The sequence below is a fragment of the Peromyscus eremicus genome, chromosome 8a (genome assembly GCF_949786415.1).
Source record: "Peromyscus eremicus chromosome 8a, PerEre_H2_v1, whole genome shotgun sequence".
NCBI classification, from domain to species: domain Eukaryota; kingdom Metazoa; phylum Chordata; class Mammalia; order Rodentia; family Cricetidae; genus Peromyscus; species Peromyscus eremicus.
The window spans coordinates 53317110-53438970 of record NC_081423.1 but is presented as its reverse complement, the minus strand read 5'-3'; the positions used below and the strand labels follow the sequence as shown (position 1 = coordinate 53438970).

General features: G+C 48.1%; 6 protein-coding genes and 1 long non-coding RNA gene across 14 annotated transcripts; 4 read left to right on the top strand and 3 right to left on the bottom strand.

Annotated features, from left to right (window-relative positions):
- The first annotated feature begins 5412 nt into the window (after nucleotides 1–5412).
- Nucleotides 5413–18357, top strand: Alox12 (arachidonate 12-lipoxygenase, 12S type). The gene is made up of 14 exons (XM_059271032.1): nucleotides 5413–5650; nucleotides 6180–6381; nucleotides 7418–7499; nucleotides 7603–7725; nucleotides 7820–7923; nucleotides 8175–8335; nucleotides 9203–9346; nucleotides 10673–10882; nucleotides 13385–13471; nucleotides 13697–13866; nucleotides 14349–14470; nucleotides 17416–17516; nucleotides 17634–17804; nucleotides 17908–18357. Exons 1-14 carry the CDS (start codon nucleotides 5516–5518, stop codon nucleotides 18085–18087), a joined length of 1992 nt encoding a protein of 663 aa, XP_059127015.1. The 5' UTR covers nucleotides 5413–5515; the 3' UTR covers nucleotides 18088–18357.
- Nucleotides 15466–22548, bottom strand: LOC131917311 (uncharacterized). Of its 3 annotated transcripts, none has more exons than XR_009380651.1 (5): nucleotides 21509–22548; nucleotides 20570–20867; nucleotides 17737–17913; nucleotides 16704–16798; nucleotides 15466–15710 (listed from the first exon to the last, which is right to left on the bottom strand). It is a non-coding gene; the product is annotated as an uncharacterized LOC131917311 (long non-coding RNA). The 3 variants fall into 3 exon arrangements; XR_009380650.1 differs by lacking the exons at nucleotides 20570–20867; nucleotides 21509–22548 and adding exons at nucleotides 17465–17562; nucleotides 20265–20557; XR_009380649.1 differs by lacking the exons at nucleotides 20570–20867; nucleotides 21509–22548 and adding an exon at nucleotides 20265–20557.
- A 116-nt stretch (nucleotides 22549–22664) lies between these two features.
- Nucleotides 22665–25364, top strand: C8AH17orf49 (chromosome 8a C17orf49 homolog). Of its 5 annotated transcripts, none has more exons than XM_059271049.1 (6): nucleotides 22665–22785; nucleotides 22944–23038; nucleotides 23603–23704; nucleotides 24367–24554; nucleotides 24767–24871; nucleotides 25107–25364. In XM_059271049.1, the coding sequence occupies exons 1-6, from the start codon at nucleotides 22765–22767 to the stop codon at nucleotides 25109–25111; spliced, it is 516 nt and encodes a 171-aa protein (XP_059127032.1). In that variant the 5' UTR covers nucleotides 22665–22764; the 3' UTR covers nucleotides 25112–25364. The 5 variants fall into 5 exon arrangements, with proteins under 5 accessions (XP_059127032.1, XP_059127031.1, XP_059127033.1 ...); XM_059271048.1 differs by having other exon boundaries at nucleotides 25103–25364; XM_059271050.1 differs by lacking the exon at nucleotides 23603–23704 and having other exon boundaries at nucleotides 25103–25364.
- A 5380-nt stretch (nucleotides 25365–30744) lies between these two features.
- Bcl6b (BCL6B transcription repressor) lies at nucleotides 30745–36380 on the top strand. Its single transcript, XM_059271037.1, has 9 exons — nucleotides 30745–30784; nucleotides 31327–31517; nucleotides 31798–32019; nucleotides 32127–32480; nucleotides 32810–32934; nucleotides 33549–33713; nucleotides 33788–33918; nucleotides 34006–34143; nucleotides 34478–36380. The coding sequence occupies exons 2-9, from the start codon at nucleotides 31339–31341 to the stop codon at nucleotides 34592–34594; spliced, it is 1431 nt and encodes a 476-aa protein (XP_059127020.1). The 5' UTR covers nucleotides 30745–30784; nucleotides 31327–31338; the 3' UTR covers nucleotides 34595–36380.
- A 3501-nt stretch (nucleotides 36381–39881) lies between these two features.
- Slc16a13 (solute carrier family 16 member 13) lies at nucleotides 39882–44109 on the top strand. The gene is made up of 4 exons (XM_059271038.1): nucleotides 39882–40373; nucleotides 40522–40665; nucleotides 41552–42289; nucleotides 42961–44109. Exons 1-4 carry the CDS (start codon nucleotides 40175–40177, stop codon nucleotides 43164–43166), a joined length of 1287 nt encoding a protein of 428 aa, XP_059127021.1. The 5' UTR covers nucleotides 39882–40174; the 3' UTR covers nucleotides 43167–44109.
- Nucleotides 44110–44499: 390 nt separating this feature from the next.
- Slc16a11 (solute carrier family 16 member 11) lies at nucleotides 44500–46996 on the bottom strand. Of its 2 annotated transcripts, none has more exons than XM_059271043.1 (4): nucleotides 46659–46996; nucleotides 45824–46421; nucleotides 44861–45628; nucleotides 44500–44776 (listed from the first exon to the last, which is right to left on the bottom strand). In XM_059271043.1, the coding sequence occupies exons 2-4, from the start codon at nucleotides 45915–45917 to the stop codon at nucleotides 44547–44549; spliced, it is 1092 nt and encodes a 363-aa protein (XP_059127026.1). In that variant the 5' UTR covers nucleotides 45918–46421; nucleotides 46659–46996; the 3' UTR covers nucleotides 44500–44546. The 2 variants fall into 2 exon arrangements, with proteins under 2 accessions (XP_059127026.1, XP_059127028.1); XM_059271045.1 differs by lacking the exon at nucleotides 46659–46996 and having other exon boundaries at nucleotides 45824–45967; nucleotides 46211–46435.
- A 47664-nt stretch (nucleotides 46997–94660) lies between these two features.
- Nucleotides 94661–98410, bottom strand: LOC131917309 (C-type lectin domain family 10 member A-like). Its single transcript, XM_059271056.1, has 9 exons — nucleotides 98231–98410; nucleotides 97526–97639; nucleotides 96381–96476; nucleotides 96225–96296; nucleotides 96074–96145; nucleotides 95635–95721; nucleotides 95391–95542; nucleotides 95212–95318; nucleotides 94661–95060 (listed from the first exon to the last, which is right to left on the bottom strand). The coding sequence occupies exons 1-9, from the start codon at nucleotides 98295–98297 to the stop codon at nucleotides 94904–94906; spliced, it is 924 nt and encodes a 307-aa protein (XP_059127039.1). The 5' UTR covers nucleotides 98298–98410; the 3' UTR covers nucleotides 94661–94903.
- Nucleotides 98411–121861: the final 23451 nt, after the last annotated feature.

Genomic DNA, 121861 nt, shown 5'->3' with positions numbered 1-121861 from the left:
ATTTCCCTTCAGAAAGGGCAGGCTCCCTGGGATATCAACCAAACGTGGCTCTTCCAGGCTTTTTCTTTTAGGTTACCACCCAGCTCTCAAATCATGACATAGAGACTCTTCATTAGGTCTGAGTGCTCGGCCTAGCTTAGGCTCATTTCTGGCTAGCTCTTTCAACTTAAATTAACCTGTTTCTCTTCATCTACCTTTAGTCTCAGAGCTTATTACCTTTCTTTCTTCTGTACATCTTACTTGCGCTGCGTCCCCATGTCTGTCTGTCTGTCTGTCTGGCATTTGCCTGGTTTCCCACCCTGGGCATGTCCCTCATTCTCTCCTCATTTTCTCTCTCTCTCTCTTCCTCTTCTCTCTTCTTCTGAGCCTAGAGTTCCCCCATTTATTCTCTCTGCCTGGCAGCCTCGCCCATCACTCTTTGACTAGCTATTGGCTATTTAACTTTTTTATTAGACCAATCAGGTGCCTTGGGCAGGCAAAGTGAAACAGATACAACACATCTTTACATAACTAAATAAATGCAGCATAAATAAAAGTAACACATCTTTACCTAGTTAAAATAACATTCTACAACACATCAAGGTACAGAGTAGGCACCTCCTCTCGTATTAAGGCTGGGTGAGGCAACCCAGTGAATGGAAAAGGGTCCCAAAATCAGACAAAAGAGTCAGGGACCACTCCTTCTCCCACTTTAGGAGTCCCACAAGTAGACTGAGCTATACAGCCATATAAAATAATTAAAACCATCCACCCTGAACAAACCTTCCTGATCTCTTCCCTGGGACTTGGGTGTCCCCCCTTGTACACCCTCCAAAGACAAACAGTCCCCCACTTCCTGGTCCTCTCTTTTCCATACCCCCTTCTCCACTCCAACACTCCCGTCACATGGAGTTGAGGGTGGAGGACAAGGAGAGAAAGAAACCCTTTACATTGTGCAGTATTTAGTCCTCTATGAAAGACTGAGAAGGTCTCAAGAGAATGCTGCACCAGGGAAAGAACTCCCATGATCCCAAGGGAGAACCCTCCATGACTAGACCCAACTCCAAGCTTCAGGGTCAGGACACTCAGGATGGACAGACAGCTTTGGCACAGCCACCTAGCACCACAGTCATGCTTGGGACCCTGTGTGAACCCGGGATCTGGAAGCTCTAGCTTGTGTCACTGCTGTGACCTAGGCAAGACATCCCAGAAGCATTTAGGAAATGACTTTCTTAGATTTAACAGGACAAAGTTTCTCCTGCCACACCACAAGACACCAATGACCACACTCAGAGAGGGAAATCCTGGCCATCCCACAAATAAAGACAGGTGGGTACCCAAATTAGTAATTAGAAAAGTAAATGTTACATTATCTGCCTTGAAATCATATCCTAAGATCACACACTTAAAATTACATGGTTAATAATGACTTTCTTATGAGTAAATGCCTCAAGAAACTAAGATGAGTTTATATAGCCCCATGCCATACATGAGCTCCAAGTAATAACCCAGCAAAGACAATAGAGGCATCATCCCCCCAAAAGTGGCTGCAGAATGAGGCATAGTGGCTTGGGAGAAAGAAGAAGGATAGGATTGTTGTGTTTAGAAAAAGTTTCAAGAAGCATCTTTGGCTATGGGATTCAAGGGTCACCTTATTCGTCTGCATCCCCGGGGCATAACCCAGTGAAGGGAGCTTTGATCAAGAAGTTAAAAGTTGCAGAGACAGGTCATGGGAATGTAGGAGTTGGCTTTTGGCACAGACATCAGGCACTGGAAGTCTGAACCGAGAGAGTTTAGCTTTGAAGTGTGCACCTGTGACAATGTGAACTTCCCACTGCAAAGAGCCGGACAAAACCAAGGCCTTGATCCTTCTTGTGCTGTGTGTAGGGAGACCACAGCATCAGAGGACAGATTTAAAAATACGGTGCTGAATTCTCTCCCTTAAAAAGCAAGGAAAGGAGCTGGGCATGGTGGTACATGCCTTTAATCCTAGCACTCCGGAGGCAGAGGCAGGCGAATCTCTGTGAGTTTGAGGCCAGCCTGGTCTACATAGTGAAATTGTCTCTCAAAAAAATAAAAAGAAGGGAGGGAAGGAGGAAGGAGGGAGGGAGGGAGAGAGAGAGAGGGAGGGAGGAAGGAAGGAAAGAAGAAAGGAAGGAAGGGAGAGATGAAAGGAGGAAGGAAGGAAGGAAGGAAGGAAGGAAGGAAGGAAGGAAGGAAGGAAGGAAGGAAGGAAGAAAGGATCTGGGAGGATGTGTTAGGAAACTTGCAAGTTCTCCATCTCCGAGGAACTTGTGTGAATCTACGAACCTATACAAGCCTTGAGCCAACTTTATTGCTCAGGAACGCATGTCTCCAAGCCCTGGGAGATTTGCAGCATGCGTGCGAACGGAGACAGGGTCTCTAGTCTAAGCTTCAGTGAGAGGTGAGATTCTAACTCAGACAAGCACTTACTTTGCATTGCTAGCTAGTCTCCTTTCAGAAACACAGGAGGAGCTTGTTTGTTCCTCTGATTAAGCCATTTAAGCAAACACTGATGGTCACTCCAGTTCCCAAGTGGTCTAGGATGTACTATATATGACTCAGGGCACCATCAAGTCCTCTTACCTGAGGCTTGGGGGAGGCAGGGGGAGGTTCATTTGTTTTGTTTAGAATTTGTTGTTTGTTTTAGACTTTGTTTATATTTTATTTTATGTGTATGAGTGTTTTGCTTACATGAATATCTTTGTACCATGTGCATGCCTGGTGTCCACAGAGGCCAGAGGAGAGCATCAGATCCCCTAGAACTAGAATTACAGATGGTTATGAACCATCATGTGGGTGGTGGGAATCGAACCCAGGTCCTCTGCAAGAGTATCCAGTGCTCCCTAACCTCTGAGCTATTCCTCCAGTACCTGTTTGTTTCTGAATCAGGATCTCACTCTGTAACCCAGACCAACTTGGAACTATGTAACTGGAGCTGACTTTTAAATTTTGACACTCTTCCTGCCTCAGCCTCTCAAATACTGGCATTATAAATGGGAGCCACCATACCTGCCTTGAGATTAGTTATGATTTACTTTGAGGACTGCAGTGGGCTGTACCTGTGCGTCTGCCAGAAGGAGTTCCTCTTATCTTCATAATTTCTTCACATGTGATATACATCACACTCCGCTTTAAGGCTCCTTCAGTGATAAAGTTGTTTTCTTTCTCTGCTACCGTTGGGAAGAGGTTTTTAGGGTTGGGAGAAGATTTTTATTTTAAAATATATCCTCCTTGACTTGGGGTGTAGCTCAGTGGTAGAATGCCTGCCTAGCATACTTGAGGTTCTGAGCTCAATACTCAGCACCACAGAATACAATTAAAAATTGGATGTATCTTCCCAATATACCACATGTGCTTAAAAAAAAGTGAAAAATGAAGGAGGGAGCAGGTCTTGAGAAGTGAAGACCCAAGTAGGATGTGGGAGCTTGTGGGGGAAGCAGGGGGTGGTAGGAAACGGGAGAGGGACTTCTAAGATAGACGCTGACATTCCGTCATGAATAATAATACGTTAAAACATAGAGGGCAAAAAAAAAAGGAAAAAAAAGTACTGGAAAATAATAATAATAATAATAAACATAGAGGGTAGCTATGTGTCAAACATTGTGCTCAGTGTTTGAACATGTTAACTCACTAAGCTTATGCAGCAGCTCAGATTCCTTTTCTTCGTTATTCTCTCTCTCTCTCTCTCTCTCTCTCTCTCTCTCTCTCTCTCTCTCTCTCTCTCTCTCTGCATGTAACCCCGTAGCACACTAAAGTAGCAGAAAACTAGTCACAAGGCACTAGGGAAGCAGTTTTGAATTAAGGAATTATCTAGCAGATGTGAACCAAACTCTTTGAGAATGCTGAACAGGACCTATGAAAATGCACACGGAGAGGGCCTCATCCTGCTGTCATGAACCATGGGGAATGTACAGAAAAGGGTGACATCAAAACACTGAAAGAAAGGGGGACTGTCACCTGACAGACACCCAATCCAGAACACAGAACATATAGACAGAAATGAGCCTAGATGTGGAGTGGTAACCCACTAAGACCGGACATGCCTCAAGTTTGGAGCCTAGAAACCCCTGACTTTCCTAACCAACAATCAGCATGCCAGCTCCAGAAAATGGATCTGTCTGGCCCTAGCCTACCCCAAGCCACCATAACTTTAGCATCTAAGTTCATAAAAACCTAGACAGGGACTTGTACAGATGACAAAGTCTGAGTCCTGAACCAGTTTTCAATGTTTACAAAGTCCCTAACAAGCATCACTCTGAGTTCATGACTTTCCTATTCTGAGACCCAAGACCAGGAAGAAAACCCAACCTGGGATCCACTGAAAAAGAAAGCCTGGGAAGAAAACCCAACCTGGGATCCACTGAAAAAGGGCTCATTTTCCTTCCCTTTCCTTCCCACATCTGCTGGATCCCTAACTGATTCTACACTGCACCCTCATAGCCTGGTGTTCTTGGGTACCTACCCTTTTCTGCACCCCCTGTCTGGAGGTTGGACAAAATGCGGCATTCACTGTTTTGGGCCTCTCTCAAGATGTCTGGCCCATGACATTTGGTGTATTTGAAATCTTAAAGTCTTGATATTCAGGTGAGTGGGAGGGAAGCTGGGGGTGGGGCGAGAAGGGAGGGCTGAGGTTGTAAGTCTGGAAATGCTGTCCTTTCGGGCTCAGGGCAGCCTGGGAATCCCTGGGGTTCTGTTGAAGGGCAGATTTCAAAAGTGGTAGAGAGCAGCGACTGGGGGTGTTGGAGGGCCAGAGCTGGCCTAGCAGCTGGGCATCCCTCAGACGCTTCCAGTCTCACCTTCTAGAAGCAATCATCTGGTCTCAGCCCAGAAAAGAGCCGTTTCCCTCCTCCATTTGAAAACTGGGTCCAACCCTTCTGCAAGTTCTCCTAAAGACCCAGAGACCTTGGGGAGTCTCCTAAGCCTTCTTTGCTCCAGCCTGGATGGTCCTGCCCTGGGGGAATCCTCTGTAAATCTAGAACAGGGGTTCTCAACCTATGAGTCACCACCCCTTTGAAGACCCTTCACAGGGGTTGCCTAAAACCATCGGAAACCAAGATGTTTACATTACAGTTCCTAACAGTAGTAAACTTGCAGTTATGAAATAGCAACGAAAATAATTTTATCGTTGGGGGGGTCACCACAACATGAGGACCTATATTAAAGGGTTGAGAAAGTTGAGAACCGCTGCTCTAGAGCTCTAGAGAGTTCTCTGTCATATCTAGCTCTAAACCCTCCCCCCACACACACACACACACACATTGCCAGGGCACCTTTAGTTTCTTCCACACCATAGCTAACCCAAAGGCAGAGCCCTTCCCCAAAGCCTGCTAGACTAGCAGGTTCAGGCTAGTCTAGGGCGGGGACTTGGGAGGAGTGTCTAGAAGTTGTGAGGGCGAGGACACAGATCCATCTTTTAAAGCCTTGGAACTGGCCCTGAGGCGAAGACAGTGGCCCTGGGCGGTCTTCGAACTGAGCTTTGCTTGGATCGCCTCCGGAGAGGCCAGAGGGCGCCATGGGCCGCTACCGCGTCCGTGTGGTCACTGGGGCCTGGCTCTTCTCGGGATCCCTCAACCGAGTGGGGCTGTGGCTGGTTGGGGCGCATCGGGAGGCGAAACTGGAGCTGCAGCTGAGGCCGGCGCGGGGCAAGGTTAGCGGGCAGTGTCCGGGCTGGGCGTGGGAGGTTGGCAAGGGACAGGAGGCTAGGGGCTGTGACAGCACCACCGCAATGGAGTTTTGGGGAAGTGGGACGCAGGGAGTGAGGTCAATTACTGGCCTAGGCTGGTCTCCTTTCCCGGACCCTGGCCCAGGCTGCCCCTGACTCCTCCTGCAAAGAGAGCCCCAGAGCGGATGTAAATACAGGACTTGTGGTCAGTCCTGAAGCGCCTCCGAGCTCCAGTGTGGTGGGAGCTCAAGGACCAGAATGAGGCAGGTGATGCTGCTGCTGCTCCATCATCCGCTCAGATCTCTGGTCAGCGCGCTGTAGACTCTGGTCTCCCCACAGAAACGGGACACCTTAGACCCACCAGACAGGTTAGGGGTGGAAGAGAGAGGGAGAGCGGGAGCGAGGGGAGTTCTTTGACTGCTGCGGTAAACTGAGGCTCCACAGAGGGCGGCTCGGTTTCCGAAAGGCTTCTCCCAATTCCTGCCACTAAGTCTGGCGAGTCTGGTCCCCACAGGAGGAGGAGTTTGACTTCGATGTTGCTGAGGACTTGGGGCCACTGCAGTTTGTGAAACTGCACAAACAGCACACGGTGGTGGACGACGCCTGGTTCTGCAACCTCATCGCGGTTCAGGGGCCCGGAACAAGCGCGGAGGCAGTGTTCCCCTGCTACCGCTGGGTGCAGGGAGAGGGAGTACTAAGCCTGCCCGAGGGTACAGGTGAGCTGGCAGCGTCTCACCCTGGGGAAGTGGGCGAAGGCCTGAGGGAAAGAGGAGTGCTGGAGGTGATGGGGGGCGGGGTAGGGCTAAAGAGAAAGGATGGACAGGCGCTGGAGCAGTGAGTTTCCGGGATGCAGGTGAGGAAATGGGAAGAAGTTATGAATTCTCCAGGCGTTTCCCAGAGGAAGTGATGTTGCAAATGAATTAAAGAGGGCAATCAATAATCGATCTGGAGACCCCGTTTTCCTAAATAGGAAGTAGGTCACGGAGCTGTGGACACGGAGAAGCAAAGAACAACAGGATGAGTTCTGTAATTCAGAACAAGTTAGGGCAGGGACAGGTGACAGGCTCACAGAACAGCAAGCAACAGCCAGCCGGGAAGGGATGACGGGCAACTGGTTTGATTGGAGTAGTGGGGACCACCTGGCAGGAGAGGGCATGCATAAGAGCTACCAAACTCCAAATACTTACCATGGGAAACAAGAGAAAGAGCTGAAAGGGAAGCCAGGGTGGCGTGGGTAGAAACACGAACCAGCGTGTTGAGATGGGTGGATCTAATCTAAGCGACAGCGGGGACAAGTCAGTAACTAGAGAGTGGCCATGGGCTCAGGAGAGTGAAACCAGGCAATGAACGTGAGGGTGAAGCTGTCCAGATGTTTGGGGTGTGAGATTAGCCAGAGCAACAGACAGGTGTGGTGTTGGTGACCAAGACTTCGTCACCTTAATTAGGGTGACTTTCCCCCCAACTTTACACATTGATGAAATAAGGTCGGTAGGGGATTATGAGCTTAAGGAACCAGGAAACATGGCAGATATCTGGTCTGGAAGCAAGATGCCGGTTGAAGTCAGAGAAACTGTGAGCTCAGGCAAGAACTGGATGGATAGGTCAGGGGATCAGCCAGTCAAGTGAGGTAAAGCCAGAGATAGGACATGGGAACTCAGCAGCAAACACAGACTGGCTACAGAAAGAACAGGGACAAGAGGAAGAGCGTGCTCCAAACAGACAAGAAGCACAGCTAATTCTAACTCTCCCCAGCCCGCCTGGCAGGAGACAATGCCTTGGATGTCTTCCAGAAGCATCGAGAGAAGGAACTGAAGGAAAGACAGCAGACCTACTGGTGACCGTCCACCCACAGGCCTCCCAACTGCCCCCGCCTCTCCCCGCCCCACCCCCACCACTCATCTCAACACTCTCCCTGAAGTGCTGTCCCCAACTTCTAGCTGGGCCACGTGGAAGGAAGGCTTACCTCAGACAATAGCGGCAGACTGTAAGGACGACCTGCCTCTCAATATGAGATTCCATGAGGAGAAGAGGCTGGACTTTGAATGGACGCTGAAGGCGGGGTAAGAAAAGGGAGCCCGGGAGAGCCAAGCACCAGGGTGCCTGGTGAGGAACTAAGGCTCAGACCATGGGGTCACGTCTTAAGACCTGTCCTAGGGTTCTGGAAATGGGTCTCAAACGTGTTTACACCCTCCTGAGAAGCTGGAACCGTCTGGAAGACTTTGATCAGATCTTCTGGGGCCAGAAGAGTGCCTTGGCTGGTGAGTGGCTTTCCCAGATCTCCATGACCTCCCAGGGGTCCCTTTTCATTACCATGCATGGTTCCTGTAGCTCCTTGCCAAATTAAAATGTATTACACCTGATAGTCTCACCAAGGCCTCCAAAATGACAAAAATTAAAAATGGACGGAGCATAGGATAGTCTAAATCCCCGAGGCCCAGCGTGAAGAACAGAAACATCTAGACTGCGGTAAATCTCCTCCTCCTTTCTGTACCTCACCCCCACACCACAGAGAAAGTTCACCGGTGCTGGCAGGATGATGAGCTTTTTGGCTACCAGTTCCTCAATGGTGCCAACCCCATGCTGTTGAGACGCTCCACCTCTCTGCCCTCCAGGCTGGTACTGCCCTCTGGGACAGAGGAGCTCCAAGCCCAGTTGGAGAAAGAACTCCAGGTACCTCCCTCCGCCTGGCCTTGTTTTCTCATTACTAGTGTGTAAGACCTGTTGAGGTTGGGACATCAATGTCAGATGACAGAAAAGGAGGCACCCCTTGGTGCATGCCTTTTGCTAGAGAAGAAAAAAGTCTGAAAAATGGCAATGCCATATAAAAGCTCCAAGGAACTCCAGTATGAATGGGGGAAGAGGGTGGATCCCTAGGGCACAGGCTGGGTCCAGAGACATTAGAAGGAATCATGATACTCTAGCTGCTGTCATTTTCCTGGATCCCAGTGATCTTGGCAGGTGAAAAGGTGACACCTGTACTGTGGAGTGGGGCGATTCAGGAGGTCTTCTGGAAAATTGTAAAGAGCTGAGTTTGGGAAGGATGAACTGGTCACCAGGAGGATAGGCCTATGCACACTGTGTTCAGTGGCAACGGCTCAGGAAGCTCCATGGAATATTCCTCAGAGTAGGTGAGATTCTTACAGAGCAGAGGAGGGATTGCTGAGCTGATGGGAGCCAAGAGCAGAGAGAAGACCACTGGGAATGACAGGACAGGGGATTGGCCATCTGGACACTGAGTCAGGTTGCTAGTGCTTATGGTACAAACTGGATTGAGCAGGCCTATTCCGAACCCAGATCGGCTGCACATACCCCACACGAGACACCTACCCTCATCAGCATGGTTTGTGTTTTGGGTTGTTATTTCACTTAAAGATGAGAGGAACTGGACCAACCAGATACCGTAGCTCTGCCAATAGGACTCTGGGATTGATGGACAATGACAAGAAATTGGAAGCCATGTCTGTAAATGTCTTCCCTTTGTCTTGGCCCCTCTGTGTGAACTTTGACCTCTAAAAACGGGTGCATCCCTTTCTCCAGAATGGTTCCCTGTTTGAAGTTGACTTTATTCTGCTGGATGAGATTCCAGCCAACGTGATCCGAGGCGAGCAGCAGTACCTGGCTGCCCCTCTTGTCATGCTGAGGATGGACCCCAGTGGGAAGCTGCTACCCATGGCTATCCAGGTAAGGCTCCCTAAGTATCTCATTCCTGACACTGTTCTCTGTCCCTTAGACCTCTGCACCCAGAACCCCAGTGTCTAGGCTTGGCTCCCAGGCCCTCTCTCTTCTGAGAGTTACCCTCACTGCACAGCCTAGGTCCCCAGCTCACCCAAATGGAAGTGTTTGTTCACGAGTCACAGAAGCAGCTGGGTGTGGTGGTGCATACCCATAATCCCAGTACTCTGGAGGCAGAAGGATCCTGAGTTCAAGACTACCTAAGGATACATGACAAGTTTCAGGCCAGCCTGACCTACATATTAAGATCTTCAAACAAACAAACAAAAAACAAAAAAACAGCCTCTTGAATTCTTACCTATTACCAGCAATTTTCAAATACTAGTGTGCTTCTGAATCACCTCAAGTACTTGTTGGGTGTAGCTCCGTGCACAGCACTTACCTAGCATGCACAAGGCCCTGCATGGGGCAGTAGTGGGTAAGGAAATTTGTTAAGTCCCAACTCCAGACTTTCTGGTTCAGTGTATCTGAGGTGGATCTAAGAAAGTACCTTCCGCTGGGCAGTGGTGGTGCACGCCTGTAATCCCAGCACTTGGGAGGCAGAGGAAGGTGGATCTCTGTGAGTTCAAGGCCAGCCTGGTCTACAGAGCTAGTCCAGGACAGGCACCAAAACTACACAGAGAAACCCTGTCTTGAAAAACCAAAAAAAAAAAAAAAAAAAAAAAAAAGCAAGAAAAAAAAAGAAAGTACTTTCCTTACTAGTTCCAAATTAATGCCGAGATTAAGTAGCTGAGGACCACACTGAGAGCCATATTTAATCTCTCAGAGTTTCTAGAAATCCATTGTTAACTCTTCTCACCCACACATCAGTCATTGACGACCACTGTCAACTATCTTACACATCGTCTTTGTCCTGTTTTTGTTGTTCTCTGAGACAGAGTTTCACTAAGTAGTTGGCTGGCCTGGAATTTACCATGTAAACCAGACGGGCCTTGAAACCACAGAGATCCGCCTGCCTCTGCTCCCTGAGGAATTAAAGAGGAACACCACCACACCTGGCTCACATCTGAGCTGCTTCTGCTCTCCATTTCATCACCTGATCTCTGAGCCCCAGCACATTTTTGCTGGACCCCTGCTTCCCATCACTCAGCCTGCACTCAGCCTGCCCAGTGTGGCATTCTAGCGAGGGAAGCAGAGGGGCAGGGGTCTCATTACTTCTACCTGAGTGTAAGCCGCTAGAAGGAAACAGTTTTGTTTAGTCAGCGAATTCCCCAAGAACTGTCACCATGTCACAGAGGGGAAGTTCCATGAATACTCAATTTCAATTTCTCCCAGATTCAGCCTCCCAGTTCCAGCTGCCCAGCTCCAACATTGTTCCTGCCCTCAGATCCTCCTCTTGCCTGGCTCTTGGCTAAGATCTGGGTCCGAAGTTCAGATTTCCAACTGCAGGAGCTCCAGTTCCATTTGCTGAACACTCATCTGGTGGCTGAGGTCATTGCTGTTGCCACCATGAGGTGCCTCCCAGGACTGCACCCTATCTTCAAGGTACAGACTCTGCCCTCTGTCCCATCTCCCTTACAACCCAATGAGATGTTTTGAGACAAAGTCTCTAACTAGACCGGGAGCTCACCATTTCGGCTAGAGTGGCTGGCCAGCAAGTCCCTGGGATCTACCTGTCTCCACCCTCCACAACTCCAAGGAGGTAGATACAACAGCAAATATCTTCAGAGCAATCTCTGAGTGAAAATTGGGGGACAGAAACTACCGACACTTTGGAACTTATTTTAATCAAGCTGAGTCATTTAAGACCTCTTCAGGACCATTATGAGGGAGAGCTCTGAAATTCTCAAACATCTGACCGTGTCACAGTGGGCTTACAATGTAGTTGAGACACCGTCACTTGGGGGTGGAGGGAGCATTACTCCCATCTCAGAAGACAAATGGCTAAGAACCAACTGGGGGTGGGGGAGATGGCCAGTGGATAAAATGCTTGCCACTCAAGCATGAGGACCCGAGTCTGGATCCCCGGCACCCACGCAAAATCCAAGCATGGTGGCTCATCTGTAGCCCCAGCAGTGTGATGGTGGGGGGACAGAGGGAACCAACTTCCAAAAGTTGTCCTCTGACCTCACATGGGCACCATGACATACGTGTGCCCATACACACTTACTCACGTGCAAATAAAATAATGTAATAAAAATAAAAAGATTTGAAAAATCTTCATAACATTTCACATATAGAGAATATCCCAGACATCCCAAAACTGGTGCAAGTGTATAAAAGGGGGTGACTGTCAGGGCTAGTTTTGGAGCAAAATGAGGCGTCTGTTTTAGCTGATGGTATGTAAAGCATTGTTGGGGTACTCAAGTGAGGAATATGGTAAGGAGAACAATTAAATCCCTCCAGCTGGGTGCTTCCGTTTGACTGCCCAAGCCTGGCCAATATAGTTGGGACCCCTTTGGAATTACTCCTTGGGTAACACAGGCTGATTAATAGTACCCTGGGTTTCATTTACCCCACGATGCCACCTGCATCTTCTACCCACTGTGTATAGTTAAAGCCTATATTCACACTTGAAATTTTCTTTTCTGGCTCAGCCTCCTCCTGTCTCCACCCACCCTAACAACTCCATCACAGGACACACCGGAGGGCTAAATCTGCTGATGTCCCAAGGGCTACCTTACTGTGCAGAATCTGGACTTTGATGGTCAGGGTTTAAATTCTAAATCTTACCTGATATTTTCCAAATGTCCACTTTTTTTGTTTTGTTTTGGTTTTGCTTTTGAGATAGGGGTCTCATTCAACCCAGGCTGGCCTCAAACTCTAACTGAAGACATCCTTGAACTTCTCTGATCCTCCTTCATCCACCTCCCACATGCTTGGATCAGAGGCTTGCACCACCACACCCAGTTTATGGAGCTCTGGAAACTGAACCTGGAGGCTTTGTACATGATACCCAAGCATTTTGCCACCCAAGATACATCTCCAGCCTAGATGTGCACATTTTAAAACTATGACGCGAGGTCTCTGTTAGGACTGTTAAAGGATCCACGACATAAACTGTAATGTGACGCACACGAAATGCTATCTAATAAGTTCTTGCAATTTTTCTTCAGAGTTGTTTCCAGGCATCTTTTCTTCTCATATGACTTGTGGCTTTTTATGACATTCAGAATCTTGTGTGGTTTTTCAAAAAAACAAAAAACAAAACGAAACAAAACAAAAAAACCTCAGACTCATGTGAGCTGCTTTGATATCTCAAGATCCAAGAGGTCAGTTAGCAGTTCCTGTGTTTGGCATAAGCAATTCAGATAAACACCAAAATTAGACAAAATATGAATATGTACTGTGTTTAAAAAAAAAAAAAAAGAAGACAAAAGAAATGCATGAGAATGAGGTAGATTTTTATACCAGCCAAGGAGAGAGGAGACCCAGCAGTATCTTCAAGGCTGGGGGACAGATTGGATGCTGACAGCTCTCTGTGTAAGCAGATAGCTTCATATGCCCTCCCCCACAAGCCACTCCCAAAGAAACTCAATCGGCAAGTAACCAAAGAGTGGAGGAGCACTCAAGGAATATGCAGGCTAATTTAAGCTATGAGGATATAAACGATAGAATATAAGAAAATCAAAAGGCACTCAGAGCCCCTAAAAGACACCCACACTCAAGGTGGAAGTAAAGAGAATGATCGGGGGATCCTTTATGTAGACACTTCACCTACAGAGTCACACACACACATACATCACTGTACCTCCCTCGGATAAGAGCCTATTATTGCCCCCTGTTGGCAGCTGGGGATATTGCACATTGAATAGTAATTAACTTGGCTAAGTATCAGAGTGCTAAGGTGTGGGTTGAAATCCTAGTCACCACGGCTCTACAAGACAACTGCTTAGGAATTTAGAAAGTGTGATGAGCGATCAGAGAACTAAGGGTCCAGCCTGTCAAGGCAGCAGCAGAGCGTAAGCATCAAGAGGACAGGAGGACATTGGTGTCAGGTCCTACAAGGCCGGTCTCAAGTACAGCCCCCTTCAATCTCCACCCCAGCTCCTAGTTCCTCACATCCGTTACACTATGGAAATCAACACACGAAGCCGGACCCAGCTCATCTCAGATGGGGGAATATTTGATCAGGTAAGGGCGGGTATGGTGCCACCCAATCTCCCAGCTTCCATTGACAGTCTGAACACTTGGGGATGCCAGACAAACTTCCATGGAAATCTTAAGCCTTAACCTATGAGTCCTGTTCATTCATATACATGACTTTAAATCTGAAAACTTCATGCCTGGGCACTATATAGCCCGTGCTTCTCTAACCCTGCTTCCATCCATCAAGACCTGTCAACTTTCTCGTCCCAGGTAGTGAGCACAGGTGGAGGGGGCCATGTTCAGCTGCTCACTCGGGCAATGGCTCAGCTGACTTACTGTTCCCTCTGTCCTCCTGACGACCTGGCTGACCGAGGCCTGCTGAGACTCCCAAGTGCCCTCTATGCTCAGGATGCTTTGCAGCTCTGGGAAGTCACTGCCAGGTGAGTGAGAGGGAACGGGTGAGTGAAAGGGAATGGGTAAGATCTGGCTTGGGGCAGGAAGTCTCTCCCCAGAGAGAGAGGAGAGGAACAGGTGGAGTCAGTTGTCAGGTTTAAAAACAAAGAGACTGGAGTAGGGGCAGGACACAGACTAGGACAGCAGTTAGAGCAGAGGCTGGGGGATCTGGAAGAAGCAGGGTTTTGTCAGGAGTGACTAGCAGTCATGTGTAGATGTGTAGAATGACTAACATCTCTTTTCCTTACATGAATATACCCGAGCCCTGGGGCGTAACTCAATCACAGGATGCTTGCTTAGCATGAGCAAAGCCTTCATTTTGATCCCTAATGCTGCAATAAATTAATTTCAAAACACAAATCTGGTAGGATCCAACCCAGGCAGAGTGAGAGCCAGATGAGAGGTGACCCCAGAAAAGAGGTGAGAGGTTGGAGTCTGTGCTCTGGGCTCAGTTTCCTTCTCTGGGCAGGTACGTGGAAGGGATGGTCCACCTCTTCTACCAGAGTGATGACATCGTAAGGGGAGACCCAGAGCTGCAGGCCTGGTGTCGGGAGATCACGGAGGTGGGGCTGTGCCATGCCCAGGACAGAGGTAAGATCTGTCCCAGAGACAAGCGTTCCTCCCCAGACCTCAGGGACAGAACTCCCCAATCACACCTGCCCTTCCACTCATGAAAGCATCCTCCATGTCTCCAAATACCCAGAACCGTCCTATATACCCAGGTTGTCCCTCCTTAGGAGCCCTGACCATCCACTCATACTCAGGTCCTCTGTCACGTCTATAACTTGCCATAGCATGGGACTCAGCTAGCGCAGAACCACAATGAGTTCTGTCCAGTCCCTGCCAGGGTTTGTGGAGTTCTGTGCTCATGGTTCCCTATTTCTCTCCCTGAGACATAAATGGTAAAAATTTCCCACCAAAGCCCATCATGTCCCACTGTGGCTACCCCTTTTCTTCCTGCCTGCTACTGTCCACACACACAGGGTTCTGGCATGTTGCACATTTGCCAGACTGCAATGTCATTTCTACACCTCAACACTATCTGCACGCTATGGCTCAAATCTGAACTCAGTGTCCCGACCCCTGGGGCTTTGGTTAACCTGGTCCTCACTACCCAGCTCCCCTACCACTAGTCAGGGTGCAGCCAGCAGCCACCACTTCCGGTCAGCTTCCATCCTCCTCCCTTAACTCCCAAAAGAACTAGCCTTTCCTGGGCTATCTAAACACAAGGCCGCCTCCTCCTCTCCGGTCACTGCCCCTCTGACTTCCACCACCTTGAGTCCCATCCACTGCTTCTTTATGGCACAGCGGTGCCCCCCCCCCCCGCCCCCAGACCCTGCAATGCAGCAAACCCTGTATCCTGGAGAGAGAGAGCCTCTCATCGAGGAGGCAAGGGTTCCCCACCTCCACTCCGGCAGGACCTAGCATCTCTAGTGTTTCTCGGTCCTGACCTTGTGGCTTCATGTGTCCAAACAAACCTTCTTCTCCTAGCCTTCTCCTCAAGCAGTATCTACATCTTGAAATTTACAACAAATATTCAGTGTCTTAGTTTGTTTGGATCGAAATAATGAGACAGACAGTGTGGCTTAAATATCAGACGTTTATTTCTCACCATTCTGGAGGCTGAAGGTCTGAGGCAGAGTGCCTGCATGTTCGGGTTCTGCTGGGCACTCTTCCGGGTGACCCAAGTGACTTCCATGGCACCACATGGCAGAGAGAGAACAAACTAGATGTCCGTCCTGTCTCATAAGAACACCGCCATCTCTCATGAGAGCTCCAACCTCATGACCTTATAAACTTCCAGCGACTCCTGTGTTCAAATACCATCACACTGGCAAATAATTTCAGAGTATTAACTTGGGGGTGGACACACAAGCATTCATTCCATACCATAAATATTAACTTTAGCCTCCACAAACAGCTTCTCAGTCCCTCCTCTCTCTATTCTCTCAACTCACAGAGCTCACTTTTGCCTAACTTTCCTGCTGCACTTAGAGGAAGTATGCTAAAATTAAAATGGGTAATAGAATAGCAGTCAGGAACCCGAGTTCAAAGTCAGCTTCTGGGTTTTCCCCACTGGGTAATCTTGACAAGCATTTACTCTCGCTGGTCTTTGATTGTCTTATCTAGAAAACAGGTGTGATTATCTATGCGCCAGCTCAACTCAAAGCTCCCACATGTACTGTAAAATAACTGGCATGAGGTAAATCAGGACTTTGTTGTTGTTTGGAGACAGGGTCATTTAGCCTAGCTGGGCCTCAAACTTACTACATAGTGAAAGCTGGCCTTGAACTTACGCTCTTCCTGCCTCAGCCTCCTAAGTGCTGGGGTTACAGGCATGTGCCACCAGGCCCAGCTCAGGACTTCTCTCATTCTCCATTGTGTAACTAAGAGACTATAATTCCCTGTCTGGAAATAGGAAGAAGCATCATTAATTCTTTTTTTTGTTGTCTTTTGGTTTTGTTATGTTTTGGTTTTTTGTTTGTTTTTCAAGACAGGTTTTCTCTGTGTAGTTTTTGGTGCCTGTCCTGGATCTTGCTCTGTAGACCAGGCTGGCCTCAAACTCACAGAGATCCGCCTGGCTCTGCCTCCTGAGTTCTGGATTAAAGGCATGTGCCACCACTGCCCGGCACATCATTAATTCTTAATCAACTAGGGATAACTGATTGCCCAGCCCCTAATCCTTCCACAATAAGAGTATCTATTATTTGCTGAGCACTATTTAAAAACAGATGATTTTGATGCTTTTTTTTTTTTTTTTTTTTTTAAGACAAGCTCTCACTGTGTAGTCCAGACAATGGTGCAGGCTGGCTTGGAACTTTACCTGTAGGCTGGGCTGGCCAGGAACTCACAAGCCTCCTGCCTCTGAGCTGGGATTACATGCATGCACCACTACATCCATTGTGCAGATGGAAAAAACTGGAATGTGGAGAGGTTAGGTAATTGGTCTAGAGCAGTGGTTCTCAACTTTCCTACTGCTGCAACCTTTAATGCAGTTCCTCTAGTTGTGTGGACTTCCAACCTTTGCATTATTTTGTTGCTACTTCAGAACTATAATTTTACTACTGTCATAAATCATAATGTAAATATCTAATATGCAGAACATCTGATATAGGACCCCTGTCGGGGGTCAAGACCCATAGGCTGAGAACCTCTGGTCTAAAGTAATAGGCCAGCATTGGAACCTATATCTGATACAAATATATCTGCATAAATAAAAACCCTAGGGGCTGTAGAGATGGCTCAGAGGTTAAGAGCACTGGCTGCTCTTCCTGAGGTCCTGAGTTCAATTCCCAGCAACCACATGGTGGCTCGAAACCATCTGTAATGAGATCTGGTGCCCTTTTCTGGCATACAGGGATACATGCAGACAGAACACTGTATACATAATAAATAAGTCTAAAAAAAAAAAAAAAAAAGAAGATACCCTGTTAACACACTTAAAAAAACAACCCACACACCCGTTCTAAAACACAGCATCCTTGCTTTCTCTCCTCTTACTCCACAGCCTTTAGACCTTGCTCTTCTCCCTGCAGGTTTCCCTGTCTCCTTCCAGACCCGGGCTCAGCTGGGCCATTTCCTTACCATGTGTATCTTCACGTGTACTTCCCAGCATGCCGCCATCAACCAGGGCCAGGTACAGAGAGAAGAGGGCCCAGGGCCCAGGAAGCAAGTGTTTGGACCTTGGGATATCCAAGGGAGAGGTGGGGATTCAGATCTTACTACCTGGTTCTGAGTCACTTTCCTTCCCTAGCTGGACTGGTTCGGTTGGGTACCTAATGCTCCATGCACAATGAGGATGCCCCCACCCACCAACAAGGAAGGCGTTACTATGGAGACGGTGATGGGCTCGCTACCTGACATTCACAAGTCCTGTCTTCAAATGACCATCACATGGCATCTGGGTCGCCTCCAGCCAGACATGGTGAGTATGGATCAAGGACAGGGAAGTAACAATTGGGAGGAAGTATCAGTGTGAGGGGCTGGGTGTCTTCCGGCTGGAACCTGAATGATCCGTTCTATCCCAGGTACCCCTAGGACAACACAAAGAAAAATATTTCTCAGACCCCAGGACCAAAACTGTGCTCAGCCGATTTCAAGCAGATTTGGGGAATTTGGAAAGAGAGATTATAGCCCGGAATGAGCAACTTGACCTGCCCTATGAATACCTCAAGCCCAGCCGCATAGAGAACAGTATTACCATCTGAGCCTGAGGTGATGGCACCCAGAGGAATCCCATCAGCTCTAGGGCTGCCGCTGCTCTCTTGGTTCTGTGCCTTCTCACATCTGCTGCTAAGACTCTAATTCCTCTCCTAAGCACACTCCACATCAGGATTCTACCACAGGGCACTAAATGTTCTGCTGTAAAGAGGAAGTCTTTGTAGGCCATATACTTTCTGCCACAATTACTTAGCTCTCTCTGTACCATTAAAGCAGCCACCAACATTATGAGTGTGACTATCTTCCAATAAAACTTTATGTATTTGGTGGCGCACGCCTTTAATCCCAGCACTCGGGAGGCAGAGCCAGGTGGATCTCTGTGAGTTCAAGGCCAGCCTGGGCTACCAAGTGAGTTCCAGGAAAGGTGCAAAGCTACACAGAGAAACCCTGTCTCGAAAAACCAAAAAAAAACAAAACAAAACAAAACAAAACTTTATGTATGGACACTGAGATGTGAATTTCACATGTCACCACACAGTATTTTGGCTTTTTTTTCCCCCAGCCATTTAAAAACAAAAACAAAGCCAGTCAGTGGTGACACTCACCTTTAATCCCAGCACTTGGGAGGCAGAGGCAGGCAGAATTCTGAGTTCAAGGCCAGCCTGGTCTACAGAGTAAATTCCAGGACAGACACAGAGAAAAACCCTGTCTCAAAACAAACAAACAACAAACAACAAGCAAACAAGCAAAAATAAAAGTGCTTTGCTTGAGGGCCATGCACAATTTCAGAATAGATTTGGTCTAACTTCATACAAGCCTCAGGCCTAAAATTCCAGTTTCTAGAAAAACATCCAAAGCCAGGGTTGTGGAGAGGAAATTGATATTTCTGAATGAAATCAACTATTTCGGCTAATTCCCCTTGCCGGGAACCAGACCTCATGTTTGACAGCCAACTTGTAAATTCCTGACTCTCTTCCTTGACAATTCCCCCTCTATCCCCACTTTTCCCATTTGAACACAAACCCTGGACAGCCCTAATGAAGGTGTTGCTGGCCCCAAGTAGAAAACACTTCCCCAAACAGCTTCCCTCCCCAACAGTCACAAACAAGAGAGGCAGAGAACCCTTGTTTCAAGCCTGCTTACCACCCAGTAATCACAAGTTCTCTTTCACAACCATTCCGAGACCAATATCCACAAAATAAACAAACAAAAAAAATGCCACAAGATTCTAGTCGATGACAGGGTTCCTCTGTTTGGTTCTGGGGTCTTGAAATTAAAGTGTATTCTCCCAATCGTTCTGTGGCTATTGTCCTTACGAGCATGGGTATACTGAACTCAGTGCAAAATTTTTCTTCATCCGTGGCGCCGGAACCCCAGCCCTGGAGAGGAGGGGGTGTTCTTTAAACATATCTAATTACTACAAATATATTTCTCCCTAGTGAAGTTACCAAATTTGTTTTGGAGAGGAAGGCCTATTCTTATTTTTACATCTTGTGGTGGTTTGAATGAGAATGGCCCCATAGGATCATATATTTGAATGCTTGGTTAACAGAGAGTGGAACTGGTCGAAAAGATTACAAGGATTAGGAGAGCTGAGGCCTTGTTAGAGGAAGTATGTCACTGGGAGTGGGCTTTGGTTTCAAAAGCGCATACCAGGCGCAGTCAGTACGGCCCTCCGCGGCACCGATCAGGATGTAGTTCTGCTCCAGGCCATGCCATGTCTGCCACCACGCTCCCCACTATGATGATGATGGACTAAACCTCTGCAACTGTAAGGGAGCCCCAGTTAAATGGTTTCTACGAGTTGCCTTGGTCGTGGTGTCTCCTCACAGCACTGTGACCACGACACATCTTATGTTCTGGCTTAAAGTGCCTGGAGCTTTTTCAGTGGAGAGAGAAGCAACAGCGACATTTTAGTGTATTTCCTCCTTTCTCCCCCACACTTAGCAAGTCTGCTTGCCTTCATAATGTGTCCAGTGAGTCTGCTTTCCTAGCCCCCTATTTTTCCCTGAACGTGACATTAGAACGATACTGTATTTCAAGTGAAGCATTTCCAGGGTCAAGAAGACCTCAACTATTTAAAAACCGTCCTCCAAGCCGGATGCTCAGCCTCAGGTAGGGGCTCTTCCTCTTTCCTCTCAACGTGTCAAAGCATCTTTCGAAAGGGGGGCCTGGATAGAGGCGATAGACCTCCACGCCGAGTAATCTCACCATCCTCGCTTACCGTTTCCCCCATCACAGAAGACAACCGGAGACTAAGGGATGCGTGTGGGGGGTGAGGAATTAGACGATCCCGAGCGTCTCGACCTAACCGAACAGTCCAATACTCAAATCAGCCGGCGCTCATTCCCACCAGATTCTTTCCTGACGCCAGGTTAAAGCTAGTTCCTGGTCATGTGACCTGCCAAGTCGGTCACGTGAGATGCCCGCTCCTTCCATTCCAAGACGGGGTAAGTGAAGAGGAAGAACCAACAGGCCCTGGTTTCTGCATCACTCACGTCCCTACTACCCAGATCAGGGAGGACTTACAGGGTTGCTGCTTCGGATTCTGGCCCCGCGTCCTCCGCCCGAGGCTTGGCCCTCCGCCTGGCGCAGCGCTCCCTGCCCGCCGCCCCTTCAGAGTGGTCCGCGCCCAAGGCCACGCCCCCGCCGCTCGGCGCCGCGCAAGTCCCCAAATCCAGCTCCGTGTCCCCGGCGTCTCCAGGGTTCCCTCTCGCCGCTTCTGCGCCTCGATCTTCCGTCTCTAGCAATCCCTCCCTCCTTCCTCCATGGCGTCGCTCCTGTGCTGTGGGCCGAAGCTGGCCGCCTGTGGCATCGTCCTCAGCGCCTGGGGAGTGATCATGTTGGTGAGAGGGCTGCCCCCCCCGAGAATCGGAGCCGGCCTGAGGGGCTCCGGGGTCGAAGGGTTGGGAGGCCGGGAACCCCCAGGCCTTTGGAAGTAGCAGACAGATTAAGGGTCTGGCTAGCTAGTCGCTGGAAAACGAGACGGAACTTAGATCGGGAAAAAAAAAAAATGGGAACTAGAGCGACAGGGTGATGGGGCAGGACCCTGGGAATGGGAGCCAGCGCTGGTAAGTTTGCGGACCCCTCAAGGTAAACAAGAGCTAGGCCCCTGAGACATGCTTGAGTTGGAGGCGAGGAAGAAGTGTGCTTGCTCTTCTCCAGGGCTCTACCGGCCTTCACATTCAGAAATATGAAGTGCTGGGTTTCCCTCCTCTCTTACGCCTGGTCCCATGATAATGACGCGTCTTGGAGAGCTGTTTGCTATACCCCCTTGTACCCAGCCACTCTTCCCAGTGTCCTACCTCATGCCCTACTCCAGATGGCTGAGTCCGAATCCAGCTACAACCACCCTACTCCTAGCCCTTTCTGGTTATCTAAGGGACAAGTGTTGGGCCAACATTAGAAATGGGAGGAGCTTAGGGAGCCACCAAGGGGTAAGGTGCCAGAATTTGACAACCTACCTACCTATACCTTTGTTCTTCCAGATAATGCTCGGGATATTTTTCAATGTCCACTCCGCTGTGTTAATTGAGGACGTTCCCTTCACGGAGAAAGATTTTGAGTAAGTGGTCGGGGACTTAGGCGAGCCTGGGCGCAGATGAGAAGTAGCAAGGTCTGGGCTCAGAATTATGTGGGAGACACTGCTGAAGGCTGGACGTTTATGGCCTTAAGTGGGGGACTGCACGAAGAGAGCCTGCTGTCTATAAAGTAGTTCAGTGGCAAACGTGTGCTTAACATGCAAGGTCCTGGTTCCAATCCCCAGCATAAAAAGTGTTTTTAAAAAATGCATTTTGGGAGCAGTCTTGCAAACTAGGCTTCCGTGGCCACCCCAAGCCCACCAGCTTAGATGTGGCCTCTTCTAATGTTTTGCCTTCCTGAGCCTTCATCTACTTCTGCAAAAATGGATCCCATGATAGAACCCATCCCGTATGATCGTCAGGAAGACTATTAGAGACGTCAGCGCGTTTAGCATGGTGTCTGGTGCACAGTACTACGTGTGTTATTGGATGCTGGGTGACTGACATGTCCCTGCTTACTCGCCACCCTCCAGGAACGGCCCTCAGAACATATACAGCCTGTACGAGCAGGTCAGCTACAACTGCTTCATCGCCGCGGGCCTCTACCTCCTCCTCGGCGGCTTCTCCTTCTGCCAAGTTCGGCTCAATAAGCGAAAGGAATACATGGTGCGCTAGAGCGCAGCCCGGCTCTCCCTCCCCACCTCCCTTCTCTATTTAAGGACTCCTCGGCCCGTCTGTCCCACCCATCTGGCGTCCTCCGGGGCCGGGTTACCCCTGGCAGGACCGCATCCCTGGCCCTGCAAACCCTGGAGGGGCCCGGTGCTGACCGCGCCCTATCCTGAACCACAATAAAGAGCAGCGGTTCTCCTGAGCTTGGCGTCTGTGCTTTCAGGGAGGGGGCGGGCCTGGGCTCGAAAGACTTGAGCCTAGCCTCTTCGAGGAGTCCCGTCCCTTCGACGGAAGTAGAATGAAGCCAGCCGGAAGTGAGGCGACGTCTTCCATCGCGTCTGCCTCCGCGCGGCGAGGCGACCGGAGTGACTGGGCGCGGGGGGGGGGGGAGGTCGGGCGTCGGCCAATCGGCTGCAAGGAGGGCGGGACTTCCTGCGCGGGAGCCAGAGCGGCCGGCTGCCCGGCTCTCCGTGGTTTCCAGCTCGCGTGGTGGTGGCGGCGGCGGAGCGTCTCCGTGAGGAGGTGCGCGGGGCCATGACGTCAGCGTCCACCAAGGTTCGACCTCCCTCGCGGACTGCGCTCCCTGGCGGCCACGGGAGGGTGGGCCCCCTGCCTGGCTCCCGGCTGGTGCGCGCTGGGCGGGGGGCGGGCTGATCGGAGGCTGGGGTGGGACGGCGCGCTGCCGGCCCCCCGTAATGCTGCTCCGCCCCTAGGTTGGAGAGATCTTCTCCGCGGCCGGCGCCGCCTTCACGAAGCTCGGGGAGCTGACTATGCAGCTGCATCCAGTGTCGGACTCTTCCCCCGCCGGGTACGTGAGACCAGCCTAGGACCTGGACGCCGCCGAGAGCAGTCGCTTGGATTCGGTCACAGACACGACCCTCTCTAGCGCAGGGAGCTCATATTAATTCCTCTGTGCTGCTTGGCCCAGGGCAGTGTAGTTGTTGATCATTGTTGAACTAGTGAATGACAGGTTGGAGATACTGCCAGATTCACAGTCCCCACCCCCGCTGCAAACCGACGCACTGTCTCCCACCCACCCCAAGCCTTGTGGAATCAATCCCTCAGAGTGTTGCTACACATCTTTCAAGGGTTCTGTTTGTAAGCCCCCCTACTTGTTGCATTGGTTTCTGTGGGTTGTTTGTAGCAGCTGGTACATGATGAAAAGAGATGTTTTCAAGTGGCCCTGGGTGCACTTTCATGTGGCTAGCGGTTTGTCCCAGGGCTTTTCTTAAGGAGGTCCTCTTCACCAATCTTTGAAAGGTGCCCCAGAGACCAGGGGGAAGAGGCTGCTTGGCTGTGGACGGAATAGCCTGCGGGCTGGCTCCACGCACTCCTTCCATTTTTGCTATCACCCCTTCTCCCCTTCCGACAGTGCCAAGTGGACGGAGACGGAGATAGAGATGCTGAGGGCTGCTGTGAAGCGATTTGGGGACGATCTTAATCACATCAGCTGTGTCATCAAGGAACGGACAGTGTGAGGGAGGGTGGCTGGCAGAGAAGGGGGAGGGGTGGGCACCTTTCTTCTCCTTACCCATCGTTCTTTCTCAGAACCCCCAGCCCAGCATCTTTCCTACTTTGTTGCTTGTTTGTTTTAAAGCATTTCCTTGAAGACTGAAAGAACATAATAATTGTGGCAACTGGTCGGAAGTTCAGGAAATGCAGTGTTAATTAGGACCTTCAGAGAATTTTATTTTCAGGGGCCCAGATACTTAATGGGTGTATTTGATGATGAGGGTTCCCTAGCTATTTATATAAATCCTTGAGACTAGTAGTTCCAGAGATGCATTCTGGACTAGTTAGTTGTTCAGAATCCATAAAAAAAGTCTCAGGCTACCTTTCTGTCACCACGACATACCTGGTGGCCCTGTACATCCATACATCTCTCCCAGTGGATCATGGACAGGGCCTTCCTGGCTGCTCTGTTCAGGGACTCCTTTCTTCATAACCCATTAGCCCTAAGGGGGCGCAAAGCTGCTGAGTGTGGGGGGGACCCTCATTCCACATGGATTAGGGCCTTGATCTGGATATTTATGAAGAACTCCTAGAATTCCTTCAGAGTGGTCCATTATTCCTCCCCTCCCCTCTTCCCTCGGCTTCTCTGATGAGTCTCCCTAATCTGCTTTCTCTTATCTTCAGGGCTCAGATAAAGACCACCGTAAAGCGAAAAGTATATGAAGACTCTGGCATCCCTCTTCCAACTGAGTCACCTAAGAAAGGGCCCAAGAAGATGACGTCTGGGGTCCTCTCACCTCCAACCGCCCCTCCACCCAGCAGCTCCAGTGTCCCTGAAGCTGGGGGTCCTCCCCTAAAGAAACAGAAGGCTGGTGAGGGCTGTGGAGTTGCTGGCTAGGGTAGGGGTTAAAGGTCCTATCTGAGACTCAGTGAGAGAACTGGGCCTGGGTCCAAGGACAGGTCGCTCCTCTGTACTCTGCGGTGATTCCCGACCGGGTAGAGGGGTGTGTAGAGCGTGAGGCTTTGGAGACCCAGGAGGAGGGAAGCAGTCAGGAAACCTAGAACCTAGCCTATGCCCCCCCAGATGTGACACTCAGTGCTCTGAACGACTCGGACGCCAACAGCGACCTGGTGGATGTAGAAGGGCTAGGAGAAACTCCTCCAGCCAAGAAACTCAACTTTGACCAGGGTAGGAGTCGTCCTCCTCCTCCCACATGGCTGGGGTGGGGAAGAAGCACTCACCTGGATGGCCGGGGAGGGTCCCAGCAGAAGCCCCTTTCTCGTGCAAGGGCTTCAGAAGGGAAGACACTCAGTGCAGGGGGTTGGGTCAGTTAGTAACATGATGTTTGAGGAGGTGAGGCTTTCTTGGAAACATACTCCGGGCTTGCTCCATCCCGGTCCGTTCTACTTCCTGTTCCAGACAGCCTGACCCTGGACTCTGGCCTTCTCTCGACCTCTGCTGATGCTCCTCTACTCTCCTGCTGAGCCTGCCACCTCTGACCCTCACTGTTCGCCGTGGACCTGTGGATCACCTGGGACTCTAAGCAAGGACTGCGTGAGAGAGGGTCAGAAAGCCACTGGAGCTGTCCACCTTGTTCCTGATAAACATGTGCCCTCACCCTCTGACCTCCGTCTGATGGACATTTTTATACAGATAATTATAATAAAAAATTCTCTTGGCACGCTGCTGCCGCTGCTCTCCCTGTCCTCAGCCCTTCCTCGGGCCGGCCCCTTCTCAGTAGCTCTCACCGCCCTGCCCGGAGCAGCACAGCCAATATTGGCAGACTCACTTCCCAGTGCCAAGATTTCTGTGCTGCTACAGCCAGGAGAGCTGGGTGTGGGCAACCGAGACTCCACTCTGCTCTGTGGGGCCAGAACTTACTCCCAGGGCTGCTGACAACTGGTATTGACTACCCGGGGATTTTAGAGGGTCTCTTTCCGGTGTTCAGACTCCCCTGCCCCCCCCCCCCCACCTTGCCAGAACTCCACAACAATAGCGCGGACAGGTTTTGTTCCTGTGCTGCTCCTCCAGGGCGGCCTCCCCCACCCTCGCTCTAACACCACAGTGTGGTTTGGACGTGGCCACAGTGCCGCACAAACCACAGTGTGCTGCTGGGGCGGGGGCAGGACTCGGATGGGTCGGGAGGAAGATGGCACAAGGCAACACCGTGAAGACCCCCTCCCCCCCCCCCGGGATGGGGGGTGGAGGTGTGGACAGCAAACATGGCCCCCCAGCAATCGTAGTTTAGCAGGCAATAGGGAGGATAGGGCCTGGGAGATGGCTTCAGTGTGATAAGCTTGGCACACTGTTCACCTCTGGAGGAATTCAGCTCTGGGGATCCTGAGGCTAGGGGCAGAGGAAACAGAATGACCAGGGAAGACCAACAGACTGCCTCCCGACAAAGGCAGGGACCTAAGGCTTTCTGTGTCCATTCCTCCCTCCCTAGGTCAGAACCCAAGAGAAATGCGAGAAGAGACAGGGCCAAGGACAGCAGGGTTGGGAGTTGGCAGTCCAGAGGTGGTGGGGCTGGAACACGGTTGAGAGAGGGGGGCCGGAAGTCACCCTGGGCCCTGGGCCTGCCACAAGATGGAGGCCAAAGGCAGGAAATGGAGGCCAGGGAGAAAGGGGAGCAGCAGAGCCCAGGAAGAAGCCCATCTGGACCTGAGGGCCAAGTATTCAACCCCAAGTGCTGCTGCCATTCCCATGGCCCCCCAAGACCCACGCCCCACCCGTACAGCAACACTCATTAGCCCACTCACCAGGCCCAGGCAGGCAGGCCCACCCCTGAGAGCCACGTTTAAGCAGAGACAAACATGTCTCTCCCCACCCCCAACCCTAGGCCTTCCCTTAGCCTTTCCCTCCTGTCCAAGACTTCATTTTAAAAAGAATCTCCCAGAAGGCAAAAGTTTCTTCTGGAAATTAAAAACAAAAAACTCTGTAATACCCAAATATTAATCTCCCAACTCTCATCCCACCCTTAACCACCACCAAGCTTCCGACACACCCCCCAAAACTCTTAGCCATCAAAAAAAATCTAAGGTGGTGTGTGTAAGCAGTCTTTTTAGGCCCCCCTGAGGATGTCAGACCCACTCCAAGACTACTACCTGTTCTATATCAAGCCCTGCCAAGGCCTCCTGCTCCTTAGACCCTCCAAAGCCCCCCAAACAACTGCTGTACCCAGCGCCCATCTCAGCAAAGCTTTTGTGGGGGTAAAAATTATCAAACACTATCCTAATGTCTGGGGATCCTGGGAGGCTCTCAAGTCTCAGGTTTTGGTTTCAATCTGGGGGGCTACCTCTTAGGGGTACAAGAGAAAGGTTCTCTGGTCATCCCCCCAATTCCAAGAGTTACAGAGCCCAACCCCACCCCAGCACGCACCTCCAAACCTCCCCCCCAACCGCCACGTCTCTCCTGAAAACAGGGGACACTCTCCTCCCCACTTACCTCAGCTACTCTCCCCTGAGATCCTGGTCCCCTATTTTGAAAGGAGCAAATTTGGGGGTGCATCCCTCACATTTGGGGTGCAGGAGAAAAGAGTTGCCCAGTCGCATCGCTGGCCTCCTTCCTCTCAGCTGGCTCAAGGACTGGGGGGTGCCCTGGGGAGGGGGACCCCCACAAGAGAGCTCTGGAGGGGTTCCTCCACTCCCAGTCAGAACTGGGGACACCCCCCCCCAAACCCGTCCCAGCCCATCCGTCTCCAACTCGGCGGGAGAGGCAGCTGCAATGCCCCAGTCAGATTCCCCCAACACTACATTCCTCACCCCATCTAGAGGGGTCCCGGGGCCCCCAAAAAATCCCAAAAAAATCTAGGATGTTGGGAAGACAGTCCTGGACTAGCTACCCAAATTTGGGGTCCTTAGATATCCCCGTTTTTTCAGGAAAATTCTGTCTTTCTCCTGCCTCCCGCCAGCCCTGCTCTGTCCCGATGCCAATTTTGGAAGTCACTCCCTCCCTCCTTCCTCCTCCCCGTTTCTCCAGGCCCCCCCGCTTGGGGGCTAGGGTCCAGGACACCTGGCTTCCAGACCGGGGGACACTCTTTAGAGGGCTAGGGGCCAAGAGGTCAAGCTCATTGCCCCTGTCTCAAGGAAGCAGGAAAGCCCGATCCTCCCCTCTCCTCCCCTCCCCCCTGGCTGGTCTCCGTGGTGGTTTAGGAAAGCCTGGAGGACTGGAATCTGCCATTGCTATTGCACAGGCAGGTTTTTTTTTCCTTGGGTTGGGGGGGTGGGCGGTGGGAGGGAGAGAGGGGAGGAGAGCCGAAGAGAACAGGGACCTAGGCGGGAATATCTGGCCTGGCTTACCCTCTAGCCCCTGCTGCCGCTGGGATCCCCTCCCCCTCAGTTCACCCTCATTCCTAGTCTGCTTTCTGTTTGGGGCTTTTATCCTAAAAAATCAGGGTGCAGGAATCAACTCCTTGTAGCCCACTTCAGGCCCTCCTTGTCAGTTTCAGCAACACTACATTGGTCAGATGCACCCACTTTAACAAGAGACACCTCGTTTTCCTCTAAACTGGTTTTTTTTTTCTTCCATAAGAAATCGGGGTTCAGAGTGTGAAGCCACCTCTTCCCCCTCAGCTCAATAAGCCATATACTAATAAGTCTATGATGAAACATACTGCTTTTCCCAGGCTTCTCCCTTCAAACCCTTGGCTTATTTGGGGGTTCACTAAAATAGAACTTTCTGGAATCTGGGGCAAGAGGGGGCCATCAGCCAAAGATAACCTAAACCAGAAATGTGCTCTAGAATAGGTGAGCTTCCAGACTGATCTCAGTTTAAGATCTATCTCCACGTCACCAAAGGTGGCCAGTGACAAGACACCCCAAAATCGGACACCCCCAAACTATCCTTCTACGGGGGGAGGGGTGTTCTCATAGTCTCTCCCCCTAGAAGAGTTTCATACCTAAACATGTACACAGGAATATCCTCCCCTCAAAATGAGTCTCCACAAGATTCAAATATAAAACTTTGCCCCCCAAAACAAGTCCTCAACTACAAAAGCCTTCGAACTTGCTCCTAGCTTCCTGCTCTGCCTCCAACTCAATGTATGCTTTCTAAAAAGCTCCAAATTGAATTTTATGTCCCCAAACAATCTCTTCTAAACCTTGAAACACAGAACACTCGGAAGGATCTCCCAGTAGACCAAAACAACAGAGATGGGCAGTCTCAAAATCATGGTCTTCAGAATCCCACCCCCAACCTTTAAAACCAGTCCCACACTTCCAACTTGCTATTAGCTCTCAAGACTAAAAAACAGGCCCCGTGGGCTATAATAACATCCTATGGCAAGCAGCACCCCAAAACTGGCCACATACCTAACTCCATCCTGACATCAAAGGGAGCCCTTGGTGTTTTCACCTTGAATTTGGAGGTTAAAAATTGGATAGAGACCAAAATAACCCTGACAAAGGAAAGACACATCTTCATCCAGAATCCTTAGGTTATCCCCACTTGTCAGTTGATCTGCTGTTTTGTTTGTTGTGTGTCTGTCTGCTCAAAAACAACAAACAAACAAACAAAAAAAAACTGCCCCCCCTCCCCCCCGGAACGGAAGGGAGAGGCCTCAGGCCCACTTCTGCAGCTCCATGGCCAGTGCTCAGTCATTCTTGGTCAGCTACATATGCTCCTGATGCCATAACCAAAGAGCTCCTGCTTTGCCCCTGGGCTCAGCTCTAGCCCCTCTTCTTCAAGCAAACCTCATCCTCCCACCACAAGGCTCCCCAAACAAAAATCTAAGGGTGTGGTCCCTGCCTGTCTCCTGGATGGAGTGCTTAAAATAAGGTTACCGGTTCTTCCTCCCTTTCTCCTCATCCCTGTCTTTGTTTACTCCACCCAACGTTCATATTAATGTTCACTAAAAATTCACGCCTATCTAATTAGAAAAGACAGTCCTATGTTCCCAGGCTCAAGACCCCACTCCTCGTCCCAACCTCTCCACTCATTCCAAGGCCAACTCCACGAGAGTTCCAGCCTGAGTTTCCTTCGGAGACCCTAACTCTTCCGTCCTCTACCTAAGTGCCCCACTAAGAGACAGAGGTGCAGAATAAACTCTCGCAAAGAGAAGGCAGCGGAAGGTTTCGGTGGCCCAGACTGAACGCATCCAGCTCCCTGGTCTGAGCACATCCCCAGCCGGGAGGAGACCTAGGGGCGAAGCGAGGCTAGTGCTCGTCCGCCCCCTCGTGGAAGGATGCAGACATTGCCGAGCTTTGCCTACTTGCCGCGCTGGACCCCGGCGTCCCGCCAGACTCTAAGCGCAGCCGACCGGCGGGTGCTCGAGGCCCTAGTGAGCTAGGACTGACCGAGAGCAGCAGGGCTTTGGGAGGGAGTCTGTCTCTCTGGATCCCTAAAAGGGTTCAGGAGAGAGTCTGGAGTAAGAGGCCGGACGCCTAGGTCTCCCGAACGTCTCTCGGTCCCCACCCGGGGCTTTCCCCACCTCCTCGAGGGGAAGCAGCTGCAGGAGCCGTCCGGTCGCAGGACAATGGAAGGAAACGAACTAGAAATCATATCCGCCCTCTCCTTACCCCGCCTGGTCAGAGCCCCTCCTTTTGTGGACCCTGCCTGTCAATCACGCCTCCTTTTCCCACTGTCTGAGCCCCCTCGGGAGTCCACTACCGCCCGCCCAAACCCGATACCACTTGGGCTCTCTATTTGCTCCCTGATTCCAGTACATTGGAAAGGGGAGTTTTACGGTATTTCCTTTCTCCTTCAACAGGCTCTTGGCACCCTCTTCCAAAACCCAAAACTCAATTCTCGCTGTCCCAGGTCCTCCGACGACACAAGACTCCCATATTACCGCCTTCCACATCACTAACCTCCTCCCCAATTCTAACATCCTCATCCTCGGGTGCTCGTTTAATGAACCAAACCCCCCCCCCCCGCCCCCGATACGACCACCCCACGATTCTGAGATACAGCGTTTAAGACAGAGACCCCGCCCCGGGCTCACCATCTGGAGAGCGAAAGAGGAAGGAAGGATACGGACCCACGGGTTCACCCCACCTCTACCCCCGCCCCCGACATCCCGGCCGGATAAAGGAGCCGAGGCCGAAAGAGAAGAGAGACCCCGCCCCCCTCGAGGAGAGAAGCCGCAGCCCCTGCAGGACAGGGGTAAGAACCAGACCTTGAAGAAATCAGACTTCTGGGTCCCCAAAGTGGGCTGGGGTTTGTTGATGGTAATAAGACTTGAATCCCAGAAATTATGCTAAAAAGAGATTGGGGAGTATGGGATCTAGAGATAGGAGGCGCATGGGCGTGGAAGGGTGTGGGCTGCAGATCATATGTGGTCCCCAGGCAAGGTCTGGTACCTGGGACCCAGGCGCGCGGGAAAGCAGGGAAAAGGAAGGTAATGGATGAGGTAGCTGGAGTCGAACCAACGCACTGCTTGCGGGGGTGCGGAAGTCCTCATGCTCGCCCTTCAGGCGGAGGTACGAGAATTTCTAACCTGCTTCAAGAGCTCTGCGATCCAGCAAAGGCAAAGAAGCGGCGGCTGAGGGCAAGATGAACGAGATGAATTAAGTGGGGCTGGTGATGCTGGGCCCGCGATCTGATGGCTTTGACTCTAGGGGCACCCCGGGAAGAAAGCACCAGCAGAAAAGAGAATGTGTCTTAGGCATGCCTGGACCCCCTAACTTTCTCCGTGGCTGGCGCAGGCCTGGGTCGCTATGGGTTCCCCAGCGGCTCCAGAGGGAGCGCTGGGCTACGTCCGAGAGTTCACGCGCCACTCCTCCGACGTGCTTGGCAATCTGAATGAGCTGCGCCTGCGCGGGATCCTCACTGACGTCACGCTGCTGGTTGGCGGGCAACCCCTAAGAGCACACAAGGCAGTTCTTATCGCCTGCAGGTTCGAGGGGGTAGGGGTCCTGGGACTAACTGGGTAGAGAACAGAGTCACAAGGCCGTGGAGAGGCAATCCAACGCACGAGGGAAGTTGGGGGATAGTGGCCCCCACCTGTAATCCAGAGTTGGGGAGGCAGAGGGGAGGGGATGGGAAGGAAGAAGAGAAGCATGGAGGAGCATCTAAGAATTGGGGCAGCCGTGCTAGTTGGGAAGCAAGACTCTAAAGTGTCCTGTGTCTCCTTTGGCCCCCCACTTCCTAACATGGCCCAATCGTCCCTTCTCCAGTGGCTTCTTCTATTCAATTTTCCGAGGCCGGGCAGGAGTCGGAGTGGATGTACTCTCTCTGCCCGGGGGGCCAGAAGCCAGGGGCTTTGCTCCGCTTCTGGACTTCATGTACACTTCAAGGCTGCGCCTCTCTCCAGCCACCGCACCAGCTGTCCTAGCGGCCGCCACTTATTTGCAGATGGAACATGTGGTCCAAGCATGCCACCGCTTCATCCAAGCCAGGTGAATGAACCACGGGGTTTGTGGTCGCTGTTGAAGTGGTGCTCCGGGCATTATGGGCAAAAGTAATGGTTAGGAAACGGTGTTAATGGCCGTCATACTTTCTCTAGCTATGAACCTCTAGGCATCTCCCTGCGACCCCTGGAGGCAGAACCCCCAAGCCCGCCGACAGCCCCTCCACCCGGTAGTCCCAGGCGCTCAGAAGGACACCCAGACCCCCCTACTGAGTCTCGAAGCTGCAGTCAAGGCTCCCCGAGTCCAGCCAGCCCAGACCCTAAGGCCTGCAACTGGAAAAAGTACAAATTTATTGTGCTAAATTCTCAGACTTCACAAGCAGGGAGCCTGGTTGGGGAGAGCTCTGGTCAACCTTGCCCCCAAGCCAGGCTCCCCAGTGGGGATGAAGCCTCCAGCAACAGCAGCAGCAGCAGCAGCGAAGAAGGACCCATGCCTGGTCTCCAGAGCAGGTAGAGAATCTGCAGCTCCCGAGAGTTTTAGAGACTGGCCTGCTACCCTAGGAGGCAGAGCCATTGAGGTGCAATCTGGGGGTGGGTTTCAGAGAAACTAGCCCACCTCAGGGAGCTGGCCAGAGGCCAGAGGGGATGTGGCTTATTGATTAACATTAGCTCCCTTCCAGAAGATATAGATCCATATTTTCCAGGAAGAAAGGCAGCATTCTCTCCTCCCCACCCCGGGGCGCCCGTGTGTGTGTGTGTGTGTGTGTGTGTGTGTGTGTGTGTGTGTGTGTGTGTAGGTTAATCCCTAACCTTTTCTGTGGCTCCTACCATCTGCCTAGGCTATCTCTAGCTACTACCACTGCGCGATTCAAATGTGGAGCTCCAGCAAATACCCCCTACCTCTTCACACCCGGGGATCAAGAGACTTCTGGATCAACTTCTAAGCAGCCTCGCCCACCACCAGGTAAGAAAGAGTCCTTCTTTCTTTTCTGGCTTCTCTCCTGTGGCTGTTCCAGGTCAATCTGGACCAAAAGACCCCAGAAAAGACCTGTTTAGCAGTTCCCAAACTTGACTGCAAATTGGACCCTTCTGTGAAGTTTTCACCTCATCAGTCAGAATATCTGAGTGGCGACCAATCATAAAAAAAAAAAATAAAATAAAAAATAAGTTCTCCATGTACTTCCAAGAAGCAGCACAGTTTGGGAAGTTCTGGCCTAGCCCAATCCAGGACTGAACAATCTGCCCAGAGTTTGGCAGGGCTTCTCTGGCAGTCTGTCACCCAGAGTGAGGCAAGAAAGGAGAGAAACAGAAACCTCCACCCACTTGCAAGAACCTCCACCCACTTGCAAGAACCTCCACATACTGTCACTACCATCAAAAAATTATAAGCATGCTACTAACTATCCTACAGACTATATGGCCGTGAGCAAGCCAAGTGAGTCCCCAGGAGCCTTCACAGTAAATTAGGAGTTAAAGAGACAAACAGATCCTAATAGTGCTCTGTTGTGGATTCACTGGCACCTGGGAAGTCCTCGATGAATAGAAACTAAGGTTGTCATTGCTCTCCACCCTTCCCAGGAGGTGAGTTTTTCGGCTGCCAGAACTGTGAGACTGTGGCCGGTTGCTCATCGGGGCTGGACCCCTTAGCTCCGGGGGACGAGGACAAGCCCTATAAATGCCAGCTGTGCCGCTCTGCCTTCCGCTATAAGGGCAACCTGGCTAGTCACCGCACGGTGCACACAGGTAAGGAGGGGGTCTTGGTCTTCACGCCCATCGTTCTCTTAAGGCGATCTGACTGTCTTCCTCCCTGCTTGCAGGAGAAAAGCCCTACCGCTGCTCCATCTGCGGAGCACGTTTTAACCGGCCAGCTAACCTAAAAACGCACAGCCGCATCCATTCTGGAGAGAAACCGTACAAGTGTGAGACCTGCGGCTCGCGATTCGTCCAGGTTGGGAGAGGGCTGGAAGGCGAGTGGGCGGAGCGTTGAGGGTTCCGCCCCTCCCGGGGGCGATCTCAAGGCTCCGCCCCTCCCCAGGTGGCGCACCTACGCGCACACGTGCTGATCCACACCGGAGAGAAGCCCTATCCATGCCCCACCTGCGGAACCCGCTTCCGCCACCTACAGACCCTCAAAAGCCACGTTCGCATCCACACGGGGGAGAAGCCGTACCACGTGGGTACCCTACACGGCCCAGCCGTTATCCCCCACGTACGCAGGCAGGGGCCTGGTCTGGCCACCAGGGCTGGATTCCTTGGAAAAAGAGTCCGAGTGAATCAGGGGCTTGGACTGCGGAGAGAGGTGGGGTAATTGTTGTCCCAAGGCGCTAACAGGTGTTGATGCGTTTGTTAAGTAAGGCAAGGCCCTATCTCCTGGGCGCCCCAGGGGAATTCTGGGTGTGAGTGCTAAAGGGCTGATTGTCCGCGGAGAGCTGGACAGTTCCCCTTCCCGCCCCAACCAAAAGGTGGTTATGGGAAGGTGGGGACCTAACAGACCTGTCCTCCCACAGTGTGACCCCTGCGGCCTGCATTTTCGGCACAAGAGTCAACTACGGCTGCACCTGCGTCAGAAACACGGGGCCGCCACCAACACGAAAGTGCGCTACCACATCCTCGGGGGGCCATAGCTGGGTCCGCCCCCCCCAATCCGAACCACACTTGCTCCCTGGGGGCTGCAAAAGCTCCAGGCCCAGGCTTGGCTTCCCTGACGGGCTTAATATGGGAGTGTGCCAGGGCACTCTGGTATCAGAAACTTCTGTCACCTTAATTTCGTACTGGGGAGAGCAGGGGTGGCAGATCCTGGCTAGATCTGTCTCCGTTTTGCTGGTCAAAACCTCTTCCCCACAATCTAGATTGGGTAGCTAGGGGGCTGGGGAAAAGGAGAGACAGGACGGACTTGCTCTCTTCAAGGGAACCGCCCCCCCCCCCAATTTCAAATGGTTTGTCTGTAAATATAATTTATTAAGGCCTGTGGGCGGCACAGGGCCTTTGTTCTGTTTGCATTTCCGACTTGCCTCTTCCACAAGTGTGATCAAAAGTGACCCGAATCACAGAAGGTGAGGGCACTGCTCTGCTGGCAGAGCGACCTAGCACTTGGCTCTCTCCTTTGTTTTTGTGGTGACTTGTCTCTCTGGAATCGTCCCTTTTCTGTCTGTCTGCCTGTTGGTTTGTCCGTCAGTTCTAGGACTGCAACCTTCAGCTTCCCTGGGGCAAACCCTGAGAACATGGAAGGTTGGGTAAGGCATCCTCTCTGGTATTCCGATGGTGCAACTCCTGTAGCAGGCTAGTCATAGAAAGAAACCTTTCAGGTCTGGGAGGGTGATGGGAACCTTTTTTGATGAACACAAAATATAGATGATAAATTCCTCCTGAAGGTTGGGGAAGTGGGGGCCGGATTCCTCCTCCTCCTCATTTCTGAATGGATGTGGGTAGTCTTTCCTGCAGCAAGGCATACCATCTAAACTGTTCCATTGAGCTATCCACCTGGGTTTGAATGCACTGTGTCCATCTCAGACAGAGCCTGCCTCTGGGGAGAGAGCTAAAGATCTGTACCAGAGATTTTACGACCTGTTCTTATCTGTCCAGTTCCTAAGAATGTTATGACCTCCAGAGAAGTAATGACATTCCTTACCTTGAATACAAGTCTGACCCATCCTTTAGTGCATGAGCAGCTGGGTTGGAATGTTCCTTAGGGTTCAATATGCCCCTTTGTCTTTGAATGTGTTTTTGCACAGCTTCTGGAAATGTCCAGATTACAAAACTTCCCTCTTTCATGGGTGCTTGGTAGTTTTCTTACCTGGGAACCTGGGTCTGTGACTCAGTCTTCTCCCACTACACTCCTGTGTGTGACCAGTGAATGTACTGGACTTTACAGGGGAAGATAAAGGGGGCTGAGTTCCATGCTGGATGTGTTGTCATTGGAGGATTAGTGTTTGGAATTACGTGCTTCGAGGCTTTAAAAGACTGGTTGGTGGATTGGCCAAAGGCCCCTTCTATGTGAACAAGTTACCAGATAGTGTATGAGGTTACCTGAGGGCTGCAGGTCCTGGTATAGACCATGTAGATGAAAGTGTTAGGGATGGAGTTCCCTGGTTAGATGGAGTGTCTGGAATGTTAGACGATATTTGGGAGCCTTGATTTATAGTCCTGCTTCTTGCTGCCCTGAGACCTATTTGATGATAGGACTTGGGTAAGAAGACTTGAATTTGTAAGGCGGAGCTTCCAGAATTAAGTCAGCTGAGGGCTGGTGAGAAAGCCAATCTTCCCCTTTCCTATCACCTGAATGTAGAATTGAAGGTGGGTGGGAACAGAGGAGAGATTGAGAAGGTATTATGGTTTCTGTGTGGCGGACTGGATGGGCATGTGGGAAGTGCCGGGGTGAGATGTTAGCTCTTACAAGATCAGATCCTTGGAATAAAGAAGCCTCTCATGCCCTCTGTGTGTCCTAGGCTTCTGTTTGAGGGGAAAGGGGGGGGGGGGCTGGGGACTTGGATTCTGTGTTCATGTCACTGTTCATCCCACCAGCCCTCTTCAATGGCCCTGGTTCTCCCCTCCCTGCCCTAGCCTTCCGGCTCATTGTGTAGGAACCAGTGACTTCATGAAGCTTATCCGGAGCCACCTGCATCCTGCTGAAGTCACTTCCTGACTGAGGTGTGGAGGCTGCAGGGAGAAAGTAGGAAGCACCAAGAAGCTGGGAAATGCTTCTGTGCAAGCAGGGGTTCTTAACACTTGTGACCTACCCACCCGTCACACACAACCATCTCCAAAGAAAATGGGTAGGGCTTGGGTCCCATGAGAACAACAGAGGTGCCAGGCGGCGGTGGCACACGCATTTAATCCCAGCACTCGGGAGGCAGAGGCAGGCGGATCTCTGTGAGTTCAAGGCCAGCCTGGTCTACAGAGCAAGTTCCAGGACAGACTCCAAAGCTACACAGAGAAACCCTGTTTTGAAAACAAAGACAAAAAGAAGAACCGAGGTGAGCTAGAACAAGCAGGAGAAGGCCCAGTGCATCACTCTGTGCCCGCTCCACCTCCCAGCCCTAAGGTCTTGGAATCTGTCTAATGTCCACTACATGTGTCTTTTTTCCCTTGACCCATGTGTCCAGGGTGCACAGGTGTGTTCTAGCCCAAGGCCAAAAGTCACTAATTCTAATGTTACCTCTCGCTGGTCTTTCCTCAGCTGTGACAAAGATGAATGTGATTATGTTTCTTCAGTCTAGTGTTCTCCCTGATCATCTATTTTAGGGACTGCTTGGATTTCTTCATTTTTTTTTTTTACAAGTCCATAACCTAGGTTATATTTGAAAAACAAAAAAAGTGGCAAAATACTAAGCAAAAGTTTCTGTCACCTTCCATTCCAGCTTGTCCCCTTTTTGAAAATAAGACCAGCTACTTACCATCTATTAAATGCCAGGTCTTAAATAAAGCATTTTAGTGCACAAGACTTACTAATTTAGCCCCCTGGTGGCCCTAAAAGGTAGGGAGTGTTCTCCCCAGTTTACAGGTGAGGAAGAACTGAGAAGTTACCTACCTTGACCAAGTAATAAGTGGTAAAGTCAAGACCAGGGCTGTACCCTGAATCTGGAGATCTCCAGACTGGACTCTCGACTCCTGAGATTCAACTACTGCCTATACCATTGATGTACCCCTACTTATGACTACTTACAGCAAGATTGCAGACCCGTGACATTTTGGCATAGTTATTTTATTTTCCATATAGTTATTTTATTTTCCATATATGCAGCTGAGAAAGTTAATATGGTTTGGTTTGGTTTTGCTTGGTGCAAGGGGTTGAACCTGTTAAGCCAAAACCCCCTTGGGTTTAGGGAAGGGGCTTTTAGTTTCACAAATTTTATTAACATATCTATTACTGTGCATGTGTGTATGATGTTTTTGTGTGCATACACCATGGCATGTGTACATGTGGAGGTCAAAGGACAACTCTGGGGAGTCAGTTCTCCCCTTCCATGATTATGTGGGTTCCAGGGATTGAACTCAGGTCATCGGCACCTTCCCTACTAAGCCATCTCTCTAGCCCCTCGTTGGGTTTTTTATTTGTCTGTTTGTTTGGGTTTTGGTGGGGTTTTTTTTTATTGTTTTTTTGTTTGGTTTGGTTTGGTTTGGTTTTGGTTTTTCGAGACAGGGTTTCTCTGTGTAGTTTTGGTGCCTGTCCTGGATCTCGCTCTGTAGACCAGGCTGGCCTCGAATTCACAGAGATCCACCTGCCTCTGCCTCCCGAGTGCTGGGATTAAAGGAGTGCGCCACCACCACCCGGCTCCCTCCTTGGGTTTTGGAGACAGTCTTATGTCGCTCAGGCTGGCTTTTCCTTCACTCTGTAGTCCAGGCAAGCCTTGAGCTTGTCATCCTCTTACCTCCATCCCTTAAACAGCTGGGGTTGCAGACAGGCCTGTGCAATCAAACTTGGTTTATGTATTTATTTTTATGTAGATGAGTTTTTTTTTTCCCTCTGTGAATTTAAGTGACCACATGGGTACAGTGCCTGTGGAGGCTAGAGGGTGTCAGATCTCCTGGAACAGGAGTTACAGGCCACTGTGTTGATGCGTGTGGGTGCAGGCAAGAACCGAACCCTGCTGCTCTGTAAGAACAGCAAGTGCTCTTAACTGCTGAGACTTCTCAAAAGCATAGCTCCTTATCCCATCCCCCTCGTTTGCCTCTTTCCCCACTGGTCTGGGTATGAATTCTGAGCCCAAGGTTTCAAGGTCAGAGTCCTGGGAGCCTGAGGTATAATAATGGAACGGAAAAGCCCGAGTCGTTGCTGTCATGAGGTGAGAGAGTGCCTGCTAGAGAGCCGGTTAGATGAACGGGGCTGACTGCTCCAGTGACCAGGGTTATGGCTTGTCTCTTGTGTAACAGCAGTTCAGCACGAGATCAAAAACTGGTCAGGAAGTGGCCATCACTACAAGGCAAAGGGAAAGCTTCCAGCACCGCGGAGGGAGGAAAAGGTAGGTGGTCCTGGGCAACTCCGATCGTCTGACAGCGGCCCTTCCTCTCCTCAGTTATTTTTGGTCTCAGTGACCTGCAAGTTTCCTGTCAGTGGGTCTGGAAACTGCAGGAACAAATTCTCATTACTGACATGAATGCCAGGAGTCCAACAAGTCCGTCCGTCTGTCCACTCCCCTCCCCTTAACACAGCAGCAGTAGGGACTGAACCAGGACCTACACAAAACTGCATGCCCCCTTTATTTTATTTTTATTTATTTATTTATTGGTTTTTTAAGACAGGGTTTCTCTGTGTAGTTTTGGTGCCTGTTCTGGATCTCGCTCTGTAGACCAGGCTGGCCTCGAACTCACAGAGATCTGCCTGGCTCTGCCTCCCGAGTGCTGGGATTAAAGGCGTGCGCCACCTGGTCGCCCACGCTGACCATGAGTTTGCCTCTGCCTCGGGAGCAGCTGGAATCACAGGCTGGGCTCTCCCGTCTCCCCCTCTGCCCGTGCCCCTCTCGGACCCAGCGGTCTAGAATTTTCAAGGTTTTTCTAAAAAGCCGCCCCAGGTGCTTTATGTTTGTTTAACTCTTGCCTCACAACCTATCCCTTCGTACCCACGCTGCCTGGCAATTCTCGGATCCCTCACTAAGCAAGTGAGTTCCTGCCTGGCCAGGCCCAGTTCATCCACCACCAGCTCTTAGATGCACGACTTGAAATGTGAATGACCCCAGCACCCGCAGAACCTCGCGGTAGGTCCCTGGTCACGTGGGACCGATCTTCCTCATGTCCCTCCTTACGCATGCGCCCCCTCACTACAGGTTCGGAACATTGCTGTGAGCCCCGCCCACCCCCTCCGGGGCCCACCCCCTGCTCCAGAGACCTGCATCCTAATTGGCGAGCTTGGGGGTTGGATGTTGGCCCATTTAGGCAGGTGCTGGATCCTCCAAGATAACATAATCCACACTCGGGGTTGTGGCCTGAGCCCAGTTTTGTTCTCTGGCTTCTAAAGAAATCATCTGGCCCGGGTCTGGATTCTCAGCTGTGGGCTAGCCGGTCCCAGTCTCCGTGGCGGGTCCCGGCTCGTAGGCCTCCCTCCTGTCGGGGGAAAGGCGCAGGCGCCCCACGCTTTAGCAGGAACTTCCTAGCGACCAGCCACAGCTTAGCGCCGAGCGTCCTGCGGGGTGGGTGGGTTAAAGTGGGCGGTCTAAAGCCCCGATCAGGCACGGGCTCTGCGGGGCTGCGGCGGCTTTGTTCCTTCCCGAATGGCGCGCAGGGCTGAGCCCCCCGACGGGGGCTGGGGGTGGATGGTGGTGCTATCAGCGTTCATCCAGTCGGCGCTCGTGTTTGGGGTGCTCCGTTCCTTCGGTGTCTTCTTCGTGGAATTTGTGGCGGCGTTTGACGAGCAGGCAGCCAGAGTCTCCTGGATCGCTTCCATAGGGATCGCGGTGCAGCAGTTCGGGAGTGAGTGCTGTGCCTGGGTGCCGTGGCCTACCACCCTCGGAAAAGAGAGAGGGAATCTGGGGACCAGAAAAGGGAAAGGCGAAGGGTCGGGAGGATGCTGAGGGAGGACGGCGGTGACCACCTCGCAGAACCCCTTCCAAATTCCCAGGCCCAATAGGCAGTGCCCTGAGCACGAAGTTGGGGCCCAGGCCTGTGGTGATGACTGGAGGCATCTTGGCTGCGCTGGGGATGCTGCTTGCTTCATTTGCTACCTCCTTGACCCACCTCTACCTGAGTATTGGGCTGCTGTCAGGTGAGACCCTGGGCAAGGGCAGAAGTCCAAGGCCTGGATCTTAAGCCTCTGGATTTTCACCTTCTTCCACCTCTTTCCAAAAAGGCTTAGGAAGGACCTGTGCCCTGCAGGGAATTCTTAAGCTGAATGACTAAACCAGAGATAATGAGTCCTGAAAATACAAGCCCAAACCCATCGGACTGGAGTGGAAAAGGGAGAATTTCTTTAAGATTGTGCTAGGTATTAACTGAAATAGATATCATTGCCCTATTTAATAATAATAATAATAATAATAATAATAATAATAACGCTTTCAATGCTTATCGATGTTTATACAGCTGGGCAAAGGAAGATTAACACAGCCAGAAACCGTAGAGACGGGGCTCTAATTACAAAGTTCTGTTTTAGTTACTTTAGGAACACCATCTCTTGTCTTCCCAGATCCCATAAAGCAGTGGTTCTCAACCTGTCAGTTGTGCCCCCTTAGGAACTGAACGACCCTTTCACGGGGGTCGCATTCAGATATCCTGCATATCAGATATCTACATTACCATTCATAACAGTAGCAAAACTGCAGTTATGAAGTAACAATGAAAATAATTTTATGATGGGGGGAGAGGGGCTCCCCACAACATGAGGAACTGTTAAAGGGTCACAGCATCAGGAAGGTTGAGAACACCTCCATAAAGTGTGTTAACCCCATTTTGTGGATGAGATAATTGAGCCTGGGAGAGTAAGCAGAACACTCAAGGTCACGGAGCTAGAAAGTGTCAAAGCCAGCACTAAGATAACCCAGAGCTGTGGGAGTCCAGAGCAGGGGCTGGTCTTCTGCTAGGTAGAACTGGGATTCCTGGGAGTTCTGAGCACCTCCAAAGTCCACAGCCTCCCCTGATTTCCTTTTTGACAGGCTCTGGCTGGGCCCTGACCTTCACTCCGACCGTGGCCTGCCTCTCCCGATACTTCTCTCGTCGCCGATCTCTGGCCATGGGGCTGGCGCTGACTGGAGTGGGCCTCTCGTCTTTTGCGTTCGCTCCCCTCTTCCAGTGGCTGATCAGCCGCTATGCCTGGCGGGGAGCCCTCTTGCTCGTGTCTGCCCTCTCCCTACACTTGATGGCCTGTGGTGCTCTCCTCCGCCCACTCTCCCTGACTGAAGACACTTCTGTGGGTGGCCCTGGGTCCCAGCTCACCTCCCTCCTCTGTCACGGCCCCTTCGTCCGTTACACACTTGCCCTTACTCTGATTAACACTGGCTACTTCATCCCCTACGTCCATTTGGTGGCCCATCTGCAGGACCTGGGTTGGGACCCACTGCCTGCTGCCTTCCTGCTATCAGTGGCCGCTATTTCTGACCTCGTGGGCCGGGTGGCATCTGGTTGGCTGGGAGATGCCGTCCCGGGACCTGTGGCGCGGCTGCTGATGCTTTGGACCACCCTGACTGGGGTGTCACTGGCCCTGTTCCCCGTGGCTCAGTCTCCCACAACCCTGGTGGTTCTGGCTGTGACCTATGGCTTCACATCAGGGGCCCTGACCCCAGTGGCCTTCTCCGTGATTCCTGAACTGGTGGGGACTGGAAGGATTTACTGTGGCCTGGGACTGGTACAGATGATAGAGAGCATCGGAGGGCTCTTGGGAGCTCCTCTATCAGGTAAGGGAAATGGGGTCGCCAACTGGGCCAGGGATGTCATGTTGCATGATTGGAGGAAGGAACTACTCTCACTATGGTATGTTAATGTTGCCCTCTAGTATGTTACAGTACACAGCCTGCGTAGCCAGTCATAACGGGCCTGAGGTAGGGTCACAGAAGGACAGAACTTGGGTCTGAGAAGGTCTGGGTGGAAAGACGAACAGGAGCCCAGTGAAACTGCAGGCTGGGTTTTTAGAAGACCTAGCTTGACCTAACATCGTCTTCTTTTCCTTTGGCCCACTGGGCCCCTGCCCAAATGTCTGAATCATCTGGTTAAAGTTCTCCATGTTTAAGATGCCAGAACCTCCTGATCTTTAAACACCTTCCTCTTAACTATTAACTGAAGGCTTAGAAGGGCCACTGTTGCCAGAACAAAACACACAGATACGCTTGACTTAGTATGGCTCACCAGATAACCACAGGCTGGTGTGAGGTCTTCTCCAGGGAGGGCGGTGGCTGAAATGACATTTGAGGCTGTTTAAGAGACTAGAGGCTCATATTCATTCAGTCCTACCTTGGGAATCCCATCTCTTCTAAGATAATGGGTCTTCCTTTGCCCCCAAACGGACCTAGGCCATTAGCCCCAGTGTGCAGATCACCCATGTGTATTTGTTTTTCTCTCTCGGACCCAGGCTACCTCCGGGATGTGACAGGCAACTACATGGTTTCCTTTATGGTGGCCGGGGCCTTCCTTCTGGCAGGAAGTGGAGTTCTTACCACCTTGCCCCATTTCTTCTCCTGCATCTCAGCTTCTACCTCCAGACCCCGGGACCTTAGAATAGAGACACTGGATACCAAAATTCCCCTGCCCAAGGAGGAGGGGTTGGGAGAGGACTGAACTCCACCAGGAGACAGTGGTCATGGAGAGCCAGAGCTTGGCAGCACGGGTCTTCTGCCCCATCAAGGCATCCACAGAAGCACAGTGCCTTAGGATTCTTGATCTGCCTCCACCAGAGCAGACCTGGGGTTCCTGCGATTTATGTGCCAACCCTTTGTATTTTGTGGACAGCTCTCATATCACCTCCTTTGTTCTCCCAAGATTTTTCTGAAGGATCCAGGAGATCTCAACCCACTGAGTTCTGAATCAAAGCTGAAAATCAAAGGTCGAGAGCCTTCTCATGATTTATATGTGATTTCTGGTGTCCCTCGGATATAAAACAAATAAGGAAACTGGACAATAATTGTAACCTCAAAAAGAGCCGGAGGCCCAGGTGCTTGGAGCTGCTAATGGGGTCATGGCGGAGCAGAGGGGTGGAGACGTCCATGAGCTCTGGTGACCCAGAGTTCTTCTCTCCATCCACTTACCTCCCTCTTCTCCACTATTCCTGTGATATAGAAGGAAGAAAATGAAGAGAAACATCTATGTGTGGAGGAAGGTGGCTTGGGAGCACCAGCTGCATCCTAAGATCCTTGTACTTTTAAGACAAGAGCCTCACCGTGTAGCCCAGGCTGCTCTTGAACTTGAGACCTGGCCTCCTCCCAAATGCTGAGATTACAGGTGCTCACAATCATACCCAGCTGGATTTTTGTTTCTCTTAGGCTAACAAAAGCAGATCAAAATGCAAGGAAAAGTATGAGGTTTTGGAGCTGGAGAGAAAGCTCAGCAGTTAAAAGCACTTCCTGCTCTTCCAGAGGGCCAGAGACACCCACACATGGTAGTTCACAACCACCTATTAATCCAGATCCCGGGGATCCGAGGTCCTCCTGGCTTCCGTAGACACCCACACGCGTGGCATACATTCACACAAACGCACACACACATATAGCATAAATAAAAATCAATCTTTTTTTAAAGTAGGCCTGGAGAAAGCTCAGCAGAGGGCTTGCTTGCTGCTCCTCCTGGTGACCTGTTTGGCTCAGGGCATCCACCCCTGGCAGCTCACAACTGCCTGTAAGTCCAGCTCCAAGAGATCTGGCCTCTGCAAACCCACACAAATAAAAATTTAAAGTATGAGGTTTAGATATGCTCCCTAACAAATTGAAACTGACTAGCTCACAACTTCTCAAAGGCCCACTTAAGGCAAGGATTTGAGCCAAGGAAAACTGACTAAACAGGCATCCTTCCTCACCGCCAGGGCCCCTGGGGTCCTGTTGCTTTCAGCTAGATTTTTATTTATTCATTCATTCATTCATTCATTCATTCATTCATTCACTTATTTTTCTCAAGAGAGTCAGATAAAAATCCTTTATTAGGGAAGGGGCTCAAACAAGGAAATAATCAACAAGTGGTATCCCGGGAGGAGTCAGCGCCCCCTGCCGAGCGCAGGGAGACCTGTGGAACTGGGAGCAGCTCCCCTCTCTCAGGGGGAGGGGTTGCTGGAGGTGAGACTGGACGGCAAGTTGGGAGGGCCCTGGGCAGCCCCATGTAGATGAAGCTGCCAGACAGGATGAAAGAGCTGCACACCACGAAAGAGGCACTGAAGTCTCCTGTCTTATCCCTTAGGAAACCTGAGAAAAGAGGTAAAGTAATTTAGAGGCCTGGCATCGCAGGGGCAGAAGTCTGGAGCGAGAATCGGCAGGCTCAGCCCTTACCTGACAGGGGAGGGCCCAGGAGTCCCCCGAGGCTCATCAGCATCATCACCAGCCCTGTAGCCTGCACCACACCGCCAATGCCCACCAGCCCCGGGAGCACACCGAAAACCAGCGGGGCGTAACTCCCGGCGCTCAGGCCGTAGGCCCCAGCCGCGGCTAGCAGGGGCACCCCCCATCCGTCCTCCGTCCCCTCAGTGGGCACGAGCCCCACCGCCAGTACCCCTAGCCCAGTCAGAGACCCAAACACAACCAGAAGCCGCGGAAGGGGCACCCAGCCCTGGTCTGCTAGCCATCCGCTGACCAGTCGGGCACCTGCATCTCCCACGGCAGCGACAGCCACCACCAACGCTGCCCCGTAGCCCCCCATGCCCTGGTCTAAAGCGTGCGGACCCAAGTGCACGTAGGGGACGAAGTATCCGCCCCCAATCAAGGCGGTGCCCAAAGCAAAGATGGAAAAGCCTCGGCGCCTAAAGAGACCTAGGCCGAGGGCAGCTAGCGGGGTGCGAGGTGGGGCCAGGGGGTCACCAGAGAGAGCTAAGGGTCGTAGCAAGGCGCCACAGGGCGTGAGGTGGAGGGTGACAGCGCCAAGGAGGAGCAAGGCACCCCGCCAGCCGAAAGTATCAAGGAGGAACTGCAAGGCAGGTGCCAGCAGCAGCGAGGACGCCCCATTACCGGTGAGCGCCAACCCTACCGCCAAGACCCGGCGGCGGGAGAAGTACCGAGAGAGGGTACCCAGGGCAGGGGCGAACACCAGGGCCCAGCCGGAGCCTGCAAACGGACGGGACAGAATGAGGGTCCGGGGATGGTGGTTCCAGCATTCCTTAGCCCTGCTTCTAACGCGCGCGCGCGGACACACACACACACACACACACACACACTCACCGCCTTGTTCGGTGTCCTACCCCACAAGAAGCTCCCCCAATAATCACCCCCTGAAGCATACGAGCATCCCACTCTTCTTACCAGCGAGGAGGCCCAGGCCGAGGTAGAGGTGCAGGAGGCTTCGGGCGAAAGCCGAGAAGACCAAGCCAAGCGAGGTTAGGACGCCCCCAACCATCACCACGGGGCGTGCCCCCCAGCGAGTGCTCAGGGCGCTGCCCACTGGGCCTAGAAGGGGGCGGAGTCAACGAAGACATGCCCCGGGACCCCCAAACTATCTCCAACACTTCTCATTGGCTGTTTTGCCTGGCCTGGTAACTCCTCCCTTTGACCTCAAGACCCACTCTTCTAGAACTTGGTTCCACCAGTAGCTCTCAGGTTGTCTGGTAATCAAGTCTGCTGTCTCCCATCACTACATTCACGGCCTCTCCACCCGGTTCCCGCCTCCCACCTCGGGGGGCCCCCCCTCACTGGCTGCCTGCTGCACGGCCAAGGCCAGGGCGCTGACCCACGCAGTGTCCTGGGCGCTTCGTTCAAAGTGCTCCGCGAGGTCGGGGAGGGCAAGGCCCAGGGAGCGTAAGAGCCCGTAGGAGAGCCCGTTCACGGCGAAGGCTGCGGCCGCCACCACCCAGCCCCAGCCCCCGTCCGGGGGTCCGGCCGGCTTGGGGGTCATCGCCGTCTGCTGGGGTGGGGAGACACCTGTGAATGAAGTCTCCACGCCTGGGCCTCCGCTAGGGAGCTGACGTCCCTGAGATCCAGCCTCGGGCTGCTCGCCCAGGGTGGGCACGTCGCCCCGAGCATGGGCGCGGGAACCAGGCCTAGGGATAGAAGTCCTGGGTGCGCGTGAGGTCCTGGAATGGGGGGGCAGCAGGATCCCCCAGGTCAGGGGCTCCTCCTTCCCAAACCCTCTTTCTCTTACCCGACCTCTCCCGGCGTTGGGGATAGGGAAAGGGCGAAGGTGGGTTCGGCCGGATTTTCTCTGCGCGTTCCAGGCAGGCAGGGTTCTGCCGAGCAGCCAACCAGGGCAGAGATGGAGCCCAACTTGGACCCGCTCTCTCGGTAAACAGAGATCACCACAGGGGCCCGAGCCACCTGGGACGCGGGGTGGGGGTGGGGGTGTGAGTTGCGAGGGCGGGGGTAAGCGAGACAGCCAATCCACCAAGCCTGGGCCCAGGCCTGACGCCGAGTCCCACGGGGATTGAATTATCCACACACAACCCCCAGTCCTGGATAGGGAACCGCGGGGAATGAGTGTGCCTGGTGGCCGCGCCCCGCCCCTCCCCGCGCCTCTCGGCGCCGCGGGGCTCACGCCCACGCACCTGCAGCCGGCTGCGCACGCAAGACCAGCCCGGTTGCAATCCCTGCTCGGCCGGCTGCCCACGCGTGGAAATAGCGGTGGTCTCCAAAGCCTAAAAGAGTTCTTCGATTCTCGCATTTGTTGCTGAGGATCCTGTAAACCTCCGACATCAAATCCCTGGCCTCCAATGGACAATACTAGCAAGCCCTCACCGCTTCCCAGTACCAAGACCTGTGATGTTCCAGGCTGTCTTCACACACACACACACACACACACACACACACACACACACACACACACTTTGTCATTTTGTCTTCACAATACCTCTATGACGAAGGTGCTATCCCCATTTTAGAAATGGAGTAACTGATGCTTAAAGAGGTTAGGTGACCTACCCCCAAATCGTTCAGCTTCAAAAAAGAAAGTGGAAATATTTGAATTTAGGTTTAGCCTACTGTGGGAGGATACAGGCTGAACAGACCTAGGAGTGAAAACAGAGCCTGCCACAGTCGAGGGAAATAGCCTGGAGACAGATTGATGTGGACTGCCCTGGAACGGGCAGCATCTGTGCAGAGCCACAATCGTGGGGTTCTAAACCAAGGGTGTCTGGGAATAGATGACATCTTTGCCACCAGAATCGCTAAAGGCTTAGGCTAGATTTTTTTTTTAAAGCAAAGTAAGAGTTCATAGAAATGAACCAGATGTTTTTGTTTGTTTGAAGACTCTAGTGAGCATCCCTCTTTAAAGATTGCTATTGCTTTACTTCGGCGGTTTGACTCAATAGGTGTGTTCTTTGGTTTAATCATTAAACAATGCCATTGAAATTTCAGCAATTTGCAGGTTGGAGCATGTATCAACCCATAGCCACAGGATGGCAGTGTTTCCTAATTGATGAGAAAGCATCTGGCTAGCAAAAAAGAAGAAAAACAGTTCAAAAGTTGTGAAACTGAAGAACGCAGACAGACTTTCAGCGGCAGACCATGGTGGGTACGGCCCCACAATCATCAAAGGCAAGCCTGGCTACCTTTCCATCCCACCCTCCCGCCCTGGGGAATTAGCTTCTTCCCTACTCCAGTCTGTCTATTCCTTTGTCAATTCTAGGTTTTGGCATATGCCACTTTTCTCTGCTGAAATGTCCTATTACAGGAGACCTTGAAGGCTTAAGGCCCTGCTACATACCCTTTAGGAAAGTGGCCTCACTGGTTTCACCAGCCAGGAGTTGTCTTTGTAAAAGCCACTGGGGTGGTGGAGCCTGCAGGTACTCAGTCAGCAGGGAGGCAGGGAACTGGTTTCCCCAGAAGGCTGGTAAGGACTCTGCTGTAAGTTGAACCAGGTCAACCGAAAGAAAACACTCTCTCCATGGTGAAGTAGAAATATAGCCAGGGAGGAGACTGGGGCCTCTAGGTCTGGGTTGTACCAAGTAATGCTGTGCACCCTGGCAGTATGCAAAACCCGGAAGCCTGGGATGACTGGTTGTGAAAGGGCACATTCCTCTTCTACCTTATGTTCTTAGCCAGAATTGTTGTGTGTTGTTCTTGGAGGTAATATAGCGTTGGAAAAATGGACCCCCAACAAGACTTACTGAACCCGACTTTCAGCTCTGTCGCTTATCTGATTGCAAACAAGTGTCTGTTTCCTCATTTTTAAAAATGGTTATAATAATAGTTACCTGATAGGGTTGTTATAAGGATTAAATTTGTCATGGTGTATGCATGTGCAAGTAAGAGACTTAGGACAGTGTCTGAGTACGATCTGTGCTCCATGGTCACCACTGTAACTCAGGGCAACTCGACGAGACTCTACAGCATTGTTTCCCTTTGCCAGGTGGCTACTTCCGCTCAAAACGGAGCTAGCAAATTCAAGGTCAGTGAACCACATCAATCCGGTGAGCTTTAGCAGAATCACGTGGGTTATAAAGTATGAATATTTACAAGAAATTTAAACGGAATTGTGACACCTTTCCTTTTTGCAGGGGAGGCAGGGGCTCATGAAGCCCATGCTGATCCCAAGTTCACACGTGCTGGGACCACAAGTAATCCCTTTGAATGAATATATAATTTCACATCTGGCCGTTTCTCCTTCCAAGCAAAATATATGGCTGTGTGCATTGTCAGAAGTTCTGACCACTGTAAGGAGTCCCTTCCTGCGCCTTTTAAGGTTCCCTAGTCCCAGACAGAGACTGGAAAGCTGCAGCGGTTCATTTCTTGGTGGTGTCTGCACAGCGTGCAGAACATTTGTAAAACAGGACCTAGTCTTCTCTTCCTTAGTCATCACATCATGAGGCACACCTCATGAAGCTGTAGGTGTGTGCCTGGGGACAGAAAGCATGGTAAAGGGGGCAGAAATCAGAGGCATTTGGGCAGCTTCTTCGTATAACTTGCTTTTCTCGGGCCCAGTTACATAGATACCACTTCCATTTGACAACGGATTGCAGCTGTGTATGTACAGCTTTGTGACTTGGCGGGTCAGATAACACCCAGCTCATAATGGGCAGCTCACGTCACATGGTAACCTGGTAATCCATCATCAAAAGTTTAGTTTCTAGGGCTGGAGAGATGGCTTAGCAGTTAAGAGCACTGGCTGCTCTTCCATAGGACATAGGTTCAATTCCCAGCAACCACATGGCAGCTCACAATTGTCTGTAATTGCAGCTCCAGGAGATCTGACACCTTCACACAGACACACGTGCAGGCAACACCAGTGCACATAAAATAGAAAATAAAATCAATAATTTTTTTTTAAAAAAAAGTTCAGTTTCTACTAAGGCCCAGTAGCATGGTGGAGAGCCATGCTCCAAAATCCCAAGGGCCTCTGCTGTGGTTCACCTATAGGGGCCTGTCAAAGGCTCCACACAGCATCCCTATCTGCCACTGACACCTCAAGTACCATCGGGTCTGCTGGATCATATGGTCCAAGTGGTAGATCAGCCCGCACAGCAGTCTGGACCTGCTGTGAAGAGCCTTCTCCTTTCCAGGCCTCTCTTAAAGCTAGCAGCTTTCCAAGTCACTTGGTATATGGGCCAGAGTAACACACCCAAGTGAGGAATGTGCTGTCTCCAGAATCCAAACAGGCCCACTAAACATTGTGCTTCTTTCTTGGTGATAGGAGGGCCCTTCACCTTAGAAGGACTATCCCTGCATGCCCCACAACCATTGGACTCCTAAGAATTTCACTGAAGTAGAAGACCCTTGAATTTTGGTTGGATTTATTTCCCATCTTCTGATTTGCATATGTATTACCAATGAGTTCAAAGTGGTTGCTATCCTCTGCTCACTTGGTCCAATCAGCATAATGTTGTCAATACAGCGGACTGGTGTGATAATTTGTGGAAGGAAAATGTGATCAAGGTCACTTTGAACAAGGCTGGAGAATCAATATACCTTTGAGGTATAACTGTAAATGTGTACTACTGTCCTTGTTAGGTGAAAGCAACTTGTCTCTGGCGATCCTTAGGTACATGTGCTAAGAAAAAAAATCATCACCTAGGTCACTCACTGCATACTAGGTACTAGGAGATGTGTTAATCTGCTCAAATAAGGACATCACATCAAACAGCAATTACAATTGGAATCTCTGCTTGATTAGGTTTGTGACATTCAACTGTCATTCTCCATGATCCGTCTGTCTTCTGCACAGACCAAATGGAAGGGTTAAAGGGAGCTGTAAGGACCGCCACCCCTGCATCTTTCAAGTCCTTGATGGTAGCACTCATTTCTGTCACCCCTTCAAGATGTGCCGTTGGTTTTGGTTGGTTTTTGCAGGGCTGAGGATGAAGCCTGAGACCTCCTGCACACACAAAGCAAACATTTCTCAACTGCTCTTCAGCTCCAGCCCACAGAATCTTTGTTACACACACATATGTATATAAATACATGTATTTATTCTGTTCCTCCAGAGACCCTGCTCTGGTACAGAGAATTTTGTTTTTATCATCGTGGTGTTTTTGTTTTTCTTGTGCTTTCCAAGTTTGTGAGAACATGCCAACTTCCTTATCTTGACTCCAAAACCAAAAGAGAAATCAAAATAAGTCGTATTCATTTTTATATATTTACAGAGTGGTAATATACACCTATAATCCTAGCACTCAGGTGGCAGGGACAGAGGGGTCACAAGGTCCAGGCCAGCCTGAGCTACATAATAGTACATAATAGAGCTACATACACAGTTCCAGGTCAGCTGTATTGTTGTGGAACTCTGTCCTTAAGGGATGACATGGCCATTGCCATCTTGACACCAGAGTCGCTGTGGCTACCTGTGTGTGAGATGCACACTAACAGTTCCTTGTGGATAGGAGAGGACTCACAAAGCTCGTGTGGAGACACAGGGGTAGATCACCAGGAGGCACAAAGGCAGTCAGTGCATGAGGTACTCACAAGGCCCCACCACCTCTTGAGAATACACAAGCGCCCAGTAACTGCTGCAGAAAAAGATCCTCTGCTGGTTCAGCTGGCGGTAAGTGGCCCTGCCACCCCTTCAGGGATGTGTTTGTTTTTGCACTGATAAGGATGAAACTCAAGCTTTCTTAAATTCTTCCTCACCCTTGCTTCTGTAAGCAATCCCAGTTAAATTCATTGACTCACCAAGCTAGACTTCAGTGGCACCTTTTGGGGGAGATGGGGACAACAGAATCTCACCATGAACTCTGACCGGCCTGAACCTGTTATGCAGTAGACCAAGCTGGCCTCAAACTCACAGAGATCCATCTGACGAGGAAACTGGGGCTAAAGTGCAGGGGTTAAGGGTGTTCACTGCCAGGCCTGGCCGAAAGCATTTCTTTTGTCTGTCCTCAGTGCCCCATCTGGGGCGGACAGACTTTTTTACATCTCCCCTGGAAAATTATGTACCCGTTGGCAGCCAGGCAACCACACAACAAAACCAAAGATGATTTTGGGAGAAGCAGCTGCCTTGTCCCCACGCTCTGGATGATAAGACATGCAGCTGAAATGATCTATTTGAAGGTGGAGTATCTTCAGAGGGGATCCTGAGATAAGCACCCTTCCTTTGTTGTTGTTGGGTTTTCTTTTACTCTAGCCCCACCTTGGCATGCCGTAAGGTTGTTGGTTGTTTTTACTCCTTTGGGGGCCTGCCACCCAGCTCCCAAATAAATACACACAGACGGAGGCTTATTATTACTTATCAGTGCCCAGCCTTAGCTTTTATCCCATCTATCTTTTGCCTCTGGGTTTTTTACTTTTCTTACTTCTGTGTATCTTACTTTCACTCTTATTCTATGGCTAACTGTGTGGCTGTGTGGCTGGTTGGGTGGCTGTGGGGCTGTGTGGCTGTGTGACTGTGGGGCTGTGGGGCTGTGTGGCTGTGTGACTGTGTGGCTGTGGGGCTGTGTGGCTGTGTGGCTGTGTGACTGTGTGGCTGGCTGTGTGGCTGTGTGACTGTGTGGCTGTGTGTGTGGCTGTGTAACTGTGTGGCTGTGGGGCTGTGGGGCTGTGTGACTGTGTGACTGTGTGGCTGGCTGTGTGACTGTGTGACTGTGGGGCTGTGGGGCTGTGTGGCTGTGTGGCTGTGGGGCTGTGTGGCTGTGTGGCTGTGTGACTGTGGGGCTGTGTGACTGTGGGGCTGTGTGACTGTGTGGCTGTGTGGCTGTGTGGCTGTGTGGCTGTGTGGCTGTGTGACTGTGTGGCTGGCTGTGTGGCTGTGTGGCTGTGTGGCTGTGTGTGTGGCTGTGTAACTGTGTGGCTGTGTGGCTGTGTGACTGTGGGGCTGGCTGTGTGGCTGTGTGACTGTGTGGCTGGCTGTGTGACTGTGTGACTGTGTGGCTGGCTGTGTGACTGTGTGACTGTGGGGCTGTGTGGCTGTGTGACTGTGTGGCTGGCTGTGTGGCTGTGTGACTGTGTGGCTGTGTGGCTGTGTGTGTGGCTGTGTAACTGTGTGGCTGTGTGGCTGTGTGACTGTGGGGCTGGCTGTGTGGCTGTGTGACTGTGTGGCTGGCTGTGTGACTGTGTGACTGTGTGGCTGGCTGTGTGACTGTGTGACTGTGTGGCTGTGGGGCTGTGGGGCTGTGTGGCTGTGGGGCTGTGGGGCTGTGTGGCTGGCCCCTAGCATCCTTCTCTCCTTATTCTCTTGCTCCTTCTTCCTTTTCCTCCCAGATTTCTCCTATTTATTCTCTCTGTCTGCCAGGCCCACCCATCCTTTTCCTGCCTCGCTATTGGCCGTTCAGCTCTTTACTAGACCATCAGGTGTTTTAGACGGCAAAGTAACAGCTTCACAGAGTTAAACAAATGCAACATAAAAGAATGCAACACATCTTTGCATCATTAAGCAAATGTTCCACAACATAAACAAATGTAACCATCTCAAAACAATATTCTACATTATTCCCTGCTTGTATGTCATAGTATCCTTCTTGCTGTGGTAACAGTCGTATTGTTGCTGCTATTCAACCAAGGCTGTGTCATCTGAAGGTGAAACGTCTATGGAAGGGATCCCAGTATGACCATCCTCTTCTATGTGCTAGAAATGACACACCTCCTTGATGAGTGGGGTCTGCCACGTAAGCGTGAGAATCATTGCCCAACCCCACCAAGTGGCTGATGGGTAGAAAATACTTTGCAGTCCCCTAAAGGAGCACATATGGGACAAGTTCCTAAGAAGGCTTTGGTATCAGTGTGTGACGTTTGCTATGATGATAAGGCACGAGGATCCTGAAGACGACTCAGTGGATAAAGACACTTGTCACCACCATACATGATGACCTGAGCTTGATCCGCTACGCCCACATGGTAGAAGGAGAAAACTGACTCCCACAAGCTCTCCTCTGACTACATATGTGTGCATGCACACATAAGTGTGTGTGGTGAAGGGAAGGGATGCAACTATAGCTCAGCTTTCTGCCCAGAAAGAACCTGCTCATCTAAGGGACAAACTGCAACCTGAAAAATACGTTTGGAGTCTATCCTTTTCAATAGCCTCTTAATTGGTAGGAAATGTGGAAAAACAAGAGGAAAAAAGGGAAGGCATTGACTTGCTGTTTCATAGGATGGGGCATGTGAAGAATATAAGGGAAAGAGAATACAAATTAGATCTGTGTTAAATAGCCCCTCCTGAGATCCAAAAACGCAGAAGCCATAGGAAAAAATCTGACAGTGAATAGGGATAGGGGGACAGGAGATACCCTTTAGGGTCAGCCTGTAATACAGAGGAAGGGAAAACCCATGATTCAGCAAACAGGTAGAGACCTTGATAGTGGTCCAGAGCAGAAAACCACGATAATCAGAGGCTACTCTGAACTGCTTTAGCTGGAAAAGACCAAAAAATTATACAGTGCCTCCAACCCTGGCTGGTGAGAATATGAGACATGGATGGGGGGAGGGGGGTGTGAGGGAGTCAGTCTGGATGCTGTGGAAGCAAAGAGACTGAGTAATACAGCTGCTCCTTCATCCTTGACTCAAAGATTGTGTATCTCAGACAACATGAGAGAAAGCAGTCCTGTTGGCGATACTTGCTTGTTACTGGTTGAGGTCCCTGTGAGTGTCAGGGACTGGAAGATAACAGAGGAAGGACAAGCACTTGAGGGACTTGGGGGGGGGGGGGTGTAAGAGAGGCAGTGCAAGCTGGGCGGTGGTGGCGCACGCCTTTAATCCCAGCACTCGGGAGGCAGAGGCAGGCAGATCTCTGTGAGTTTGAGGCCAGCCTGGGCTACAGAGTGAGTTCCAGGAAAGGCGCAAAGCTACACAGAAAAACCCTGTCTCGAAACAAACAAACAAACAAACAAAAAAACCGAGGGGGGGGGCAGTGTTTGTCGTCAAACTGACATTTCCCTGACGTGATAGGGCTCTGTGCACAGGAGAGCCGGGAAAGAAGGCCTGACATCAGTGCTTAGTGGTTTGGCCTATTTTCTTTACAAGGTAAGAGAAGTGCTGGAGGATCTGAGCGATGGTTGCTGGCATGTAAATCATGTTCATCGAGTGCCAAAGCAAGCAATACAGGGTCAGAAAAAGGAAAAGCAGACACGGGCCTTTTCCAGGTCACTCAAAAGCAAATGTAGCAGGTTTTTGTGGAGTTGGAGTCCCTAGGGGGAAAAGCTGTCAGGAAGCCAAAGTTAGTGCTCATGAGCCTCCGTGGGGGCAAAAGGAGTGAATGACAAACCAGAACACGTGGAGCAGAGTAAGTTGTTCCCAAGGGAGGGCAATTATCTCACCAGAGGATGCTGAATATATTTCTTTTCCAAGGGTGGAGGTTGCTCACGAAGCCCAGGCAAATGTGACCAGCAGAACGGCAGCGACAACCCTAGAACCTATCAGATTCAGGAAGCCGGAACGTGTATGGCAAACAGCAGTACAGCCCTGCTCCTGGGCTGGCCTCATAGCAGATGGAACAGTGCGAGCCAGACTTCCTGGACCCTTCGGGAGTGAAGATGTGTGGAGACAGTGCAGTAGCACCCAGGGTGAGGAAATGGAATAGCTATGGAGAATGACAGAAACCAAAATCAGATCACGCCTCTCATTTGTGATGCTGTAACCAGCATTGCTCTTTTGAGGAAACAGCTGATGCAAAGTGATGGAATATTTTCATGCTGTCTTGGACCTTACTAACATTATTTTCTTTTTCTTTCTTTTTTTTCTTTTTTTTTTTTTTTTTTTGAGACAGGGTTTCTCTGTAGCTTTGGAGCATGTCCTGGAACTCACTCTGTAGCCCAGGCTGGCCTCCAACTCTGCCTCCCGAATGCTGGGATTAAAGGCGTGCACCACCACTGCCTGGCCTAACATTATTTTCTAACATCAGTTTAGCTGACAGATCCCAAGATCAACTGGCACTTGCTTGAAATGGTTGTTGGTGGGACATCTGAGATCCTGCCCACCCTTTGCGAAAAGGTTTCATTATCTGACACTAACCTCCAAGTGTTTTACAGGTTTAGACAAGCATGGAAAGTGATAAAGGCACCTAACAGAGACAGGGTGGGAAACAGTCCACACAGGAACAAGAGCCAGGTACTCTGGTGGTATTTGGGGGGGGTTATGGTTGCCTAAGGTGTAAGTGACACCCAACAAAATGATTGACAAGAATCCTACAACAGCTAGTGCCTGTAAGTTAAAATAATGGTTAAAGACTTTGAATTAAGGTACCTTGTCTGGGTAGGAAAAGGCATTCCCAGAAACTGTAAGGGTTTTTTGTTTGTTTGTTTGTTTTGAGACAGGATTTCTCTGTGTATCCCTGGCTATCCTGTAATTTACTCTGTAGACCAGGCTGGCCTCAAACTCAGTGATCTGCCTGCCTCTGCCTCCTGAGTGCTGGGATTAAAGGTGTTCACCGCCACCATCCAGTGCTGTAAGGTTATTGAATGAAAATCTCAGTGCCAGAAATGGGCCTCCATCTTATGAGAAGTTGGTCAGAGATGCCCCCTGCTGAAGACTGGCTATTACCACTGTCTTTGGGTGCATGCCAGCACTAGACTTCAAGACCCTGTTGCTGAAGACACCACACACTTTTAGTTGCAAGAAATGGGGAAATCAGATTGGAATTGAACCCAGAGAGCCTTCTTTGCTCACTGGCTTTCGTGGTACCAGAAGGTACTCTGCAGACTTCCGGGGGAGGATTGTCATCTACAATCTTGTTTGGTTATGGACCCTGCATGCTACACTATGACATGCCATGCAAGATGTGCCCACGGGTCCAGTAGCGGTACAACTGTTACCAGTGCAACCTACGGCTTTCTAGTTGACTTTTTTTAAAAATTTATTTATTATGTATACATTGTTCTGCCTGCACGCATCCCTGCAGGCCAGAAGAGGGCACCAGATCTCATTACAGATGGCTGTGAGCCACCATGTGGTTGCTGGGAATTGAACTCAGGACCTTTGGAAGAACAGCCAGTGCTCTTAACCTCTGAGCCATCTCTCCAGCCCCCTCTAGTTGACTTTAAGGCCCCCTTTACAGGAAAGGACACGTGTTTGGTATTGTAAGACAAAAATCCCTAGTGGAGAAGTTATTGCTGTTGTTTCCCAAAATAGATATGATATGCCTGTCAAATTGCCTTGTAAACATTATGTTTAGATCCCTAGGTTATTGCTCTTGTGGGTCTTGGCTGGAAGCTTCTTTATAGAGTGGTTGGAGGTTACTATTGAAAGTATAAATGACGATTGCTGTGGTAGAGTGGAACAATGCTCAGCTTTAAGTGGGGAAAAATAATCATATGTCCATATCACCTCCTCCAAGGCTCAGGAAACATGGCAGAAGAGAGAGGAAAGAATATAAGAGCTGGAGAAAAGAGTGGAATATTGTGGAACTGTGTGCTCTGGACATGACAGGGCTGTTTCTATCTTGGAATCATGTGGCTGTCTGCATGAGACACTCACATGACTGGGCCTACTAATATCCCCCATGCGGAAGTGGGCAGAGCTCCCAAAGCTCACAAGGTGGCATGCGTGGTGTTTGAGGGACTCGTGAGATGTCTCAGGCTCCCATCCTCCCTTGGGGATACTCAAGTGGCTAATAATTGCTGAGAAGGGAGGCATGTCCTTCATGGTGTCACTCACAGATTGCCTGTATCCTGTAAATATCCTGTAAATAACTCCAATTAAACTCATCATTTCACCAAGCTAGACTGTTTTCTTTATTCTATCATCATCGCACTAGTCTGGGGTGAATAGGAGTGTGTTCACACTTCCCCAGGAAAAGTCATACACTGCTATATACAGAAGGCCCTGTCTGAAAAACTGTGTGTGTGTGTGTGTGTGTGTGTGTGTGTGTGTGTGTGTGTGTGTGTTTATACACATCTATCATATCCATCCCTGGGCTGAGGAGTAAGGAGACATGCATAAATAATAATTTAAGTCTTCCTTCTCCTAGCCCCCACAATCAAGTCAGAGAAACAGTCACAGAAAAGAAACCTCAGCACAAGGACAAAGAAAACTACTCTGGAGTGGCCCATGAGAGGAAGCTGACTCATTTAGTTTGGGCCTCCTTGCAGGCTTCACAGAAGAGGATCCCTTAAGTAAGGCCTTGAAGGATGAGTAGGAGTTCGCCAGATGAATGTGGTGGGTACGAGGCATTCCAGGCAAATGGCAAAATTTGGAGAAAGTTGAGAAGGCATGAAGTAGCTTGGCATATTGTCTACTATTTGCAGAGCTGGAAAAAGTCACTGTGTAGGGCAGTGGTGGGGGGACACTTTGGGGTAGGGAGGCCTGTCTGGAAGGCCTTGAGGCCAAGCAAAAGAGCGGAAATGTTTTCCAGGAGATATGTCCCCCGAGTTTCCGTGGAAGGAGGGGCCACTAAAATGGGAAGCTGGACACGGGAGAGAGGAGTCATGCCATAGTCAGAGGGTTGAGGAGAATATGAAGGACAGGCTTTTACACAGGAGGAAGTTCTCAAAACGTCATGTTTAATGTTGAAAATTCAGAGGGAATTTTACACTTTACTTTTATGACTATTTATAGGAAACGAATGCTTACACATTGTCTCCTCATTTCTTCAAGAAAAGGAAAACACTCCAGGAAGATGCACACAATTGGTCCAAGCTATTGTTTGCCCTGGCACACTGCCGTTAAGGGTGACATACCCATAGATTGAGCAGAAGGACTCCTCCAGGAAGTCTCCCCAGACCACACCAAATCTGCCTACGGCAGGGGTTCTCAACCTTCCTAATGCTACGACCCTTTAATACAGGTCCTCATGTTGTGGTGACCCCAACCATAGAATTATTTTGTTGCTACTTCATGACTGTAATTTTGCTACTGTTATGAGTTGTAATGTAAACATCTGTGTTTTCGGATGGTCTTAGGTGACCCCTGTGAAAAGGTCGTTTGACTCCCCTCATAGGTCGTGACCCACAGGTTGAGAACTGCTGGCCTACCAGACTTGTTTGTTTGCTTAAGATAGGCTCTTGTAGCCGGGCGGTGGTGGCGCACGCCTTTAATCCCAGCACTCGGGAGGCAGAGCCAGGCGGATCTCTGTGAGTTCGAGGCCAGCCTGGGCTACCAAGTGAGTCCCAGGAAAGGCACCAAAGCTACACAGAGAAACCCTGTCTCGAAAAAGCCAAAAAAAAAAAAAAAAGAAAGAAAGAAAAGAAAACCACATGAGTCCCCTGAGCCTGTGTGTGTGTATGTGTGTGTGTGTGTGTGTGTGTGTGTGTATTGGGGGCTATGGTTTGGATCGGTCAAAGCCTATACTGAGATAGGAGTCCTACCAGACATGACCACCCTCTCAGCTCCCCTACCAAATCTGTTACTGTTACCTCTTTCCATCCTGTCCCCATCCGTCCCCTTTGTCACCTCTCCCCACTTCCCATCCCTGTTAAAATGCTAACAGTTTGTAGGAAGGAACTGTGTCCTGAATTCCTCACGAAAGCACTCTGTGCCCCAACTTGATTTATTTGGAATATTTTGGTTCTGGGACTTTGGCCAACGTGTTAGAGTTTAAAATCTGTGTCAGATTATTTTTTTAAAAAAATCCATGGACAGCGTTGGAGAGATGGTTCAGTGCTCTTGCAGAGGGCAGGTTCCCAGTACCCACATCTAGCGGAGGGAGCACAACTACCTGAAACTCCAATTCCAGGGCATATAACAGCCTCTTCTGGCCTCCCCAGGCACCTGCATGCATGTGGTGTACATAAACTCACACAGGCACTCACACATACACTTATAAATAAACCTTTTTTAAAAATCCGTAGATAGAAACTCTAACATAGCTAAGGAAAGAAATGATTGGTTACGTGATAGTGCATAACGCACAAAATCATCCAGGCTACAGAAACAGGTTTGGCAGGACGGGAGTGACCCAAGACTGGATGAGTTGCTCAAGCCACCGCTGGGACACTAGGGGTCGCTGCTGGCAGCCTTCTGCAGACACTGGGTCTCGTGGCCTTTGCTACTCTTCGGAAATGTTCTCCCTTCTTGGCAGGAGTTCCCAAATTCAAGTTCAAAGCCATGGTCCTGGCCTCTTCACCCTTAGTCCTGTGTGCTCAACCTCGAGTGATGGAGCGCCAGGAAAGCAAACACATGCTTTCTGTGTCTGCAGATGGACGGTAAAGCCACACCCAGAAGTACACACCTGTCATCCCAGCCTCTCTGGAGGCTGAGGCAGGAGAACGGGTTAAGTCAGGAGTCGGAAACACAGCAAAACATTTTTCTCTGAAAAATAAATGAATTAAAGACAAGCAAATATAAAAAACAAACAAACAAAAACCTTGTGAGGAGGTACATGCCTGTGATCCCAGGACTCGGGGGGGGGGGGGGGGGGGGCCTGAGAAAAAAGGAGCAAGGCCAGCCTGGGCTACATAGCAAGATCTTGTCTTAAAAATAACACACAAATAAATAAACAATGAGGTGAGGGATTTCTAAAAAGAAAGAGTTCAGATTCAAGGCCGTTCACAGTGGCTTTTAACTGTTTTAGTCCAAACGTAAGCAGATTGTCTCAATCAGAAAGGAATGAACCATGAGAATGGCATGTGTGCATCTTACTATGACATCCGGGACCTGGTGGCCTAAGAAAGTATTGTTCCTGACTCCCGCAGTTCCGAGGCATCTATAAAGGAAGGTCAATACTATTAACCAAGGATCACAAGCCCAGGCGCATAGTAGGTTCACTGCTTATTAATATGGGTGTCCTTCCAGTTCATTTCATCCTAATTTCCTCCCCACCAGGTCTCACCCCTACGTCTCCACCCAGTCCTCTCTGCCCCAGGCTGTGGTACTTCTGTTTGATCTACGAAGGGCAGTCAGACAGACTAGAAGGGGTTGAGAGTGGGTCTGTCATTTTTCTCTCTTTTGGGCCCAGTTTTTTCAGTTACCACTGAGTTTTCTGTGCCTATTTATCTACCTTTTCAGTCCCAAACTGGTACCTCAGGACATAACTTACTCGGTCTCTTAGAGGATGTGTCTACATAAACCCTAGGTAATCCCATTGAGGTGCAGGGGCTTGGCCAGGCCGGTATCTCTACTTAGCTGAGTCATGTCAACTGGGACTAGAAGCCAGAAGAGGGAGGAGACAGGGAGTCGGATAACAGGTTTCCCTGCAGCTGTGGGAATGTAAACTAGACACCCTGTGGGCGCTAACAAACCAGAACATGCAGGAGGTCAGTCAGCCCGGTGCTCGAAATAACAATACTCCGGGCAAAAACATGCCTTGTGTAACACTCGGACCAAGATGTTCTTCTGAACCAAGGATGCAGGGGGCCCTGCTTGCTTCATGGAGGCAACTGCCCAGGTGAAGTTGGAGGGTTGGCTAAGCCTGGGAAAGTCCCCAATCCACAGGTTTCATGACCTGGAGGCGGTCACACCCTCTTCTTGTTTATCCACAGGGCAATCTTTTCCCTGTCCGTACTCTTGCTTCTGAACTGAGTCCCTCTTATCTACCACAAATCTCCTTTGCCCTTGTCCAACCCAGTGTTATTTATTTCCTCTGAAAGCTTTCTCCTGCCCCACTGTTTTTCAACCTTTCAAAAACCCTGGCAGCCTCTCCCTAGAGATTCCTCCTCTTTAGCATATTCAGACAAATAGCTTTACCAAGCTTTATGTAACTGAATTTCAGACTCTCATCGGTGCGCCTTTTTCCTTGATCCTAGAGTCATTTGCAAGGACACTGCCTCTCATTCAAAACATATTTGTGAGGGTGGTGTCATGATCTTACCTGGAGGTGAGGTGAGGCAAGGCACTGGGCAACTGGAGACTTTTGGTTTATAGGTGATGCGCTTACACCTCACTGGACCCAGGGATTTGAGAGATGAGAAGTTGGTGCCAAAGGCCTTGGAGCAGATGTTTTAGGACTGGGGCCAGTGAGTGCTCAGAGCGTTGAGCACAGCGCACCTGAGAGTCTACACTGAGTGCCACAATGTATAAAGTCTGCTTGCTATCCTTTCTTCTCTCTCTGTCTCTGTCTCTGTCTCTGTTTCTCTCTCTCTCTCTCTCTCTCTCTCTCTCTCTCTCTCTCTCTCTCTCTCTTCATTTTCCTCCTCTTCCTTCCTTCGTCTTTTTGGAGGGAAGGTCTCACTGTATTGCCCAAGCTGACCCAAACTCCTAGGCTCAAATGATCCTCAACCTCATGAGCAGCTGGAACCCACAAGTGGGTGCCACCTCTCCCAGCTTCTTGGTGGCTCTTGGGAGGTTTGTGGTTTCTGAGTTTATTTCCTTGTTGTCCTTCGGCAGAGGTGACTTGTCTCTTGGGTAAGCAGGGCTTAGAGCTAACCTTTCTCCAGTGTTTACATAAATGCTTGAGTGGTGGACACCTTTATGGACTCTACGGAAGGAAAGTTCTAAAATAATGAATGCTTAGATACGTGTCTACAAAACGTAACAGTAACCAGTCAACTCCTTTGTTCATTCTGTGTTCCTAAAGTGTCTATACTGAAAAACAACTTGAAAGCTGATTTTCTTTTTGTCATGCTCAGATCCTGAGGACTCCCAAAAGACCACCACGGAGACCGAATCCCGCATGTAAAAGCAAAGAGCCTTTATTTCAAGCTCCAGAGCTTGATCCCTCTGTCTGTCCGACAGCAGTGAGAGCAGAGAGCCCTGAGCTCAGGTGGGGCAGAGTTTTTATCATGGCAGAGGTTGGGGTCAGGGGATTTCCAGGGTCCAGGATCCTGATTGGCTGACATTTGTCTAGGGGTATCTGTAAAACAAAAATAGGTGTGTGCTAGACTCAAGAACATCTGTCCACCTTATCTAATGGTTAGAATGTTGGGGATGTCAGCTACTTGCTCACCCTTGGGTGGATACCTGGGTGGTATCAGCTTAAGGCTTTTCCTGGATCTGGGTGTTGCCTGCCAGTAAGCCTGTCACAGAAGCTGTGTCTAGGCCCCTAAGCCTGTCATGGCTGCTGTGTGGTCAAGCTGTTTGGGGGCCTCTCCACACTTTTCTCACTGCCCAAGACTCTGTTTCATTATGATCCATAATGATTGATGAGAAATCAGTCAACACCAGACTCAGTGAGCTCTTTGTAGACAAATGTGTTTTTTAAATAACACATGTCCTTTCAAAAACTTAACAGCCACTGAGCCTGGCAGAGCAGGCTGATAAGCCTATTTGCTTGAGAGCCCAAGGCAGGGAAACTGAACATGTAAGACTTGCCTGGCCTACAGAGTGAGCTCAAGGCCAGCCTGGGCAATTTAGTAAGCCCTTGTCCCCAAATAAAAGGTAAAAAGAGCCACACATGATAGTGCATGCCTTTAATCCCAGCACTCTGGAGATTGTAATTGGATGACAGTGTGGTCTACATTCTGAACTCCAGGCTAGCCAGGGCTGCACATTGAGACCCTGTCACAAACAAAGAAAAGTAAAAGGCCCAGAGGGACAGCTTGGCAGTACAGTACCTGTTTAACGTGCGTGAGGCTCTGGGTGCCACAGAAAATGCGTCGGCAGTAAAAATGTTGTATTCAGCATGGAATATGAGTGTTTTAATACACGCAGTCTCAAGAGGACCTGTCGACTGTAGTTAGAATATGAATCCAGGGGCTGGAGAGATGGCTCAGAGGTTAAGAGCACCGACTGCTCTTCCAGAGGTCCTGAGTTCAATTCCCAGCACCCACATGGTGGCTCACAACCATCTGTAATGAGATCTGGCACCCTCTTTCGTATACATAATAAATAAATAAATCTTTAAAAAAAAAAAAAGAATATGACTCCAGAAAGTAGGCCAGCTGGCTTCTAGCTCTGCCTTAGCTGCTTAGCGGCCATATGAATGAGAGGAAGTATTTAACCTTACTGTGTAACGATTCCCTAATCCATGAAAAAATGATGGTTAAGTTCTATGGTCTGAGTGTCTGTATCCCTCCAAAATCCATATGTGAGATCTGATCTCCAGTACAACAGCATCCAAGAGCGGGGGACCTTTAGGGAGCAATTAAGCGAAGCCCTAGTGAATGAGATTAGTGTCTTTGTAAAAGGTCTGGGAGCTTGTGATGCCTCCTGCCACGTGAGTCCTCAGCTAGAAGGCACCATCTGTGAAGCAGAGAGATGGCTCTCATGAGACGCTGAATCTGCCAGCTTTTCAGCCTCCAGATTGGTGATCAACACCTTTCTATCATTTATAAACTATTATCTGTCTACAGTGGTTTGTTATAGTATCTCAAAGGTGGAACAACACTTTGTGCATTTGTTTTTAATTTTTATTGATTCTTTGTGGGTTTCACATCATGCATTCCAATCTCACTTATCTCCCTGTCCCCTTGCATTCACCTTCTGCCCTTGTACACCCCCCACCCCTGCTCAAATCAAAACCAAATTTAAAAGAAAAACCAAAACCAAAACAAAGAAACAAAAGAAAAAAGAGAAAAGGAAGGAGAGAAGAACCTTGTCGTGGAAGCTGTGGTGTGGCCTCTTGAGTCAAACAGTTCACCCTGTAGTCCATTCAGCTTCGCTTGCAAGTGTTCATTGCCTTGAGTCCTTGGTCTGGCTCGAAGTCTCTGGTTTCTGCTCTCACCGGGGCTTCCCTTGGATATCCTGTTGTTGTCCCGTGTCATGGAGATCCTGCCATTTTGGATCTGTGGGTTCATCCCCTTCACATACTCCAACAGTTCATAGATTCGGTGGATGCTGGGGTGGGCCAACTCATAGCCGTGGTTCTGGGCCTCTGTGGTAGCTGGGTTGGTCAGCCTGCCTGCTTCCCCTCATCGTCACTACCCAGGCGAGCTCTCCAGCACCGCCTCAGCCAGCGCACCCAATGCAGCCTGCCGCAAGGATGGGACCAGTTCTCCTGCTCTCAGGTCCTCAGATCTGGCTCTTCCACACTCACACCACCAGCACCAGCTCTATGGTTTTGCCCAGGCTAGGTACAGGGCCCGCTCTCCTGATTGCTGTAGGGAGAATATGGGGAGTGGGGGAGAGCTCAGTTCTCCTGCTCTCATGCCCTCAGGGTTGGCTCACTTGCACACACACACACACACACACACACACACACACACACACACAGACACCACACAACAGAATCAGCTCTAGTGTGCTGCCCAGGTAGGGTACAGGGCCCGCTCTCCTGTGTGCTGTACCTGGTGTGGGGCAGGCTTAGTCCTCTCCCTCTCGTGACCCTGGGGCCAGCTCTCAGGTAGCAAGGGGTGGAGGAGAAGGGCATCTTTCCTTCACTGACACCACCACATGGCAGGCGATGGTGGGTGGGGTCAACTCACACCCTCAGGGCAGGCTCACCTGCATTCCCAACAACAGGGTCAGCTCTAGTGTGCTGCCCAGGTGAGGTACACGCCTGTGGTGAGGGATGGAGCCAGGATGAACTCTCTCCTGAGGGGTAGAGCCAGCTTGCCTGCTGAGTATCCAGCAAGGGGCAGAGCCAGCCATTCCAGGGCCAGTGAAGGGCAGGCTGGGCCAGCACTGCATGGTTCCAATGACCCCAATGCTAACACAGGTCATGGACATCACCACCGACTCCAATTCCAGCAGGCCTACAGACCCAGACATGATGACCTTCGGCAGCAGCTCAGGCCCAGATGCCATCGTGGCTTCTGTGAGAACCCAGGCCACCCACAGCATGGCCGCAGCAGCAGCATGGCCCCCAGGCATCCACGTGGTCCCAGGTGGGTGACTAGACCCTGGGCATCTACAGATCCCTCTGTGGAAACAGGAGCCATGGACACCACCCCAGACCCCGGCTGCCAGGATGAGTTTCAACAACCATAGTCTAACTAAAAAATATAACTTTAGGGGGCTGGAGAGAGGGCTCAGTGGGTAAGGGCGTTGACTGCTCTTGGAAAGGATTCGAGTTCGATTCCCAGCACCCACAGGGCAGCTCTCAACTGTCCTTAAGGCCAGTTCAGTTCCAGGGGATCTGATGCCCTCTTCTGTCCACCATGGGTACTGCACACATGTGGTCAATAGACGCACACGTAGGCAAGACACGCATATAAAATAATATATATATTTTTAAATTTAGTAAGAAAAGAGTAATGTTAAATAAAATAGGCCTGGGCCTGGGCCAGGCGGTGGTGGCGCACACCTTTAATCTCAGCTCTCGGGAGGCACAGGCAGGTGAACTGTGAGTTCGAGGTCAGCCTGGTCTACAGAGCAAGTTCCAGGACAGCCAGGGCAACACAGAGAAACCCTGTCTCAAAAAACAAATAAATGAAATAAAATAGGCCTATTAGGAAATTTATTAATTTAATAAAGGTTATTTTTTTAAAGATTTATTCATTGATTATGTATACAAAAGAGGGTACCAGATCTCATTACAGATGTTTGTGAGCCACCATGAAGGTGCTGGGAAATGAACTCAGGACCTCTGGAAGAACAACCTGTGTTCTTAACCTCTGAGCCATCTCTCCAGCCCCAGGTTATTTCTTTAAAAAGAAAAAATTTCTAAAAAGAAAAATCACCAAATCTATTTAATTTAAACAAAAAATAAGCAAGATATTCCATGTAGCTTCTAGTTATCAAATTTCTGGAAATTCTAGCAAGAACGAAAAGCAAGTACATAATTATAGACTAAACACCTAGAAAATACAAAAACTTTAGTATGAAATAGCAGAATTAATAATAAAATTTGGCAAGACAGCTGGATACAAACTATATGGGTATAAAACAGTACTTTTAACTTCCTATTCTAACAACAGGGCAAGTAAGTTTCTTGGAACCTTCCCACTACAGAACTGCCCAAAGGTAGGTTAAAAAGTAAGAAAGAAGCCGGGCGGTGGTGGTGCACGCCTTTAATCCCAGCACTAGAGAGGCAGAGCCAGGCAGATCTCTGTGAGTTCGAGGCCAGCCTGGGCTAAAGAGTGAGTTCCAGGAAAGGTGCAAAGCTACACAGAGAAACCCTGTCTCGAAAAACAAAAAACAAAAACAAAGAAACAAAAAGAGTAAGAAAGAAAAGTGTCTTTTAAGTTAGCAACTTAGCTATAAAGAAAGTAATGGGAGGCGGGTGTAAATCTAAAGTGTAAATTATAAGACGCAAACAAAGGCTGAGTGCACAAGAGACCGTGGACACGGTGGAGTCAGGGGGGACTCCCATGTGGGTTACCAAAGACTCACGGTGGAGGGCAGGATCGTGGCAGCAGGCTCAGAAAAGACACAAAATAGGCAAAAGGAAACCTGGTTTGTCTTATCCCCATCTCTAGGCAGAGAAGGAAGAAACATCTCCTAAAATTCAGAACTAGTACTGGGTATGGAGGTGCATGCTTTTTGCATGCACTTGGGAAGGGCAGGTAGGCAGAGCTCTGTGAGTTTGAGGCCAGCCTGGTCTACCTAGAGTTCCAGGCCACCAGGGCTACATAGTGAAACTCTGTCTCAAAAATAAATAAACAAAAAAAAAAAAAAAAGAAGATAACTAGAAATGCCTGTTCCAAATCAGAGCAGGGCATACACACACACACACACACACACACACACACACACACACACACACACCCCTGAGGTCCGAGATACCCAGAGCTGAGCATTTATAGTAAAGTACTGCCAGACTGGACAGGCCCCAGACGCTGGCTGAAGCAAACACAACACTATCAAACCATTCCTGAAAATTTTTAAAGAGACAGATCTCCAAAAACCAGGAGCTTACAGCTTAGATAAACACCAACACTTACACACATACACACACACACACACACACACACACACACACATCACACATCACAGCACACATTCACACATACACTCACACACACAAGCCACAGCACACACACACAAGACTGGGCATGACAAATGAGTCATCAGTGATAAGAAATGGCAGAATTAGATGCATATGGAATTTAGATGCTTGAATTTTTGAGAAAATAAAAATAAGCACCCAGCATTCGGGAGCCAGAGGCAGGCAGATCTCTGAGTTCAAGGCCAGCCTGGTCTATAGAGAGAGTTCCAGGACAGGCAAGGCTACACAGAGAAACCCTGTCTCGAAAAACCAAAATTAATAAATAAAAATAAAATAAACACCTATGCTTAAGTAAACAGAATACAATTTGGAAACATGAAGAGAAAGAGACTATTGTCAGAACAGCAAGTTTTCTGGTTGGAGCTGTCCATCGCTGCTGCCTCTGTTTCAGGTCCAGTACATGAGTCTAGAGCCAGAAGTGGCCCACTATGTGCAGAGTAGCAGAGCTGCCCTGCCAACGGTAGCTAAGCATGGGCCTGCGAACCTACGCACAGTAGGCCACTTCCACTTAGAGGAGGTGGGCCTACTCAGGTTCCCAACGGAAGACCAAGAGTGTGACTCGTTGCTTGCTGTGTTGGAATTCACGAAGGGCACAGTTTAGACACGGCAAAGTGGGAAGAGCAGCTTCCAAACCCAGCCAAGGAAGCCAGTGTGAGTCTCAAGTAAGAAGAATCAGAGAATGTGTGACTTAATTCGTCTTTGCTGCTCCCCCACAGCTTTATCCCCCCTGAGTTAGGGTCTCTTTATGCAGTCCTTCCTATCCTGGAGCTCACAGTGTAGACCATGCTGGCATCTAACTCACAGAGATCCACCTGCCTCTGCCTCTTGAGTGCTGGGATTAAAGGCGTGCGCCACCACACCTGGCCTCTCTCTGCCTTTGATAAGAGTGATGGAAGTGAGACTGGGCTGGAGAGGGAGGTCAGTGGGTTAGGGCACTTGCTGCTCTTGCAGAGGACTCGGGTTTGAGTCCCAGAATCCACACGAAGGCTCATACAACCATCTCAAACCCCAGGTCCAGGGGTTCTGGCCTCCACAGAAACCAGGCATGCACATGATGCACATACATGCAGGCAAAAAATTCTTGCACACAAAATTAAATAATCACTTAAGGAAAGAAAGATCTGCTGTGTGTGGTGGCAGAGGACAGGAAAGGAATGGAGGGAAGGATTCCAATCTCCTCTATTGAGACTTACATTGAGACCCCAGGATGGACTCGTCAGCTCTGAGGCTGAACTGGTAAAGGTAACAAGGTAACCTGGTAATATGGTCAAAGGACAAAAAAGATCACTTCCTGATCACAACCGCCCCTTTGCCATCAGCAGGGCCCGGGAGGAGGAAGCTGGACAGCTTTGTTGATACAAAAGAACAATGGGTTTTCGTTTCGCAACTGATGTGGTTACAATTTTTCTACCAAAGTCAAAGTCGCCTGGTTTATACCTGTTCTATTCTTTATGACTTTCTGGAACAGACTCTATCCATCCCTAGCTCCAGTTCTTGGTGCTCAGGGTATGCTCAGGGTATGTGTGTGCTCTGTGGACTTGGCTGATTTTAGTGGTAGTGGCTAAGCCTTTGTGTTCTGGAAGGATACCGCATTGGCCCATTTTCTCTGACTTTGAAAAGGTGTCTGAGCCTGGTAACTTTATAAATCCAGGAGTCCTACTTAGCTCATGGTTTTAGAGGCTCAAGGGCTTTGGGAAGGACCCACGACAGATGAGCTCATGATGGTGTGATCACCTGCAAGAGCAATCTCGTGCTGATACAGGAAACCAGAGTGCGGCAGAGGTCAGGCTTGCTCCTGACACCCACTCTTGCAGGAACTAACTCATCGTTCAACAACGGTGTTAATCCTTTCTGAGGGCAGTGCCTTTGGTGGCCCACTTGCCGTCTACTTGACACCACCTCTTAAATGTCGTACCAACTTAAGGACCAAGCTCCCCACGCCTGAGCCCTTAGGGAACACATTTGAGCAGTATTCAAAGGATAACATAACAGATGGTTCTCTTGCCCCCCTCAGTGCAAATCAACCTGCAGAAACCCGATGGTGCTCGGAGGGGAAGAGGTACCCACTGTTTGCTGTGTTTTGTTTAATGGCTTTCTTCTCTCGTTCAGCAGCCAGTCTGTCAAACGACAGTAGATTGTTCCTGTCCACCCCCGTGAAGTAATCATGCACCCTGTGAATAATACACAATAGAATTGCTTCTTAACTTATAAAACATGACCAGCTATGACTCATTCTGACATTTCAAAGCCTCAGAATTCCGGTGGCATCAGAGCGACTTCTCTTCCTTTCTCCCCAATGATTCATACGTTTCCCTCACATTCTATTAACCCGCGCCGTTCCTCTCCCCAGAACCTGTATTGAACATTGACTGCGAGATGTACATGTATTCTCATTACCGGTGAGAGATGGGATGCACACGGTACTTCGTCCAGTGTCTGCCATGAGGCTGCAGTGGAGCCATTAGGCAACCAAGCACTCAGATGTCTGCCTTCCCTGTGGGTAGGAGATCAAACCCAGGGCCTCCTGCTTGCTAGGGAGTATCTATCGCTGAGACACACCCCTTTCTTGGCCTTTCTCTTAGAAAATATTGGCCTGGAGAGGATGGCTCAGCAGTTAAGGAGCACTGGTTGCTCTTCCAGAGACCCAAGTTTGGTTCCCAGCATACATGTCCAGTATCTCACAACCATCTGTAACTCCTGTTCCTGAGGATCCAGCACCCTTCTGGTCTCCATGGGCACCACACACACACACACACACACACACACACACACACACACACACACTACTTCTCTTTCACAGAAGCTTCAGGAGACATAGTTTCAAGTGCCACTGGCTCGTACTAAAATAATCACAGGTGAAGAGAGCAGGCATGTCCAAGTGGATTTGAACCAATCCAATTTTAGACCTCCGAAGTCAAGAGGGGAGAGGCTACCCTGGGCTAGATGCAGCAAGGAACAGGAAATGGCCACCAAGAGTGTTTGTCACTGAGACAGAGAAGGTGGTCTGCAGTGGGCAAGAGGAAGAAGGAGAACACAGTGGGAGGTCTGTTGTCTGGGGTCCAGTCAGTCAGTTCCCTGCCCCGGGTGGTTTCCCAAGACTGCTTTAACCCATTACCACCACTAGGTGGCTTAAAACAACAGCGACATCCTCTTACTAGAGCCTAGACGTCAGGTAGTGGTGATCTAGGAAGAACAGCTTCCTGGGGAACCTGCAGGGGAAAAACCTTTCCTTGCTCCTCTTCAGCTTCCTGCTGGGCTTCCAGCTGCAGCACTGGGCTGAGGCTGGAGTTCCATGGTAGAGAACTTTCTAGCACTCGGGAGGCTCTGGGCCAGTCTGTAGCACTTCAAACTCTGACATGGCATCTTCTCACCCCCTCCTCTGTGTGTGTGTGTGTGTGTGTGTGTGTGTGTGTCTGTCTGTCTGTCTGTCTGTCTCTTTTCTTCTTAAAAGGACATCAGTCATATTGGATCAAGCGTTCAGCTTACTCCAACACGACCTAATTTATTACATCAGCAATGACCATGTTTGAGTAATACCACATTCTGAGATTAGGCAGTGTGAGGACAGAGGTAGGGAGTGTTAGAACTTCAACAAGCGCCTTGGAGGTTACAATTCAATGCTTAACAGACTGAATGAGACACCTAACGAGTGGCCTGTTGCATTAGGTAAGACTGGAGATTTTCTGTAGTTTGTAATGAAAGACTCCTAATGTAAGGCGTTTTATTTTATTTTATTTGGCAGGGTTTTGCTCCAAAGCCTAGGCTAGACCTAAACTCACAGTCTTCTTGCTTCAGCCTTCCAAGTGCCGGGCTCCACACACGGTCCCCGATACTGGGCTTACCAGGACTCTAACACAGATGCACAACAGTAGCACACCCCCCACCTCGTGGTTTAGCCCCCCACTTACCAAAGCTTTTTGCCTCCAGAAGCAATTTAGAAACAAAGAGTGGTTTATCTCCTTCAGGAAAGGGGAGGGTTTTTTTCAAAAGAGAAGAGGGTCTTACATAATGGGAAGCTTTCTTTGCAGAGAGAGCTGGCCCGAGATGTTTCCTAACATTGAAAATTTAGGCTTTTGCTGTTTTTTTTTTTAAACGTAGCTTTTTAAAGTCACTCTTTTCTGTTCAGCCTGTGAGCACCTGGTGTCACAGCTACACCAGATTGCCTGTGCCTCTACCTAGCTCCCGCCCATTTTCTAGATATTGATGGTTATTACAGCCTGGAACTCGCTACCAACTACATAGGTTGTCACACACTCTGTATAATCTATTCCAGCCACCCCTAACTTTTCTGGGTTATTGGAGCAGAGACAGTCTCCCTTTGGATGCCTGTGATCTACTTCACTCCAGTCCTTACCCTGACCAGGCTAGAGTTGTTGCGTTTTGTTTTTGCTGTGGGCATGATGGTTATAGCATGAACTTGGAGGGATGGCATATTTGGTGGACATTTTCAATGTCTTCCAGCATCATTTTACTGTTGTTGTTCATCTTTATCTTGTTTTTTTGAGCATGTACGGAGGGGGTATGTGCATGTGCATGTCCGTATGTATGCATGTTTACATGTGGGGGGGCATGTGAGTGTGTGTAAAGGCCTGAGGCCTTTCTGGGAGTCTTTCTCAATGACTCTTCACCTCATTTATTGAGATAGGGTTTCTCAGCTGAACCCAGAAATCAGCAATCTGTAGACTCTAGTGTAATGGTTAGCTTTAATTATCAATTTAATACGACCCAGAAACACCTGGAAATGAGTCTCAACGAGGGATCGCCTACATTGGATTGGCTTGTGGGCACATTTGTAGGGGATTGTCTCAAGTAAGTTAATCAATGTAGGCCGCTCATCCACGGTCCCCGGTGGTTTAGTCTTGCTGAATGTTTCCGGCTGAGGGCCGGTGGAAAAACAGTGCCACCAAACCCACTCTGTGGATCAGAACAGAAAGATCGCTCGGAAAATCCTCCAGGAGAACGTGGATGTTTTCTACAATGGTGATAACAGCCCTGTTCACAGAGAGAAGCTTGAGGCTGAGGGGAGAAAGCGAGAGAGGAAGGAAAGAGCAAAGGAGACTCCAGAAAAGAAGAGGTGATTGAAAGGATTATGGGAAGCCAGTCAGAAGAACATCACCCAGAAAGGGACCGATGCTGCTGGTGTGCGGGGGTGGGGGGTGGGGGGTGGAGGGGGTGGGGGATGTTCCGGGAACAATGGTGGTAGCATCTGAGACCATCTGAGAAAGCATCCTGGAGGTGGACGTGGTGGTGTACACTTGCAGTCTCAGCACTTGAGAGCTAAGGCTAAGGCCTGGGTAGAAGCCCTTGTCCCACAGCCTGAGTCTGACCCTCAAAATCCACGTAAGAGTAGAGGGTCAGAACTGACTCCACAAAGTTGTCCTCTGACCTCCTCACATAACTGTGGCATGTGTGCCCACACTCATCACACACAAAAATAAACCGTGAGGATCAAAACAATTTGAAAAAGCCCTGATCGTAGTTAAGCCCACTTCGATGACAAGTTGAGTCAAACAGCGTTTAGTGGTATCTTGTCAACTCCAGGGCCACTGCTGAGCTGTCTTAAGGTATCATTTATCCTTAGGTTTTGGTAAAAAGAAAATGACAGTGAACTGTTACTAAGTTACCTGCTGTGCTTACTAGTTTTAAACAGTCAACTTCACAGACAACCTAGAATCACCAGGGGAAAGTCTTAGTGAGAAGTTATGAGGATGTCTGTGAGGATTCTTGTTAACTGAAGTCGGAAAACGCAGCCCACTGTGGGCAACATCATCCCCTAAGCAGGAATCCAGAACAATATAAGAAAGCTAACTAAGAAAGAGCAAACAATGCTTTTATTCTCTTCTTGACTGTGAATATGACATGACAGTGCTTGAGTTCCTGCCTTGACTTCGCCCAAAAATGATGGACTGTAACCTGAACTAGCAAGCTAAATAAATTGCTTTCTTTCATTAAAAAAAAAAAAAAAGTTAGTCGACGTAGGAAGACATAACCCACTATGGGCAGCACCATTCCCTAGGCAGGGGGTCCTGAACTGCATAAGAGCAGAGAAACTGAACCGAGCACAAGCAAACACGTGAGCAGGCACACAGATTCTTTCTTTGCTGCCCCGACCATGACATACTAGCTGCTCTACACCTTGCCATCTTGACTTTCCTGCTGGGGTGGACTGTAACCTGGAACTATGAGCAAGATGAACTCTCCCTATGCTGCTTTTTTGTTGGGCTATCTTATCACAGCCACAGAAGGGGACTAGGAGTTTTAGCTAGCCAGCGTGGTCTTCTGGAGCTCCCCCGTCTTTGCTTTCTGGGTGCTAGACTTACAGGCAGGCCTCTGTGCTCTCCCAGAACGGACATAGGCTCTAGGGGTCTGGACTCTGGTCATCCTGTATGTACAGCAAACATAGCAAACATCTTATCACCGGAACCATCTCCCCAGCCTCGTGTGTGTGTGTGTGTGTGTGTGTGTGTGTGTGTGTGTGTGTGTGAGAGAGAGAGAGACAGAGAGAGACAGAGACAGAGACAGAGACAGAGATGTGTATGCAGGCATCCGTGGAAACCAGAAGAGGGCATCATATCCCCTAGAACTGTGGTTGTGAGCTGCCTGATGTGGGTGCTGGGAACTGAATCCAGGTCCTCTGTAAGAGCAGAAAACACTCTTAATCAATGAGCCATCTCTTCAGCCCTATATTTTTATTATTAAATATATATACATATACATATATGTGTGTGTATACCATAAACATTTCATGGTGGCAGGTGCCTTTAATCCCAGCACTGGAGGCATAGAGGGAGAGGCAGGAAGAACTCTGTGAGTTTGAGGCCAGCCTGGTCTACATAGTAAGTTCTGGGATAGCCAGAGCTACACAGTGAGACCCTGTCTCAAAACAAAATCCATTTATTCAGGCAGAAAATCTGAGCACTCCAGGAGTCACTAAATGAAATGCTTGTAGTAGACAGATTATATTTGGAACTGTAAATTAGTCCTCTGTGTTCCCAGCATCAAAGTACTGTGTGGTGATACTTTGAACAAATAAAATTTGCCTGAAGATCAGAGGACAGAACAAGCCATTAGATTAAACATAAGAAGTTGGGCAGTGGTGGCACACTCCTTTAACTCCAGCACTTGGGATCACACACCTTTAATCCCAGCACTAGGAAGGTTGAAACAGGAAGTGATATGGCTGGGCAGAGAGAGGAATGTAAGGCTGGAGGAGACAGGAACTCGATCTCTGTCAGGCTGAGGAGCTGGTGAGGTAAGAGGTGGTGGCTGTGGCTTGCTCTGCTTCTCTGATCTTTCAGCTTTCACCCTGATATCTGGCTCCAGGTTTCTATTAAGACCAATTAGGATTCGTGCAACAGTACTGTGTCACAATGACCCTGTCCCACCATCATCGTCAGTAACAGCTGTCCATACCCACAATCCTAAATTGAATGTAACCAAGACAACTAAACTAAGAGAATTTCTGAATAGATGTTCAAACTCCTAGGAGAAGCAATATCCTGAAAGCCGCAGAAGCTCTAGATGGCCACCATCGGGCTATGAAGGACAGAAGAGAGACAATCTTGTTCAGAAATCAAAAGTTTGACTTTTCATAACAACCAGAGCTTCAGTGAGACAGATCATAAAGCTAAAGCTAACACAAGTCCAGAGATGAAATAAGTCTCTAGAGCGGGACCAGCCTTAAGTCCCAGCCACCAGCGTTCCTGCATCTCCTACTAGATAAGGCCTTACTGGGGCCCCAACTGACTCCATCCTTCCTGCGGGGCTGGGAAGGAGTCCGCAGGGCCCTGGAACATGCTCACCCCAAGCCACTCCGTTCTTCTAGAGCAATCTGTGGGTACCTGGCAGCCCAGATCATCTACTCTACACAGCTTCAGCCTGCTTCAGAACCTGTGTTCTTCTCGTTCATGGGTCTGTCCTCTGAACAGCACACTACGTTGCTGGGATGGATTATATTGTGTTTTATATAGAACAATACTAATCTGCTCCTGGCAACATTTGCAAAAATCATCTTAAAGAACATAAATGCCGTTTCATCAAGCTTTCTGCTGAGTTTGCCAGGCTTTTAACTGCTTAGAAAACTGAGTCTTAACATCAGGATTTATTTTAAAATCTGTTTTTGTCTAAATGTTACACAAAAGTTGAAACATAAATCCGTGACTTCCTCTTCAAGACCAATAAAACTTCTTCAAAGTGTTTAACAGTCAAAGCTGAGAGTCCAAAACCAGTGAGGGGAAACAAACAGACAGACAGACAGACAGACAAAAAGGATCGCCAATATTTTGGTCCTTGCTATCCAACATTTTGGACCCAGGGAATGATGGGACCCTGTCAAAGGACCCTCTGTCTCTGTTAGGTCACATGCGCTCTTCGTCAGAGGGGCCACATGACCCTCTGTGTTTCTAGCCAGCATATATCCTGCGGAGAAGAAACTCACTGGAAGTAGATAACGGTTGTCAGGTGGAGATGGAATTGTCCCTAAGCAGGGACAGACGGAAATTCACAAGCAAGCTTCTGTACCATCCATCACCTCTTAACCAGTTCCCTCTCCCTGGTTCCCAAGTGAAGGCGTCGGGGAGGCTCCAGCTTCATCCATTTGGGTCTGCTTGGTGTTTGGATTCAACTGATAGTACTATATTATGGCCACATTGAGGGATGGTTTTATAAGAGAGGGGACATGTTCCCAATGGGTGCAGTACAATAAACCATTCTCTTTCATTTTGGGTGTTAGAAAAAGTGGTCTGAGGTAAGAATATATATCAGCCTTTTGGTTTAATGACTGAGATACCCATAGTTCTGAGAAATTTGGGGCAGGAAATAAAAAGAGTAGTTGGGGCAGAGGAAAGAAAACAGTCTGCATTCTGGTCCTTTCTTGTCCAGTTCCCCCTCCCAGATGTTAAAAATAAGGAAGTTCTTGTTGGCGAGCACGCAGAGAAAAGGGAACCCTTGAGCATTATTGAAGTATAAGGCATGTACAATTAGTACAGATTTTACAGAAAACCAAAAGTCAAAAAATAGAACCTCATGTGACCTAGCAATCTCACTACTCCAAAAGAACAAAGAACAATATTTTGAAGTAATGTCTTCCCTCCTGTATTTATTGTAGTACTATTCACAATACCAACAAAATGGAAACAACCTAAGTGTCTTTCACCTGAGAAATTAAGTGTGGCAATACACATTATAGATCATTTTCAGCCAAAAAAAAAAAAGTGAAATACTGTCATCAGGAGCTGTAAAGATGGTTTAGTGGTTAAGGGCACAGGTTTCTCTTCCAGGGAACATGAATTCAGTTCCCAGAATCTGGGTCAAGAGGCTCACAATCACCTGTAACTCCAGCCCCAGGGATTCCAACATCCTGTTCTGGACCCACAGGAACCTACACACATTTAACATGATACATACATTACACACACATACACTACACACACACAGACACACACACATGCACACACATACATTCATACATATACACACATATGCACACAGAGAGACACATACATATACACACAGAGATACACACATAAACATATACATACATACACATACACACATATCACACATACACAGATATACACATACATACACACACACAGACACACATAAACACGTACATACATACATATGCACACATACTGCACCCACACAGATACGCACTTACACACACACAGATACACACACACAGAGACACACACATTTAAAAATGAAGTACCATTATTTTGAGAATGCAGATGGGACTGTTAGGTTACAAGAAATAAGCCAGTGCCACATGATGTCACTCACTGGGGATGTGAAAACATTAATTTCATAGAGGCTGAGCTCATTTCTTTTCTTTGTTTAAAAAAATGTGCTTTAGAAAATGACTCAAAAAGTGTTAAAAATTATTTAAGCCCTAATCTGTTAGAGCCCCATCCTGTAAAGTTTGGATGAACTGGACTGAATATGTTTGGTTTTTTGCATACCATGCACCATACCAGAAAAGGCAAGGCATGTTGCCAGTCTGTTAAATGTGTGACTGACCATTAAATCAAGCCTCTTATGTTCTTTTTCCTTCCTTCCTTCCTCCTTCCTTCCTTCCTTCCTTCCTTCCTTTCTTCCTTTCTTTCTGCTTTTCTACTTTGTTAAAATATCTTCCATGGCATTTTCCCTGGGAGTCTCCCTCATCCGTTTTAAGCATCTTACTCGGCTTTACCTATTTTGTTCTCACTCCAGGCCATTCTGGGATTGTGCCCCCTGTGGTAGCCTGTGCGTAGCAACTGTAGATAAACAGCTTCTCACTATCAGCTGTCACTGTCATGGACAGCCAGAGGGAACCATAGAGTGACTGATGAGGACAGTGGTAGGGACACTGGTGAGGTGCTGAAGGACTGGTGATGGGAATGGCCTTGGCTATGCCACTCACTGGGTCACGTGGTCACATTAAGTCACCTCCTAAGCCAAAAGTTTCCTTCCATGCAATACTAGACGTTAACAGTGCCTGCCTGAACTGGCTTGCTGCACCCTCTGAGTCCCGACAAAGAGATCGTATGATCAATCCCAGCCATCTCAGCAGACTCCCAGTTACTAAGGGAACTGGTTTCCCTGAGAAGCACTGTCCACAATCACCCCTCAAACACAGGGACTGAAATCCAGGCCCTGACTTCCAAGAATGAGGAGGCCTTGGATGGAACCCTGAGCTGGGACAGATCCAGGTACATAGCATGACTTCTAAGTTCCAGTCCTCTGTCTTCCAGGCCATACCTTGCAAGAAACAACACCATTTATGAAAACGGAGGTAGGGAATTTTAGGTAGGACCCGGAAGCGGGCGAGAGACCCTGGTCTCCAAGAGTGTGAGCGGGAGCAACTTCCTGTTCTGGGCCACTGGCACCTCTAGCTGCAGTTTGAGCCCAAAGGTAGTTTCCATGGAGAGATGGCTGGAGGGGAAGAAGCAGGAACCCAAAGCAGGTAAAATGCTTGTGTCTGGGCACAACTCACACAGGAGTGAGGAAGGTTCCTAGGCTGGGCTCCACAGGGCATCTGTGCTGCAGGAACCCATCAACAAGAGAGCACACCCAGTTCCCTGTCCTTCCTCTTATCCATGTGTTTCAGATCAATGGCTATGATATTGCAAATCCAGCAGCGGGTGACCTGTAATCCTCGGCTTACCGAGAATAAGAGTAACGATAAGGAGGATTATGGGTACAGCTGGCCCCACTTCCTGTCCATGGCCCACTGGGAAGAGCCTCCATTTTTTTCATCCCCTCTTGCCCCGTCAGACTCTGAAAGAACCTGCTGTCCCATTAATTGGCTGAATTATAAAGGCAGCTGTTACTGGTATTTTCAAAGAAGTGCTGGTCCGAAGCCAACAAGTACTAGCAACCAAAGAACGCTGACCTGGTGGTTATTACTCCAAGGAGGACAGGTAGGGATTCTGACTTTTGGTTCCCAAGACTTGTCGCATTTATGGGAATGTCCTCAACCTTGTCTTCACACCGGAGTGACCCTGGGAGCTTTAGAAACCATTTTGCCCTGGAACATTTTAGTGGGGTTGGGCATTGGGATGAGCATGAACACTGACCATGTTCAGAATGGTTTGTCTATGCGATTGGTAGAACGGGAGATGTCACCATTGTCTTTGTGGCATTCCAAGGTTTTGTCCAGAGACTTGCAGGCTCCGTATACACCAGGCCCTGAAAGAGTCTGGAAGTGGGTGGATGGGATGAACTGTGGGTGCACAGTTGCTGTGCCCCGTGGCCCTCATCGGGTCTGCTCTTTGAGAATCTGCCCTGTTTTGCTCTCATCTGAGACTGGAATTCTATCTACTTGATCTGCCCCTCCCAGCTTGCTCTTGTCCCTTTTGCTCAGGAACTAGATGACGGAACAGACAGACAGACAGCAGACGTGGGTGTGAACTGGGTGTCAGTGAGGACTGCGTCCACTCCTGCCCCTTAGCTCACAGAATGACAGTGGCTGTCAGGTGCCTCGCTGGTGGGTCTGCGAGTCACTGAGGTGCTTTGTGACCACAGAAGTGGCAGGGGGCAAGTGTCCCCTCCTTAGAGACCCCCTAAGAAGATTGTGTGGGAGATGGAAGCTCTGACATTGTTTCGAATGTTTCCTCCTTTAACTTTATAAAAGGATGATGTAAAGGAACTCCTAAGATGCTCCCCGCACCCAACGTTCTGAGGAACCAGAGGAACACAATAAAACGTTGGATATAATAGTCCCCGAGTTGTTTTTGCTGTTTACTGAGGCTGCTTTGGCTCATCTTTAGCTTAGTAGTGACTTTCCTTAACTAGTTACAAAAACATCTGCATTTGTCGCCACATGTGGCCACTGATGACCTGGAGTCGCTAGCTTTGTGGACCTCTGCATTAGTTTGCTGTTGCTGTGACAAAATACCACGGCCAAGGGAACCAACAGAAGGGCTTACCAGGCTGTGGTTCCAGAGCGTAAGAATCCATCATGGCAGGGAGGCATGACAGCAGGACCAGGGAGCTGAGCGATCACGTTCTCAACCACAGCACAGAGCAGAAAGAACACCGGAAGTAGGGTGAGGCTACACACTCTCAAAGCCCCCTCCCATCTCCCCATCCCTGTGACACAGTTCCCCTCCAGCAAGGCCACACCTCCTAAATTTAGGGTTTCTACTGCTTCGATAAGACACCATGACCGGGCCAGGCGGTGGTGGCACATACCGTTAATCCCAGCACTTGGGAGGCAGAGCCAGGCGTATCTCTATGAGTTCGAGGCCAGCCTGGTCTACAGAGAGAGATCCAGGACAGGCACCAAAACTACACAGAGAAACCCTGTCTCGAAAAACAAAACAAAACAAAAGGCATCATGACCGAAATCACGGGGAGGAAAGAGTTTATTTCCTCTTACAACTCTCAGGTCATACTCGTCACTGAGGAAAGTCAGGGCAGGAACCTGGAGGCAGGAACTGAAGCAGACGCTGTGGAGGAACAGTGCTCATTGGCTTGCTCCTCATGGCTTGCTCAGCCTGTTTTCTTTTTCTTTTTTTCTTTTTTGAGACAGGGTTTCTCTGTGTAGCTTTGGAGCCTTTCCTGGAACTCACTCTGTAGACCAGGCTGTCCTCGAACTCACGGAGATCCACCTGGCTCTGCCTCCCAAGTGCTGGGATTAAAGGCATGCGCCACCACTGCCTGGCTCAGCCTGCTTTCTTACACAACCCAGGCCCACATGCCCAGGATTAGTACCACCCACGGTAGTGATTTGCACATCAATCATTAGTCAAGAAAATGACTGACAGGTTTGCCCCTACTCCAGTCTTATGGAGACAGGTTTTCAATTGAGAGTCCCTCTTCCCAAATAACCCTAGCTTGTGTCAAGTTGGCACAAAGCTAACCAACACACCTCTCCAAGGAGTGCCAATTGGAAAGCAAGTGTTCAAATTCCTGAGTCTAAGGGGGGAAGTTTTCCATTTAAACCTTCACAACTTCTAATGACTAATTATATATGTTCTTTTACATTTTAGTATATATTAATATAGTAATACTGGTGAAAATTAATGAATCTCATGTAACATTTTCATACATGCCTATAACATACTTGGATCATATCCACCCCCAAATTGCTTTCTCATCCCTCCTCCCTGAACAGAGAAGTTCTCCAAAGATCTATTTCTTTATTTGTGCCTGTGTCAATGAGTATATGCACACATGTGTGTGAGAGTGTATGCTGTGTGCACACACTAGCCCAAAAGAGGACATCGAGTGTGCTGCCAATGGTTCTCTGCCTATTCCTTTGAGGCGGGGTTTCTCCCTGAGCCTGGAACTCTGTGTTCTCAGCTAGGCTGGAAGCCCAGCAACCCTCCTGTCTCCAGCCTCCATCAGAGCTGGGGTTACACGTGTGTGCCAGACATCAGCTTACATGGTAGGATCTGATATCCGGTCTTCATGGTTATCCAGCCAGTGCTACAGGCAAGAAGAGGAATTAAGATTAAATCGTGAAAGATTTTAAAAATAAAAGCACAATAAAAAGCAATACTAAAAATACAGTCCAAAGGAGACACGAAGTTAAAATTTAATGACTGCTTGAATTATTTCCGCTTCTCTAACATTGGACTCTGCCTGGAGGAGCCCCAGCAAGTGAGCGCTGGAGTCTGTTACAGCCCAACTGTGAGGGCCGAGGCTGCACATGGCTGGTAGGAGCTGGTCCAGGGCCAGTCTGCACTTCAGTGCTGCGTTCTCTGAAGCTCGGGCACCGGAAGCTGCTGCTGGCCCCGAGGACCTCTGCGGCCTCTCAGGCAGCAGTGTCCCTCCTCCGTTCAGAGGCTCGCCATTTTGTGCACCCAGGGGTAGCGAAGGGCCAAGCCAAGAAATGTCCCCTGAGTGCCTCCGAGAGTTGGGGAAGTAAACAGACTCCTCATAAGTGCCCTGGGGCGAAGGTACCGAGGGAACTCTGCCTGCCAGGCTCAGGACGTTCAGCTCCCACTTGACACTGAGCAGCCCCGAGGGATGGGGAAAGCCAGAGAAACTGGGCAATTCTCTGTGTTCAGAGCCCCTTGTCGCCGAAAGCAAAGCCTGGTGACAAGGAGGCAGTTCCAGAAGCCATGCACTCCTTCTCAGCAGTAATCCTCCGGTGGTAGCACTGGCTCCTTGTCACAGAGCTCAAAGCCGCTGAGCACTGTAGCGCAAATTTCCCATTGTAAACTTCTCAGCAGATCTGTGCGGGATCCCCGCTCCCTTGGGACAACCACCTCCTCCTGACTCGTTCTACTCTGACGTTGTAGCAGAATAGCCAAGGCGCCCTGGGTGGAAACTCTTCTTGTGTTTAGGTCTCCGGAATAGCCCTGTCTGGGGCAGGAGCGGCGGCTCCGCAGTTAAGATCAACCGCTGCTCTTGCAGAGAACCAGAGTTCCTTCCCTAGCACTCACGTGTGATAGTTCACAACCACCTTGTGACCCCGGCCCTAGGGATTCCGATGTCCTCTGCTAGCTCGGTGAGAGTAAACTCATACACAGACACAAACATATACACATACATTTAAAAAGATAGAATTTTATGTTTTAAGTAGCTCAATCTCAAACAATAGGCCCTTCTCTCAAGACGGTGACTGGCCACGGAGAAGACACTATCACACACACACCACCACCACCACCACCACCACCATCACCACCACCATCACCACCACCATCACCATCACCACCACCACCACCATCACCATTTGGTTTAAGGTTTACAGTAACTGCAGGCATCTCCTTCAGCCACGACTGCCACTCACCATGCTGCTGGCTTACCTTCTGGCTGTGGCTTACCTTCTGGCTGTGGCCTTGGCTTCCCCTTCCTGCTGGGGGTTGGAACAGTGGGACTGGGTCCTAGTTTTCTGTTTCTTGGTGACTTCCAGCTGTCCTGTCTGTCACCTCTTTCTTTCTTTTTTCTTTTTTCTTTTTTTCTTTTTTTTTGAGACAGGGTTTCTCTGTGTAGCTTTGCACCTTTTCTGGAACTCACTTGACAGCCCAGGCTAGCCTCGAACTCACAGAGATCCGCCTGCCTCTGCCTCCCAAGTGCTGGGATTAAAGGCGTGCGCCACCACCACCCGGCTCAAGTTTCTGACTACAGGACTGAAAGGAGAACCATAGGGGATCGTGAGAACACGTGCTGTGGAATGTTGAACCGTAATTTTGTTTATAGACTCTGGGACGGCCATTGGAGCCCAGCATGCAAAGATCTAATCCTCTGCAGACTGAGGGCGGAACTAATGGGAGAACACTGCTGGTCCCTCAGACCTGCCACTGGGTGGCCATAGGACTAAAGCAAAGGATGAAGCCCAAGGCCAGGGTTTATCAGGATGTGCCTAAGTGACAGACACCCTATCGGTTGTCCTGGCACACAGATCTCTCATACAACACACAGATTCAACTCTACAGTGTTGCAGGGAAAATTCTTTGAACTGTGTCTTGAAATGTTTGGGTTTTGCTCCGATGTCTATAGTTTTGACTGTTTTTCCTGCACAGATCGCATCTACATACAGCACATGCTGACGCTCTTTCGCAAGTCTCATGTATATTGTGTTCACTTTTTCTTACTTTGGGTTTTTTGTTTTGTTTTGCTTTGCTTTGGAGTGTAGATGTGTATATGGTATACATACATGGTTATATTCATGTTCATATGTTTGTGGGTGTGTGTGCATGTGTACAGGCATGTGGAGGTGTGGAGTAACATCCGATGTCTTCCTGGATCACTGTCCATTTTATTTACCGAGGCAAGGTCTCTTGCTGAGTCTGGACCTCACCGACTCAGCTCATCTAGCTCTCCAGCTGGCCTTGGGATCCCGCCTTTGCCTCCTGGGTGCTGGGATTCTAGGTGGGCCACTATGCCCAACAGCTTTTATGGGCGTACTGGTGATCTGAACGCTGGTCCTGACCCTCGCAAGGCGAGTACTTTCCCCACGGAGCTGTTCCCCTCGCCTTTCATCCCTTTCACAGTGCTGTCCACGGTGTGTATCCTTCACACTTCTTCCAATGCCACTTCAATCTTTCCAGTGTCTATGACTTTTCCCCATTTCTATCTGAAATTTAGTTCACACGTCATCTGCCTGTGTCCCACAACCTCCTTGATGAGCTCTTAGGTTTCTACTTTGATTTTTTCCTTCATCAGATAATCCCCTAATTAGTTTTTAAAATTCATACCAAATGTTTAATCACAATTTTAAGTTGCTCCATGACAAGTCTGTGTCCTGGCAAACATGCTTCCTCCATTGACAACATCTCCTGCTGTTTGTCACAGCTGCTTTTTCTTTCGAGTATCTTGTCAGCCTTAGTTACTCAGGCTTATCACCGACTGGGGAGATATTCCTGGGCCAACTATTGGCACACTTGCTATCCTGGCATCCTCAAACCAAAGCTTCCCTGTGGAAGGCCAGCTCCCATCTTCCCCAGGGTTCCTATGAGGAGGAGGAGAGAGGGATAAGAAAATATTAGATAGAAAGATAGCGAAGAGGAGAAAGACAGAAACACAGGACAGCTTCAGGAGGACCTGGATCAAAACCCAACGGCTCCTTCTGCCTCTTCAAAATGGCTTTTTATAACAATGCCAAGGGGCAGGACAAAAGACCTCCCCCTTGCTAGATCAAAGCACACTGCACAGCCAAGTGTAGACAGACCCTTCCAAACACCTGGTAACTACGCCCATGGTCAAACCATCCCCTTATGCAGCCCTGCTGGGTAAAGCAAGCTCAGATTCTTGGACCCTGAGTAAGTTCTCACTAGGAAACCTCTGTGGGTCTCTACACTTTTCCCCCTCCACTGTGAAAAGAACAGGTCTGCTTTCTAAACAAGGCTCATCTTCGAGACTCTCCCTCATAGTAGACAGACAGTGAGCAGGAGAGTCCCCAGCTCCGCTCACGCACAGTTCCTGCCACCCCTCCACCCCCAAGTACTGGGCAGAACTTCTCAGCTTCAGGAAACGGTTTGGGGTTTTCAGAAGAATTCTGTTTATACAGAACTATAATTACAACATGACAGTTGTAACCTTTGCATCTAAATGCTGATTCAGTCGAGTTGTGGGTATCCATTCATTGCACTAAATCCCCAAACAAGAGGTCTCTGTAATGCTTCAGCAGAATTTGTTTTCAGACATCAGAATACAAATCTAAAACCCGTCAGAGAACTCAACTCTAGAAAATATGTCTCATGTCTCACTGCATTACCTCTTAGGGCATCATCAGTCTTTGATGCCAGAGGCCTCACAGGAAAGGTACTCAAGATACAGGAGGTACTGAGATGTGCCACACACACACACACACACACACACACACACACACACATATGGTGTGTGTGATATGTGTGTGAGTGTGTGGTATGTGTGTGGGTGTGATATGTGTGTGTTGTGAGTGTATGTGTGTTGTGTGTATGTATATGGTATGCATGTGTGTGGTGTGTGTGTGTGTCATATGTGTGTGGTGTGTGTGTGGTATGTTTGTGGTGTGTATGTGTGAGCATGTGTGTGTGTGTGAGAGAGAGGTATATGTGTATATGGAGTGTGTGTGGTGTGTGGCATGTGTCGAGGAGGTTTCTGTGAATAAAATACAAAGCAAGGGCACTGGATAAGTCACATGAGCACTCCTTAAAGTTTCAACACTCTCAAATGTAAACTGATAGAAATTCCTGTGAAAACCTCATCATACCAGCCTCCAAAGCTTTCCAAAGAAGTCCTATTCAGGGCTGTGACTGTCTTTTTTAAATGTGTGTGTGTGGGGGTTTTGTCCATAAGCATGTCTGTGCACAGCATGCATCCAGTGCCCAGGAAGGCCAGAATCCCCTGCGACTGGAGTTACAGAAGGCTGTGTGTAGAAGTAACCGTCTTATTAAATAAGAAACACAGAGCCAATGCAAAGATGAAAGCCCAAGAGGTCAGAGCTAAGAGCCTTACCCTTCACTCTGCAGCTATCCTCTTCAGCCAAGAGACCTACTTCCTGTGTGTGTGTCTTTATATAGACTTTCTGTTCTGCCTTCTCATTGGTTGTAAACCCAACCACATGACCGCCTCGTCACTGCCTGTCTGTACAGACCTCCAGGTCTTCTATGGTTGGTATTGAGATTAAAGGCGTGTGTCTCCATGCTGGCTGTATCCTTGAACACACAGAGATCTGCCTAGCTCTGCCTCCCAGGAGCTGGGATTAAAGGCGTGCACCACCAACACCCTGCTCTGCTATGGCTTGCTATTAGCTCTGACCCCCAGGCAACTTTATTTATTAACATACAAATAAAATCACATTTCAGTACAAATAAAATATCACCATATTTCCCCTTTTCTATTTTAATAAAAAGAAAAAAGGAAAAAGGTTATAACTAACATAAGAAAAACTGTATACAAAAGTACAATAACTATATACAATATATACAAGTAATAAATACCTAAACAATGTCTAGTCCATTTGTATTTGACAAATTCAGAGAAAATAATTCCATTATCTATCCTATTTTGGTAAGTCCAAAATGTACCTAATTCACTTTCTATCCTAATTAATCTTCAACTATAACTAACTAATCTTCAACTCCCTCAGAGACCCAAGAAGGAAATAATATTACCTAATAAAAAATAAAAACAGGAAGTGCATGCAAGCAGCTTCCAAAAAAATGTGAGTTGACAGAAACAGCCAGCTGCCTGGACAAGTCACCTGAGGTTTCTCCGCAGTGTTGGGGCATTATCTTCAGCCTACAGGCTTAGCATATCTGACAGACTCATTTGTGAAGTAGGATGTACACAAGGTCAATAGTTCAACCTCACATTGGGCGAGAGCAGTCCATGTACCAGAAACACCTCAATTCCACTAGTGTCATGTCATGATTCAGGATTTTAAATTCTGGAAATTGTTGATGTTTTTTGAATTCAGCTGTCCATTCTTCTTGGCTATGTGTGTGTGTGGCTTCATCTCAGCATCCCATATCCATCCCATCTCCATATCCTTCTACTAAATGCCAGTCTACTATTGAGAGGTGTGAGTTTAGTTACTCTTCAAGAATAACTGTTTCAGCTGCCGTTCCACTACACATCAGAAGCCATCAGCCCACTGCCTGTTCAGCTGCCTTCGAAGAAAAGGGCACTGTACCTTTTCTGGATTGCAAAGGCCACTTCAAGGATGGTGCCATATTGTCCTGGCCTCAGAAGATGCCTTTTGATAAAGCCATAACCACACTTGTTTTGGCAAGAATCAGTAGTCTTTTGTTTCGTGTCCTGTCTGTCCATTTTGTCCTGTTGTCAGCAGTTGATTTGAGGATACTTTGTTGTCCAGTGGCTAACTTTTGCCACAATGAAAGTTAACTCCATATGCAGTTTCTTCAATGCCCATATTTTCTCTGAAGTAGATTGGTACTGCCAGGAGCCGACATGTCTCATAGTCATAACAAAAATAAAAATTTTCTAAGTTATTAAAACATTTTAAATGCCATATTCTGTAGATCTCTGAAGGGTTTGAAGATGACCTATCTAAAATATATCTGCTCAATCTTGAAAACATACCTAATATGACTACAAGTTCTATTATAATGTCTAACTACTAACTTTCATTTCTTTATATCCTAATAGTTGGTAATAATAGCATTCAAGGATCAGAAAATTGCATTACATTGTTAAATGAACGGTATAAGTACAATTAGAAACATACATATAGCATTTTCTAACAATATCAATTTCAATATATATAATTTGTATATAATATAAAACAATCCAATCCAATGTAAGGTATTTAAAACTAGTAATTACCTTTTTCGTTTTCTTTTTTTTTTTTGAACAAGAACCTTAAATCTAATCTCCTTTGCTTAGCCCTTTTCCTAACCCTTGACAACAACTTGTAACCAACAAATACTCCAGAAGGAAGGGGCATTCTGTTGCCTTTGTTCCTTGAAGAAACATTGTTTCTAGGAATGACCTGTTTACAGCTGTGAGTCACCATATGGGTGCTGGAATCGAACCTGGGTCCTCTGGACAAGCAACCAGTGCTCTTAACCACTAAGCCATCTCTCTAGCCCCTGTGACTATCTCTGATGCTGTGGAAGTTGAATCACACTATTTGTCTCACTTTTGAACTTCTTGAAGAAAAAGAATTTCTTCTTTTCTTTATCTCTTAAAAACTTAAACTGGGTTGTTTTTTTTTTTTAAAGATTTATTTATTTATTATGTACACAGAAGAGGGTGCCAGATCTCATTACAGATGGTTGTGAGCCACCATGTGGGTGCTGGAAATTGAACTCAGGACCTCTGGAAAAACAGTCAGTGTTCTTAACCTTTGAGCCATCTCTCCAGCCCCTAAACTGGGTTTTTAGCCACATTTTCTGTTAAGACTGATTCTCATTTTGTGTCAGAAATGACCATTCTTCCAATCCCAGGTTTTAAATGTGTGCCTTTCATTTTCCCACAAAGCAGGTATTGTTTACACATTATTATTAACATAGAGGGTATGTTGGAATAGAACATTTTTTCCCATGAAAAACTCAAGGTATAGGTCAGTGGGAAATATTTTTGATCAAAGAATATTACATTTTCTTCCCCCACACATCCCACTTTGTATTAGAAAATGGCATTGTGATCCATTTCACTACAAGTCAAATATTATGAAACAGTTGCAGAAAAACATAGTAAAAATAACTCAGACACAAAGATCAAGATTATATAAGCCAGCGTGGGGTGGGATGGGGTGGGGTGCTTTTTGTTTTCGGAAGTCTCTGCTCGGGTGCACATAGCACAAAAGAAGAGAATCAAAACAAGTAACAGAGATGCTCTGGTAACTAATTCCAAAGCAGTGGAGAAGAGGGTAAAATGGCGGTAAAAATGGTGATGTCAGAGAGAATGGGTGTTGGCAGTGTTGGCAGTCTGCTCCAAGCAAAACACTTTCTCTGTGTGTTGGGGTCCACAGAGGTTTCCTGGTGAGATTTGAGCTTGCTTTACACAGCAGGGCTGTATAAGGGGATGGACTGACCACGTGCGTAGTTAACCAGGTGTTTGGAAGGGTCTGCACTTGGCTGTGCCATGTGGTATGTTTTGATCTAGCAAGGGGGAGGTCTTTTGCTCCACCCCTTGCCATTCCTTTAAAAGCCCTTTAGCAGAGTGAGAAGGGGCTGGTGGGTTTTGACCAAGGCCCTCCCGAGGCTATCCTGTGTTTCTATCTGTCTCTCTCCCCTCTATATTTCTATCTAAATATTTCTCACTTTTTCCTACTCAAGTGTACCCTGGGGGTGGGGGAGAGTGGGAGCAGGTCTCCCACATCTGTGAAGTAAATTCTGAGCAAATCTGAACTCTAGAACATTCCTCAAACTGAAAGAAAATATCCAGACAAACTTAATCTCTATCTCTTGTTTCACAAACCAGCTTGGTTCTGACATCAGAAGCTGCCACAGCAACTCTTCCACACCTCTCATAAACACCATCCTTAGCTTGTACTGAGACAGAAGGGCCGTGTTGGGGGGATGCCTTAGTGAAAGGCATGGTGGAATTGTCTCAGCTCTCTTTGGAGAACAGTAGTAACTCCTTTAGTCTTTTGACACACCTTCCACAGTGGGCACAGATGGACCCATCTCTGTCCCAGAATTGGTGATCCGTGGGTCAGTACTGTTGGTTGGTCCCCCTTTGTTCTCAGTGGTGACTGCACTTATATCGTCTGCCTTGAGTCACTGAGTTAACTTGGTTGGGGCACTTAACGCCCCCAGTTCCCAAGGGAGCTGGTGGGAAAAGCCCAGCAGGGGCAGGTCTGAGTGGAGACACCAAGGGTGGGCACATCATCCCAGAACAAGATAGATGGACACTTGGAGGTATGGAGGGGATATATCCTTGGTGGGGATCTTTGAGGAAGGAGCGCTAAGAAGGAGATGTGGAATGAACCTGGAAGGGGGCCAAGAGGTCAGCGTGAGGGTATAAATGTTGTGGTGAGAGCCCTCCATTCCTGGCATTCCCGGTAGTCTCAGGAGTGGAGAGGCCCCAGAAGTGATCCAGATGGCCTGGCTGCGAAGGTGGGACAAGTGGTAGTCCAGGAGAAGCTTTGGGAGGCTGGCATGGGAGGTGTTTCTATCTGAGGAGGAGGAAGCTGTGGGCACCTGCTGCTGCAAAGGCACAGATGTGCTGTCAGAACCAGCAGCCTCTTCGTCCCCTGTGACCACTTTCCTGCTCAGAACCGTCATCTTCATCGGGATCCTCTGAAAAGCCTTCTTCTTCCTTCCTCGGGAGTGTTCTGGCCTGATGTTCAAAGCATCGAGGCTTGGAGTCACCTTGGTGTTCTTTTTCTTCCTTGATTCTCCAGGCACATCTGTGAACTATGTGATCAAGCTGGACCTTTTCTCTCCAGGGTCATCTCACTCACCATCACCACACAGATTCATTCCTTTGCTTTCTCTAACTGTTGTGACACTGTGACTGTCATCACAACTGTCATTGTGTTTATCTTGTTTTCAATGTGTGTGTGTGCCTTAGTTACTGTTGTATTTCTGTGAAGAGACACCATGACCAAGGCAGCTTGTAGAAAGAAGCATTTAATTGGGGGCTGGCTTACAGTTTCAGAGGGTTAGTCCATGATCATCATGGCGGGGAGCATGGCGCTGAGAGCTTACATCCTGATCCAAAGGCAGGAAGCAGAGAGAGAGAGTGAGACTGGGATTTGGATTTTTTTCTTTTTTCGGTTTTTTAAGACACGGTCTTTCTGTGTAGCCCTGGCTGTCCTGGAACTCCCTCTGCAGATTAGGCTGGCCTCAAACTCGCAGAGATTAGGATTCGGATTTTTATACTTCAAAGCCCACCCCTAGTGACACACCTCCTCCAACAAGGCCACACCTCCAAATCCTTCTCAAACAGTTCCACCAACTGGGGACCAAGCATTTAAACATATGGGCCTATGGAAGCCATTCTCATTCAAACCATTACAGAAACCGAGGACCAAAATAAACCCTCTGCCTTTTAAGCTATTCCTGCAGATATTTTGTTACTGACTAAGGGTGTAGGGGGTTGTCTCTATTCTTTATCAAACTTTCATGAGTTAAAAACACTTATTCTAGGGCTGGAGAGATGGCTCAGTGGTTAAGAACATTGGCAGTTCTTCCAGAGATCCTGAGTTCAATTCCCAGCAACCACATGGTGGCTCACAACCATCTATAATAAGATCTGATGCCCTCTTCCAGCACACAGGTATACATGCAGAGCACTCATCCATAAAATATAAATAAATAAAATTATTAAAAAAAACCCCACTTATTCTAATTTCTATGACTACATGCAGCTCCTCCTGAGAACTGCTTTATACCAGTCTACAGTTTCAGTTTGCCGGGCTTTCATTGTTCATACCTAGACTACTGGAGTTTTCGTTTTTATTTCCTCTTAAGCCCAAAATTATTTAGAGAGGTGGTAGAATAATATATATTATGGCAGGTTTCTTAAGGATGAACTTCCATGATCATTTCTATTTTATCACAGCCAGAGTGTTTTCCTTTTTGTTATTAACTGAAGTCTTACTTATGGGCAAATACTTTGCCCCATTTGATTAATAATTTCGTAAGTATCAGTAGGACCTGGTTGGTTTGCCTTCAATCCTATCTTTAGGCATTGATTTTGTTACTATTAGTGTTTCTCATCTTTAACAGAAAGAACACAGCTGGATGTGTCAAGTACCTGGTCTCAAAGGATAATCAGATACACAGCTGTGGTCTCCTAACTTTCGACAAAGTTGTCAAAATCACACTAGAAAAAAAATCCAGCCTATTTAATAAATGGTGCTGGCAAGATTGGATGGCCACTTTTGGAAGAACAAAGTTATATCTGTACCTCTCACCATGTGTCAATTCAAAGTGGATCAAATTTAAATTAAAATCACAAACAAGGAAATTGCTACAAGAAAACAGAGAGAGCACTTCAGGATGCAGGTATAAGCAAATGATTTCCAAACAAGATTCCAAAAGTACAGGAACCAGCACCAAGAATTAATAAATGGGGCTGCATAGAACTTAAAATGTTTCTGCATAGCAAAGGAAAGTTTTTAGGTAGAAGAGCAAACAGCCAGCCACAGAATGAGAGAAAACCTTAGCCAGTTAGACTTCAGACAGTGCTTAATATTTAGAATAGAACTTTATCTGTTTAATCACAAAATTGAATACTAAAACAAAATAAAATTATCAATCAATGAGAGAGCTAATGGAATGAAAAAAAAAAGAAGAAACATAAATAACAAACGGATATTTTTAAATGTTCAGTGTCCTTAGCCATCAGGGAAAGGCAAATTAAAACTACTTTGAGGTTCCATCAGAAGAGTTATTTTCAAGAAAAGAGGTGGCTGGGCATAGTAATACTTTTAATCCCAGAACTTGGGAGGCAGGGGTAGACAGATCTCTGTGAGTTCAAAGCCAGTCTGGCCTACAGAGTGAGTTCCCATGCTACATAGTGAGATCCTGTTTCACAAAAGAAAGAAAAAAAGAAAGGAAGGGAGGAAGGAAGGAAGGGAGGGAGAGAGGGAGGGAGGAAGGAAGGAAGGAAGGAAGGAAGGAAGGAAGGAAGGAAGGAAGGAAAAAAAGGAAGGGAGGAAGGAAGGAAGGCTTGCAGAGGCCAGAAAAGCTAGTTGGATCTCCTAGAGTTACAGATGGTTGTGAGCTGCCCTGTGGATGCTGGGAATTGAATCTGGGTCCTCTGGAAGAGCAGTAAGTGTTCTGAACTTCTGGGTCAGCTCTCCAACCTCAAGTATTTTTTCTTAATTATTACATCTGATACAAATTTTAGTAAAGTAATAGAATGTTAAATCAACATGCAAAAACTAAGTCTTTCCACATGCCAATAGCAGACACACAGAGAAAAAAATCAGAGGAAAATCTATTAATATCTTCAAAAGAAAAAAATAGGGGCTGGAGAGATGGCTGAGTTCTTAAGAGCACTGGCTGCTCCTGCAGAGGACCAGATTCTGATTTCCAGCACCCACCCGCAACTCATAACTGCTTATAACTCCAATCCTGGGATTCAAAGATGCCATCTTCTGGCCTCTAATGGCACTGAATGCACGTGATTCATAGACATATATGCAGGCAATGTCCTCCCCCCAATAATACAATAGCCTATTAGATAACCCCCGGAACTGACATGGGATTACATGGGGTTAGAAAGCTTCCATAGGAGCTGAAGAGGTAGGAACAATTAAGAGTGTGAAGTGTAGAAAGCGGTGGGGGAGGGAACAGGAGGAGAGGAGAGAGAGGAAACTCTGGTTGGTATGTAAAATAAATAAAAAAAAATCCAAGAAAAAAAAAGTGTGAAGTGTTCTTTTCATATCCCAGCACCCACAAAAGACAGTTCCATCTCCTAGTGATCTACCCTCTTCTGGCCTCCACGGCCACCAGCACTCACATGCACATACATGATTTAGGAATTTTAAGAATGCATGAAATTAGCCAGGCATGGTGGCACACATCTTTAATCCCAGCATTCAGGAGGCAGATGCAGGCAGATATTTGTGAGTTCAAGACCCGCTTGGTCTACACAGTGAATTCCTGGTCATCCAGGGCTACACAGAGGGACCCTGTCTCAAAACAACACAAAATGCCATGAAACCAGAAGTCTGGGAAAATGGGCTTGCAACTATGAATTCTTAACTGTGCCTACAGACCCTTCAAAGAGCTCTTGAGATCCTCAATGAGAACATGATGTGTGTGTGTGTGTGTGTGTGTGTGTGTGTGTGTGTGTGTGTGTGTAGGTCAGAGGACAACTGCATGAGTTAGTTCTCTCCTTTCACCATGTGGGTACCTGGGTTCATATTCAGGTTGCCAGGTTGGGAGCAGGTGCCTTTACCAGCTGAGTCCTCTTGCCAGCCCAGAACACAGATCTTAAAAGGTGCATTCTTCACCTTCTTCCAGTGACTTGGACACAAAACTGACAACTCTCTGTTTTTACTTTTCCTGAGATGATTTACAAAGATTCTTCATTTTAGTTTTGAGACAGTGTCTCACCGTGTAGCCCTAGCTGACCTGGAAATTATTGTGGAGTCTAGATTAGTGATGATCCTTCTGCCTCTGCCTCCCATGGGCCAAAATTACAGCTGTGAGACACCATATCAGCTTCATAGTTTTCTTAACAATGTGGTTATAGTCCCGGCACAGTTACTGAACATGGAGCTCTTGGGAACTCACTCAACCAGAACTTTGATTAATTGTTTTCTATAAGTCTTTTAGGGATAGTAGGCTACCCACTCACATTTTGAATTTGCTTTTATTCAGTCAAATGCTAGATTGTGGTCTATATTGTTTTTCATATTGTTATCCAATATTGATATGAATAAGACAACACAAAAGTCAACAAAAAGTAATTAATTTTTGTTACATTCAAAAGTTTATTATAATAAGCTGCACAATGCACAAAATATCACAGATTTCAATAACCTCATTCTTCCAAACACCACACTACCCATCTCAAACACAATCCTTTCTCCTTGCCTTAAAATTCTCAATAAAAAATCCCCCAGAATGTTGAGACTGGTAGACCTGCTCCCACTTTTTCTCCCAGGGTACTCTTGAGGAGGAAGAAGTGAGAAATATTTAGATAGAAATATAGAGGGAGAGAGAAACAGAAACACAGGATAGCCTCGGGAGGGCCTGGATCAAAACCCACCAGCCCCTTCTCTCTCTGCTAAAGGGCTTTTAAAGGAATGCCAAGGGGTGGAGCAAAAGACCTCCCCTCAGCACAGCCAAGTGCAGACCATCTCAAACACCTGGTGACCACGCACATGGGAAGCCGTCCCCTAATGCAGCCCAGCTGTGTAAAGCAAGCTCCGCTCTCACTAGAAAACCTTTGTGGGCTCCCATAGACTGGATAGGAGGATTCCAAATTCCAGGCTTTAGCAGCTAAAGGCACTGAAGAAATAAGTTAAGTGGAGCGGGCTCCTAGCTATCCTTGGCCAGCTTTGTCTCACAGACCCAACGGAAGGGCCTCTGGCAGACGTCATCATTCCAGTGGCCATCAGTGGTGATGTGGGCACAGTCCTCACCACCTCCGAGTCCATGTCCATACCAGTTATCTGGCTGCAGTGCGTCCCAGTACCTGTGAACAGACACAGATATGAGTCTCCAGAAACCAGACTCTGAACCACGTCCCCAGACTCTGCCACCTACCCCAGGACCAAAACCTTGGGAGATGAGGTGATCCCAGGCAAAGGCCACTAGGTGAGGGCAGATATGCAATACACACTCACGTAAAGCCTTTCTTAAAGTCAGTTCCATCCACCCATTGCCAGGGCCCATTTTGGTCCGTTAGGCCTATCCAGGTGACCATCTTGGCTAATCGATTCTGTAGAAAATTCTGAAGAAGAGGGTGTGTTAACCTCTCTCTTAGACCGGAGAGCCTCCCCCAAAGAGCCCACCAAGACATCACCTGCTCCTCCAGGGAGTTGACCACCACCAGGTGGGCATTCTGCAGCTGGCAGTACTTGTCAGCCTCAGGCCATGACTTCGCAGACTGAGAGAACCAGTAGCAGCTGCCTTCATGCTCTATCCAGCGAAGGGGGCAGCAGGCCGTTTCGGAGCCTATGAAAGGAAACGGGAGGACGGGGAAGAGAGGCGTTACTTACTGTCCATCTCCCGTAACTGGAGCAAACTACACCCATCATCGCCCTCACCGTTGTTCTTGAGGCTGGCCAGCTCACAGGACAGGGTCCTCAGGTCCTTGCCCAGCTGTTGGATGCTCTCCATTATCTCAGACAGACCTGGGACACAAGGATGGAAGTGAGAACGGTGCTCTCCTGCAACATCTGCTTGGTGAGTTCCTGGTGCTCAGATGGCCTGCACGGGGCCCAGTCTAGGAACTCCACACACTGCACACACTCACACCTCCTCCCAGGGTGCAGGAAACCCAGGTCTAACCTGGTTTGTTTTTTTTGTTTGTTTGTTTGTTTTTTTTTTTGGTTTTTCGAGACAGGGTTTCTCTGTGTAACTTTGCGCCTCTCCTGGAACTCACTTGGTAGCCCAGGCTAGCCTCGAACTCACAGAGATCTGCCTGGCTCTGCCTCCCGAGTGCTGGGATTAAAGGCGTGTGCCACCACCGCTCGGCCCTCTAACCTGTTTTGAATGCCTGTTCCTTCTTCTCCACCATGCTCTCCAGAGAAGAAACCTTCTGTTTCAAGTCTCGGCCTGGAAGACGACGGTTCAGCACCAGGAACCCGCTTTCGCCCACACCCTCTGCACACTCTCAGAGACCAGGGCCTCTCACCTGCCAGCAGTTCCTGCCTGTGGTCATCCACCTCCACTTTCAGAGAGCTGATCCTCTCTTGCAGGCTGTCACCTGCAGAACAAGGACTGGAGCTCAGGACTCTGTCCTCTGCACCCAGCCCACTCCTGCCCAGAACCCGGTCACAGCCCAGCTCACCCCTGGAGGTCAGGGCCTGGAGTTCAGCCTTCATGTCGGAGGTGATGTTGTCTAGACTGGCTCTCAGGGTGCCTAGGTCCCTCCTTAACTGGGAATCTGATGAGAGGGACAGAATGATCAGAACCAAAGTCGCTCAGTCCCCTCTGGGCCAGCGCTAAGCTGGGCACTCTGTACACAGAGTAGCACTCCGATCACAGAGCCCAGTGGGGCAGGCACCACTGTTACCCAGTATTACACATGAGTAAACTGAGGCTTAGGAGGTGAGGTAATGTGACTGTGTAACCCAAGCACAATAGTGAGTGACATGGCCAGCAGCCATCCCCATCACGGTCCATGTCCCCACAGTGTCCCCACCATTGTTCCCATCTACTACCCACTCAGGTCACTGTCCATTACGCTTCTCTGGCTATTAACCTTATCGTCACCACGGCCCTCACTGCTGTCCTAAGTGCCCTCTGTGCCCATCACTGCCTCCATTCACCCTGCCCCCCACACTGTCCTGGGACCCCTCACTGCTGTCCTAAGTGCCCTCTGTGCCCATCACTACCTCCATTCACCCTGCCCCCCACACTGTCCTGGGACCCCTCACTGCTGTCCTAAGTGCCCTCTGTGCCCATCACTGCCTCCATTCACCCTGCCCCCCACACTGTCCTGGGACCCCTCACTGCTGTCCTAAGTGCCCTCTGTGCCCATCACTGCCTCCATTCACCCTGCCCCCTCCATAGCTCTGAGACCCCTCACTGCTGTCCTAAGTGCCCTCTGTGCCCATCACTGCCTCCATTCACCCTGCCCCCCACACTGTCCTGGGACCCCTCACTGCTGTCCTAAGTGCCCTCTGTGCCCATCACTGCCTCCAGTCACCCTGCCCCCCACACTGTCCTGGGACCCCTCACTGCTGTCCTAAGTGCCCTCTGTGCCCATCACTGCCTCCATTCACCCTGCCCCCCACACTGTCCTGGGACCCCTCACTGCTGTCCTAAGTGCCCTCTGTGCCCATCACTGCCTCCATTCACCCTGCCCCCCACACTGTCCTGGGACCCCTCACTGCTGTCCTAAGTGCCCTCTGTGCCCATCACTGCCTCCATTCACCCTGCCCCCCACACAGCCCTGACTCCTCTCCTCCCTGGCAGCCTGAGGGCACCCACTTTGGGATCCAATCACAGAGATGACCACCAGCAGCAGGAAGCCAAGGCCCAGGGAGAAGAGGAGGAGGCCGGTCCAAGAGAAGATATTCCGCAGGAAGGACTTGGGGGGAGCCGCTGAAAGAGAAGAGGGTGTCAAGACTCAGCAGGTCCAGATTGTGTGTGTGAGAGAGAGAGAGAGAGAGAGAGAGAGAGAGAGAGAGAGAGAGAGAGAGAGAGAGAGAGAGAGAGAAAGGGAGGGAAAGGGTTTCTGGGGTGAGGGAGCCAGTGAAGGCTTGTCACTGGAAGTGTGGGGACATAGCTCTAGAATAATGGGACTCTGAGTACCCAGGCATTTGGTACCTCCAAAGCATGGGGAATTTGCAGTTCCTTGGACCTTTCACAGCCCTGAGGACATGTTTAACACCCACCAGGAACTCACGTGCACATAAGCAAAAGGAAGCAAGCATAGGGCTAAGGTCTTGTGACCAGAGCTGGGGGATACCGATGGGGCAGCCAGGTCCCTAACAGGTTCACACATGTCTGCATGACCCAATAAATGAGTTCCCCTCCAAACCCAGCTACCTGCCTTGCTAAGTCCTGGCTCCACCAGAGTGAGGCCACACAACACTGCCTAAGGTGAATATATACACACAGACTATGACAACAGGAATCCTAGTGGACATGTGAAGAGGACCTGTTAGGAAAGTGTGTCTGCTTCTCTCTCACCTTTTCCAATCTCTGGGCTCTTCTCCTCGCTCCCCGAGTTGTGGAAGTTTTCGTAGGTAATGGTCATGCTTGGACAAACGCTAGGCTCTGGGGCTGTCTGAGCTGGGAGACCAGGATCTGGGTGATCCAGAGCTGGGACCAAGGAGGAAGCAGGAGGCAGTGTAGAGCTGAGAAAGACCAGGGCTGAGATCAAATATGTCGTGTGTTAGAATGAAAAGGGGCCCGGGGGGAGCGCTGGAGAGATGGTTCAGTAGTTAAGAGCACTTGTTTCTTTCCAGAGGACCCAGGTTCAGTTTCCAGCATCCACATGGCTCACAACCATCCATAACTCTAATTCCAAGAGATCCGATACCCTCTTCTGGTCTCTGTGGCCAACAGGCACATACATGGTACATATATGTACATGCAGGCAAAACTCTCACATACATTAAATAAATAAATGGAAATTGAAAAATTAAAAAAGGCCTGGCCATGCTTCTGCATTAGAAATGGGGTCAGTATTGGGCCCAGTTGAGTTCGGGATTTGGAGGTCATGTCGAAAGCTAAACTTATTGCTGTTACTAGGTCTAACAGGGGCCATCTTGAGAGTGTGCCCCTTCCTGGGAGCGGGCACCTGCACTCTGACTGAGGCACGGGAGGAACTGGCCCAAGCTCGCAGCGAAACCGGGAACAGAATAGGGTTGAATTTGGTTTTCGATCGGGGCTGATTCAAATGTTCAAACTGGATCTAGGACTGGAACTGAGGGTCGGGTGGGGCTGGGGTTAGGGACGACGACGACTGGGCTGCTGTTGAGCCACAGCTGGGGCCACAGCTGGGTCTTTGTCTCACTTGGTATTGTGGCTTCCACAATCCAATCTAGAATCCAATAAAGGGAAATTAGGTCCCACACTACCTCTCGTATCTCTTCCCACTTAGTGCCACCAATGCCCAAAGTCCCCCTGGTCTCCCTGGCCACCCAGCCCAGTTACCTGTATCTGGAGACCGTGACTCTCGGCTTCCCTGTGCAGCAATGACCAGAGGTGGGAAGTCAGTCTGAGTGGGGAACTATATCCCTGAGGGCTGATGTGGGAGGGGCCAAATCAGAAGTCACTATGACAGAGTCTTGCTGCTCCCCCCCCCCCCACACCCCACAGTGGTTTATATTTTGGGATATCAATTTCAACTTTTAACAGTAAATACTACTGAGTGGATTGTAATTGGTGCACGTGCAGAGGTGGTGTACGGGGTGGGGTGGGTTTGGGGCTAGCTTTGCACTTATTCGCAAGGGTGTGCCTTCTCCCATTTCTCTTTCTGGGAGCCTTCATGACTTCCTCATTTCTAGAGTGTTGGGGTGGGGGGTTGACCAGAAAGAACAGTCTGTTGTTTTCTCCTATGCCTTACATCTTCATTCATTTCCTGCCTATGTATTTCCAAGAATTGTTGGTGTCTCCATCATTCACCCTCAAGCCCAGAACAGTCCACTCTCTCGTCTTGCTCATTCCTATCACGAGTCCACAGCATCTGCCTCGTACCCATTAGCTGGCGAGGGCTCCTTGGCTCTCTTCAGACGAAAGCATCATGGGTTGGCAAGTGGCAGACCTATGCCCTGGGATGCTGCAAGGTCTTTGGCTGAGCTGACACCTTCAGAGGCTCAAGTCCTGAACGAGAGGCTCATGTTTCCAGGCCCTAGAGGCCAGACTTAGGGCTTGGGGTGCTCAAATTGGAGGAGACTGTTGCTCTGGGATTCCATCGCTGATGGCCTGGCTCCCGGCGGCTGGTATAATCCTGACCTCTTAGAAGCAACTACTGACATCAGCCCAGAGTGCTGGCTAGTGTCACATCTCTCAAGCCTCTTGGCACTTAGGGTTTAGGAGCTCCAGGTAACTCATCCAGTGGCTGCGGCTTGCAGTCCCTGTCTCTGTCATTCCACAGCCTTTCCTATAATACACTGTCCCTTTGTCATCCACACTTCTGCCTCCTGCCGCCCTTGTCCCTGGCCACTCTTCGGAATCATTTCATTGTTCTCTTGCTCCTGCTGTTCACTGTCTCCTCCTCATGTTGCCAGTTCAGAGCCTGCTTTACTTCCTGTGAAAAGCCAAAGAAATCAAAGCAAAGGACATTTGGCTGAAAGCTTTAGTTGGGCCTATGTTAGCAACACCGGGAGCATCCCTTCAGGGATTCCCCTCACTAACCGGAAGAGTGAGCCAAGTCGCCTGCTTCTTTAGCCAGAAAGGGGGTGTAGCAGGGCGCTTCTTCCAGTCATGACATAGTCCTTCATGCAGACCATGGGCTGTGTTTGCACCAACCTTGTGCCATTTTCTAAGCCATCAGGAGAAGCGTTCTCCCTCTGACCACGGTGAAATGGCTGCTGAGGTTCATTGAGGCTTAAGAAGGCAGAAGTGTGGCCTAAACTGTTTGAGTTATACCTGCCTCTGGGAGCTGACGTTGACCAGCAGCTGTGGTGACAGTGCAGCTTCCTCAGGAAATCTGTGCAGTGCTCAAAGCGGCCAGATCTGCATGCTCGGCCTATGGCCCCCTGCTCAAGGTAGCCTGGGTACCAGAGAGAGGCCTAACACCTGTCACTGTCACTTAAGAAGTTAAATTGCCATCCCTGTCAATACCCTACCTTGCTGAAAGTGAGAAACAATTACGTCAATCACCCACAAGCAAGTGTTAATATAACACTTCCCTTATTAACAATTCAATTCCGACAAGTAACGTGAGTGGCATTTGGGTGATGGATTTTTGTGGCTTAGAACACTTTGCGACTTATCCTAAGTCAAAAGGCTCGTGCAGGAAACGGACAGAAGTCAACCCCAATGTTGCTGCCACCCTGGCCTGGCTCTCCGAACATGCTCTGTCTTCAGAACATGTTTCCAATTCATCTATTCTGTGAGCCCGCCAGTGCTCCAAAGAGACTGTCTTCAATCTGTGCACACATTTTTTTTTTTAAATGCAGGGTAAGTGAGACTATGTTTTGGATCTTGTTCGTTAAATTAAAAAATAGATCAGAGATTTCTCTCTGTATCAGCTCATCAAGGATATTTTAGTCTGCATGTCTTATTTAATAATACAATCATTTAAACATTTTCTTTGTTGTTGTTATTATTATTGTTTTGTTTTCTGAGACAGGGTTTCTATGTGTAACAGCCCTGGCTGTCCTGGAACTCGCTCTGTAGACCAGGCTGAACTCAAACTCACAGAGATCCACCTGCCTCTGCCTCCTAAGTGGCAGGATTAAAGGCTTACGCCACCATGCCTGGCTCCGTTTTCTTATTGTTAAACCTGTAGGTTGTTTCCGGTTTGTTTCTGCTCTTGCTTTTGTTAGTGTTCTGATCAGCATGTTGTTAGTCAAAGATAAACACCCTACTTTGGCTCTGCAGTGTCCTGCAGGGGCCCCGTATTAGAGGCTGGGTCCCCAGCTCAATATCACAGGGAGACAGACAGTGGAGTGTCTAAGAGGGAAGGCCTAGCAAGATGTCTTCTGGACTTGGAGGGCTGGAGGATGGGGGAAGTGGGGAACAGGGTCAGGCCCTCTAAGGGGAATTATAGGAACTCACCCCTTTCCCTTTCACTTCCTGGTCATTAGGTGAGGCATTTTGTCAGCCATACAATCTCGTCATGATAACCTGACTCACCACAGGCCAAAGCAATGAGGCCAGTCAGTTGAGAACCGAATACTCTAGAAGTGTAAGTTAAAACACAGTAAGACATGAGCTAAAATAAGTCCTTTTCTCCTTATGAGGTCTCTTTGCCCAGGCATTTGCTTTAGTGAGATAAAGCTGACCAACGCAGACTGGCTTTTAGAAGCTAGCATCGAAACTGGATCTAGGTTAGGAGCTGTTTCTAATCAAGCGTACCTGAAGGGGTGGAGGGAAGAAAGCTGAGGGAGACCTGACAGTTTTAGCCACTCATTCGGAGAACTCAAGTGGTCCATGCAATATTTCCACACAAACTGTTCAGCATTAGGCTGACAGGGTAGGTGGTGGTGGGGGTGGGGGTGTTCTAGAAATAACATTGCCTCTTCTCCAGCGTTCGCTTCTGCTCATGCGTCCACCCTTTAACTTGGTGGTTTACCTGACTCAACTCTACGAAATTGGTATTTATTCTCAGGTGTGGCCCTGATGTCTGGTTCCTTAGCTCAGCAGACAGATATGATGAAACAAAGAGAAATCTCCCAGTCTTTGCCAAGGAACTCTCTGAGTGTGTGGGGCACGCTATGGGTACACGAGCGTAGGAAACCTCTGCCACAGCCTCACGTTCTGTTTATGCAGAGCCTCAAGCTTGGACAGCGGTGACAGACAGTCAGGTTCTTGGCATGTAGATACCTGAGGACATGTTCATGGTCTTCTAGAGCCCCCAAATACATTGCAGTTTCCTAACCACCTATCAAAATTGTAATAATCCACATGGGAAAGATACAGACAACCACGCTGATTAAGCCAGTTAAAAGTATATGAGTCCTAAATCAGCCATCAACCAAGAGAAAGTTCATGTCTCAGAGTCTCTTGGTGCCCAGACTCACGGGTACAGTGTTTTCAAAGGCAAAAAAAATCACAAAAATCTCATGTGAAAGAATAACCTTGAAATGTTCATGCCTGGCAAAGCATAGTAATTATTTCAGACATGACAATTATTACCTTTTTCAGTTATTTTAGTTTCCATGAATTATTTTGGTTAATACATGGAGACCATGGTCAAGGCCATGGAAATGTCAAATGTATTGGCAAGGCAGATGTGAGTAGTAGAGAGCTGAGAACTTTCTAAGCAGACACAGAATGGAAGTAGCACAAGATGGCGCTTCCCTAGTTGCCCCCATTTCTTTTAGTCACTCTTAAATCTTTAGTTTTTATGAAGGGTCAGGTACTGGGTAACAATCAATTAATTAAGCAGAGTCCAATCATTAGACCTCAGAAGAGAAGGACGAGAGGACCCATGGGGCTAGTGAGAAAGGTGGGCAGCCATGGAATCCAATTAAACCAGATATAAAACCAGGAATTGTTGGCCTTTTTTATTTATTATTTATAAGAGTCAACTGCTATTTGGATGTATAATCAGGCATAACTTATTAAAGAAATTAGATCAGTTTTTGTAAACCTATCATTTAGATACAGCAGAGCCAATAAAATTTTGTGTTAGTATCCAGTCCCGGGGAACCATCAACATTAGCCCTGTAGGAAGCATTATGGCTAATATTACCATGAGTCCAAAGGGAGAAAGGGCACAATCCCTGTCTCCAATGTCCACAGTTGAGTTTCTTAAGCTTTGCCGTGTGAAGGTCCACAGGCTTTGGGTTTCTAACAGGAGCCAGGGTGGAGAGCTGAGGTCTCTGCTCATCTCAGAAAGATTACCTGAAGAGGCTGGTCTGGGTGAACTTTCATGGTCCATGTTTCTTCTCCTCAGGCAGTGTTGTTTTTTCCTCAGGCATGGAGGAGTCACAGGATGACACCTGTAACTCAGTGTTTAAATGAGTGTCCATATTTGAGCTTGCCGTGCCGACTGACAGGCCTGTGACAGAGCCTCTGGCCTGTACTATTTAAAACTCTCTTGAGGACTTTTTACAGAATCAAGTAATTACCTCTCAGCCCTGGAATTAGCTTTTGCTAAGAGAGAAGAATTGAAAGCCGTGGTAGAAGGTGTGGTCAATTGAACCAGCATGCAGGTCCCACACCAGTCAGGAGGCAGGCTTAGGTACAAGGTTTCCCTGTTCACAGCATCCTCACATGTCAGTTTGGGAGACAGTGACTGAAGAGTAATTGCTCTTTACCTCTGTTGTTTGAGACAGTTAGGATTCAGACTCTAAGATCCTCTGCCTGGGTAAGAGAATCCCCATCACGTGAGACATGAGGAGAAATTCATCTTCCCTGTAGACAAGGAAGAAGTCTTCCTGATTTGACCCACACAGGTGGAACTAGTCAGGCCTACCCAGCCAGAGGCAGGAGCACAGGAAATCAGGCAAGTCTTTTTTCTCTGCATCCTTATCCCGTCATGAGACCAGCATACAGTTTACTCTGATGGCGTCTCAGTGAGTTCTGGAGTCATACCAAATGAAGATGATTGCTCTAAGTGGGGGCTTCTCAACAGGCCAAACGGTGAAACTTCTGTTTATTTGATTTAAAAACTTTTAATCTCAGAAGAAAAACTTCTGAGATTTGATTTAAAAACAGCGAGTTATATAGTGTTTTTAACTTCTCTTTCCAAAGTCCAAGGAACCTTTGAAACGAACCTTATACCTTAGGGGTTGGGGGGAGAGTAGAGGAGGTTCCAGAGAGACATGGAGAGAGACTGTCCCTTTCAGGAAAAGGGGCTATAATAACACCAGACACAGCAGGGGCTGGGTGAGTTTCAGGTCCATTAGTCCAGAGAGATCTCTACTCTTACAGAAGGAGAGAGGTCTGTACCACGAGGAAGCAGGCTTGAGGAATATGTTACCTCTGCCACACGGCAGTATTCCTATAGACTCTGGAGAGGGGAGTCGGGCTGGGTAGCGTGTGATCGAAGTCAAGCTACCTTGGACCCATTCAGGAGGTTGGATTTTTTTCATGCCCTGCCCACAGCCTTCTGCCTAGGTGTGCTGATAGCCAATGGAAAAGAAGCAGAGAGATGACCACTGAAGAAAAGAAAAGGTTTGGAGTTAAGTCACTCAACTTAGGAGTTGTAGCCTTCTCTTGTGGAAGGATCCAAATGTCCTCCTAGTCCCAGCAGGCCCTGGAGTATGACAGCTAAATGTTGGCTGTCCTCCTGGGTCTCCTACTGTCCTCACCCTTGAACTTCCAGTCTTGGTTGCTGAACATAGAGAAGATCAGTCCACCAGCTGGAGCTCACAGGCACGCTTGCTCCTACACTCCCTATGGATAAGGGCCAGTGTCCAGTTCTTCACCAATTACCAAGTTTCAGGAGAAATGCAATTTAACCACAGAGTAGTCTTGTTTGATCAGAAAGCTGTTTTTTAAAATAACTTAGGGACATTTTATTTCCTATGAAGTTGAGAACTTCTGAGAAATGTCAGAACTGTTGATGATGGAAGATTCAGAATAGTCAGGCTAACAGTTTCACAACCAGGTCTGAATAAAAGCCTTGCCAATTAAAAGCACTGCATATGTGTGAGCAAACACATGCACACGCACGCGCGTGCACACACACACACACACACACACACACACACAGACATATACACATAAATAAATAAATAATAAACCTTTAAAAATTTCACAATTAAGCTGTTTTCACAGAACAGACTTTGGAATGAGTTATGCTGAGACCAACAGTCCTTTAATGTATTAAATTCTCTAAGGGGCTGGAGAGATGGCTCAGCAGTTAAGAGTACTTGCTGCTACTCTTGCCGAGGACTTGGGTGTAGGGATCAGTATTGGCTCAGGACCTCCAACACCAAGTTCTCAGCACAAAGGAGATTTATTTGCCCCAGAGAGACAAAGGGTGGGAGACAGAGGAAGAGGGAGAAAGAGAAGGGAACAAGGAAAGGGGGGGGTATTTGTCCCAGTGGGACAAAGGACCCCCTCCGGATAGAGAGGAGACAGTCGTGGCCCACAGGAAATGGAAGTTTATAAAGGTAAAGGGGGAAATCCTGTGTTAAGGATGAGGTGTTTAAGTTTAATTGGGCATATTAATTAGGATAGTTAAAGGGGCTTCTGACTGCTGGACTTCAATACTTTGAAAGCTGGACCTCAGTAGTCAGCCTCAGGAGGAGGAAGTGGCCAAGTAAGGAACTAGACCTTGGTGGCTAGCTTTAGGAATGTGGTCAAACAGTCTTTAGGAAGGCAGAGGGAATGGGGGAAAAGGGCAAGGCCTGCCAGAGCCATGTCCCTTCCCAGTGTTTGATTCCCAGAACCCACATCAGATGGCTCACAGCCACCTGCTTCAGGGGATCTGATGCCCTCTTCTGGCCTCTACAGGCACCTACATGGGCACTGTGCACATACAGACAAGCAGGCACATACACATATATTATTTTTAGCTTGTAAGTAATTTTCTCTCTAATTTTTCTAACTTAACTATATCTATCATTTCCTGTCAACAAAATTTACTTTTCAATGGCCTTCTATACTTCATTTGAACCTTATGATTTCTGGCCTTCTTTAGTCAAGGAACAAAACCCTTACTTTTCCAAATCTTTTCAGATTCTGTTGTTGTTTTGAGACAGGGTCTCACTGGCCTGGAACTCAATATGTCCACCAGGCTGGCCTTGCTCACAGAGATCCGCCTGCCTCTGCTCCCCAAGTGCTGGGATTAAAGGCGTGCGCCACCATGCCTGGCCCTTTCGGATTTTCAACACTCTCTTTCTTTTTCACCTTCAAAAAGAAAGCCCCGCACCCTTAACCTTGTTCCCGTCTCTTCCCACCTGCTTCCTCCTTCCTGATTTGTTTCCTTCCTTTAAAATGTGAAAGTCTTTACAAAATCCTTCCTCTTTTCCACAAAATGCTTTTTGCTTCTTCCAAGTCTTTCACCAAGCTACAGCTTTAGTCTCCTTCCTCTGCCGTTTCAAATTTATAATTACACACACTAATTAAAGTTTTAACGCCTTTGACAGACTCAGATACATCGGGAGGCTTACAGTGTTTCCATTTAGCTTAAGCTTTTGCCAAAAATAGATAAGCGACTCAGGAAAGGATACATACTAACAATTCTAATTGACCAACAAATTCAAGTCATTGCAGCTGTCAAAATTGCCTTAGTCACACAAGCCATGATGCATCTGGGCTGATTTAATAGTCTTAATTTTATGTGCATGCTCACATAAAGTGTAGCTGACCAGAACAGAATTTCGTAGTGGACTTTACCTGTCTACCTTGTAGTCATACATATTACGGGAAGTGAGGAGTAACACTGGGAATCTTGTCAGAAGACTTACCAGCCAGAGAGAAAACTGAAACAAAATGATTCAGAAATGATCAGGGCAGCTGCGCCCCCAAGGCTCCCACTGCCACTGCCCATAAAGAGATCTTTGTTCTCATTTGTTTTGTTTTTTAGGGGTGTGTGTGTGTGTGTGTGTGTGTGTGTGTGTGTGTGTACACTTGTGTGCGTGCATATGTGTGTTAGCATTCAGACCCGCCCCTTGGGGACCCGCCCAGCGTCCTGACAGCGCCATCTTCCATTATGGTGGCGCACACCTCCTCTCTTCCTTTCCTTCCCTTTCTCTTTCTCTTCTTCTTCTCTCAGGCCTGCCCGCTTCCCTTCTCTTCCCTTCTCCCTTTCCCCACCCCACATAAAACTATTCACGTGAGCTCTATCACATGGTGTGAGTGACCTTCGTCCATGCCCCTGGGCCCAATCCGCCAAGGCCGCCGCACCATTTTTAAAATACAGCAGTGTGCATGAAGAGATCAGAAGACAACTTGCAGGAATCTGTTCTCTCCTTCTACCCTGTGAATCCCAGGCATTGAACTCAGGTCATCAGGCTTGGCTACAAGTGTCTCTCAGTCAAGCACAAGGACCCTCATTCACTGTTGGTGAGATTGCAAACTACTGGGGCCACTCTGGAGATCGGGGTAGAGAATTTTCACAAAGCCGAACCGTCCTTGGCATATGCCCAAAGGACAGGACATCCTATTTCACGGATTCTCGCTCAGCCATGCTCACTGCCGCTCTATTCACAACAGCCTAACTGTCCTTCAGCTGAAGAATGGATAGTAAAATGGTGGTGCATGTACACTATGAAATACTATTCAGCTGTAAAGAAAAATGAAACACCAACTTTGCACATAAACCTATGGACCTAGAAAATTTTTGTATTGAGTGAGGAGCCCAGACCCGTAAAGACACATGTCATATGTTCTCTCTTATTTATGAATCTCCAGACATGAATTTATAACCTGGAATAACCACAGAAGCCAGGAAAGGATAAAGGGCCCCTGGTAGCTCTAGAGAGGGACATAGTAGACTTCAGGTGCTGTGAAGGGAAAATGGGAAAAGTCAGGGTTGAGAGTTAGTCAGAAAGGAGTGAGAGGGAATACAGAGAGGGAGGGAAGGGGGAGAGATAACACTGAGGATGGAAACATAAACTTTATGTTTACTTAATATATATACACATATATAAGCAGTTACAATTATATACATATGCTTAACATACACTACATGATGTGTGTGTGTATGTATATATGTATATCTATGTTCTGAGTGAAGTTACACTATTTGGGGTGACAATGCTGCCCCCAAGAGGCTGAGACTGTCTAACAAAAACCCCAGTTCCAGATCTGAGAAATCTCCCTCTGAGTTATTGATGAAGAATTCAAGAAGCTCCCAAACAATCCAGGCTATTGCTGTCGCCCTTGGTTGCCTCCCTAAACTTGGAGGGCAGACCCTATTGCTTCAGACACAGGAGGAAGTGACCTGGAAGCCTCCTCCCTGAGGACTAGCTCCCACAGTGTCTGAAGGTACTCTGTGAGTTGCCAAGGGAGAAAAGCACACAAGCCACAGCCAGCTATAAAGTCTCTGAATGAATTACTAGCACGGCAAGATATTCCCAGGAGTGTAATGTCTTGGGAGTAACCAACCTAAGGCCCACTCCGTAGGAGAGAATTCATGCCTGATGCTATAAATCCAGCCCATTACTCACGGCCAGTGAGGTCCTGGACCCTAGAAGAGAACTTCCTATTAACCACTTTCCTAATCTAGAATAATTAATTCCTAACTGCACTCTGAATACCTATCCTTATCCCCACAGATAAGTGTCGCTCTCACTCTCCTCAAAGAAGCTTCTTTTTGCGCAGACAGAGACCACTACAGAAATTCACAATTTTTCAAAATGTTATGGGGAGCCCACCAGAGATGACTACCCACAGTTTATAGTCAACTGAAAGTTTGAAAGTCTTTATTCCAGCCAGCTGGGACTACACTGAGGTATTTGGGTACCCAAGTATATCACTGAGTGTCCAGAACACAGGGTTTTTGAAGGCAAAACCCACGTTCTGGTCTCTGACTCGGTAGCTGCTGCAGGACAGAGGTGGGTGCAGAGACAGGATTTCATGGCAGCAAGCAGTTTGACAGAAGCTAAGAGAAGCAGTTAGCTCAAGGGGAGGTTTGCACAAGCAAGCAGGTTAACAGAAGCTAAGGTAAGCAGTTAGCTCAAGGGGAGGTTTGCACAAGCAAGCAGTTTAACAGAAGCTAAGGTAAGTTAACTAAGGCATCTTGATCTTGGGTTCCTAGCATAAAACTGGGTAATTTTCCACTGGATTCTCCATCAAGGAGATCAAATTTTAGTTAACCCTGAAATGGCCTCAGCAAGAATACAAGATGGAGGAAGCTCCACTCTGTCTTGCCCTGTCATAAAAATACAGGAACAACTGACCGTGGAGTGTCAAACCCCAGTTCATATGTCTACAATATGACCCCACACCTAAGGCTCAGAGAACATCACAGAAGAAGGAGACAAAAAGATTGTATGAGCCGGAGGACCAGGATGTCTGCTGCAAGGTAGTGTCACCTATATGTGACACAAGGAAGCTGCACCCACGAAATCTCAACAATATCGTAACCTAAACAGGACTGTCAACACCAACTGACACGCCAACATGTATGTGGGAAAGCGCACCAAGCTCTATTCCTAGATGAAAAGCCACTGCAATTAGTGGATGCTTGGGGGGGGGGCATCAGTCTTTGACAGGGACCAGCCCCTTGATAGGTTATCCAATCCCAAGCTGCCAGTCCTAAACAAATACACATGTGGGCAGTACTGTAGACACCACAGGATATCTTTATATAGAGATGTGTGTATATGTACACATATGTATATGTACATATATACAAAGCAGTGATTAAAGAAGAAGAGATCATGAATTTGAGAGGGAGGTGGGGGGCATTGGAAGAGTTAGAGGGGGAGAGGAAAGGGAAGAAATGATATATGCAATTCTCAAAATATTTAATGATAAAAGATTACAGTAATCTATTTTCTTAAAAGACATATAATATATAACAGCTAGTATTAAATGCTTGTTTTCCATCTTGATATTTCCTTTAACACTGGGCCACATTTTCTTGATAATGAGTGCTCACTTTTTGTTAGTTCAGGGTGGTGCATGTAAGCATACAATATATTCTGACACACACAGAAAAACAGACTTGAAGATGGACGGTTGGTAGTGTATGCCTTCGATTCCAACACTTGGAAGACAGAGGCAGAAGGGTCTCTGGGAGTTTGAAGCCAGCCTAAACTACAGAGTGAGTTCCAGGGCAGCCAGAGAAACCATGTGGGTTGAGGGGAGAAAAACAGACATGAGACAAAGGTGTTTTGCCGGTGGCCATGTCAGAGGAGCAGCAGGTATCAATTGAAGTTGGTTCTGCTGATGCTGCCATGGGGACCAGCCTTCAGCAGCTCAGGGACTGAGGGGTATCCATGGAGTCAGCGAACTAATCACTCAACTTGACTTTTCTGTTTGAAGGAGTAAAACTTCATTCTCTGGGGCCGATGAAAAAGGAAAACACACACACATACACACACACACACACACCCCTTTAGGATCTCTCTGTCATCTTCTCTCTCATTTCTTTATTTCTTTTCTTCTACCCAGATGTATCCCTTCTGTCTCTCTTGATGTCTTCATTCTAACTAACTTTATTTTTCCCTTATTGCATATATATCCCAGCAAAATCTTTCAAGCAAAATATAAATTATGTGGTTACATTCTATTTTTGAGTGAATGATTACAATGAATATAAGTAAAAAACAGCATGTTTTCCACATCCCTTATGTGATTAAACATTTTATGTATTACCAGTGAAAAACAAGTTGTCCCAAGAACCCATATACATTCATACCCAAGCAACTTGTCACAGATGAACAGAGTGGAAGCAAGCAAGGTATTTTCTCAGCCAGTTCTTTTGCTGGCAGGCTGTGTTTTGCAGTTACAAAGAAAGGACCAATCATTTTATTATTTACCTCAAAAGGTAATCTTATAAGAAATCTTAAAAGAACCACAAATCTAAACTTTTATATATGAAAAACAATCAGTCTTCTCTACTTTAACTCCTCAGGGTGAATACCCATTCATCAACAGTGTTTTATATCAGGAAGCCGAGGGCAGAAATGGGTACAAGGAATCAATCATCACCCTTGATCACCAGCTCATCCTAGCAAGAAAGGTACATCAGCCAGCAGTAACCAGGCTGCCATTGTTCCTGCTCTCTGATCTCAACAAGTCCCTCCTTCAGTTATTAAAAGCATGCCTTTAAATTGTTTTCAAAGATTTTTTTTTTACCTCAAAGCCATTAACAAAATCATCTTAACCTAACCTCAAGTTATTTTTTTAAAGTTTGTTTTAGCTATGATGCACCAAAACTCATGAACACATCTCTCAATATTAAAAGGACTTGAGCTAACTTAGCTTCTGGGACACAATTGTTTTTCTTAATCATTAACCTAAGCCACAGTCATACAGCTCCTCAAGAGAAACTATCTGTGTGACATTTCCTTGTCCTTATTTTCTAGCCTCTGCAGCCCCTGCTTTATCAGAGCAACACCATATTTTTGGTTTTACCTATACTAGTTTTCCCACTGGGCTAACTTCTACCATAATCCCTTACTTTATTTATTAAAGACCTGCAATCATCAAAATCCTATTTAAACTAACACTATTATTGTATAAAATCATTGCTTCAGTTAAACAGTACTAGGAGGAAATCATATTAATAATAATAATCCACAGGTAAAAATGCCCAGTAGAATGGGATATTTCCATGAAACAATCACATTACATGAAAGGCATTGGGGATCTCCCCACACCCATTCACACCATGATGGGTGAATCTCGGAGTATATTACCCATGAGAACTGAAATATCACAATAACCCTCCACACCAAGAACTACCCTAGACCACACTGAAGTAAATATCTCCTGCTGCCTCATCAGTCCAAAGGCTAATCATCCCCATTAGAAAGCTACCTAGACTTGGACTTGCCCATTCAGCAAAAATTAAAATTCAGAGATTAATACATTCTTAAACTTATTACATGCTGTCTACAAACTTCAATATAAGTCAAGTAAACGTATCAGAAAGTTGGATGAGCAAACACCAGTAAAAAGGCTATAATAATATCAAAGTATAATTCAGAGTAAATTCAGTTATGAAGCAAAAGATGGACAATACAGAACAATAAAAATGACCGATTTAGGGCCAGAGAGATGGCTTGGCAGGTAAAAGAACTTGGTGAGCAAGCCTGGCAGCCTGAGTTCTATCCACAGAAGCCACGGTGGAAGGAGAGGACAGACTTCTGAAAGTTGTCCTCTGACCTCCACACACACACACACATGCACGTTCACATGCACACAAATGCACATTACGTACATGCTAATAACAATAATCATTAAATTTAAAATGGTTAATTTAATAAGACAAAACAATCCTTAATGTGGATATTGTGTATACACCTAACAGCAGACCTTCAACATACATGATGCAAAAACCGTCAGAACCTAAACCCTTATAGTGAAAATTTCAACACGTCTTCTAGAGTAATAGCTAGACTACGTAGACAATATGTCAGCGAACATAGAGGAATGGAAAAATGCCGTCGACAAGCTCGAGCTGACTGGCATTGTGAGACAGCCCACTCTACAGCAGCAGAGTGCACACTATTTTCAAGTCTAGATGCAGCTTCGTCGAATCTATATGCCGGCACAGACCAACACAAACTTTAAGAAGATGAAACAGACTATAACTGCATTCAGTACGTGCGATGGCTGATCTTGGTTGTCAACCTGACTACATCAGCTGAAACCCAGGCAGTTGGGCATGTCTGTAATGATTGGGTCATTTGGGTTGGGAAGCCCCACCCTGAGTCTGGGACACACCTTCCGGTGTGTAGCCCACATTGAAAGTCATGAAGGAAGGGCGATTTTGCTTTTTGCCTGCTTGCCGTCACTCTCACTGGTAAGCTCATCTCCGCTGGTGCCGAGCCTTTCCCCCACTGGTATTAGAACCCACCACTTCTTTGGGATTCTGACTGAGATGGAAGACCAACAGCTCTCTAGGATTCCTCCAGGACTCCAGCACTGGATTGAGACTGCTGAGCTCACTAGCCTTGTGTGAACAACTGGATTCTTGGTTTTTCTGGGAGTGGACAGACACTGTTAGACTAACCACGCTAATAAACCCTCTTTTAACATATAGATATTATTTTGTCAGTTCTGTTCCTCTAGAGAACCCTGACTGACACTGTATGGCTTCAGATAACAATGAAACTAAGGTTGAAATCAAGAATAAATGAAATTATACATCTTTTAAAAAATCTACAGGCCAAAGAGTCTCAAGAGGAGTGAGAAACTCTTCTACAATGAACTAAGTGAAAGAGTAACACATCAAAGCTTCTAATATAGGAGTTCTTAGAAAGGGATTCCATTGTTTATAACAAAAAGAAGGGCGTGGGGGCTGGAGAGATGGCTCAGTGGTTAAGAGCGCTGGCTGCTCTTCGGAAGGATGCAGATTCAGTTCCCAGCACCTGCATGGCAGCTCGCTACCATCTCTAACTCCAGTTCCAGGGAATCCGCTGTCCTCTTCTGACCTCTGCGGGCATTGAATGAGTGTGGTGCCCAGACACACATGCAGGCAAAACACCCACACACATAAAAACAAAATAAACCTTTAAAAAGTAAATAAATAGAAGTAAAGGAAGTTAACTTGGCTTTAACTACTTTTGTCTGCGTTCTACTACAGTACCAAACGCAAACCCACTTGAGAAGAGGAACGGCTTGTTTTGTCTCCCTGTCACGAAGGTTTCAGTCATGGTTGGTTTTCCTGGTACTTTGGAGCTATGGTAAGTCGGCAGAAGTATGTGGTAACAGAAGTCCTAGCCTCCTAGACAGAAGAAAAGGGGGGAGGATAAGGCTAGGGTCCTCTGTCCGTGTCAAGGAATTGCCTCCAGTGGCTGGACCTTTCCAGGAGACTCCATATCTTAGGTTCAGCCAGCTCCCAGTAGTACTACATGCTGGAGACTAAGCCTCTAATGTATTTCCTTCATGTGTTCATCTGTTGGTGGACACCTAAGCTGACAGTATAACTTGGCTGTTGTGAACAGTACCACCGCACTGTTGTGCAAGTATCTCTGTATATGTCGACATAGATTCCTTTCAGTATACACCCAGTAGTGCACACCTGGATCACATGGCGTGTCTCAGCTTAGTTGTTAGAAACCCCATCTGTGGTTTCAGTAGTGACTGAACTAAATCCATTTCCACCAGCAGCAAACAAGGTGTTGCTCTTCATCCTCACAAGCGTTTGCTGTTTGTTTTCTTGACAGCCTTTCTGACTGGGGCGAGTTGGAATCTCAATGCAGCTTCCCGCGGCGTTTCCCTGGTGACTAAGGATGTCGAACAATTTTCTACACATTTATTGGCCATCTGTACTTACTATTTGGGAAACTGTCTGATTTGCCTGCCTGTGTACTGGTTGGATTGTTTTCCTTTTAATGTTTATTTTTGAGTTCTCTATGTATGTGGGATACTCATCTCCAGGAAGATGAGTCACTGACAACTGATCCCACATTCTGGAGCCCATTTTTCCTTTGATAATAGTTTCCTTTGCTGCACAGAATCCTTTCAATTTCATGAATCCCATTTATCAATTCTTGTTATTATTTCTTGGGCTATTAGAGTCCTTTTCAGAAAGTTCTTGCCTACCTTGAAGTGTTTCCCTCTAGTACTTACAAAGGTTCAGGTCTTATATTAAAGCCTTTGATCTGCTTTGAATAGATTTTTGTACAGATAGAAAAATGGGAGTCTAGTTTTGTTCTCCTACCGATGTCCAGCTTTCTCAACACCATGTGTTAAGAAAGATCTCTTTCCTTGGGTGCCGTAGTAGTTAATCTTGTCAACTTGATGACATCTGGAAACAGCTAAGAGACACACCTTTGGGTGGATCTGTGAGGGAATTTCCAGAAAAAAATTAAGAGAGACGACCCTTCCTTAGAGTGAGTGGCACTTTCCAGCAGGTTGCCCAGATGACGCCTGAGGAAAAAGGAATGATGCCTGCCTTCATTTTTTTAAAAAATTGTTTAATTTATTCTTTGACAATTTCAAACATGTATACAATGTATTTTGATCATATTCAGTCTCTATCTTAGTTTGCTTTCTGCTGTTGTGATAAAGACCATGACCAAAAGCAACTCCACAGTCCATCCTTGAGGGAAATCAGGGCAGGAACTCAAGGCAGGAACCTGAGGGCAGGAAGCATAGGCCATGGAGGAGTACTGCTCACTGGCCTGCTGCCCATGGTTTGCTCCACCTGTTTGCTTTGCTTTGCTGCTGCTGCTGCTGCTCCTCCTCCTCCTCCTCCTCCTCCTCCTCCTCCTCCCCCCGCTTCTTCTTCAGTGTTTTTGAGACAGTGACAATCTATTTAGCTCTAGAACTCACTGTGTAGACCAGGCTGGCCTTAAACTCACAGAGACCCTCATGTCTCTACCTCCAGAGTGCTGGTATTAAAGGCGTGTGCCACCATGCCCAGATCAGCCTTCCTTCTTATATAACCCAGGACCACCTGCCCACGGGTGGCACCAGCCACAGTATGCTGGGTCCTCCCATGTCAATTATTAATCAAGAAAATGTCTCCACAGACTTGGCCAATCTAACAGAGACATTTTTCTCAGTTGAGATACTGTCTTCCTGGATGATTCTAGCTTGTATCAAGTTGACAAAAAAAAAAGCAAAACAAAGCAAATGAAATAAAACTAACCCCCTGCCCCAGTGTCCCCCCTCCCATCTCTTTCCCACTGGATACATTCTTCTTCCTCACACCCCTTCCTACTTTCATGATTTTTCTTTTATATTTATTCTTTGAAATTTTCATACTTGTATACAATGTATTTTGATCATATCTATCCCAATATTTTTTTATACCCCACTGAATTTAACTAGGTTTGCTTGATGTACATGGAGGTAAAGTTACTTACTGGCTCATGGACTGCTCACTGTCAGCTACACCCCTGAAGAATGACTCTCCCTCCCCAGCAGCCATCAATCACCAATGGCCCTCAGGTAGGGGTGGAGTCTCATAAGCCCCTCCCCTATCCATGGTGGAGTGCTAACAGGCTCAATCTTGTTCTGTGAGTTTGTGAGTATAATGGCCATCTCATGCCCAGAAGACAGCATTTTAGAGCACTCTCCCCATCCTCCACTTCTTACATCCTTCCTACTACCTCTTCCATGTTTCCTGAGCCGGTGGGAGGAAACATTATATAGCTGTCCCATTTAGAGCTGGGCACTTAACAATCACTTTTTCTCAGTGCTTTGACAAGCCAAGAGTCTTGTATTACTTGCTATATTAATTAATGACTGTCCACTCCAAAAAAAAAAAAAAGAAGCATCTTTGACTGTGGTTATAAACATGAACATTTAGGAGGCAGTTGGACAATATGTCCATTTCACAAAACAGCAATATCAGCTTTCCTCCTGAGCCCATACCTTCTCTAACAATGGGCTTTTGACCAAGTTTACAATATCAGGCACGAATTCTCTCCTGTGGAGCAGACCTGGAATCCAATAAGAAAGTGGCTGGTTACTTCCATAACCGTCATGCCACTATCACACCTTAGGCACCTCTCATACACCATAACCAATAGAAGGTTAGTATTGTAGCATGTGGAGCTCAATGCTAGGTAATAGTATTGGGGTTTTTTCTCCCTCAGTGGCCTGCGTAGCACCTTCCAGCACTATAAAAGCTAACTGACAGGGAAGAAGTTTCCAAATCAGTTTCAGCTTCATTTCTCTATGTCCTGAAACCAAAGTGAGTTGTCTTCAGAAAAAGGATCTCATTATCTAGCGGCAGTGGGCAACCAAGACCAATAGCAATACACTGAATAGTTTGGGGCAGGGTGCTCTGGATAATTCCTGACCAGCAACTCATAGGAAGGCATCCCATGACTGGACCCGAGATTTTCTTTTGTTTTGTTTTGATTTGATTATGCCATGTCTTCTGAGAATAGCACTGTACCCATGCAGGTATCTTTACTCACTCTTTTGTTTGCTATTATATTACTTAACTAGTTTACGAAGTAGTAGGTTTCCATAAGATTTTTTCATACACCCTTAATTTTGGTTAATCCCCTTTATTCCCATTTCTCTGTGTGTGTGTGTGTGTGTGTGTGTGTGTGTGTGTGTGTGTGTGCCTACAGAGTCAAAAGAGGGCATTGGATTCCTCAGAGATATAGTTACAGACAATTGAGCCACTCAGTGTGGTTACTGGGAACCAAGCTCAGGTCCTCTGAATGTGTAGCCCACTTAAATATTTTGTTTTTGTTTTTGTTTTTGTTTTTCGAGACAGGGTTTCTCTGTGTAGCTTTGCGCCTTTCCTGGGACTCACTTGGTAGCCCAGGCTGGCCTCGAACTCACAGAGATCCGCCTGGCTCTGCCTCCCGAGTGCTGGGATTAAAGGCGTGCGCCACCACCGCCCGGCACTAAATATTTTTTTTAAATATTTCATATAACATGTGTTTTGTCTGTGTGTATGTGTTTGTAGCATGTGGGTGCCTGGTGCCCACAGAGGGCAAGAGAAGGTGTTAAATTCCCCTGGGACTGGGGTTGCAGATGGTTGTGAGTCACCATGTGGATACTGGGAATTGAACCTGAATCTTCTAGAAGAGCAACAAGCACTCCTAACCACTGATCCAACTCTCCAACCCACTTAAATCTTTTTTTTTTAATTTTAGATTAATGTATTTTATATGTATGGGTGTTTGCCTGCATGTATGTCCATGCACCAAATGTATGCTTGGTGCCCATGGAGGTCAGAAGAGGGCACTGGATCAGCTGGAACTAGAGCTACAGATGACTGTGGTCCACCACGTAGGTGCCAGGAACCAAACCTGGCTCCTCTGTAAGAGCAGTGGTGTTTTTAACCACTGACCATCTCTCCAGCTGCCCCACCTGAGCTCAACACGGTATTGCTCCCTCTCCTAACACGTATTCTCCTACCCTCCAAGGCACCTTCCCCTCAGCCCCTCTCATGGGTCCTTCCTAACCTCCTGACCTCTACAGAGACTCCAAATAAACACACAAACCTAAAAACGTGAAGCTAGGATCCACATATGAGAGAGAGAACATCTAGAGCTTGTCTTTCTGGGCCTTGGTTACATCCCTCAGTATATTTTCTAGTTCCATCTATTTTTCTGAAAATTTTATTTTTCTGTCTTTTTTAGTTGGTAGATATTTTATAACTACTTCCAATCTATTACTTGTTATAAACCTAATAAGTTGTTTATATCCCCTTGTTTTAATTTTGGTAGAGCATGTGTGCCTAGAAATGTATCTATTTCTTCTATACTTCCCAATTTATTGGAATATAGCTCTTCAAGGTATGGTCTGATGATCTTCTTTATTTCATTAGTATCTATTGTAATGTCTTACCTTTGACATCTGCTTTTTTCAGTTTGGGTCTTCTCCTTTTCTTAAGCTCTCTGTGTGTGTGTGTGTGTGTGTGTGTGTGTGTGTGTGTGTGTGTGTGTGTATTTGCTTATGTGTGCTGGTGTGCTGGTGCCTACAGAGTCAGAATAGGACACTGAATTCTTTAGAGCTGTACTTACAGACAGCTGGGAACCACACTCGGGTCCTCTGAATAGGTAGCATGTGCTCTAACCACTGAGCTGTCTCTCTAGCCCCTCCCACTTTCTTTTGGTCAGTGTAGCTAAAAGTTTGTCAGTTTTCTTTTGTATTTTATGTTAATTTTTATTAAGAGCTTTTAAATTAAAATATTATTATATCACTCCTCCCTTTCCTTACCCCCTCGTCCCATGTGCCCCCTCCCTCTCAAATTGTTGGCCTCCTTTTCTTTAGTTAATACTATTACATACTTATGTACATAAAATATACCTTCAGAGTCCATTTAGTGTGGCTTGGGTATACATGACCAGTTGGTATTGGATAACCAACTAGGGGCTGATCCCTGGGAGAGGCTAATCCTCCCTCTCTCGGTAGTCTTTAGTTGCCTGTGGTTCTCTGTCTAGGGGTGGGGCCCATGAGATCTCCTTCTTCTGAGTTAGCACATTTACTGACATTGTCGTTGCCCAGGTCTTGTTTAGGCAGCCTTATTGTCAAGGTGTCATGGATGCAGCTTCCCTGTCGTGTATAGGAGACACAATCTCACAGCACTCACAGACTTCCTCATCCTTCGGTTCTTACAATCTTCCCACCCCCTCATCCAAAATATTCCCTAAGCCTTAGGTCTAGGAGTGGTACTGTAGATGCTTCTGTTAGGGCTGGGCTCTCCGTGATCCACTGGTCTTCGCACTATGTCCAGTTGTGTTTTTCTGCCATGGTTTCCCTTTGCTATTGCTGTGGCCTTTGGTTACTTCTCGGAAGTCAACACCATGTACTTTGGACACAAGACCCAGAAGATTTTAGCTGAATCTAGCCTGAAAGTCTCCTTCCTGTGGTCCAGCTTTTATGACACCAGAAAGTATTATGTAAATTGCCAAAGGAGAGACACAGTCAGTGACCCTATCCATCTGTGATGCCTACAAACTGTAACAATGATCAGTGTGGCAAGATATCCCTAAAGGTGTAACAGTGGCACTCATATCATATTAGTAACCAACGCTATCTAATTGGACTTAAGGTCCACTCAGTAGGAGGGAAATTGTGCCTGGTAGGAGAAACCTAACCAACTACCCAGGATTAGGGAGGATATGGATCTTAGAAGAGAAGCTGCTGCCACCACTTTACCAGACCAGCATACTTCCTAACTGCATTCTACACTTGTCCTTATACCCACAGATAAATGTCTCTGTCACTCCTCCTCATCAAAGAATCTTCTCTTTGCAGCAAATGGAAACCACTGGAGAAAACTACAACTTGTCCATTTTCTTTGCCTTTTCAAAGAATCAACTCTGTTTCATTAATTCTTTTATATATTTTTTCATTTCATTTATGTCTTCTCTGACCTTTTTTCTATCTACTGATTTTGAGTTTGGCTTGATTTTGGTTTTCTAGGATCTTGAGACACATCATTAATTTATTTATTGGGATCTTTCTAACTATTTAACTTAGGCATTTATAGCTATACACTTAGAACTGCTTTCATTGCATCCCATAGGTTCTAGTATGCGTTTGACATCATTCATTTCTAAGAATTTTGAAATTTTACTCCTGGTTTCTTCAATGGCCCATTCTCCACTCAACAGTGTGTTGTTCAATCTCCATGAGTTTATATATATTTTTTGTGTTTTCTTTTGATATAGATTTCTAGTTTTAATCCATTGTAATTATATATAAGAAATGAAATTATTTTAATATTTTTGTAATTGCTAAGACTTGCTTTGTGTCCCAAAAATGTGATCTGGTTTTTTGAGGGTATTTCATGGGCTGTTAGGAAGAATATGCATTCTGTAGCCTTTGGGTAGAATATTTTATAGACGGCTGTTAAGTCCATTTGATCCATAATGTCATACAACTGTGATGTATGTATGTATGTACTTATTTATTGCCTGTATGACTTGTCAGAATTGGTCTTAAAGTATTATTATGTTGAGGTCAGTCTGTGCCATTACAACCAGCAGTGTCTGTTTTGTGAAAATGCATAGACCAGTACTCAATACATACATCTTCAGAATTGTTCTGTGCTCATAATGGAGTGTTGTAGTCGGAAGGTTTCTCTGGTCCTGCCTGGCCCCATGGTCCCTCCTGGCCACAGTCCCACAGCCATTTATAAAATAACTACTCAGAGGCTTATATTAATTACTAATTGCATGGCCTATGGCAGGCTTTTTGCTAGATAGCTCTTATAACTTAACCCATTTCTATTTATCTATAAGTTGCCACGTGGCTGTGGCTTATCAGTATTTTCACATCTTGCTTCTCCTGGCAGCAGCTGACAGCATCTCCCCTCTCCTCTTCCTCTCTCTCCAGTTAAAATGTATCGCCTAACCTTATTCTGCCTCACCATTGGCCAGCTTTATTTATCAACCAATCAGAGCAACATATATTCACAGCATACAGAAAGACATCCCACAGCACTTCCCCTTTTCTGTCTAATCAAAAAGGGAGGTTTTAATTTTAACATAGTAAAATTACATATAACAAAATAGTTATCAAACAAGAATTACAGTTATAATATCTAGTTTATTTATATTTGGCAAAGTTAAAGAAAATATTCTATCTATCCTGTATTTGCGAGTCTAAAGTTTTATATCTAATTTATCTTTTATCATAAGGAAAATTATAATTATAACTCTCTAGTCTTCAACTCCATCAAAGACCCCAGAAGGATATAATATTACCTAAGTAAATAGGAAGTGCATTGTAAGTAACTTCCAAAAATCTAGAATGACAGAGATAGCTAGCTGCCTGGACAGTCACCCAAAGTTCCTCTTCAATGTTGGGGCATCTGTCTTCAGCCCATAAGCCTAGAGTCTCTCAGTCATGTTTCCCTGTGTCCTGTAGAATATCTGGCAGTCTCCTCTGTGAAACAGGAACCTGAAGGACCATTTCGCCTTGTTTTGGCAAATTTAGTGGTCATTTTTCCATGGGTCCTACATGTCCAGTTTATACAACATATTATCAGCAGTCCAGGCAAGAGCAGTTTCTTGCCCAAATGGCTACTTTTGCCGAGAAGAAGATAAACTCCATATAGAGTGTCTTCAGTGCCCATCTTCCTCTTGGAAGTAAATCAGTGCTGCCAGGAGCAGTCATGTCTCACTGTCCATAAAGTCTAAG

Excerpts from the sequence above, each read along its gene's own strand:
- Alox12 (XM_059271032.1), top strand. The coding sequence starts at position 5,516 with ATGGGCCGCTACCGCGTCCGTGTGGTCACTGGGGCCTGGCTCTTCTCG. Across the intron at positions 5,651-6,179 it reads TGAGGCCGGCGCGGGGCAAG|GAGGAGGAGTTTGACTTCGA; the intron begins GTTAGCGGGCAG and ends TGGTCCCCACAG. Across the intron at positions 7,726-7,819 it reads GAATGGACGCTGAAGGCGGG|GGTTCTGGAAATGGGTCTCA; the intron begins GTAAGAAAAGGG and ends GACCTGTCCTAG.
- C8AH17orf49 (XM_059271048.1), top strand. The coding sequence starts at position 22,765 with ATGACGTCAGCGTCCACCAAG. Across the intron at positions 22,786-22,943 it reads TGACGTCAGCGTCCACCAAG|GTTGGAGAGATCTTCTCCGC; the intron begins GTTCGACCTCCC and ends CTCCGCCCCTAG. Across the intron at positions 23,039-23,602 it reads TCGGACTCTTCCCCCGCCGG|TGCCAAGTGGACGGAGACGG; the intron begins GTACGTGAGACC and ends CCCTTCCGACAG.
- Bcl6b (XM_059271037.1), top strand. The coding sequence starts at position 31,339 with ATGGGTTCCCCAGCGGCTCCAGAGGGAGCGCTGGGCTACGTCCGAGAG. Across the intron at positions 32,020-32,126 it reads CACCGCTTCATCCAAGCCAG|CTATGAACCTCTAGGCATCT; the intron begins GTGAATGAACCA and ends TACTTTCTCTAG. Across the intron at positions 33,714-33,787 it reads TCACCGCACGGTGCACACAG|GAGAAAAGCCCTACCGCTGC; the intron begins GTAAGGAGGGGG and ends CCCTGCTTGCAG.
- Slc16a13 (XM_059271038.1), top strand. The coding sequence starts at position 40,175 with ATGGCGCGCAGGGCTGAGCCCCCCGACGGGGGCTGGGGGTGGATGGTG. Across the intron at positions 40,374-40,521 it reads CGCGGTGCAGCAGTTCGGGA|GCCCAATAGGCAGTGCCCTG; the intron begins GTGAGTGCTGTG and ends CCAAATTCCCAG. Across the intron at positions 40,666-41,551 it reads GAGTATTGGGCTGCTGTCAG|GCTCTGGCTGGGCCCTGACC; the intron begins GTGAGACCCTGG and ends CCTTTTTGACAG.
- Slc16a11 (XM_059271045.1), bottom strand. The coding sequence starts at position 46,412 with ATGACCCCCAAGCCGGCCGGACCCCCGGACGGGGGCTGGGGCTGGGTG. Across the intron at positions 45,629-45,823 it reads CGGCCTGGGCCTCCTCGCTG|GCTCCGGCTGGGCCCTGGTG; the intron begins GTAAGAAGAGTG and ends GTCCGTTTGCAG. Across the intron at positions 44,777-44,860 it reads CCTGGGCCCTCCCCTGTCAG|GTTTCCTAAGGGATAAGACA; the intron begins GTAAGGGCTGAG and ends CTCTTTTCTCAG.
- LOC131917309 (XM_059271056.1), bottom strand. The coding sequence starts at position 98,297 with ATGACCATTACCTACGAAAACTTCCACAACTCGGGGAGCGAGGAGAAG. Across the intron at positions 95,543-95,634 it reads GGCCAGCCTCAAGAACAACG|GCTCCGAAACGGCCTGCTGC; the intron begins GTGAGGGCGATG and ends TTCCTTTCATAG. Across the intron at positions 95,319-95,390 it reads TCAACTCCCTGGAGGAGCAG|AATTTTCTACAGAATCGATT; the intron begins GTGATGTCTTGG and ends CCTCTTCTTCAG.